Source organism: Pseudophryne corroboree (genome assembly GCF_028390025.1).
Source record: "Pseudophryne corroboree isolate aPseCor3 chromosome 3 unlocalized genomic scaffold, aPseCor3.hap2 SUPER_3_unloc_1, whole genome shotgun sequence".
NCBI lineage: Eukaryota > Metazoa > Chordata > Amphibia > Anura > Myobatrachidae > Pseudophryne > Pseudophryne corroboree.
The window spans coordinates 7,553,148-7,673,548 of NW_026967493.1; the positions used below are offsets into that span (position 1 = coordinate 7,553,148).

At 48.4% G+C, this 120,401-nt stretch overlaps 1 protein-coding gene and 1 pseudogene across 4 annotated transcripts; both read left to right on the forward strand.

The window, feature by feature from the left end:
* Positions 1–534: 534 nt before the first annotated feature.
* LOC134983166 (oocyte zinc finger protein XlCOF22-like) lies at positions 535–85,067 on the forward strand. 4 transcript variants are annotated; one of them, XM_063948927.1, is made up of 9 exons: positions 535–596; positions 2,064–2,173; positions 19,218–19,409; positions 20,171–20,294; positions 20,411–20,508; positions 45,844–45,955; positions 46,455–46,552; positions 46,844–46,946; positions 83,560–85,067. In XM_063948927.1, the coding sequence occupies exons 2-9, from the start codon at positions 2,102–2,104 to the stop codon at positions 84,615–84,617; spliced, it is 1,857 nt and encodes a 618-aa protein (XP_063804997.1). In that variant the 5' UTR covers positions 535–596; positions 2,064–2,101; the 3' UTR covers positions 84,618–85,067. The 4 variants fall into 4 exon arrangements, with proteins under 4 accessions (XP_063804997.1, XP_063804995.1, XP_063804998.1 ...); XM_063948925.1 differs by having other exon boundaries at positions 548–643; XM_063948928.1 differs by having other exon boundaries at positions 548–643; positions 83,563–85,067.
* Positions 47,415–47,532, forward strand: LOC134983171 (5S ribosomal RNA; annotated as a pseudogene).
* Positions 85,068–120,401: the final 35,334 nt, after the last annotated feature.

Sequence of the window (120,401 nt, forward strand, 5' to 3'; positions counted from 1 at the left end):
CAGCCGCTCCACAATGTCTGCAGATAGCTGATTCACATAATGCGTCTCATCAATGGAGCCTCATCTCTGAGGTGTAATTACCCATGGCATCCAATCTAGAATCATAAATTTGTGGTTTTCTGTGTAGTAGTAGTAGTAGTAGTAGTAGTACTTATAATAATAATAATAATAATAATTAATGTGAAAGTATGTGCAGTATAGAAACAGTGAGAAGAGCTGCAGTTCTGTAGTTGGACACCAGGTGGACTCCACCACCTGGTGTCCAAATAGAGGACTGCAGCTCTTCTCATGATGTTTGGGGGAAGGCTGTAGTACCGATACAGAGGGTGTTGAGTGACAGGCCTGTATTATTTCTCTTATCGCAATGCATTCTGGGGGTTGAAGTCCCTCTGTAACTGGAAAAAAAAATGGAAGTCAAAGGGATCTGGACTTCATCTCCCATAACACACTACTTTCTCCGTACCCAGGAGCCAGGTGGAACGCGCAGACAGGAAGTTATGTGGAACTCATGGGCAGGAAGTGCAAGGGGACAGCTCTGATCACGTGGTACGCATAAACCGGAAATTAGATGTAACATTTCCGTCGCCGTGTTAGAGGTGAGTGAGAAGAAGCAAACAGGAGACATTAATGTGACTGGCAGAAGGTAATTACAGGTATAATTAGCCCTTATTACCTGTCTATGACTTGTTATTTCCCCACGTACATACTGCAGGGCATAACTAATGACCCATGTAAGTGGTATGAGTGCAGCAGGGGTGTCACACATGTGCTGGTGCTGTGTAACCTGTATATTGCCAGTACATCCCCCTCTTACTGCAGGGAGCCAGCTGTTATTATTGCAGGGAGGTCAGGGGTGTATGGTGGAACAGTCTGTCCTCTGTCACCGCTATCCTGGGAATAGCTCTATGGGATGTGACATATAGGAAGATGGTCACTGCAGTATATGGGGCTTGTTTTGGTGCTGTGACCTCTTCATGTCGCAGGGGGTGGGGCCTGTACCCATAGAGGACAGAGGTCACCTAGGTCTGTACATTGTATAGATTGGTCTGAAGAAGGCATCAGGAAGGATAGCGGAGTGAGTGTATATGAGCCCCAACGTGATGGGGTCAGCAAGTCGGCACTCACTGCGAATATGTCGTCATGATAGTGCCACCGGCAGCATCCCGACATGGATAAAATTATACTCGGTGTGCTTCAACCATGCGAGTCTTCTAACTTTAAGCCTGTATGCGCACTGTGGTGATAGTGAGTGTCAGCATATCTTACTCCACCAGCCACAAAGACATGGGGGCTGAGTTTGCAACGGAGTGAGTTTGTAGAGTGAACAGTGTGTGCGGAGTGGGCAGGAAGTCTGTCTGTCTGTGTTCGGAGTGGTGGGAGGTTCAGCTGGCTGAGTGGGTGAGAGGTCCGTCTGGCCGTGTGTGGAGTGTACAGGAAGTCTCTCTGTGGATAGTTTGGGAGTACTGGGGTTAGGGTTAAAATTGGCGGTGTTAGTGCAGTCGCCCATTGCTGCCCCATGACCCTTTTACCTGACTGCAGCCAGTACCACTGATGCTGCAGCACCGCTGATCCGGGCATGCACCATGTAGCTTAAATAGCGGATTTGGGCAATGCCGTACTTCATAGTGCTGGAGGGCCCCACGTCATGACATCGTGTGTTTAGTGGGCGGGGCCGACACTGCGCAGTGATGCACTTTCACGGCCATTATCTCATCGTGGTCTCTGTTTGACACCTGGCTCCAGCAGGCCAGACCACTTGCGGCCCAGCAGGATTTAAACAGACACATTTGCTGCAGAACTTAGGAATATTCACCACAGCAGAGAGGGCAATCCACCTGGCAGCAGCACATACATATAATAATAATAATATAATAGAAAGCGTTGTGATGTACTTTATTCACAATGCCTGTCTTTATCAAGTCTGTCTGTGTCCGGATTGGGTGGAAACTCAATCCATCTGTGGCCAGTGTAGCTGGATGTGCAGGTAAATGAAACTGATGTAGAAAAATTAGAAATCTACCTTTATCTCTGTTATTGATGATCAATGTCTGTCTTATGTACAGGGTATACTGTCCTGTGTAGCTCATCTGTGTCTTTGAGGATGGACGGACATCGCATGTCTGAGAAGATATTACACCTGACCCTGGAGATCATCTACCTGCTGACCGGGGAGGTGAGGGGAGTCTGGGAGTGTCTCAGTGACATCACTGTTATCTGTATTACTAACACAGGGACCTGACTGGGGAGGTGAGGGAGTCAGGGAGCGTCACAGTGACGTCACTCTTATCTCTATTACTAACACAGGGACCTGACTGGGGATGTGAGGGAGTCAGGGAGCATCACAGTGACTTGACTCTTATTTCTCTTATGTCCTAGTGGATACTGGGGTTCTATTTAGTGCCACGGGGTATAGACGGGTCCACTAGGAGCCATGAGCACTTTAAGAATTTGATAGTGTGGACTGGCTCCTCCCTCTGTGCCCCTCCTACCAGACTCCGTTTTGAAAATGTGCCTGGAGGAGCCGGTCACGCTTATGGAAGCTCCCAATGAGTTTTCTGCATTTGTTTTATATATTTGTTTATTTTCAGGCAGGGCTGGTTGGCAACAGCCTGCCTGCTTCGTGGGACTTAGGGAGAAAGGGGGAGAGGAGGAGGAGGAGGGGGGGGGAGAGAGAGAGAGAGAGGGTGGGAGGGGACGGCCTTACCTATTGAAGGGTTAATGGTCCCGTTCCCCGCTGACAGGACACCGAGCTCCTGAAGGAACTATTCGCAAGCCCACGGCCAGTGTGCATTCCTGCAGCACGCCTCCACCCCTAACAGAGCCAGAAGAAAGAAGAGTGGTGCATACTAAGCCAGCGTTCCGAGTAGCGGGTCGCCAGCCATTATGGCGGCATGAGGGTACGGAGACGCACGGCTTCTAAATGGGGCGGAATGCGTCTCCAGGCACAGTACACAGCTACGTCTCAGACTCAGTACACTGTACACAGCACGCACACTGGCAAAGACAGCCTTAAAACGGTTTTCTCTCCATTTTAAGCACCAGATTATCTCAGCCAGTATAAAAAAAAGCTGGATGACCACGCACCATTGAAGGGGCGGGGCTTCACTATGAGCGGATCCAGCAGCTCACCAGCGCCATTTTCTCTCTGCAGTGGACACAGGCGCTGACTGACAGGGATGTGCAGCTCCTCTGGAGAGACTCCAGATTACCTCAGCGGTACCAGGGGTCATAGCAGAGGGGGAGCAATTATTAGTGTACTAAGTCCCCTATTAGGGTACTTAGTCTGCGACCTGGCTTAGCTTGGCATTAGCGATAAGGGCGCGGTGAGGGCTGGCTCCAAATAACTCTGTGTCTCCCTGAAGGGCTCTTTTTCGGTTAATTGTGCTTAACCTTTTTCTCGTGTGTGTGTGTGTGTGTGTGTGTGTGTGTGTGCAGTCACATTTACATTATGTCATGCAAAGAGTGTGTTTCTTGTACAGCGAAATGTTCTTCTTCACCAGGGGGCTCACTACTGGGTACTCAGGGCAGTGCACCTTCCCAGAATAGCGGGGCTGAACTGGAGTGGGTTAATTCCATTATGGGAATTATCTAAAATATTTCTAGAAAACTATCTTGCAATGATAAAGACGCAATACTTAAGACAGACTGTGGATGAGTATATGAATGGAGACTCAGTCCCCAAACCAGCGTCTCTATCCCCTCCCATTTGTCCACAAAAACGATCTTTGGCCCATATCCTGCAGTCTGACCCTGACTGGTCAGACATGGAGGAGGATTATGTGGATTTGGAGGGGGGGATGCTACTCTGTCCCAGGGAATATAGGCTCTTATAGAAGCTATCAGAGATGTTCTGCATATTCCTGATAAGGTGTCAGAGGAGTGTGAGGAATCTTATTTTAATGTAAAAAGAAGTCCTCAGTCACTTTTCCTGTGTCAAATGAATTGAATACCCTGTTTGAAGAACCGTGGGTTAATCCGGATAAGAAATTTCAAATCCCTAAAAGTTTGCTCTCATATTTTCCTTTTCCTCAAGAGGATAGGAATAAATGTGAAAATCCACCGATCGTGGACGCATCAGTCTCTAGGCTGTCACGGAAAATTGTACTGCCTGTCCCTGGTGCAGCTTCCCTACAAGTTACGGCTGATTGTAAAATTGAGACTACACTCAAATCATTGTACACAGCTGCTGGGGTGGCCCAGAGACCCACTATTGCATGTGTGTGGATCACAAAAGCCATTGCTAAATGGTCAGGTAACCTAACTGAGGGGTTAGATTCCTTGTCTAGGGGGGATGTCGTTTTACTCCTGCAGCATATACAGGACTCTGCAAACTTTATGGTGGAAGCCATAACAGAGATTGGTTTGCTTAAGGCACGCACCACCGCTATGGCAGTGTCAGCATGCAGGGGCTTGTGGCTACGCCAGTGGACTGCTGATGCGGACTCCAGGAAAGGCGTGGAAGGTCTACCATTCACAGGAGACGCCTTGTTTGGAAACGGACTAGACAAATGGATCTCCAAAGCTACTGTGGGTAAGTCCACATATCTTCCTTCTGCAGCTCCCCCAGCTAGGAAGGCTTACTCAGGTTCCAATTTACAGTCCTTTCGGATGGCCAAGTTTATGGGCAAACCCAGAGGGTTCTTCTACAGCCACCAGAGGCGCTAGAGGTAAACCATGCAAACCAGCAACTGCCAGTTCTCAGGAACAGGGCTCAAGCTCTGCTTCCTCAAAACCTTCAGCATGACGGTGGACCTCGATCCCTGGAAGCCTGGCAGGTGGGAGCCCGATTAAAATTCTTCAGTCACATCTGGACAAGATCGTGCCAGGATCCCTGGGTCATAGATCTTGTTTCCCAGGGTTACAGACTGGAGTTCCAGGAGCTCCCACCTCTTCTGCAAAACAAGGGGTATTATTCCAACTTGTTTGTAGTACCGAAACTGGACGGTTCGGTTTGACCGATTCTGAGCCTCAAGTCGTTGAACCCGGACTAACGAGTGTTCAAATTCAAGATGGAGTCTCTGAGAGCAGTGATCTTAAGGTCTGGAGGAGGGGGAATTTCTAGTGTCTCTGGATATCAAGGATGCGTACCTTCACATTCTGATCTGGCCACCTCATCAGGCCTATCTACGGTTTGCATTGTAGGACTGTCCCTACCCGTTCCAGTGCCTACCATTTGGTCTCTCCACGTTACAGAGAGTGTTCACCAAAGTGATAGCAGAGATGATGTTTCTACTCCGCAAACTGGGAGTGAACATAATTCCGTACCTGTACGATCTTCTGATAAAGGCACTATCCAGGGAGCGGTTGTTGGACAGCATTGGCCTCTCAACCAGACTACTGCTGGATCACAGGTGGATTCTGAACTTAACAAAATCTCACCTGGAACAGACACATAGGCTTCCTTTCCTGGGAATTGTACTGGAGTCTCAGAGAGTGTTCCTTCCCTTGGAAAAGGCTATGGTAATCCAGTCGATGGTTCGGGCTGTCCTGAAGCCAACTCGGATCTCAGTGCATCTGTGCTTTCGCCTTCTGGGGAAAATGGAGGCTTCTTACGAGGCACTTCAGTACGGAAGGTTTTATGCGTGGCCCTTCCAGCTAGAGCTATTGGACAAATGGTCCGGATCGCATTTTCACATGCACCAGAGGATCCGTCTGTCGCCATGAGCCAGAATCTCCCTTCTGTGGTGGCTATAGACTTCTCACCTCGTCGAGGGTCGGAGGTTCATGATTCAGAATTGGATTTTGCTAACCACAGACACAAGCCTCAGAGGTTGGGGAACAGTCACCAAGGGTTACCTACAACGCCCTTCTGCAGGCCTCATCTCTACTTCGGAATCAGGCCATTCAAGTCCTGTCGGAAAATGTGACTGCGGTAACGTACATAAACCGACAGGGCGGAACGAGCAGCATTGTCAGAGGTGTCAAGAATTCTCCTCTGGGCGGAAAAACACGCTGTGGCATTGTCGGCGGTCTTCATTCCGGGAGTAGACAACTGGGAAGCAGACTTCCTCAGCAGACACGACCTGCACCCAGGTGAGTGAGGCCTTCACCCAGAGGTGTTCCAGTGGTTGACCCGTCGGTGGGGATATACACAGATCGACATGATGGCCTCACGACTCAACAAGAAACTCAAGCGGTTGTTCCAGGTCGGGAGACCCACAAGCAGTGGTGCAAGATGCTCTGACAACTCCGTGGGTCTACCAGCTGGTGTATGTTTTCCTCCACTTCCTCTGATCTCAAGAATTCTAAAAATAATAAAAAGGTTCAAGCAACCCTCATTGCTCCGGACTGGCCTCGAAGGATCTTCTCGAGATGCTGATCCAAGATCTACCTCTTCGCGAGGATCTTCTGCAACAAGGCCCATTCGTCTATCAAGACTTACCGCAGCTACATTTAATGGCATGGAAGTTGAACAGCTGATTCTAGCCAAGAGAGGGATTCCTAACAAGGTCATCCCGACTATGATCCAAGCCAGGAAGGGGGTAACGTCTAAACATTAGCACCGTATATGGAAGAAGTATTTCTCTTGGTGTGAAAGCAGATAATATTCTGCGGTGGAATTTCATCTAGTATGTTTCCTGCATTTTCTGCAGTCGGGAGTGGATGTGGGCCTACGTCTAGGCTCCATTAAAGTCCAGATTTCGGTCTTGTCTATTTACTTTCAGAAACAATTGGCTTCTCTCTCTGAGGTCCAGATGTTCTTGAAGGGTGTTTTGCACATCCAACCTCCCTTTGCGCCTCCCATGGCTCCTTGGGATCTCAATTTGGTTCTGCACTTCCTCCAATTGGACTGGTTTGAACCGTTACAGGAGGTTTACGTGGAAGACCGTCACACTGCTGTCCTTGGCTTCACCAAGACGTGTGTCGGAGCTGGGGGCATTATCTTACAAGAGCCCCTACTTAATTTTCCGTGAGGACAGAGCTGAACTCTGTATTCGTCAGCAATTTCTACCTAAGGTGGTGTCCGTGTTTCACATCAACCAACCTTTTGTGGTTTCGGTTGTTTTACGGAAACCTCTGGTGCTTCAAAGTCTTTGGATGTTGTGAGGGCTTTGAAGGTGTATGTAAAGCGAACAACTCGTCACAGGAAATTGGACTCGCTGTTTGTTATCTATGATCCCAATAAAATTGGGTGTCCTGCTTCCAAGCAGTCAATTGTGCGCTGGATCAGGCTCACTATTCAGCATGCTTATTCCATGGCAGGCTTGCCGGTTCCAAAATCTGTACAGGCCCACTCTACTAGGTTGGTGGGATTTTCTTGGGCGGCTGCTCGGGGTGTCTTGGCTTTACAGCTTTGCTGAGCAGCTACTTGGTCGGGTTCGAACATGTTTGCTAAGTTTTACAAGTTCAATACTTTGGCCTCAGAGGACCTTCAGTTTGGTCAATCAGTTCTGCACTCTCCCACCTGGTTTGGGAGCTTTGGTACTTCCCCCATGGTAATAATGGATTCCCAGTATTCCCTAGGATGTGAGAGAAAATAGGATTTTAATTACCGACCAGTAAATCCTTTTTCTCGTAATCCGTAGGGGATACTGGGCGCCCGCCCGGTACTTCGTTCTTCCTGCACTGTTACTTGGTTAAGTAATGTTGTTTGGTTCAGCTGTTGCTGTTCCTGGTTTCAAGTTTGGTTAGCCTGGCTTTCCTCTTGTTTTGGGAGTGCTGGTTCGGAATCTCCCCACTTTCCTTTTTATATCCTTCTCTCAAAGTATGTCCGTCTCCTCGGGCACAGTTTCCTAGACTGAGTCTGGTAGGAGGGGCATAGAGGGAGGAGCCAGCGCACCCTATCAAATTCTTAAAGTGCTCATGGCTCCGAGTGGACCCGTCTATGCCCATGGTACTAAATGGATTCCCAGTATCCCCTAAGGACAATGAGAAAAGGATTTACCGGTAGGTAATTTAAAATCATATTTCTCTAACGTCCTAGTGGATGCTGGGGACTCCGTCAGGACCATGGGGATTAGCGGCTCCGCAGGAGACAGGGCACAAAAAGTAAGCTTTTAGGATCACATGGTGTGTACTAGCTCCTCCCCCTATGACCCTCCTCCAAGCCTCAGTTAGGTTTTTGTGCCCGTCCGAGCAGGGTGCAATCTAGGTGGCTCTCTTAAAGAGTTGCTTAGAAAAAGTTTTTAGGTTCTTTATTTTCAGTGAGTCCTGCTGGCAACAGGCTCACTGCATCGAGGGACTTAGGGGAGAGAAGTGAACTCACCTGCGTGCAGGATGGATTGGCTTCTTAGGCTACTGGACACCATTAGCTCCAGAGGGAGTCGGAACACAGGTCTCGCCCTGGGGTTCGTCCCGGAGCCGCGCCGCCGACCCCCCTTGCAGATGCTGAAGATTGAAGAGGTCCGGAACCAGGCGGCAGAAGACTTTCAGTCTTCATCAGGTAGCGCACAGCACTGCAGCTGTGCGCCATTGTTGTCAGCACACTTCACACAGCGGTCACGGAGGGTGCAGGGCGCGGGGGGGGGCGCCCTGGGCAGCAATGTATAATACCTGTATGGCGAAAAATACATCACATATAGCCCTTGAGGCTATATGGATGTATTTAACCCCTGCCAGATATCACAAACTCCGGAGAAGAAGCCCGCCGAAAAGGGGGCGGGGCCTATTCTCCTCAGCACACAGCGCCATTTTCCCTCACAGAAATGCTGGTGGGAAGGCTCCCATGCTCTCCCCTGCACTGCACTACAGAAACAGGGTTAAAACAGAGAGGGGGGGCACTGATTTGGCGATATGAATATATATTAAAATGCTATAAGGGAGGAACACTTTTCTCTATCGTCCTAAGTGGATGCTGGGGTTCCTGAAAGGACCATGGGGAATAGCGGCTCCGCAGGAGACAGGGCACAAAAAGTAAAGCTTTTACAGGTCAGGTGGTGTGCACTGGCTCCTCCCCCTATGACCCTCCTCCAGACTCCAGTTAGATTTTTGTGCCCGGCCGAGAAGGGTGCAATTCTAGGTGGCTCTCATAAAGAGCTGCTTAGAGAAGTTTAGCTTAGGTTTTTTATTTTACAGTGATTCCTGCTGGCAACAGGATCACTGCAACGAGGGACAGAGGGGAGAAGAAGTGAACTCACCTGCGTGCAGGATGGATTGGCTTCTTGGCTACTGGACATGAAGCTCCAGAGGGACGATCACAGGTACAGCCTGGATGGTCACCGGAGCCTCGCCGCCGGCCCCCTCGCAGATGCTGAAGCAAGAAGAGGTCCAGAATCGGCGGCTGAAGACTCCTGCAGTCTTCTAAAGGTAGCGCACAGCACTGCAGCTGTGCGCCATTTTCCTCTCAGCACACTTCACACGGCAGTCACTGAGGGTGCAGGGCGCTGGGGGGGGGCGCCCTGGGAGGCAAATGTAAACCTATATAAGGCTAAAAATACCTCACATATAGCCCCCAGAGGCTATATGGAGATATTTAACCCCTGCCTAAATACAATAAATAGCGGGAGACGAGCCCGCCGAAAAAGGGGCGGGGCCTATCTCCTCAGCACACAGCGCCATTTTCTCTCACAGAAAGGCTGGAGAGAAGGCTCCCAGGCTCTCCCCTGCACTGCACTACAGAAACAGGGTTTAAACAGAGAGGGGGGGCACTAAATTGGCGACATAAATATATTAAAGATGCTATAAGGGAGAAACACTTATATAAGGTTGTCCCTATGTAATTATAGCGTTTTTTTGGTGTGTGCTGGCAAACTCTCCCTCTGTCTCTCCAAAGGGCTAGTGGGGTCCTGTCCTCTGTCAGAGCATTCCCGGTGTGTGTGCTGTGTGTCGGTACGTGTGTGTCGACATGTATGAGGACGATGTTGGAGGAGGCGGAGCAATTGCCTATGATGGTGATGTCACTCTCTAGGGAGTCGACACCGGTATGGATGGCTTATTTAGGGAATTACGTGAGAATGTCAACACGCTGCAAGGTCGGTTGACGACATGAGACGGCCGACAAACAATTAGTACCGGTCCAGGCGTCTCAGAAACACCGTCAGGGGTTTTTAATAACGCCCATTTACCTCAGTCGGTCGACACAGACACCGACACTGAATCCAGTGTCGACGGTGAATAAACAAACGTATTCCTTATTAGGGCCACACGTTAAGGGCAATGAAGGAGGTGTTACATATTTCTGATACTACAAGTACCACAAAAAAGGGTATTATGTGGGAGTGAAAAAACTACCTGTAGTTTTTCCTGAATCAGATAAAATAAAATAAAGTGTGTGATGATGCGTGGGTTTACCCCGATAGCAAATATTGGCGTTATACCCTTTCCCGCCAGAAGTTAGGGCGCGTTGGGAATGAATAAGGCGCTCACACGCTTATCAAGTGGCGTTACCGTCGCCAGATACGGCCGCCCTCAAGGAGCCAGCTGATAGGCAGCTGGAAAAATATCCTAAAAAGTATATACACACATAAGGTGGTTATACTGCGACCAGCGATCGCCATCAGCCTGGAGATGCAGTGCTGGGTTGGCTTGGTCGGGTTCCCTGACTGAAAATATTTGATTGATATAGAGCATTTAATAGGATGCATTATATATTTATGTATGCGAGATGCACAGAGGGATATGTGCACTCTGGCATCAAAATAAGTGCGTGATCCATATCTCCCAGAAGATGTCATGGACACGACAGTGGTCAGGTGATACATATCCCATACGACACATGGAAGTATGGCCGTATAAAGGGAAAGAGTTATTTGGGGTCGGTTCAACGGACCTGGGGGTCTCGGCAACAGCTGGAAATCCAACCTTTTTACCCCAAGTTACATCTCAGCAGAAACAGACACCGTCTTTTCAGCCTCAATCCTTCCGTTCCCATGAGGGCAAGCGGGCAAAAGGCCAGTCATATCTGCCCAGACATAGAGGAAAGGGAAGTAGACTGCAGCAGACAGCTCCTTCCCAGGAAAGGAAGCCTTCCACCGCGTCTGCCAAGTCCCCAGCATGACGCTGGGGCCGTGTAAGCGGACTCAGGTTAGGTGGGGGTGTAGTCTCAAGAGTCTCAACGCGCAGTGGGATCACTCGCAAGTTGACCCCTGGATCGTACTAGTATTATCCCAGGGGTACAGATTGGAGAGTCGAGACATCTTTTCCTCGCAGGTTCCTGAAGTCTGCGTTACCAACGGCTCCCTCCAACAGGGAGGCAGTATTGGGAAAAATTCACAAGCTGTATTTCCAGCAGGTGATAATCAAAGTACCCCTCCTACAACAAGGAAAAGGGTATTAGTCTTCCACACTATATGGTGGTACTGAAGCCAGACGGCTTGGTGAGACATAGTCTAAATCTGAAATCTTTGAACACTTACATAAAGGTTCAAATCAAGATGGAGTCACTCAGAGCAGTGATAGCGAACCGGAAAGAAGGGGACTCTATGGTGTCCCTGGACATCAAGGATTACCTCCATGTCCAAATTTGCCCTTCTCAACAAGGGTACATCGGGTTCGTGATACAGAACTGTCAATATCAGTTTCAAAAGTTGCCGTTGAATTATCCACGGCACCCCGGGCCTTTACCAAGGTAATGGCCGAAAAGATGACTCTCTTCAAAGAAAAGGGCATCTTAATTATCCCTTACTTGGACGATATCCTGAAAGGGGCAAGTTCCAGAGAACAGTTGGAGGTCGGAAAAGAACTATCTAAAGTAGTTCTACGATAGCACGAGTGGATTCTAAATATTCCAAAAATCGCAGCTGTGTTTTCCGATGATACGTCTGCTGTTCCCAGGAATGATTCTGGGCATAGTCCAGAAAAAGGTATTTCTCCTGGAGGGGAAAGCCAGGGAGTTATCCGACCTAGTCAGAAACCTCCTAAAACCAGGCCAAGTATCAGTGCATTAATGCACAGGAGGCCTGGGAAAAATGGTGGCTTCTTACGAAGCGATTCCATTCGGCAGATCTCACGCAAAACATTTTCAGGGAGATTTGCTGGACGAATGGTCCGGATCGCATCTTCAGATGCATCAGCGGATAACCCTGTCTCCAAGGACAAGGGTATCTCTTCTGTGGTGGTTGCAGGAGGCTCATCTACTGGAGGGCCGCAGATTCGGCATACAGGATTGGATCCTGGTGACCACGGACGCCAGCCTGAGAGGCTGGGGAGCAGTCACACAGGGAAGAAACTTCCAGGGAGTGTGGACGAGCCTGGAAAAGTCTCTTCACATAAACATTCTGGAACTAAGAGCAATCTACAATGCTCTAAACCAGGCGGAACCTCTGCTTCAAGGAAGACCGGTGTTGATCCAGTCGGACAACATCACGGCAGTCGCCCATGTAAACAGACAGGGCGGCACAAGAAGCAGGAGTGCAATGGCAGAAGCTGCCAGGATCCTTCGCTGGGCGGAGAATCACGTGATAGCATTGTCAGCAGTATTCATCCCGGACGTGGACAACTGGGAAGCAGACTTCCTCAGCAGACACGATCTTCACCCGGGAGAGTGGGGACTTCATTCAGAAGTTTTCCTCATGATAATAAACCGTTGGGAAAAACCAATGGTGGACATGATGGCGTCTCGCCTCAACAAAAAACTGGACAGGTATTGCGCCAGGTCAAGAGATCCGCAGGCAATAGCTGTGGATGCGCTGGTAACACCTTGGGTGTACCAGTCGGTATATGTGTTTCCTCCTCTGCCTCTCATACCAAAGGTATTGAGGATTATACGGCAAAGAGGAGTAAGAACGATACTAGTGGCTCCGGATTGGCCAAGAAGGACTTGGTACCCGGAACTTCAAGAGATGGTCACGGACGATCCGTGGCCTCTACCTCCTGAGAAGGGACCTGCCTCAGCAGGGTCCTTGTCTTTTTCAAGACTTACCGTGGCTGCGTTTGACGGCATGGCGGTTGAACGCCAGATTCTAAAAGAAAAAGGCATTCCTGAAGAAGTCATTCCTACCTTGATTGAGGCAAGGAAAGAAGTCACCGCAAAGCATTATCACCGCATTTGGCGGAAATATGTGGCATGGTGCGAGGGTCGGAATGCTCCGACGAAGGAATTTCAACTGGGTCGTTTCCTACATTTCCTGCAATCAGGATTGTCTATGGGTCTCAAATTGGGATCTATTAAGGTTCAAATTTCGGCCCTGTCTATATTCTTCCAAAAAGAATTGGCCTCAGTTCCTGAGGTCCAGACTTTTGTCAAAGGAGTACTGCATATACAGCCTCCTGTGGTGCCTCCGGTGGCACCGTGGGATCTAAATGTAGTTTTAGATTTCCTCAAATCCCATTGGTTTGAACCACTTAAGAAGGTGGATTTGAAATATCTCACATGGAAAGTGACTATGTTACTGGCCCTGGCTTCGGCCAGGAGAGTATCAGAACTGGCGGCTTTATCTTATAAAAGTCCTTATTTAAGTTTCCATTCAGATAGGGCAGAGCTGCGGACGCGTCCGCATTTTCTCCCGAAGGTGGTGTCAGCGTTTCACCTGAACCAGCCTATTGTAGTGCCTGCGGCTACAAACGACTTGGAAGACTCCAAGTTGTTGGACGTTGTCAGAGCTTTAAAGATATACATTTCAAGGACGGCTGGAGTCAGAAAATCTTACTCGCTGTTTATACTGTATGCACCCAACAAGTTGGGTGCACCTGCTTCTAAGCAGTCGATTGCTCGTTGGATTTGTAACACGATTCAACTTGCACATTCTGTGGCAGGCCTACCACAGCCTAATTCTGTTAAGGCCCATTCCACAAGGAAGGTGGGCTCATCCTGGGCGGCTGCCCGAGGGGTCTCGGCATTACAACTCTGCCGAGCAGCTACGTGGTCAGGGGAGAACACGTTTGTAAAATTTTACAAATTTGATACCCTGGCAAAAGAGGACCTGGAGTTCTCTCATTCGGTGCTGCAGAGTCATCCGCACTCTCCCGCCCGTTTGGGAGCTTTGGTATAATCCCCATGGTCCTTTCAGGAACCCCAGCATCCACTTAGGACGATAGAGAAAATAAGAATTTACTTACCGATAATTCTATTTCTCGGAGTCCGTAGTGGATGCTGGGCGCCCATCCCAAGTGCGGATTATCTGCAAGACTTGTACATAGTTATTGTTAACTATTTCGGGTTATTTTGTTTAGGGAGCCATCTTTCAGAGGCTCCTCTGTTATCATACTGTTAACTGGGTTTAGATCACAAGTTGTACGGTGTGATTGGTGTGGCTGGTATGAGTCTTACCCGGGATTCAAAATCCTCCCTTATTGTGTACGCTCGTCCGGGCACAGTACCTAACTGGAGTCTGGAGGAGGGTCATAGGGGGAGGAGCCAGTGCACACCACCTGACCTGTAAAAGCTTTACTTTTTGTGCCCTGTCTCCTGCGGAGCCGCTATTCCCCATGGTCCTTTCAGGAACCCCAGCATCCACTACGGACTCCGAGAAATAGAATTATCGGTAAGTAAATTCTTATTATATAAAGGTTGTCCCTGTATAATTATAGCGTTTTGGTGTGTGCTGGCAAACTCTCCCTCTGTCTCCCCAAAGGGCTAGTGGGTCCTGTCCTCTATCAGAGCATTCCCTATGTGTGTGCTGTATGTCGGTACGTGTGTGTCGACATGTATGAGGAAAATGTTGGTGAGGAGGCGGAGCAAATTGCCTGTAATGGTGATGTCACTCTCTAGGGAGTCGACACCGGAATGGATGGCTTATTTATGGAATTACGTGATAATGTCAACACGCTGCAAGCCGGTTGACGACATGAGACGGCCGGCGAACAAATTAGTACCTGTCCAGGCGTCTCAAACACCGTCAGGGGCTGTAAAACGCCCATTTACCTCAGTCGGTCGACACAGACCCAGACACGGACACTGATTTCAGTGTCGACGGTGAAGAAACAAACGTATTTTCCTTTAGGGCCACACGTTAAGGGCAATGAAGGAGGTGTTACATATTTTTGATACTACAAGTACCACAAAAAAGGGTATTATGTGGGATGTGAAAAAACTACCTGTAGTTTTTCCTGAATCAGATAAATTAAATGAAGTGTGTGATGATGCGTGGGTTTCCCCCGATAGAAAATTATTGGCGGTATACCCTTTCCCGCCAGAAGTTAGGGCGCGTTGGGAAACACCCCTTAGGGTGGATATGGCGCTCACATGCTTATCAGAACAAGTGGCGGTACCATCTACAGATAGGGCCGTACTTAAGGAGCCAGCTGATAGGAGGCTGGAAAATATCCTAAAAAGTATACACACACATACTGGTGTTATACTGCGACCAGCGATCGCCTCAGCCTGGATGTGCAGAGCTGAGGTGGCTTGGTCAGATTCCCTGACTAAAAATATTGATACCCTTGACAGGGACAGTATTTTATTGACTATAGAGCATTTAAAGGATGCATTTCTATATATGCGAGATGCGCAGAGGGATATTTGCACTCTGGCATCAAGAGTAAATGCGATGTCCATATCTGCAAGAAGATGTTTATGGACACGACAGTGGTCAGGTGATGCAGATTCCAAACGGCACAAAGATGTATTGCCGTATAAAGGGGAGGAGTTATTTGGGGTCGGTCCATGGGACCTGGTGGCCACGGCAACTGCTGGAAAATCCGCCGTTTTTTACCCTAAGTCACATCTCTGCAGTAAAAGACACCGTCTTTTCAGCCTCAGTCCTTTCGTCCCTATAAGAGTCATATCTGCCCAGGGATAGAGGAAAGGGAAGAAGACTGCACCAGGCAGCCCATTCCCAGGAACAGAAGCCCTCCACCGCTTCTACCAAGTTCTCAGCATGACGCTGGGACCGTACAGGACCCCTGGATCCTACAAGTAGTATCCAAGGGGTACAGATTGGAATGTCGAGACGTTTCCCCCTCGCAGGTTCCTGTAGTCTGCTGTACCAATGTCTCCCTCCGACAGGGAGGCAGTATTGAAAACAATTCACAAGCTGTATTCCCAGCAGGTGATAATAAAATTACCCCTCCTACAACAAGGAAAGGGGTATTATTCCACACTATATGGTGGTACTGAAGCCAGAAGGCTAGGTGAGACCTATTCTAAATCTGAAATATTTGAACACTTACAAAGGTTCAAATCCAGATGGAGTCACTCAGAGCAGTGATAGCGAACCGGGAAGAAGGGGACTATATGGTGTCCCGGGATATCAGGGATGCTTACCTCCATGTCCCAAAATTTGCCTTTCTCACCAAGGGTACCTCAGGTTCGTGGTACAGAACGGTCACTATCAGTTTCAGACGATGCCGTTGGATTGTCCAAGGCACCCCGGGTCCTTACCAAGGTAATGACCGAAATGAGGATTCGTCTTCAAAGAAAATGGACGACCTCCTGATAAGAACAAGGTCCAGAGAACAGTTGGAGGTCGGAGTAGCACTATCTCAAGTAGTTCTACGACAGCACGGGTGGATTCTAAATATTCCAAAACCGCAGTTGTTCCGACGACACGTCTGCTGGTCCTAGGGATGATTCTGGACACAGTCCAGAAAAAGGTGTTTCTCCCAGAGGAGAAAGCCAGGGAGTTATCCGAGCTAATCGGGATCCTCCTAAAACCAGGAAAAGTGTCAGTGCATCATTGCACAAGAGTCCTGGGAAAAATGGTGGCTTATTATGAAGCGATTCCATTCGGCAGATTTCACGCAAGAACTCTTCAGTGGGATCGGCTGGACAAATGGTCCGGATCGCATCTTCAGATGCATCAGCGGATAACCCTATATCCAAGGACAAGGGTGTCTCTCCTGTGGTGATTACAGAGTGCTCATCTTCTAGAGGGCCGCAGATTCGGCATTCAGGATTGGATGCTGGTGACCACGGAGGCCAGCCTGAGAGGCTGGGGAGCAGTCACACAGGGAAAAAATTTCCAGGGAGTGTGATCAAGTCTGGAGAATTCTCTCCACATAAATATACTGGAGCTAAGAGCAAATTTATAATGCTCTAAGCTTAGCAAGACCTCTGCTTCAAGGTCAGCCGGTATTGATCCAGTGGGATAACATCACGGCAGTCGCCCACGTAAACAGAAAGGGCGGCACAAGAAGCAGGAGGGCAGTGGCAAAACTGCAAGGATTTTTCGCTAGGCGGAAAATCATGTGATAGCACTGTCAGCAGTGTTCATTCCGGGAGTGGACGACTGGGAAGCAGACTTCCTCAGCAGGCACGACCTCCACCCGGGAGAGTGGGAACTTCATCGGGAAGTTTTCCGCATGATTGTGAACCGTTGGGAAAGACCAAAGGTGGACATGATGGCGTCCCGCCCGAACAAAAAACGGGACAGGTATTGCGCCAGGTCACGAGACCTTCAGGCGATAGCTGTGGACGTCCTGGTAACACCGTGGGTGTAACAGTCGGTGTATGTGTTCCCTCCTCTGCTTCTCATAACCAAGGTATTGAGAATTATAAGACGTAGAGGAGTAAGAACTATACTCGTGGCTCCGGATTGGCCAAGAGGGACTTGGTACCCGGAACTTCAAGAGATGCTCACAGAGGACTAATGGCCTCGGGAGCTAAGAAGGGACTTGCTTCAGCAAGTACCATGTCTGTTCCAAGACTTACCGCGGCTGCGTTTGACGGCATGGCGGTTGAACGCCGGATCCTAAGGGAAAAGGCATTCCGGAAGAGGTCATATCTACCCTGGTCAAAGCCAGGAAGGAGGTGACCGCACAACGTTATCACCACATGTGGTGAAAATATGTTGCGTGGGTGAGGCCAGGAAGGCCCCACGAAGAAATTTCAACTAGGTCGATTTCTGCACTTCCTGCAAACAGGAGTGTCTATGAGCCTCAAATTGGGGTCCATTAAGGTTCAAGATTCGGCCCTGTAGATTTTCTTCCAGAAAAAATTGGCTTCAGTTCCTGAAGTCCAGACGTTTGTCAAGGGAGTATTGCATATACAGCCCCTTTTGTGCCTCCAGTGGCACCGTGGGATCTCAACGTAGTGTTGGGATTCCTCAAATCATATTGGTTTGAACCGCTCAAATCTGTGGATTTGAAATATCTCACATGGAAAGTGACCATGCTGTTGGCCCTGGCCTCGGCCAGGCGATTGTCAGAATTGGCGGCTTTGTCGTACAAAAGCCCATATTTGATTTTCCATTCGGACAGGGCAGAACTGCGGACTCGTCCCCAGTTTCTTCCTAAGGTGGTGTCAGCGTTTCACCTGAAACAACCTATTGTGGTGCCTGCGGCTACTAGGGACTTGGAGGACTCCAAGTTGCTAGACGTTGTCAGGGCCCTGAAAAAAAAAAAAAAAAAAAAAAAAAAAAAAAAATATATATATATATATATATATATATATATATATATATATATATATAATATAATATAATATATTTCCAGGACGGCTGGAGTCATAAAGTCTGACTTGCTGTTTATATTGTATGCACCCAAAAAAGCTGGGTGCTCCTGCTTCTAAGCAGACTATTGCTCGTTGGATTTGTAGTACAATTCAGCTTGCACATTCTGTGGCAGGCCTGCCACAGCCAAAATCTGTAAATGCCCATTCCACAAGGAAGGTGGGCTCATCTTGGGCGGCTGCCCGAGGGGTCTCGGCTTTACAACTTTGCCGAGCAGCTACGTGGTCAGGGGGGAACACGTTTGTAAAATTCTACAAATTTGATACCCTGGCTGAGGAGGACCTGGAGTTCTCTCATTCGGTGCTGCAGAGTCATCCGCACTCTCCCGCCCGTTTGGGAGCTTTGGTATAATCCCCATGGTCCTGACGGAGTCCCCAGCATCCACTAGGACGTTAGAGAAAATAAGATTTTACTTACCGATAAATCTATTTCTCATAGTCCGTAGTGGATGCTGGGCGCCCATCCCAAGTGCGGATTGTCTGCATTACTTGTACATAATTATTGTTACAAAAATCGGGTTATTATTGTTGTGGGCCATCTTTTCAGAGGCTACTTCGTTGTTATCATACTGTTAACTGGGTTCAAATCACAAGTTGTACGGTGTGATTGGTGTGGCTGGTATGAGTCTTACCCGGGATTCAAGATCCTTCCTTATTGTGTACGCTCGTCCGGGCACAGTACCTAACTGAGGCTTGGAGGAGGGTCATAGGGGGAGGAGCCAGTACACACCATGTGATCCTAAAAGCTTACTTTTTGTGCCCTGTCTCCTGCGGAGCCGCTAATCCCCATGGTCCTGACGGAGTCCCCAGCATCCACTACGGACTATGAGAAATAGATTTATCGGTAAGTAAAATCTTATTTTTCTGTTACTAACACCGAGACCTAACTGGAGATGTGAAGGTTTTTTTGGAATATATAGTGATATATATTGGTGTTTCTCTCAATACACAGGATTATACAGTAGTGAAGAAGACATCTGGTGAGCTTGTGACACACAGCAGCCTTCCACATGTGTCAGGAGGACTGAGCATGACCCAGAGCCCCATCACGGTGCCTCCACCTCACTTGCTGTCACATGAGAGACACCATGAGCAGAAGATCCTGGAACTCACCCACAAGATAATTCAGCTGCTGACTGGAGAGGTGACTGCTGGGAATGGGGCATTATACAGTAACACCAGGGGATGTGTCTGGGTGATGACTGGAGAGGTGACTGCTGGGAATGGGACATTATACAGTAACACCAGGGGATGTGACTGGAGAGGTGACTGCTGGGAATGGGACATTATGCAGTAACACCAGGGGATGTGTCTGGGTGATGACTGGAGAGGTGACTGTTGGGAATGGGGCATTATACAGTAACACCAGGGGATGTGTCTGGAGAGGTGACTGCTGAGAATGGGGCATTATACAGTAACACCAGGGGATGTGTCTGAGTGATGACTGGAGAGGTGACTGCTGGGAATGGGACATTATACAGTAACACCAGGGGATGTGACTGGAGAGGTGACTGCTGGGAATGGGACATTATACAGTAACACCAGGGGATGTGTCTGGGTGATGACTGGAGAGGTGACTGCTGGGAATGGGACATTATACAGTAACACCAGGGGATGTGTCTGGGTGATGACTGGAGAGGTGACTGTTGGGAATGGGGCATTATACAGTAACACCAGGGGATGTGTCTGGGTGATGACTGGAGAGGTGACTGCTGGGAATGGGACATTATACAGTAACACCAGGGGATGTGTCTGGAGAGGTGACTGCTGAGAATGGGGCATTATACAGTAACACCAGGGGATGTGTCTGGGTGATGACTGGAGAGGTGACTGCTGGGAATGGGACATTATACAGTAACACCAGGGGATGTATCTGGGTGATGACTGTATCATTGTGTGTGTCAGGTTCCTATAAGGTGTGAGGATGTCACTGTCTATTTCTCCATGGAGGAGTGGGAGTATATAGAGGAACACAGGGGTCTGTACAAGGACGCGATGATGGAGAATCACCGGCCCCTCACATCACTGGGTAAGAGGAGACTGTCATGTAGTGTAATGGAGAGAGCAGCTATGGGGCCACCTAGATACACATCATCTGATAATCACATATATACAATGTACTCAGTCACTGTGTGTCTCCTACAGATGGGGCCAGTAACAGGAATACCCCAGAGAGATGTCCCCATTCTCTTTATTCCCAGGATCATACAGAGGAGAATCACAGTGTCCCACAGGAGGGTCAGGTAGGTAGAATTGAAGGTATCAGCTGATGCCAAATAAGTGTTATTTCTCATCCTTTCCAAATTTCCACACACATTGGAATGATGTATTGTCGATAGTGCTCAGTGTCTGTGTTCAGTCGCACATACACATATGTTGTCAGTGACATCGACCCATGTGATGTGCTGCATGTTAGATGGGACGACCCCGCTGACTACGCTGTGCCGGTGAATGCAGGATGTACACCGGATGGTGCAGTGTATACGATTGACCCGATATATCAGTACATCAGCTGAAAAACACTGTTCTGATTAATGTGTACCTGACCTAAGAATAGTTATCGCTATAAAACTAGATAGTAAGTATTTAAAAAATATGAAGATTGAAGGAGTACGGGGAAGGAAAAAGATGCCGCCAACAGGGGAAGAAAAATAATGCAGCTCTGGAAAAGGACTCTACCACTGCCAGGAGATTTAGGTAGGAGAAGGGAAGGTAAATTAGGAACATGGAGGAAGTCCCCTTGACATTGAGCAGGAATGCCACTCTATACGTCGGCACACTTCCAGCTGCAAATACCTCATTACCCGGCTCTACACTTACACTATAAAGAGCTGTAGTCATTATATACATACTTTTATGTGCATATTTTAACTTTTTATTTTCAGACGTAGTTGCAAGTATCTGATGCAGGCTATATTATGTATCTCAAATTCTCTCCGCAGCTATACAAATGGCTTAAAAAAACCTTTCCCAAACAACTGATCCAGAGAAGTGACCCTTTATATTTTCTGAAGAGACTTTGGGGGTCATTCCGAGTTGATCGCTAGCTGCTGTTGTTCGCAGCGTAGTGATCTAGCTAAAAATCGGCATTTCTGGGGTGCGTGGCCACGGCGGTGAAGGAGTAGGCAGCGGATCCCGGGAGCTCCCCGTTCTAATAACTCCTGCACCCATCCTGAGTCCCTCCGGAGTGTCTACCCCCCAGTGCTGGTCCCCCCTCACCTCCGGACAGCGGCGGGCACCTTTGTCCGGGATCTCTGCGTGCTGGCTGACCGCGGCAGACGACTCCCGGCATTGCGGCCTGTGTCTCCTCTGGATCCCCGACCTCGAGTTTGGCGCTCCCGGCCGCGCGACTCCCGGGGCCTCATGGGCGGGCGGCGCTGTCTGGCCGCAGGAAACACCACAGAGGACATTGATAACCCTCCTGCACCTGGCTGGAAGGGGCCTGGGACTGCTGGCTGGACAACAAGGAAAGGTACTCCAGGGAAGGGGAGAAGTGCCTAAAAACCTGGGGGCCATTTTGGGTGCAGTTCCATATACAGCCTCATTACACAGCTCTCCCTGTCTACCCTGCAAGGGCTGCATGTTACTTGGAACTCACTGTACTATTGTGCTACACTAATGGCTCACAGTGTATTACACACCAATACCCTACCTTTGCCTCCTGGAATTTGCTGCAGGACATTCTCTCCTCAATATTACCTATATTATTTTTTACTTTTACACAAAGCCTGTGCTTCTTATCCATTGATATTTTGATCCAAAGATCCGGCACGGTTGCTTCCCGGCTCTAAAAACATATAGCCTGCTGTCTTCTAATTGCACTTCTATACTGCAACCCTACCCGGAGGTGTGTGTGACCGCTCTTTGTCAGTATGGTTAGGAACGGCCAGAGTGCGGCCGCGGCCAAACTAGAGAGATTTGCTAGGCAACCCAACCCCAGGGGGTCATCGGCTCCACCTCAGGGTGCCTCTCCAACACACTCAAGCTCCCCTTCTGCATCTACTGCCAACTCCCCAACGGCAGCGGTGGCGCCGTCTATTCAGCAGGTGTTGGAGGCTATAGCCGGCAGTGAGCAGCGTCTCTTCGATAAGATGGAAAAGGTGCAGTGCGACCTCTCCTTACTCCGACAAGATGTTCAGCGTATCCGTGAGAGAGTGGGTGAGGCGGAGACGCGTGTCTCCAACTTGGAGGATGTGTGTGGCCCCCTTAAGCAATCCGTGTCCGCGGTGACCCAACAGGTCTCATCTCTCCAAACCAAGCTTCTAGACAGTGAGGGTCGGCTGCGCAGAAACAATGTACGATTTGTGGGTCTGCCTGAGAGGGAGGAGGGCTCGCAGCCGGAGGACTTCCTCGAATCCTGGCTCAAAGAGATATATGGCGCTGAGTACTTTACGGCCCAATTCACGGTGGAGCGTGCACATAGGATACCATCTCGGCCGCTACCTCCTGGTGCCCCTCCTAGCACCTTCATCACCAAATTCCTGCACTATAAGGATCGTGACTCGGTCCTCCGCCTGGGCCGTACGAAGGGCCCGTTGGTCCGTAATGGAATCAGGGTGTCGGCCTTCCCGGACTTTGCCGCAGACGTCCTGAAGTACAGAGCCCAGTTTATGCCTATTAAACGACGTCTGCGGGACCTCAACCTCTCATACTCCATCTGTTTCCCTCTCTGCTCCGGGTAGTGGCGGATGGGGAGACCAAGTTCTTTAATTCTCCTAGAGAGGCGGCCCAGTAGCTGGACAGATATGCGCCGGGTGCTCGTCAGCTAGCTCCGGACTGATTCCCTGCGTTGAAGATGCTGGGATCTTGACTACCGGAGAAGACGACCACAGTTCGGGGAGCCCCCCCCCCCCCTTTGCATTGGTGGCTCAAGACTTTTCACGTTCAAGTGCTACTGGTTAAAGAGGTTTAGGTTAAGTTGAGAATCTAGGCCTTCTTAGCATTTGGTAGTTGGGGTTGGCTGTTTGGGATATTGGTTTTCTTTCGTTAGTTTGTTATTTTTCATATCTATGTTTTTTCTGAAACTAGGATGTTTGATATACCGGATGTTATGGCTTACAACGCAGGGCTTGTATGAGATATATGTTGCTGTGGCTAATGGTGCTAATTCTCAGATATATATTGTGAGATGTCTATCCGTGTGGCACATAGCGTATACCTTGGGTCATGATTAACCTGAAATTTCTGGCATGGAATGTCCGGGGTTTGAATAACAAAATCAAACGCTCTGGTTCTAAATATGATTAGGAAATATGACACGGATATTGCATGCCTCAGCGAGACCCACTTAGAGGGAAATCGGTTATCTCTACAACGGGCCTGGGTGGGATGGGCTTACCATGCCTCTCATTCCTCCTTCTCCAGGGGTGTGTCTGTTCTGATTAAAAAATCGGTGCAATTTGAGTTAATATCGGTCAAAACTGACACGTATGGAAGATTTGTATTTCTGGAATGCAAACTGAGCTCCCAGCCCTATTACATTTTAGCAGTGTATGTCCCCCCCTCCTTTCTCTTTCATCCACTAGGGGACACTGGAGTCCTATACAGTAGGGGTGTGAAGCCTTGAACCGGAGGTGTGGCACAATCTTAAATTAGCATTGTCTGCACAGCCGGCTCCTCCCCCTTCACATCCCTCATCCCTCAGTTTGAAAAATTGTGCTGGAGGCACAACAAGTGGAGTACTTGAGCTCCTGACAGAATCTAAAAGGGGCTGCGTAACCCTAATAAAGGGGGAACAAGGCTGCCTGATAGAGAGACAAAGATCCCTACTGAAGGGACCTGCATCTCTCCACAGGAGATCCTCAAAGCAACTAATAGTGAGTACTGATTCAAGCTTAGGCTAGGGTCTTCCAGTACTAAAAGTTTTTTTTTTTTTTTTTCTCTCTCTCTATAAGAAACTCTCTCTCTCTAAAAAGAATAGCTTGTTATAATACAATCCCCTTTATAAGAAATACATAGGGAAAGGCAGGCGACGGGGGCCGGCGCGTGGGACCCTTAGTGCGGCGTGAGACTCAGCCTGTCTTCCCTGTAAACGGGGGGGACGGCAAGGGGGAGGAAGCGCCACTACACAGCACAAAGACCCACGGCCAGAGCGGAGCACAGGCGCCGCTACGGGAGACGGACCCGTCGCGCGCGCCAGCCGGCGGCTACAGGACGCGCTGCATACTACAGAGGACACGGCCGGAGCGGAGCACAGGCGCCGCTACGGGAGACAGACCCGTCGCGTGCGCGCCAGCCGGCGGGTCCGGAGCGCACTGTAGAGAGCCAAAAAAGCACTTAAATATTTCATTACAGGGCAGAAGAAAAAAAGCATTTTTTTTATATGAAATACATAGTGGGGGCCATGTTTCTTCACTTTGGCGCCAGGCTGAGATGAGGGATGGGTCCTTCCCCTCCCCCCTCCAGTAGTGTACATAGGGGAAAGTTTAAGGATAAACAACTCCCCCTGCTGCACAGCTTGAATAGTGCATGCATTAAGTTAGTACAGAGAGAGTTAGGCAACAGCTCCCTCTGCTGGTGAAATGTATATATACAATATGAGGATCTCCTGAAAAGTAATCCAACTTTACAAATTATATTTTCAAGGGACGTCTATTCAAAGATCCCGGAGAAAATACACGGAAGCAAGCCAACTCTAACATCGTAGCTGATTTACAGTTGGGGTGTGAGGGTTGCGAGTCGGCTGGTGTGCATTTTTTTTTTTTTTTTTGCTTGTTCCTTTTATAGAGAAAAAGGGGACAGGTAATTCCAGCCGGATCCAATACCTTCGCTTCCGTCATCTCCCAGTCTTTCTCTTCCTAGTTTAAAGGGTGAAAGCGCTGCGTAATACCCTCATAAGGGGTTTGAAAATAACAAAAACAACATGTCTAAGGCTACCAAGACCTCAAAGACCTGCTATGTTTGTACGAAATGTAACAAGAAGAGCACGCAGGTTGGCAGCTCCGGGGTGTGCGACTCCTGCTTAGACAAGGACGCCCCACCTGGGAGCAGTGCTCTGGCTAAGGCATGGGAAGACAACCTTGCTAATAGAATTTCCAAGGAAATGGCAGAATCCCGCAAACAGCAATCGGAATGGGCTGCGGGATTCTCTAAGACAATGGAGGAATTTCTCATCAAGTTAACGCCGCCCGGACACGCTGAGACGACTGTGCGCAAGGCTGTTAAAAGAACTCTTCCTATTATACCAGAATCTGAGGAGGAAGAGGGTTTTCCTCCGGATACGGAAGAAGGTGAGTTAATTGAACCCATCCTAGACGCCGATTTTCCTGAAGAAGACTCGGCGATCTCGGGTCTGGATTCCTTAATTGACGCAGTAAAGGACATCCTAAGCTTTAAGGAAGCGGAAATCCGGGAGCTGGAAGAATTCGATTTGTTCGAATCCCAGAAGCCGCGTTCAGCAGAGTTTCCCATTCCTAAATCCCTCCAATCTCAGATGGAAGATGCTTGGAAACAACCTGACAAACGTTTTCAATTTCCGAAACGGTTTCAGATAACTTACCCTTTACCTAGGGGTGTAATGGACAACTGGGAATCTCCGCCGGTAGTGGATGCTTCAGTAGGAAGGTTGTCAAAAAAGACAATCTTGCCAATTCCTAACGTAACTACTTTAAAGGATGCGTCCGACCGTAAAGTTGAGGCTGCGTTAAAATCAATGTTTGTAGCAGCAGGTGCAGCGCAGAGACCTGCGATCGTCTGTGCTTGGGTCAACAAGGCCATGGGTGCATGGTCCGGCCGTATTGTACAAGCTATTGAGGAGGAAAATAGCTTAGAAGAGATTACACAGTTGGCGGAGCACATTCGAGAATCTGCTACATACTTGTGTCAGGCTTCTAAGGATATTAGCAGAATAGCATCGCGCATATCTGCATCGGCCATATCAGCGAGAAGAATTTTATGGCTCAGAGAATGGCAAGGAGACTCCGAGACCAAAAAGGCAGTAGAAGCCATCCCCTTTGGGGGTGAAATGCTGTTCGGACCAGAGTTGGACAAGTGGATTTCGCAGGCTACAGCGGGGAAGTCCACTTTTCTGCCTACTCCTTATACAAGAACCGCTCCACAAACTAGGAGAGGTTATTCGGGACCATCGTTTACTTCATTTAGATCACAGTCCTTTCGAGCCCGAGGTAGAGGTTTCGGTACACAAGCACGCGGGGGCAGAGGTAGAGGGCGCTCGCAAGCAGCAACCAGAAAGCAGGATAAACCTGCTGACAAGACCGTGGCATGACGGCCTCCCAGCTCACCTGGGGTCCCCCTTGGTGGGCGGCCGACTGGAAGGTTTTCAGGACATATGGGCCAAAACCTCACCAGAGCTTTGGGTGAACAATTTAATCTCTCAGGGATACAAGCTGGAATTTCAACAGAGACCTCACAGTCAGTTTTTTACAACAGGATTTCCTCAGTGCCCTCAAAAAGCAAGGGCACTACGGGCAGCAATTAAAAAATTACTACAAGCAGAGGTCATTATTCCGATTCTCGCTTCTCAGAGAGCAACAGGGTTCTATTCCAATCTTTTTGTCGTGCCAAAACCAGACGGGACGGTCAGACCAATTCTCAATTTAAAAGTTTTCAACCAGTTTTTAAGAGTCTACAGATTCAAGATGGAATCAATCCAATCAGTTATTGCAAGCTTAGAACCAAGCAAGTTCATGGTATCCATGGACATAAAGGATGCATATCTGCATATCCTAATCTGGACTCCTCACCAGGCTTACTTGCGGTTCGCACTGGTGGCAGAGCACTACCAATTCCAGGCCTTGCCGTTCGGTCTAGCGTCAGCCCCAAGAATTTTCACAAAGATCATGGTGGCAGGACTAAGACTGTTGGGGGTCACGATTATACCTTATCTGGACGATTTACTGATCAAAGCTCCATCTCAGAATCGACTGATCAAGGATGTTCAGACATCCCATCAATTTCTTATTCAACATGGATGGATTGTCAATTTCAAAAAGTCCAACCTCATACCGACTCAACGGATTCAATTCCTCGGTCTCATCTTGGACACGGTCCTATTACGTGTGTTCCTACCAGAGAACAAGGTACAGGACCTACAGAGATTAGTGGCTCAGGTGCTGAGGACGCAGACCGTTTCTCTGCACCTCTCTGGGAAACTTCTCGGGAAGATGGTGGCGTCGTTCGAAGCTCTCCAGTACGGCGCAGACTTCATTCACGACCATTCCAAATGAACCTCATTGCTCAGGGAGCAGGCTCACACTGGCTTCTCCATTGGAGAATTCGACTTCAACCACAAGTAAGGGTCTCCTTGATATGGTGGTCTTTACACAAGAACCTTACAGCCGGCAAGAAATGCGGCATTTGGGATTGGAAGATCTTGACGACGGACGCCAGTCTCAGAGGTTGGGGAGCTGTCCTAGACAACCATCAGTTTCAGGGACGATGGACGCTACAGGAAAGCAAATTACCCATAAATATCCTCGAACTAAGAGCAGCCTACAATGCCCTTCTCTTAGCAGAAGACCTAGTCATGAATCAAAACATCAGGATTCAGTCAGACAATGTCACGATGACGGCTTACATAAACCGTCAAGGAGGAACAAAGAGCAGGATGGCGTTAAAGGAGGCCACAAAGATCTTGTTGTGGGCAGAAAGACGAGACATCATTCTCTCCGCAGTGTTCATTCCAGGTGTGGAGAACTGGGAAGCAGATTACCTCAGTCGCCAGGACATGCATCCGGGGGAGTGGTGCCTTCATCCACGGATTTTCAACATGATTGTGAGAAGATGGGGTCTACCTCAGGTGGACCTAATGGCGTCTCGACAAAACCATCAACTGCCCAGATATGTGTCAAGAACTCGAGATCCAGCAGCAGAAGGAGTGGACGCATTGACACTTCCGTGGGGTTACAGAAGGGTTTACATATTTCCACCATTCCCACTCATACCCAGGGTTCTGAAAAGAGTAAAGCGGGAACGAGTGTGGGTTATTCTAATCGCACCAGATTGGCCCCGCAGGAGTTGGTACACCGACCTGCGAGGGTTACTGGCGGAGGATCCTCGGAGGTTACCCTGCTATCTCAGGGACCGTTCCTGCACCCCGACCTAAACAGGCTGCGTTTGACGGCGTGGCTATTGAAACCCGGATCTTAAGAGACAGAGGGATCCCACGAACGGCCATTCCTACAATGATTGCCGCTAGGAAGCCGGTCACAGCCAGGCACTACTACAGGATTTGGAGACGGTACATGGCTTGGTGTCAGGAACGGGGATGGAACTCATCAAATTTGCATTTATCGCGACTTCTATTGTTCCTTCAGGCCGGTCTAGAGGGAGGACTCAGACTGGGCTCTTTGAAGGTTCAGATTTCGGCTCTCTCCATCCTTTTCCAACAGCGGCTAGCATCCTTGCCAGAGATTCAAACCTTTTTACAAGGGGTTCTGAGGATTCAACCCCCTTTTCGTCCTCCCACGGCACCATGGAACTTAGGTTTGGTGTTAGAATATTTGAAGTCACCGACCTTTGAGCCGTTGACAAGTACAGACCTGAAATATATTTCTTGGAAGGTCACGTTATTACTTGCCTTGGCTTCGGCTAGGCGGGTTTCCGAGTTGGGAGCCTTATCCTGTAAGAGTCCTTTCTTAGTTTTTCATGAGGATAGGGCGGAACTCCGTACAAGAGCAGACTTCCTTCCGAAGGTGGTGTCGGGGTTTCATGTAAACCAGCCAATAGTGGTCCCATCTTTCCAGGGTCTCACAGATGAGGGCGTGTCATTGGATGTTGTCCGAGCTTTACGGGTATACGTACAGGTTACGTCATCTTTCAGAAAGTCGGACCATTTGTTTGTTCTTTATGATGGGCCAAAGAAGGGTTGGCCGGCCTCTAAGCAGACTTTGTCCAGATGGATTAGACTTGCCATTCGGCAGGCTTATATTTCCTGTGGCAAACAGGTGCCGGTTCAGACGGGTGCTCATACTACCTGATCAGTGGGTGCCTCGTGGGCGGCTGCCAGGGGTGCTTCCACTACTCAACTTTGCAGAGCGGCAATGTGGTATTCAGCCCACACGTTCGCGAAATTTTACAAGTTTGATACTTTTGCGTCCGGAGAATCTAAGTTCGGACGTTTAGTTTTGCAGGCCACCGACAGCACTCCCTCCCTGGGGGATAACTTTGGGACGTCCCCTACTGTATAGGACTCCAGTGTCCCCTAGTGGATGAAAGAGAAAAGAGGATTTTGGTACTTACCGATAAATCCATTTCTCTGAATCCTCTAGGGGACACTGGACGCCCGCCTCGGTGCTGTCGACCTGCTGTGTTCAAAGTTCTTGTTTTAAACAGTTCGTGCAAACAGCGTTAGTTATTCGGTTAAGAGTTCTTGGCCGCTGTTTGATATGTTGTACGGTTCGGTTCCTCGCCATGGGCTATAGTGTCATGTCCTATTCTCTCAGTCAAATTTTTCAAACTGAGGGATGAGGGATGTGAAGGGGGAGGAGCCGGCTGTGCAGACAATGCTAATTTAAGATTGTTCCACACCTCCGGTTCAAGGCTTCACACCCCTACTGTATAGGACTCCAGTGTCCCCTAGAGGATTCAGAGAAATGGATTTATCGGTAAGTACCAAAATCCTCTTTTTTTCATATGCTGTATTGCAGCAAGCTGCATCTTTTATAGCTTCCTCCCCTACCACCCCAGTGATATGTCTGGGCGACTTTAATATACTAGATGTGTCTTTGGACCGATGGCATTCTCCGATTGATGCGGTGGTGGGTAGTGGTTCTACCAAGTTTGCTGATTTCTTGAATAGTTTGCAGTGGGTAGATGTGTGGAGGCTTCGCCACCCTGCGGTCCATCAGTTCTCCTGTTTCTCCAGCACATATGGCTCCTTTTCTAGAATAGACCTGACACTGGTGTCCCCCGCCCTTGTCCCTGTGATCACTGACGTCCGCTATGAGGCCCGAGGGGTCTCTGACCACTCCCCTTTGTTGATGACTCTTGCTGTGGAAAGTCAGAGGGGGCACTCTTATTGGAAGTTGCACCCTTCTTGGCTGACTCAGCTGGGTGACTGCAGTGACCTGGAGATTCAGTGGGAGGGTTACTTTAACGACAACACGGGGTCTGCCCCGGGAACGATGGTATGGGATTCATTCAAGGCGTTTTTGAGGGGTTCTTATATAGGACGCATAGCAGCTCATAAAGTATCCTCTAGAGAAAGGGAAAAGGCCCTGGAGAGTGACGCCAGAGATTTGGAGTCCCAATACTTGCTGGATGGTACCCCCACGACGAAAGCACGTTGGCTGGTGGCTCAGTCGGCTTGGCTTGCCCACCTGTCTGATAAAAACTCACTGTCCCTCCTCTTTAGGGCCACTAATATTTATATGCAGGCTGATAGGACTGGTGGCCTCCTGGCCCGGCTGATACATCAGGATCGTCCTGGGACTGTGATCACTCAAATGTCCGATGGTGATGGCTCCTTTGTTGACACCACACCGGACATTGCGCAGTTATTCCGATCCTATTACACCAAGGTTTATAGCTCACAGTTGACATGCTCTACTCTAGATCTCTACTATTATCTGGGGGGTATTCTGCTACCCGCACTCTCCTCTGAGGCCCGTGAGGTACTGGAGGCGCCTTTGACGCTCGCGGAGGTGACTGCGGCTATTGGTGTGTCCCCTAATGGCAAGGCCCCGGGGTGTGATGGAATTCCCTCAGAAGTATACAAAACTCATGTTGATTTTTTCGGGCCCAGGCTCCATGCCTTATACTTAGATATATTTGCCAATGATGAACTTCCCCCTTCTATGTCAGAGGCAATTATAATAGTGATTCCAAAGCCCGGTAAGGACCCTAGGTCTCCAGACTCCTATAGGCCGATATCCCTAATTCCCACCGACGCTAAGATCCTGGCAAAGATATTGGCAGTACGACTTAACACAGTGATCACCTCCCTCGTTCACCTGGACCAGACTGGCTTCATGCCAGGGAAGTCCACGTCTATTAACCTACGTAGACTGTATACCATTTTACAACTCCTACATGACTTCCCTTCTGACTCGGCTGTGGTCTCGCTGGACGCGGCCAAGGCCTTTGACAGTATTGAATGGGCTTATTTATGGGAGGTGATGGCTTGTATGGGCTTTGGGCCCAACTTTATCAGATGGACTAAACTACTCTATCAACATCCGAGTGCCAGGATCTTGGTGAATGGCTATGTATCCCCCTTCTTTCAATTGTCCCGTGGTATTAGGCAGGGCTGCCCCCTATCCCCCGCACTGTTTGCTTTGGCCGTCGAGCCCTTGGCCTGTTTGGTAAGATCACACCCAGATATTGTGGGGATTTGTACGGGCTCACGCGCGGATAGGATAGCACTCTATGCCGATGACATGTTGTTGTTTTTGCAAGACTACGCCAGGTCAATGCCCGTTCTGCTGCGTGTGGTTGAGGGCTTTTGTGCTCACTCAGGTCTTCAGATCAACTGGTCTAAATCTTACATTATGCCAGTCATAGGCCCCCCTCCTACTGTTCCCAAAATCTCCCTACCATTATGTTGGACAATACAATTTAAATACCTCGGAATCCAAATAACTAACGACCCTTCTGATTTCATCCCTCTGAACCTGGACCCGACCATGCAGCAGATCATGTGCAAATCCAAAACCTGGTGTAGGCTTCCACTGACTGTGTCTGGCAGGGTTAATCTCATTAAAATGATCATACTGCCCAAACTTTTATACATTATTCTCCAGTCCCCTGTATATATCTATCCATTATTCTATAGGAAATTGAATAGTGTTCTGTCCTCACTTATTTGGTCTAACAAACGACCTAGGATACAGTTAAATACCCTCACAAGGCAGCGCTCTGATGGCGGCCTAGCTATGCCTAACTTCCAGATGTATTACTACGCTGCTCAGCTGACTCATATTAGTGTATGGGCGCAGGATTCTGGCGATGATTCTTTACATTGTGAGTTCATTCGCTGCTATTTTCCTCACCTCTCTCCTATGCAGGTGCTGCTGAGTGGGAGCATAGCCCGGTTTCTTCCCCCTATTATTTTTCAGGCCTTAAAGATATGGCGGGCCCTGAGAGACCTCTTAGGGTACGACGACCTGGACCCAGACACCCCCCTTTGGTACTCTGACTAGCTTCCTGAATTGCACGTGATTGAGGGACGGGAGGTATGGGCCCCTAGATCTGTGGTTTCTATTTCCCAACTTTACCTAGATAGTTTATTCAAATCCTTTCAGCAACTGAAAGATGAGTTTGATTTACCCAACTCCTATTTTTTCAGATACCTTCAACTTCGACATGCCCTCCAGTCCCAGTTTGCTGAGTCCCCCCCACGAATCCTCCCATTTCCCATCAAGACCTTTGTGACTACATTGGGTCTAGCTAAGATGGTCTCCCTTGCGTATGGATATCTTCTTACCAAACTCCATGCGGACCCTCTGACACGTCTCCGTGGAAAATGGGAGGAGGATATAGGTCTAATAACTGAGGAGGACTGGGCCCTTGCTCTGGAATATCCTGCTACAGTCACCAAGTCCCTCAGATATCAACAAATTCAATTCTTCATTCTACATAGAACATATATGACTCCAGCTAGACTGGCCTCTTTTGGGACTGGCAGATCTGGCCTTTGCCCTAAGTGCGGGGCGGATATGGGAACATTTTGGCATCTAGTGTGGGACTACCCGAGACTGCGGGTGTTCTGGTCGGGGGTTAGGTCAATTCTGGAGAGTACGGTAGTAACAGGCGGATTGCTTACCCCACAATTCTGTATTTTGGGGATGGGATGCTCTACTTCTGAGACCGGTCCGGTGGATCTATATGCTCGCAATGTATGTGCCTTGGTAAGGTTTGCATTGCGAGGCTCTGGATGGCCCCTAGTGGCCCTTTAGTTTCTGCGCTCAAGACCCTAGTTAATGATACAATATTTAAGGAAAGATATATTTACATGAAACAAAACGCATCAGCCAAATTTGAAAGAGTCTGGTCTCCATGGCTGGAAACTCCCCACTCCCACCTGGTCCCTCAATCATAGTGGATACTGAAGAACTATTGTGCCACTGACTTACTGTTTAATGATGTATGGTTAGATGATTGGCTGCTGAGCTCTGCGGGTTCGCCTAAGTACATACACGACTCATAAGGTCCTGGTTTAGATGATTACTCCTTAATATGTTTCTTTCTATGTTTCTTACTTCTTTTCTTTTTCTTTTTATGTACCCTCTGTTTTTTTGGGTTAGTTTAAGGGCGAAAAACCCAAAAATGTCATGGGGATTTATATATTGGTTGCGGATGTTGTAGGCTCAAACGTGCCGATTAACTGTATGTTTTTTGCTCATTTCCTCTTGGACACAGCCTGATACTCCACTGCTGTAAACTTAACTGATTGACAGGAAGTGGGTGTTTCTGTGTGGTAACTTGTTCCCAAGATGCACAGTGCCGCCTCCTCTATAACCCCGCCTCCATGCCATTGAGCTCAGTTTGTAGTTGGTGCCTGCAGTAGCAGGTCGCTTAACAGGGGGCTGCTTCAGGCAGCCTATTTCTTAGCTTAAACTTTACAGACAGAAGAGGACTATGCTAAGGGCTGCAGCAGGCTGTATCTGATCGACGTTTCTGCTGCAGCTCCATCACCCCCAGCGGCGCTGTATACTCCCGCACCGCGGTTGCCGAGTCACTACAGCGGAGGCGCCGGCTTCTTCCTTTGTCCTCCAGTGATTCACACACACACACGCCTCCACCTCACGGATCGCGGGGCCGCTGACAAGGGGGAGGTAAAGGGCTTCTGTGCCGCACTTTGCACAGCTATCCCGCGTGGCCACTGGCGTGAATGCAGATTACTGGGCTGATGTTCCACTAGCCGCCAGGGTGTTTATATGTGGGCACAGGTCAGGGGGGACATTGTACCATTACCCCCACTCCGCTTTTGATTTACTGCCCGCACGCCCGGTGGGGATGACAGCAGGTGGAGCAGGCCGGACCTGAGGCCCCAGCCCCAGGGCGCCATTTCTACAATGTTGCCGCCCTGGAGCTGCATATCGATCCCTCTCTCCTGACCAGCGGCCATCACCGATTGAGCTGAGCTGTTTCTAGGACTGCTGGGGCAAATCCTCCTCTGTGAAACCACCTGACTACCAGTGCTGTGCTTCCTACCGGACACTTGAGTATTCTACCTGTCACTGTGCTAGTTAAGAAAGAGTGCATACATTCAAGGTTGTGTGGTACAAACACCCTGTGATATACATCTAGTGCTTACTGTGTTTGTTATTATCAGATATAGCCATACTGAGTATTACTTTGTATAGCTAGTCCAGTGCAGTTTATGGTACATAATTTCTGCATGGTAAGTTTGTGACTATATACGTGTATGTGCATGTAGCTTCTGCGTGGTTGCCTTATTGCAGGGTATTTCACTCAGCGTGCTATTGATATATTACTATACCTGTGGGGGCCAAGTGTTTCAGGTTTTTCTCTAACGTCCTAGTGGATGCTGGGGACTCCGTCAGGACCATGGGGAATAGCGGGCTCCGCAGGAGACAGGGCACATCTAAAAAGCCTTTTAGGTCACATGGTGTGTACTGGCTCCTCCCCCTATGACCCTCCTCCAAGCCTCAGTTAGGTTTTTGTGCCCGTCCGAGAGGGTGCAATCTAGGTGGCTCTCTTAAAGAGCTGGTTAGAAAAGTTTTTTTTAGGTTTCTAATCAGTGTCTCCTGCTGGCGACAGGAGCACTGCAACGAGGGACTTAGGGGAGAGACTTGCAACTCACCTGCGTGCAGGAGGATTGAAGTCTTAGGCTACTGGACACTGAGCTCCAGAGGGAGTCGGAACACAGGTCAGCCTGGGGTTCGTCCCGGAGCCGCGCCGCCGATCCCCCTTACAGACGCTGAAGAACGGCAGAACGGAGGTCCGGAAACAGGCGGCAGAAGACTTCACAGTCTTCATAGAGGTAGCGCACAGCACTGCAGCTGTGCGCCATTGTTGCTACACGGCTCACGGATCTCGGTCACGGAGGGTGCAGGGCGCTGCTGGGGGCGCCCTGGGCAGCAATATAGAGTACCTTAGAGGCAAATAAATACATCACATATAGCCATTAAGGCTATATGTATGTATTTAACCCAGGCCAGTTTATTAGAAAAACCGGGAGAAAAGCCCGCCGAAAAAGGGGCGGAGCTTATTCTCCTCAGCACTCGGCGCCATTTTCCTGCACGGCTCCGCTGGTGAGGAAGGCTCCCACGACTCTCCCCTGCACTGCACTACAGAAACAGGGTAACAAAGAGAGGGGGGGCATAAATTGGCGATATAATTATATATTGAGAGCGCATATATAGAAACAACACCTTCTAGGGTTGTTATATACATTATAGCGCTTTTGGTGTGTGCTGGCAAACTCTCCCTCTGTCTCCCCAAAGGGCTAGGAGGGTCCTGTCTTCAATAGAGCATTCACTGTGTGGCTGCTGTGTGTGTCGGTACGTGTGTGTCGACATGTATGAGGACGAAGTTGGTGTGGAGGCAGAGCAATTGCCGATGATGGTAATGTCACCCCCTAGGGAGTCGACACCGGAATGGATGGCTTTGGTTATGGAATTACGTGATAATGTCAGCACATTACAAAAGTCAGTTGACGAAATGAGACGCCCGGCAAACCAGTTAGTACCGGTTCAGGCATCTCAGACACCGTCAGGGGCTGTAAAACGTCCCTTACCTCAGTCAGTCGACATGGGTACTGACACAGATGAATCTAGTGTCGACGGTGAGGAAGTAAACGTATTTTCCAATAGGGCCACACGTTATATGATCACGGCAATGAAGGAGGCTTTGCAGCTCTCTGATACTACTGGTACCTCAAAAAGGGGTATTATGTGGGGGGTTAAAAAACTGCCTGTATTTTTCCCAGAATCAGAGGAATTGAATGATGTGTGTGATGAAGCGTGGGTTACCCCCGATAGAAAATTGCCAATTTCAAAGAAGTTATTGGCATTATACCCTTTCCCACCAGAGGTTAGGGCGCGCTGGGAAACACCCCCTAGGGTGGATAAGGCGCTCACACGTTTATCAAAGCAAGTGGCGTTGCCGTCTCCTGATACGGCCGCCCTCAAGGATCCAGCAGACAGGAGGCTGGAAACTACACTGAAGAGTATATACACGCATACTGGTGTTATACTGCGACCGGCAATAGCCTCAGCCTGGATGTGCAGTGCTGGGGTAGTGTGGTTGGATTCTCTGACTGAAAATATTGATACCCTGGATAGGGACAGTATTTTATTGACTCTAGAGCAATTAAAGGATGCTTTTCTTTATATGCGAGATGCTCAGAGAGATGTTTGTACTCTAGCATCAAGAGTAAGCGCAATGTCCATATCTGCCAGAAGAAGTTTATGGACGCGACAGTGGTCAGGTGATGCGGATTCCAAGAGGCATATGGAAGTATTGCCATACAAGGGAGAGGAATTGTTTGGGGTCGGTCTTTCGGACTTGGTGGCCACGGCAACTGCCGGCAAATCCACCTTTTTACCTCAGACTCCTTCCCAACAGAAAAAGACACCGTCTTTTCAGCCGCAGTCCTTTCGCTCCTATAAAAAGCGACCAAAAGGACAGTCTTATCTGCCGCGAGGCAGAGGAAAGGGTAAGAAAGGGCAGCAAGCAGCCCCTACCCAGGAACAGAAGCCCGCCCCGGCTTCTACAAAGCCATCAGCATGACGCTGGGGCTGTACAAGTGGACTTAGGAACGGTGGGGGGTCGGCTCAAAAATTTCAGCAATCAATGGGATCACTCACAAGTAGACCCGTGGGTCCTGCAGATAATATCTCAGGGGTACATGCTGGAGTTCGAAAGGTCTCCTCCTCGCCGGTTCCTAAAGTCTGCTTTACCAACGTCTCCCTCAGAAAGGACGTTGGTTTTGGAAGCCATTCACAAGCTGTATTCTCAGCAGGTGATAGTCAAGGTACCCCTCCTACAACAGGGAAAGGGGTATTATTCCACACTATTTGTGGTACCGAAACCGGACGGTTCGGTAAGACCTATTCTAAATCTGAAATCCTTGAACCTGTACATACAGAAATTCAAGTTCAAGATGGAGTCACTCAGAGCAGTGATAGCGAATCTGGAAGAAGGGGACTTCATGGTGTCCTTGGACATAAAAGATGCTTATCTACATGTCCCAATTTACCCTTCACACCAAGGGTATCTCAGGTTCGTGATACAAGACTGTCATTATCAGTTTCAAACGCTGCCGTTTGGTTTGTCCACGGCTCCTCGGGTCTTTACCAAGGTAATGACCGAAATGATGGTTCTTCTACGAAGAAAAGGCGTATTAATTATCCCGTACTTGGACGATCTCCTAATAAGGGCAAAGTCCAGAGAACAGCTGGAAGCCAGTGTGGCACTATCACAAGTAGTGCTTCGGCAACATGGGTGGATTCTAAATCTTCCAAAATCTCAATTGACTCCGACAACACATCTGTTGTTTTTGGGCATGATTCTGGACACGGTTCAGAAAAAGGTATTTCTCCCAGAGGAGAAGGCAAAGGAGCTATCCGAACTTGTCAGGAACCTCCTAAAACCAGGAACTGTGTCAGTACATCAATGCACGAGAGTCCTGGGAAAGATGGTGGCTTCGTACGAAGCGATTCCTTTCGGCAGATTTCATGCACGGACATTCCAGTGGGATCTACTGGACAAATGGTCCGGATCGCATCTGCACATGCATCAGAGGATAACATTGTCACCAAGAACAAGATTGTCTCTCCTGTGGTGGTTACAGACGGCCCATCTGTTAGTGGGCCGCAGATTCGGCATACAGGACTGGGTCCTGGTGACTACGGATGCCAGCCTACGAGGTTGGGGAGCAGTCACAAAGGGAAGAAACTTCCAGGGCGTGTGGTCAAACCTGGAAAAGTCTCTTCACATAAATATACTGGAGCTAAGAGCGATATACAATGCCCTAAGCCAAGCAAGACCTCTGCTTCAGGATCAGCCGGTGCTGATCCAGTCCGACAACATCACGGCAGTCGCCCACGTCAACCGACAAGGCGGCACGAGAAGCAGAAGTGCAATGACGGAAACTGCACGGATTCTGCGCTGGGCGGAGAATCATGTCGTAGCACTGTCAGCAGTGTTCATCCCGGGAGTGGACAACTGGGAAGCAGACTTCCTCAGCAGACACGACCTTCACCCGGGAGAGTGGGGACTTCATCCAGAAGTCTTCAACATGATGGTGAACCGTTGGGAAAAACCAAAGGTGGACATGATGGCGTCTCGCCTCAACAAAAAGTTGGACAGGTATTGCGCCAGGTCAAGAGACCCACAGGCAATAGCTGTGGACGCTCTGGTAACACCATGGGTGTACCAGTCAGTATATGTGTTCCCTCCTCTGCCTCTCATACCAAAGGTACTGAGAATTATACGGAAAAGAGGAGTAAGAACAATACTGGTAGCTCCGGACTGGCCAAGAAGAACTTGGTATCCAGAACTTCAAGAGATGCTCACGGAGGATCCGTGGCCTCTACCTCTAAGAAGGGACCTGCTTCAGCAGGGACCTTGTATGTTCCAAGACTTACCGCGACTGCGTTTGACGGCATGGCGGTTGAACGCCGGATTCTAAAAGAAAAGGGCATTCCTGAGGAAGTTATTCCTACTTTAATTAAAGCCAGGAAAGATGTGACAGCACAACATTATCACCGTATTTGGAGAAAATATGTTGCGTGGTGTGAGGCCAAGAAGGCTCCAACGGAAGAATTTCAATTGGGTCGATTCTTACATTTCCTGCAAGCAGGATTGTCTATGGGCCTAAAATTGGGGTCCATTAAAGTTCAAATTTCGGCCTTATCAATTTTCTTCCAGAAAGAATTGGCGTCAGTGCCTGAAGTACAGACTTTTGTAAAAGGTGTACTACATATACAACCCCCAATAGTGCCTCCAGTGGCACCGTGGGATTTGAACGTGGTTCTAAATTTTCTCAAATCTCATTGGTTTGAGCCTTTAAAATCGGTAGATTTAAAATACCTTACATGGAAGGTAACCATGCTATTGGCACTGGCTTCAGCCAGGAGAGTTTCAGAATTGGCGGCTTTGTCGTACAAAAGCCCATATCTGATTTTCCATTCGGACAGGGCAGAATTGCGGACACGTCCTCAATTTCTCCCTAAGGTGGTTTCGGCTTTTCACTTGAACCAGCCTATTGTGGTGCCTGCGGCGACTAGCGATTTGGAGGACTCCAAGTTACTGGACGTTGTCAGAGCATTGAAAATATATATTTCAAGGACAGCTGGAGTCAGAAAATCTGACTCGTTGTTTATATTGTATGCACCCAACAAGATGGGTGCTCCTGCGTCTAAACAGACGATTGCACGTTGGATATGTAGCACAATCCAACTTGCACATTCTGTGGCAGGCCTGCCACAGCCTAAATCTGTAAAGGCCCACTCCACAAGGAAAGTGGGCTCATCCTGGGCGGCTGCCCGAGGGGTCTCGGCATTACAACTTTGCCGAGCAGCTACGTGGTCAGGGGAGAACACGTTTGTAAAATTTTACAAATTTGATACTCTGGCTAAGGAGGACCTGGAGTTCTCTCATTCGGTGCTGCAGAGTCATCCGCACTCTCCCGCCCGTTTGGGAGCTTTGGTATAATCCCCATGGTCCTGACGGAGTCCCCAGCATCCACTAGGACGTTAGAGAAAATAAGATTTTACTTACCGATAAATCTATTTCTCGTAGTCCGTAGTGGATGCTGGGCGCCCATCCCAAGTGCGGATTGTCTGCAATGTTTGTACATAGTTATTGTTACAAAAATCGGGTTATTACTATTGTTGTGAGCCATCTTTTTAGAGGCTACTTCGTTTTGTTATCATACTGTTAACTGGGTTCAGATCACAAGTTGTGCGGTGTGATTGGTGTGGCTGGTATGAGTCTTACCCGGGATTCAAGATCCTTCCTTATTGTGTACGCTCGTCCGGGCACAGTACCTAACTGAGGCTTGGAGGAGGGTCATAGGGGGAGGAGCCAGTACACACCATGTGACCTAAAAGGCTTTTTAGATGTGCCCTGTCTCCTGCGGAGCCCGCTATTCCCCATGGTCCTGACGGAGTCCCCAGCATCCACTACGGACTACGAGAAATAGATTTATCGGTAAGTAAAATCTTATTTTTTCAGATAATATTTCACAAGATATGCTACTGGAGTATTCTTTCTTGTGAAATATAGTCACCATATATTCTATTCCTATTGAACCCTCGGTCTGTGCCAGCTTCGGCTGTTCCTCTGAGAGTTCCTACTAGGTATAGCGCTGCTATAAATAAAAAACTAAAATAAGTTTTTGTACCCGGTTGCCCATTACTGTGCGCATTGTTATGTCTGCTACACGTGGCAGCGACGTTGGGGCCTCTCCCACACTGCGTGGTAGTGAGGCCACTGACGGAATGGAGGATAATTTAGCAGCTGAGAGTTCAGGTTCAGGGGCTTCCTTGCCCCCCAGTGGGTCGGTAGCACTCTGGGCATCACAAGAACTGCCTTGGGCTACATTTTCCACGTTATTAAACACGCTTGTAACTAAATTTACGCCCCCCTGTGGGACCACCTGTGCCCCTACCACAGATTATGGTCCCCGCTGTGAACCGGCCATGGGCGGATCAGCTTTCCACTCAGTTACGGCATTTGAACCGATCCATGTCCAAATTTAAGGGTCACTCTCGCCCGCAGAAGACTAAGTTGTCTTCTAAAAGGGCCATTACCTCCTCCCGATCCACGGCCTTAACTGACATGTCTTCCGAAGAGGACGGTGCTTATACTGACCCCTCTGACACTGATGTTTCAGATGGGGAGGGGAAATCGTCCGTGGATGTCTCGGATTTGATTGAGGCGATACGGCTCATTCTTCAGGTAGCTGATGATTCTGAGCCTGAGAATGTCTCCAAGAAACCTGATAGGTTTAAGCGTACGAAGGTGGTTAAGCAGGTTCTACCCTACTCTAAACATACATCAGGAATCCTGGGAAAATCCGGGGACAAAGTTTACACCGAATAAGAGACTGTTGGCTCGCTATCCTCTCTCTGCGGAGGTGTGTAAAAATTGGGAAACCCCTCCGCCTGTAGATTCTCATGTTGTGCGTTTGGTTGTTTTCTCTGCCCTGCCAGTAACTACCGTCACCTTTCTGAAGGAACCGATGGATTGTCGGGTGGAGGGCTGTTTAAAAGCGATTTATACCCTGTCTGGGGCTGTTCAAAGGCCAACTATTGCAGCGACTTGGGCTGTTGAGGCGTGGGCTCAGGCACTCAAGGCGGAACTGCCTTCTGATGCTTCTGAGCATGCTCGACAATGTCTCTCATATATTGCCACAGCTTCTCTGTACCTTAAGGAGGTGGCTTCCGATGCCGGGGTGCTCGCGGCCAAGGCTGCTACTGCGTCCGTTTTGGACAGACGTATCCTTTGGTTGAGATCCTGGTCGGTGGATTTGGATTCCAGAAAAACCCTGGAGGTTCTTCCTTTCAAGGGAGACATTCTGTTTGGAGAATACCTCAATAAGATTGTGGCTGACCTGGCTACTGCTAAAACAGCCTGCCTACCTAGTACGGCTCCTTCTGCACAGAAGGCTAAAAGTACTTTCCCTTGGCCCTTTCGTACTCCTGGTAAAACAAAAGGTCAGGCGTACCCAAAGCAAGCCCGTAGTTCCAGGCCTGCCAAGCCCAGACCAAAGCGTACTTGGGCCGCCCGTCAGCCAGCTTCAAAAACTGGTAAGCCGGCAGCATGACGGGGCGGGCCTCCCCCTGGGGGATCCCAGGGTGGGGGGCCGACTTCTAGGTTTTACCCATGAATGGTTGAAGGCCACTTTGGATACCTGGGTGAGGGAAGTCGTTGCTCGAGGTTACGCCATACCCTTCAAGAATCGCCCCCCTCATCGATTTTGCCTAACAGATGTGCCTCTGGATCCGGCAAAAGCAAACACGTTGCACTCTGTGGTACGTTCCCTTCTGTCCACAAGAGTGGTGGTACAGGTGCCTCTGACTCAGAGGGGCGGGGGTTCTATTCACCGCTGTTTCTTGTCCCGAAACCGAATGGGTCCTCACGGCCCATTCTCAATCTGAAGTCCTTGAACAAGCATGTGCGAATTTCCAAGTTCCGTATGGAAACGCTGCGCTCTATTGTTCTGGCTATGGAGCCTGGGGACTATATGGTCTCCCTGGACATACAGGATGCCTACCTACATATTGCTATTGCAGTATCTCATCAGCAGTACCTGCGGTTTGCAGTGGGCAACCTTCATTACCAATTTCGGGCGTTCCCTTTTGGTTTGACAATGGCTCCGCGAGTCTTCACCAAGGTTATGGCAGTCATGGGGTCAGAATACTACCATACCTAGACGATTTGTTGATCCTGGCGAGTTCCCCAGAACTTCTCCTGTGTCATCTCAATTTGACTATCCAGTGCATGAAAGCCCACGGATGGCTGATCAACTGGAAGAAGTCCTCCCTGGTTCCGGCTCGGAGCATGGTACACCTGGTGGCGGTATTGGACACCCACAACCAGCGGTTGTTCCTGTCTCAGGAGAAAGTCCTGAAGCTGCAGGACAAGATCCTATGCTTCTTATCCCGTCCGCAAGTGTCGATTCATTCAGCGATTCAAGTGCTAGGTCTCATGGTGTCGGCTTTCGACATGGTGAAGTATGCTCAATTCCATTCTCGCCCTCTGCAGAAGTTGATTCTGTCCAAGTGGGAACGGCCTGCCTCACCGAATCAGATCTCACATGATCTCCTTATCTCCGGAGGTCTGTCTGTCACTGAGCTGGTGGCTTCAGGACCAACGATTGAGCAGGGGTCGTCCCTTCTGGATATCCAACTGGGTCCTGCTGATGACGGATGCCAGTCTGAGAGGTTGGTGCGCGGTGTTGGAACAACACTTTCTCCAGGGTCGGTGGACCGAGGATGCATCTCTACTCCCGATAAACATTCTGGAACTGCGGGCAATGTTCAATGCGTTGACAATAGCCCAGCATCTGAGAAAGAACAGACCTGTTCAAGTACAATCGGACAACGCCACCATGGTGGCGTACGTCAATCATCAGGGCGTCACTGGAAGCCACATGGCAATGAAGGAAGCATCAGGGATTCTTCAGTGGGCAGAACGCCATCTGCCAGCCATATCAGCAGTGTTCATTCTGGGCATTTTGAACTGGGAGGCAGACTATATCTCAGTCGTCAGGACGTGCACACCGGAGAATGGAGCCTACATCCGGAGATGTTTCGACCTCTCGTGGACAAGTGGGGTCTCCCAGATGTGGATCTGATGATGTCTCGACACAATCGCAAGGTTCCGGTCTTCGGAGCAAGGACAAGGGATCCTTAAGCAGTGTTCGTGGATGCTCTGTCAATCCCGTGGGACTTTCGGCTGCCGTATGTGATCCCTCCGGTGTCACTCCTGCCCACAGTAATACGGAAGTTCAAGCAAGAAGGAGGAAACCTACTTCTAGTCGCTCCAGCATGGCCCAGGCCTCACTGGTTCTCCGATCTACAGGGCCTCTCGTTGGATAGTTCCCTTCTACTTCCACAACGACCAGACCTCCTCGTTCAGGGCCCTTGTGTTTACCAGGATTTGGCCCGTCTGGCTTTGACGGCATGGCTCTTGAAGCTTCCGTCCTGAGGGCCAAGGGTTTTTCTGAGGCGGTCGTTCAAACTATGTTGAAGGCCCGTAAGCCGGCTTCTGCTCGGATATACCATAGGGTCTGGAATGCTTACTTTACTTGGTGTGCGTCTCACAATCATGACGTTTTCAAGTTTAGTACGGCCAAACTATTGGCCTTTCCACAACAAGGCCTGGATTTAGGCCTGCGTCTGGCCTCCCTCAAGGTTCACATCTCGGCCTTGTCGGTTTGGTTTCAGAGATAGATTGCTACCCTGCCTGATGTCCATACCTTCACTCAGGGTGTGTTGCGGATTCAGCCTCCTTATGTGCCACCTGTGGCCCCTTGGGATCTGTTGGTGGTTTTGGAGGCCCTATAAGAGTCTCAGTTTGAGCCTCTTACCTCTGCTGACCGTAAGTGGCTTTCCCTTAAGGTGTTGGTTTTGCTGGCTATTGCTTCAGCTAGAAGGGTCTCGGACTTGGGTGCCTTATCCTATAAGTCCCCCTACTTGATTTTTCACCATGACCGGGCGGTTCTTCGGACACGCCCAGGTTCATTACTTAAGGTGGTGTCTTCTTTCCACCTTAACCAGGAGATTGTGGTTCCGGCCTTTAATTCTCCTGAGTTGTCTTCCAAAGAGCGGTCTTTGGATGTTGTACGGGCTCTCCGTATCTATGTGAAGAGAACTTCCTCCATTAGGAAATCCGATTTTGTCTTTTTGTGTTGTTTGGTTTTCACAAATGTGGCTGGCCTGCTTCTAAGCAGACATTGGCCAGATGGATTAGAATGGTGATTGCACATGCTTATGTACAGGCTGGTAGTTCGGTTCCTGCTACCATCAAAGCCCATTCTACTCGGTCGGTTGGATCTTCTTGGGCGGCCCACCGTGGTGCAACCCTTAAACAATTGTGTAAGGCGGCTACGTGGTCCTCGAGGAACAAGTTTATTAGGTTCTATGCCTTTTGATACTGCCGCTTCCCAGGATGCTTCCTTTGGACGCCGGGTTCTTGTACCCGGTACAGTGCGTCCCCTCCCATAAGGAACTGCTTTAGGACATCCCCGATGTTGTTATTTCCTTGTGGAGCCCAGTGTACCCCGCAGCAGAAAATGAGATTTATGGTAAGAACTTACCGTTGTTAAATCTTTTTCTGCGAGGTACACTGGGCTCCACAAGGCGCCCACCCTGACGCACTTAGCTTTTTTGGGTTGGTATTGGCATAGCCGCTGACACCCTCTCCTGCGGTGAGTGTGTGGTGTAATTGGCTACGAGCGGTTGTCGTCTCTGGTACCTGTTACTGCATTGGGCTGGTTAACTAAACTGAGCTCACTGGCATGGAGGCGGGGTTATAGAGGAGGCGGCGCTGTGCATCTTGGGAACAGTCTAAAGCTTTGAGCCTGTTGGTGCCTCGGATCAAGATCCTACTCTACACCCCAATGTTACTTCCTTGTGGAGCCCAGAGTACCCCGCAGAAAGAGATTTAACAATGGTAAGTTCTTACCATAAATCTCGTTTTTACCCATATTTGATTTTAAATGGGATTTGGTTTTATGTTTGCAATTTGGAGATTCACTAAAGGCCAAAATTAAAGTAAAATACACATACACAAAAAAAAAAAAATAGATTCGTGAATATATACGCCTAGATCTCCAAGACCACTTCCCACAGTTCTGCCTTGTATGTGCGTCCCACGTGTGCTATTTTACATGTTGATGTGTTCACTTTAAGCACTTTATTCCATTCCTCTGTTTTCTCTAATTCGCTATAACAATGAATTGCGCATTTATACCAATTTCAGTCCGGATCTATACTGTGAGTTTGCCAGTGCAGTCTGGTCACTATAATGTAAAATACTGGGTACTTACCTCATATCCCCTAGGTACCAGTGGGACTCCGCAATATATCATCTGTACAGAAGCTGGGTTGACTGATAGTATTATACACTGATATTCCCGTGTATGATCTCTGTTCTATAACTCAGGAGTTGTTACATTGTGATATTTACAATTTTAGGTGAAAGATCTAATTATTATTAAAGCAGAAGATATAAAAGAGGAAGAAGAGACGTATGTGATGGGTGATCAGCCGTGTAAGGAGGAGGAAATCCCTACAGGTATAGGCACAGGTGAGTAATAATCACTAAGTACAGAGTCACATATTCTCCTTGTTCTGTCACTACAACAATCTCTTATCCTACACCCTCCTCTGTCACTACAGACTAATGAGGACAAAGTATCTGCCCAGTGGGGAAGTCAGCAGCCATCAGTCCGTATTATACTCCTGCTCACCCCCTCACATCATGTCACTGTATGTTACCAGCCCAGAGATCTGACCAGTATCCTCCCCACACACTCTCTGGTGTATCTCATACATCAGGAGCCATCAGCCCCTATTATACTCCTCTCCCCCTCACATCATGTCACTGTGTGTTACCAGCCCAGAGATCTGACCAGTCTCCTCCCCACAATCTCTGATGTATCTCATACATCAGGAGCCATCAGCCCCTATTATACTCCTCTCCCCCTCACATCATGTCACTGTGTGTTTCCAGCCCAGAGATCTGACCAGTCTCCTCCTCACACTCTCTATGTACAGTGTGATCAGTGACTGTGTGTCTCCTACAGATTGGTCCAGTAACAGAAATACCCCAGAGAGATGTCCCCAGCCTCTTCATTCACCGGATCATACAGAGGAATTTCACAGTATCCCACAGGAGGATCAGGTAAATGCCAATATATCAGTGACTTCATTGTATGATCTCTAGTGACGATGTGTGCGCCTTCATGCAATAAGCAAAGACATCTATCCCCTTGCGTTAAAAACATACAGAGTATAGAATGTGAAAGTTCATAGTCACGTTCCTTAATTGCAACCAATCCGTTCCCTCATGAGCAACATTCTCCAATTGTCAGTCTTAAGCCTGTGTGTGCCTTATAGACTGATATTCTTCTATTTAATCCTAATTAAAGAAATAGGACATTATTTGTAGTCTTATTGATTATGGTTCATTTAGGGGGAATACTTGTCTGGTCTTAAAGTAGAAGATATAAAAGAGGAAGAAGAGAAGAGTGATCAGCAGTTTGAGGAGGAGGAAATCCTTACAGATATCAGCACAGGTGAGTAATAATCTCTAATTAGAGTTACGTATTCTCCTTGTTCTGTCGCTGCAGTAATCTTGTATCCTACAACCTCCTCTGTCAGTACAGACTAATTGGGACAAAATATCTGGGAGGGAGGAGCCAGCCCACACTGCTAAACTCTTAAAGTGCCAATGGCTCCTGATGGACCTGTCTATACCCCATGGTACTAATATGGACCTCAGCATCCTCTACGGGCTACGAGAAAAGGATTTACCGGTAGGTAATTAAAATGCTATTTTAAAAGTAGAGGCAGCATGGTGGATCTTCAACTGCCTCTCCTATTCTCTTTTGTTCTTCACATCCGTGTGCTCTCTCATACAACTAAGAATCTCTGCAATGCCCAGGTAATAGAGATATACATGCACAAGATTTTTGAAAGCAGAAGCACCCCGTCCCCCCTCCGCTTTCTCTCATCTGGTGGAGTAAGTACCCTCTCATCCAGCAGATTACTGCCACACTTCACTGGACACGCCCAATCTCATCCGATCTTGGAAGCAAATCCGTGTTAGGCCTGGTCAGTACAGGGTGGGAGGCCCCCTGAGAATACCAGGTGCAGTAAATATAAGTTGGAAAGCAGAAGTAAGAAATTCCACGTTTTATTTGAGAGATTTTCAGACTTTCTCTCTTTATACCCTTTCTTTTGATCAAACTCGTAATAAAGACAGAGCTTATACCAAACTGCTATTTATACTGCATAAATTATCATGATTTGTTGCTATAATTTTGGCGGAAAGTCCTCTCATTGTATTATTTGAACACTTGTACGAAATTCAGGTATTATTGCAGGGCAATTTATCATTGAACAGATGAATCCTTAATGCACTATATAATTTTGAGCATTCTATTAAATGCCATTTTGAATAAAAAGCCTAAACAATTACACTTCTGCTATTTGCGGGTAGAGTGTGATTATTGAAGACTAAAGGCAGCAAAGGTTCTTTTTACCTTGTGTATCTGCCCAGGAATTGTGTACAAGATACTTTCACAAGGTTTCTGCATATACATGCTACTTTCCCTTCACTGTGGTATAGGAGGTTGATGGCATATCCTCACCAGTTCCCGTCTGGTGACCAATAGTCTGCGGATTAAGAATCTAGTAACACTAGATGAACACAGACTACACCATTTATCTTTTCTCTTACGTCCTAGAGGATGCTGGGGTCCACATTAGTACCATGGGGTAATGACGGGTCCACCAGGAGCCATTGACACTTTAAGAGTTTGAGATTGTGGGCTGGCTCCTTCCTCTATGCCCCTCCTACCAGACTCAGTTTAGAAAATGTACCCGGAGGAGCCGATCACAGCTAGGGGAGCTCTCCTGAGCTTTATTGGTAAAGTTTTATTTTAGAGGTTTTTTTATTTTACAGGAGGCTGTTGGCAACAGCCTGCCTGCAGCGTGGGACTAAGGGGGGAACAGAGGGGTCTGATCGGTCTTCGCCAGAGGGGAACCGCTCACCCCAGCAGCATGCCGCCGACCCCTTACAGAGCTGAAGGAAGTGGTGAGTTAGTCACTGTGTCATATGCTGCTGAGAATTTATCCTCCCAGGATGATCCCATTCCATGTAATCAGGATAGCACTGGTTTAGCACAGATACCAGCAAGGGAACCAGAGTGGTTTTCCTCTATCAAACTTGGATTTCTCAGATTTCTGACAGGGTTGCTAGTAATGAATCTGCAACCCAGGTATTACAGAGCTCTATGGCAGTATGACCTGTGTCTGGTACCTCAGGACTTCCCGCTATATACCCCCATAAATGTGCGCTTGTGTCACACAAGACGACACGGATACCGATTCTGACACCACAGACGGTGACTGGGATGTGTTGCGGGGGTCCGCATCTCTTGCAAGAAGGGTGCAATTATTGATAGAGGCTGTCAGGGATGTGTTGAATGTTAATGATACCACGCCTGAGCAGGTTGAGGAGGCTTTTTTCACTAAAAATAAGAAAGCCTCGCTAACCTTCCCTGCATCTAAAGAGATGAATGCTATATTTGAAAAAGCATGGGAAAACCCTGAAAAGAAGTTTCAGGTCCCTAAGAGGATTCTGGTGGCTTTTCCTTTCCATGAGGAGGATAGGAAAAGGTGGGAAAACCCGCCGATTGTTGATGCATCTGTATCCAGACTCTCAAAAAAGGTGGTTTTACCTGTTAAGGGATCTACCGCCTTAAAGGAGCCGGCAGATAGAAAAATTGATAACACACTAAAATCAATGTACTCTGCTTCAGGGGCCATATTACGTCCTACTATTGCTAGTGCATGGATTGCAAAGGCAATAGTGAAGTGGTCGGCTACCTTAATTGAGGATTTGGGTACTATGGATAGGGATGACGTTGCATTGTATTATGCAACATTCATGATTCTGCAGGTTTTATGGTAGAATCCATGAAAGGTCTGGGTTCCATGGCTGTGGGAATTTCTTCCATGTCTGTTTCAGCTCGTTGGGGACTGTGGCTCCGCCAGTGGTCAGCCGACGCGGCTCCAAAGAAATCCTTCTCTTCAGCTGCGCAGCAGTCCTTTCGGCCTAACAAGCCTAGAAATGCCAGGTCTTCCAATACCTTCTTTAGGGGAGGTAAGGTTAAGTCCAAGAAACCTGCCACCGCAGGTTCCCAGGAACAAAAGCCTACTTCAAGTACCCCAAAGTCCTCCGCATGACGGTGGACTGCATGCCCCGGAAGTGGGGCCTGTGGGAACGAGACTCAGACAGTTCAGTCATGTCTGGGTATCGTCCGGCCTGGATCTCTGGGTAGTAGATATTGTGTCTCAGGGATACAGGCTGGATTTTCAAAGTCTCCCTCCTGATCGTTTTTTCAAGTCGGCGTACCAGCTCTGTTGGAGGACAGCACAGTGCTTCAGGAAGCTGTCCAAAAGCTGGTGTAAGCACAGGTCATTGTGCTGGTGCCACCTCACGTGCAGAACAAAGGTTACTATTCGAACCTTTTCGTGGTACCGAAACCGGATGGTTCGGTCAGGCCCATTCTGAACCTAAAATCATTGAACCCCTTTCTAAAGGAGTTCAAGTTCAAGATGGAGTCTCTCAGGGTGGTGATATCCGTTCTGAAAAAGGGGGAATTCCTGGTATCACTGGATATCAAGGGTGCATACCTTCACATTCCGATCTGGCTGCCGCATCAGGCTTATCTTCGCTTCGCATTGCTGGACTGTCATTTCCAGTTCCAGGCCCTGCCATTCGGCCTCTCCACAGCACCAAGGGTGTTTACCAAGGTGATGGCGGAAATGATGGTACTACTCCGCAAGTAGGGTGTGAACATCATTCCTTACCTGGACGATCTCCTGATAAAGGCATCGCCCAAGGAGAAGCTGCTGCAGTCCATTGTTATAACAACGCGACTGCTCCAGAGTCGCCGTTGGATTCTGAATTTTCCAAAGTCACATTTGGAACCAACCCAGATATTGTAATTTCTGGGAATGATCCTGGATACGGAAGTGTAGAGGGTGTTTCTCTTACGTCCTAGAGGATGCTGGGGACTCCGTAAGGACCATGGGGATAGACGGGCTCTGCAGGACTGGCTCCTCCCTCTATGCCCCTCCTCCAGACCTCAGTTTTACTACTGTGCCCAGAGGAGACTGGGTGCCTTACAGGGAGCTCTCCTGAGTTTCCTGAAAGAAAGTATTTTGTTAGGTTTTTTTATTTTCAGGAAGCCTGCTGGCAACAGACTCCCTGCATCGTGCATCTGAGGAGAGAGAAGCAGACCTACTTCTGTGAGTTTCAAGGCTCTGCTTCTTAGGCTACTGGACACCATTAGCTCCAGAGGTATCGGTACGCAGGTCTCGCCTTCACAGTCCGTCCCAAATCCGCGCCGCCGTCCTCCTCGCAGAGCCGGAAGATAGAAGCCGGGTGAGTATGAGAAGTAAGAAGACTTCAGAGGCGGCAGAAGACTTCAGATCTTCACTGAGGTAACACACAGCAGTAAAGCTGTGCGCCATTGCTCCCACACAGCACACATAGGCAGACACTGTAAGGGTGCAGGGGGGGCGCCCTGGGCAGCAATAAATCTCATTTTCTGGCAAAAATAGATATATACAGCTGGGCACTGTATATGTAAAGAGCCCCAGCCAGGTTTTTTACATATTTGAGCGGGACAGAAGCCCGCCGCCGAGGGGGCGGGGCTTCTTCCTCAGCACTCACCAGCGCCATTTTCTCCACAGCACAGCGCTGAGAGGAAGCTCCCCGGACTCTCCCATGCTTATCCACGGTGAAAGAGGGTTTTAAAGAAGGGGGGGGGGCACATATTGGCGCAATATACAGATTACAGCGCTATCTAGGTAAACATATTGTGTTTTTTCCTGGGTCATATAGCGCTGGGTGTGTGCTGGCATACTCTCTCTCTGTCTCTCCAAAGGGCCTTGTGGGGGAACTGTCTCCAGATAAGAGGATTCCCTGAGTGTGTGGTGTGTCGGCACGCGTGTGTCGACATGTCTGAGGTAGAAGGCTTTCCGGGGGAGGAGGAGGAGAAAATGAATGTGGTGTCTCCGTCGACAACACCGACACCTGACTGGATGGATATGTGGAATGTTTTAAGTGCTGATGTAAATTTATTGCACAAAAGATTAGACAAAGCGGAAGCTAGGGAGCAGCCAGGGAGTCAACCCATGTCTGTCTCTATGTCGCAGGGACCTTCGGGGTATCAAAAGCGCCCACTATCCCAAATAGTAGACAAAGATACTGACACGGATTCTGACTTCAGTGTCGACTATGATGATGCAAAGTTACAGCCAAAACTGGCTAAATGTTTTCGATATATGATTATTGCAATAAAAGATGTTTTGCATATCACAGAGGAACCCCCTGTCCCTGACACGAGGGTACACATGTATAAGGAAAAGAAACCCGAAGTAACCTTTCCTCCCTCACATGAGCTGAACGAGTTATGTGAAAAGGCTTGGGAATCTCCAGACAGGAAACTGCAGATTCCCAAAAGGATTCTTATGGCCTATCCTTTCCCGCAAAAGGACAGGGTACAGTGGGAATCCTCCCCTAGGGTGGACAAAGCGTTGACACGCTTATCCAAGAAGGTAGCGCTGCCATCCCAGGATACGGCTACCCTCAGGGATCCTGCTGATCGCAAGCAGGAGGTTACCTTGAAGTCCATTTACACACATTTGGGTACCTTACTCAGATCGGCTATTGCGTCGGCCTGGGTGTGTAGCGCTGTAGCAGCATGGACGGATACTTTATCAGCGGAAATTGAAACCCTGGATAAGGATACCATCTTATTGACCCTAGGACATATAAAAGATGCTGTCTTATATATGAGGGATGCTCAAAGAGACATTGGTCTATTGGGTTCTAGAATCAATGCTATGTCGATTTCTGCTAGACGAGTCCTATGGACCTGGCAATGGACAGGTGATGCCGACTCAGAGGCATATCGAGGTTTTACCTTACACGGGTGAGGAATTGTTTGGAGAAGGTCTCTCGGACCTGGTTTCCACAGCTACAGCTGGTAAATCCAATTTTTTGCCTTATATTCCCTCACAGCCTAAGAAAGCGCCACATTATCAAATGCAGTCCTTTCGGTCACAGAAAAACAAGAAAGTACGAGGTGCGTTCTTTCTTGCCAGAGGTAAGGGCAGAGGAAAGAAGCTGCGCAACACAGCTAGTTCCCAGGAACAGAAGTCCTCCCCGGCCTCTACAAAATCCACTGCATGACGCTGGGGCTTCGTTACGGGAGTCCGCCCCAGTGGGGGCACGTCTTCGACTTTTCAGCCACATCTAGGGTCACTCACAGGTGGATCCCTGGGCAGTAGAAATTGTTTCTCAGGGTTACAAGCTGGAATTTGAAGAGGTGCCTCCTCGCCGGTTTTTCAAATCGGCCCTGCCAGCTTCTCCCTCAGAGAGGGAGTTAGTGTTAAATGCGATTCACAAATTGTTTCTTCAACAGGTGGTGGTCAAGGTTTCTCTACTGCAACAGGGGAGGGGATATTACTCAACCCTGTTTGTAGTTCCGAAACCGTACGGTTCGGTCAGACCCATTTTAAATTTAAAATTCCTGAACCTATACTTGAAAAGATTCAAGTTCAAGATGGAATCCCTCAGAGCGGTCATCGCTAGCCTGGAAGGGGGGATTTTATGGTATCCCTAGACATAAAGGATGCATACCTTCATGTTCCAATATATCCACCTCATCAGGCGTACCTGAGATTTGCAGTACAGGATTGTCATTACCAATTTCAGACGTTGCCGTTTGGGCTTTCCACGGCCCCGAGGATTTTCACCAAGGTAATGGCGGAAATGATGGTGCTCCTGCGCAAGCAGGGGGTCACAATTATCCCGTACTTGGACGATCTCCTCATAAAAGCGAGATCAAGAGAGCAGTTGCTGAGCAGCGTGTCACTTTCACTGAGAGTGTTACAGCAACACCGCTGGATTCTCAATATCCCAAAGTCGCAGCTGGTTCCTACGACTCGTCTGACCTTTTTGGGCATGATTCTGGATACGGACCAGAAAAGGGTTTATCTTCCAACGGAAAAGGCTCAAGAACTCATGACTCTGGTCAGGAACCTATTGAAACCAAAACAGGTGTCAGTGCATCACTGCACTCGAGTCCTGGGAAAGATGGTGGCATCTTATGAGGCCATTCTGTTCGGCAGGTTCCATGCAAGGACCTTCCAATGGGACCTACTGGACAAGTGGTCCGGGTCACATCTACAGATTCATCAGTTGATCACACTGTCCCCCAGGGCCAGGATATCTCTCCTGTGGTGGCTGCAGAGTGCTCACCTTCTAGGACTGGGTTCTGGTGACCATGGACGCGAGCCTCCGAGGTTGGGGAGCAGTCACACAAGGAAGAAACTTCCAGGGTCTTTGGTCAAGTCAAGAAACTTGTCTTCACATCAACGTCCTGGAGCTGAGGGCCATATACAATGCCCTTCGTCAAGCAGAAACCTTGCTTCGCGACTTACCAGTTCTGATCCAGTCAGACAACATCACCGCAGTGGCTCATGTAAACCGCCAGGGCAGCACAAAGAGCAGAGTGACACTGGCGGAAGCCACCAGGATAATTCGCTGGGCTGAAAATCATGTAAGTGCACTGTCAGCAGTGTTCATTCCGGGAGTGAACAACTGGGAAGCAGACTTCCTCAGCAGGCACGACCTGCATCCAGGAGAGTAGGTACTTCATCAGGAAGTCTTCGCACAGATTGCAAGTCAGTGGGGACTGCCCCAGATAGACATGATGGCGTCCCGCCTCAACAAAAAGCTGCAGAGGTATTGCGCCAGGTCAAGAGACCCTCAGGCGGTAGCGGTGGATGCCCTAGTGACACCGTGGGTGTTCCAGTCGGTTTATGTGTTTCCTCCTCTTCCTCTCATTCCAAAGGTGTTGAGAATAATAAGGAAAAGAGGAGTACAGACAATTCTCATGGTTCCAGATTGGCCACGAAGGGCCTGGTATCCAGATCTGCAGGAGATGCTCACAGAAGATCCGTGGCCTCTTCCTCTAAGACAGGACCTGTTGCAACAGGGGCCCTGTCTGTTCCAAGACTTACCGCAGCTGCGTTTGACGGCATGGCAGTTGAACGCCGGATCCTAGCGGAAAAGTGCCGGATGAGGTCTTTCCTACTCTGATAAGGGCTAGGAAGGAAGTGGCAGCTAAACATTATCACCGTATATGGTGAAAATATGTTTCTTGGTGTGAGGCCAGGAATGCTCCCACGGAAGAATTCCATCTGGGCCGTTTCCTTCACTTCCTACAGATTAGAATGAATTTGGGCCTAAAATTAGGCTCCATTAAGGTTCAGATTTCGGCCTTATCCATTTTCTTTCAAAAAAATTGGCTTCTCTCCCAGAAGTACAGACTTTTGTGAAGGGAGTGCTGCATATTCAGCATCCTTTTGTACCTCCGGTGGCCCCTTGGGACCTTAACGTGGTGTTGAGTTTCCTTAAACCGCACTGGTTTGAACCACTTAAAATGGTGGAGTTAAAATATCAAAATATCTCACTTGGAAAGTAGTCATGTTGTTAGCCTTAGCTTGGCTAGGCGAGTGTCGGAATTGGCAGCTTTGTCTCATAAAAGCCCCTATCTTGTTTTCTATATGGATAGAGCGGAATTGCGGACCCGTCCTCAATTTTTGCCTAAGGTGGTGTCATATTTTCATATGAACCAACCTATTGTTGTGCCTGTGGCTACACGAGACTTGGAGGATTCCAAGTCCCTTGATGTGGTCAGGGCTTTGAAGATTTACGTGGCCAGAACGGCTAGAGTCAGAAAAACAGAAGCACTGTTTGTCCTGTATGCAGCCAACAAGGTTGGCGCTCCTGCTTCGAAGCAGACTATTGCTCGCTGGATCTGTAACACGATTCAGCAGGCACATGCGTCGGCTGGATTGCCGTTACCAAAATCGGTCAAGGCTCATTCCACTAGGAAGGTGGGCTCGTCGTGGGCGGCTGCCAGAGGGGTCTCGGCACTACAGCTGTGCCGAGCTGCTACTTGGTCGGGTTCAAACACCTTTGCAAAGTTCGGTTTGATACCCTGGTTTGCTCAATTGGTGCTGCAGAGTCATCCGCACTCTCTCGCCCGTTTGGGAGCTTTGGTATAATCCCCATGGTCCTTACGGAGTCCCTAGCATCCTCTAGGACGTAAGAGGAAATAAGATTTTAAACCTACCGGTAAATCTTTTTCTCGTAGTCCGTAGAGGATGCTGGGCGCCCGTCCCAAGTGCGGACTACTTCTGCAAGACTTGTATATAGTTTTGCTTACATAAGGGTTATGTTATAGTTTTCATCGGTCTACGACTGATGCTATGTTGTTTTTTCATAATGTTAACAAGTTATACGGTGTGAATGGTGTGGGATGGTATGAATCTTGCCCTTAGTTTAACAAAAATCCTTTCCTCGTACTGTCCGTCTCCTCTGGGCACAGTTTCTCTAACTGAGGTCTGGAGGAGGGGCATAGAGGGAGGAGCCAGTGCACACCCATAACTAAATTATTTCTTAAAGTGCCCATGTCTCCTGCGGAGCCCGTCTATCCCCATGGTCCTTACGGAGTCCCCAGCATCCTCTACGGACTACAAGAAAAAGATTTACCGGTAGGTTTAAAACCTTATTTTCTTCCGCGGGACAAGGCGTTGGTGATCCAATCCATGATCCGGGATGTCTTGAAGCCAACCCGGGTGTCAGTTTATCAATGCATTCGCCTATTGGGAAAGATGGTTGCCTCCTACGAGGCTCTCCAGTACGGGAGATTCCATGCTCGGCCCACCTGCCTGGATCTCCTGGACAAGTGGTCGGGTTCTCACCACCACATGCATCAGAGAATTCGTCTGTCGCCAAGGGCAAGGATTTCTCTCCTCTGGTGGCTCCAATTGCTTCACCTTCTGAAGGGCCGCAGGTTCGGGATTCAGGACTGGGTCTGCTAACAATGGATGAGAGCCTCCGGGGCTGGGGTGCAGTCAATCAAGGAGTAACCTTCCAAGGACGGTGGTCAAGCCTGGAAGCCGTCCTACCCATCAACATCCTGGAACTAAGAGCCGTCTACAACAGTCTTCTTCAGGCGGCCCCTCTTCTGAGAAATCGGGCCATCCAAGTGCAGTTGGACAACGTAACAACAATGGATTACATAAACCGACAGGGCGGAACGAAGAGCAGAGCGGCAATGTCCAAGGTCACAAGAATACTCCTCTGGACAGAAAAACATGCGTTAGCGCTGTCAGCCATCTTCATTCCGGGAGTAGACAACTGGGAAGCAGACTTCCTCAGCAGACACGATCTCCTTCCAGGAGAGTGGGGACTCCATCCGGAGGGAAATAACAGATCTTTGGGGATTGCCCCAAATAGACATGATAGCCTCTCGTCTCAACAAGAAGTTTCAGTGTTATTGTTTCAGGTCGAGGGACCCACAGGCAGTGGCAGTGGACGCCCTTGTGTCTCCGTGGGTGCTCCAGTCAGTGTACGTGTTTCCACCACTCCCACTCATTCCAAGAATCCTAAAGCTCATAAGGAGAACAAGGGTTCAAGCGATCCTCATTGCCCTGGACTGGCGGATCTTCTGAATCTACTGCTAGAAGAGCCGAGGCCCCTTCCTCTTCGGGAGGACCTGCTGCAGCAGGGGCCGTTCGCCTATCAAGATTTACCGCAGCTACGTTTGACGGATGGAAGTTGAGTGCCTGATTCTTGCTCGGAAGGGCATTCCAAAGAAGGTTATTCCTAACCTCATACAGGCTAGGAAAGGGGTAACGTTTAATAATTACCATCGTATTGGGAAGAAATATGTTTCTTGGTGTAAGTCCAAGAAGTTTCTTGCGGTGGACTTTCAATTGGGATGTTTCCTACTCTTCCTGCAAGCAGGAGTGGCTATGGCTCTGAGGTTTGGATCTGTGAAGGTTCAGATTTCAGCCTTATCCATTTTCTTTCAGAAGCAATTGGCTGCCCTCCCTGAGGTTCAGACCGTTTTGAAGGGAGTTCTGCATATCCAACCTCCCTTTGTTCTGCCTACGGTGTTATGGGACCATAACGTGGTGCTGCAGTTCCTTCAGTCGGATTGGTTTGAGCTTCTACAGGAGGTGGAGCTCAAATTTCTTACATGGAAGGCGGTCACTTTGTTGGCCTTGGCTTCTGCTAGACGTGTCTCCAAGCTAGGAGCTTTATCCTGTAAAAGCCCTTACTTGATCTTCCATGAAGATAGAGCTGAGCTCCAGACTAGTCAGCAGTTTCTTCCGAAGGTTGTGTCGGCATTTCATATCAACCAACCTATTGTGCCAGTGGCTACTGACTCCTCAATTACTTCAAAGTCCCTGGATGTTGTGAGGGCTCTGAGAATTTATGTGAAGAGAACTTATCATCACAGGAAGTCGGACTCTCTGTTTGTCCTATATTATCCCAAGAAAATTGGGTGTCCTGCTTCTAAGCAGACTATCTCTCGCTGGATTAGGTTCACTATCCAGCACGCTTATTCTACGGCAGGACTGCCGTGTCCAAAATCTGTTAAGTCCACTCTACTCGTAAGGTGCGGTCTTCGTGGGCGGCTGCCCGGGGTGTCTCAGCAGTGCAACTTTGCCGAGCTGCAACTTGGTCTGGGTCGAACACGTTTGCAAAGTTTTACAAGTTCGATACTTTGGCCTCTGATGATCTGAAGTTCAGTCAATCCGTTCTGCAGGAGCCTCCGCACTCTCCCTCCCATTCTGGGAGCTTTGGTACATACGCATGGTACTAATGTGGACCCCAGCATCCTCTAGGACGTAAGAGAAAATAGGATTTTGGTTACCTACCGGTAAATCCATTTCTCGTAGTCCATAGAGGATGCTGGGCGCCCGCCCAGCGCTTCGTTTTCCTGCAAAAGTTATTTGGTTGAGTACTGCATTGGTACTTGGTACAGTATGTAATGTTTCAGCTGTTGCTGAGTTGATCAAGCTAGTTGTCTTGACGTGCCTTGTATGTGTGAGCTGGTATGAATCTCTCACCACTATCTGTGTTAAGTCCTTCTCTCGAAGTATGTAGTCTCCTCGGGCACAGTTTCTAGACTGAGTCTGGTAGGAGGGGCATAGAGGGAGGAGCCAGCCTACACTCTCAAACTCTTAAAGTGCCATTGGCTCCGGTGGACCTGTCTATCCCCCATGGTACTAATGTGGACCCCAGCATCCTTTACAGTCTACGAGAAAAGGATTTACCGGTAGGTAACCAAAATCCTATTATTTGATATTTGACCCTGGCTTATTCAAGCTATTTTTCTTGAAATTCACTGACACCCTATCCGAGCGGAGGGGGAGGGGGGGGGGGGGGGACAGACAAATTACATACCTTCTCACACATGACTCATTACATTTTGCCTTTGTATTGATATATTTTTAAATAAATTATTAAAAGTTAAGTTTTACTTGTTTTATAAGAGTGCCCCCTCAAAGAGTCTTTCTTTTTCTCTCTTGAATATATTTATTGTACAGTGTAAGTCTTTATTTTGTTTTACTGCCGTGTCTAACAAAAAGGGATGCAAGAATGCTGATTCTCCTGTGCTACTCTCATGCAGGGTTTGCTCAACAGGTTTATCTGAGGAGCATATGGATACTGACTCCTCCTTGGTACCCATGGTTAATCCGCCTTGGGCAGAAAATGTGTCTAATCAACTGCAATAGCTGAATCAGTCCCTGAATAGACATAAGGCTCCAACAGGATACACTCGTGTCTCTGGTCGCTCTAACCAGGCTACCTCATCTTCCCAATCCACTGTTCTCTCTGTTGTTTCATCTGAAGAGGGGGAGCATATAATTCTATCTGACACAGACTCCTATGTTGCAGATGAGGAAGCCCCTACTTTAGTAGATTTCTCTGCTCTGGTAGACGCTATAAAGCAGATTCTGCAGCTCTCTGATGAGGAGGACCCCACGACAGCTAAGAAAACTGATATGCTTAAAAAGCAGAAGGTGATTGTCTGAATTACCCCATTCTGACCATTTACTGGAGGCTAGACACGAGCTCTGGGCCACTCCGGGTAAAAAGTTCCCTTTGTCGAAATCTGCCAGCAGATATCTGCAGCAAATGGGAAAATTCACCTGCCTCGTTGTCTTATCCACTCTGTCTGTTACCACTGTCACCTACCTGAGGAAGCTGACTGATAAATAGATTTCAGGCAACTTTCAATACGTTTATTTCCTTACAGGGGCTATACATAGACCCACTATGGCGGCTTCCTGGGCCACAAACAATATAAAAACTTGGGTACAGACTCTTGAGGAAGAGCTGCCTATGGATATTTAGACTCCTATTAAGACTGCTTCTTTCTCTTTCATCCACTAGGGGACACTGGAGTCCTATACAGTAGGGGTGTGAAGCTTGCAACCGGAGGTGTGGCACAATCTAAAATTAGCATTTTCTGCACAGCCTGCTCCTCCCCCTTCACATCCCACCTCCCTCAGTTTGGAAAATTGTGCTAAGAGGTACAAGCACAGAAAGGGAGCTCGTGACCCAATCCCTCCTAACTAAAGGGAGGGTGCAGGTTTCAAAAGAAAAGATGGTAAATACCCGATACCACCTAAATGAAAGGGGGTGCAGGCTTTACCAGATGAAAAGGCTGCGTCCCCCTAATAAAAGGGGGACAAAGTTCAGGAGTGGAGACAAGGATTCCGACTGAATAGAGACAGAGATACCGAACCCTTTCACTGGGATCTTAATCTGAAGATTCTCTTCTAACAGTGAGTAGACGGCTGAGCCGAGAAAAAGAATATCCTTATTAGATAAGAGTAGCTGGAGCCGAGCCAACCTGTTAAAAAGGGGGGTAAAGGTTTCCATGAAGTGGAGAGATAAGGACCCTGATTGAAAGGGTTGGCATCTCTCCTAAGCAGCACAGTGAGTTGATTTTACAGGCAGCATTTTTAAATAGACACTGTTAGACAGAGACAGTCAGTACAGACACTGCCTGTAAGGAGAGTGAGCACTATTAGGGGGCAGCTACATGGAAGGCTGTATTGCAGGCTGAGCACAGACCGTATTTTTTAGAGATGTGTCTTCATTTTTTCAGTTGTGGCCATTTTGGCTTTTAGAAATAGGCGCCAACCTGTAGTTAGAAAATCTCTGAGGAGATTCTTCAGCTACCAATCACTGTCAAGCAGATTGAAACATTATATTAAATTCAGTACAGCCTGAGATTAATTTACATATGGTTGGTGCTGCCTACAGAAAGGCTTTGCTGCTGCTAAATCTTTGTATAAAGAATTGTGGTTTTCTTTTCCCTCCAAAGGATTCTACTGAAAAATATCCTGAGGAAGAGGAGCAACAGAAGTATAATCCAGTCAAGCCAAGCTGTTCAAACAGTTGGTGCTGTGAGGATTGCGGACACCAGGCTGGTTTAAAAAAAGAAAAAAAGAAAATGTATAAAAATTTTTTTTCTTTCTCCTATAATGTAGGCTTAGTTCCAACTGTGTGTCTAAACCAGTTTCACTTGCTCGCTATATCCCTGCGGTCTTTCTCTTCCTACTTATACAGGTTGAGTATCCCATATCCAAATATTCCGAAATACGGAATATTCCAAAATACAGACTTTTTTGAGTGAGATTGAGATAGTGAAACCTTTGTTTTCTGATGGCTCAATGTACACAAACTTTGTTTAATTCACAAAGTTATTAAAAATATTGTATTAAATGTCCTTCAGGCTGTGTGTGTAAGGTGTATATGAAACATAAATGAATTGTGTGAATGTACACACACTTTGTTTAATGCACAAAGTTATACAAAATATTGGCTAAAATGACCTTCAGGCTGTGTGTATAAGGTGTATATGAAACATAAATGCATTCTGTGCTTATATTTAGGTCCCATCACCATGATATCTCATTATGGTAGGCAATTATTCCAAAATACAGAAAAATCCCATATCCAAAATACCTTTGGTCCCAAGCATTTTGGATAAGGGAGACTCAACCTGTATAGGGTGAAAGCACTGCTGACTGTTGATGAAGTATATGTTAAACAGGTCAAAAGCACCAACCAAGACCACAAAGAAGCAATAATGGCAAGGAGGTGAGCGATTTATGTTTAGGAATGGACGCTCAACCTGGGAGTAGTGGTCAGTCGGCATCAAGTTGGCGGAATACCGCAAGCACATTTTAGAATGGGCAGCAGGGTTTACCAAAAATATGGACTAATATTTCAGTAGAATGACTCTGCCCGCACATGCAGAAAAGACTGTGTTGGGCAGCAAAGAGACCACTCCCAACCCTACATGAAGAGGAAGGGGGTCTTGTAATTGATGATGAAGAAGGTGAGGCAGTAGAGGCGATACTGAACACCAGTCCGTAAGAGGAGGACTCTGAGGTTAAGGGATTAGATTCTCTTATTAAGCTGTAAAAGGTCCTTAATTCAATGAGGAAGAAGTTAAGAAACTGGAAGGTTTTGATTTATTTCAGTCCAGAACCACGAGGAGCGGATTTTCCAATTCCTCAGTCCCTCCATGTTCAAAGGGAGAAGCTTGAAAGCAGCCTGATAAGTGCTTCCAAAAATTCCAATGAAGTTCGAGGCCGATTACCCACTACATGTATAGATGGGAGGTTCCGCAGATGGTGGTTGCCTCCCTGGCTAGACTGTCAAGTAGAAAGACAATCTTGCCGATACCAAACGTAACTATTTTAAAGGAGGCGTCCGATTGCAAGGTAGACAAGAATCTATTTTTTGTAGCTGCTACGACACACAGACCTACTATTGTTAATGCCTGGGTCACCAAGGCTATTATAGCATGGTCTGGTCGTATTGTTCAGGCTGTAGAGAAAGATACAGCAGGAGTAAATAGTTAGACTAGCGGAGCACATCGGTGAGTCGACTACTTACAATTGCCAGGCCGCAAAGGGATGCTACCAGAATTGCATCATACTTCTCTACGTCAGCCATATCAGAAATTAGGATTCTGTGGCTCAGAGACCGGAAAATCTTTATAGCTGCAAGGGCATCGCACAGATCTATGAGGTCCGTGCTTTGGAAAAATGGTTCGGGAATAACAGGCACGAGGAGGTCTCCCAAGGAGGGGACGTTTTAAGGGGTCTATAATTAGACAAGTGGATTTCACAAACAGGAAAAAATCCTCTTTTTTGCGTACCACGTTTCATAAAGCTACGCAAATAGGCAGAAATTACTCTGGTCCAGTATTTTAGGTCCTTTCGTGCTAGTGAAGAGGTTTTCGCATTCAGGCGCGTGAAAACAAAGACCATTCTCAGTACACAGTCCAGAAACAGGTCTCTAAGACAAGCTCACTTTGGGCGTCCTATGATAGGCGCAGGTTTTGAAAGGTTTCAGGACACCTGGGCCGAGACTTTGCCAAATAACGGGATTCAACAGAATCCAACGGGGTTGCCTCAGTGCCCACAGAAAGCAAAAGCCCTACTGATAGCGATCCAAAGATTGCTACAGTCAGAAGTCATTACTCCAGTTCCCGCCTCTCAAAGAGGAACTGGGTTCTATTCCAATCTTTTTGTCGTACCAAACCAGGACGGGACGGTCAGACCGATACTCCATTTAACAGCTTTAAACCGATTTTCTATGGGTCTACAAATTCAAGATGAAATCAATTCAGTCGGTCATTGCAGGTTTGGAACAAGACGAGTTCATGGTATCCATGGACATAAAGGATGCATACCTTCATGTCCCGATTTGGTCTCCTCACCAAGCTTACTTAAGGTTTGCACTGGTGAAGGATCACTACCAGTTCAGAGCCCTACCATTCTGTCTATCGTCAGCCCCGAGAATCTTTACGAAGATCATGGCGATAATGGTTGCAGGATTGAGACTGTTGGGGGTCACGATAATACCTTATCTAGACGATCTGTTGATCAAGGCCTCCTCTCAGGAACAGCTGATAAAGGAGGCTCGGACATCTCGCCAATTTCTCATTCGACATGGGTGGATTGTGAACTTTCAGAAATCCAATCTCATACTGACTCAACGGATTCAGTTCCTCGGTCTCATCTTGGACATGGTAAAATTGAGAGTCTTCCTACCAGAGCACAAGAACCATAACCTACAGAGGTTAGTGGCTCAGGTACTACGGACACAGACGGTTTCTCTATACCTCTGTGGGCAACTTCTCGGGAAGATGGTGGCGTCGTTCGAAGCTCTCCAGTACGGCAGACTTCATTCCTGACCATTCCAGATGACCCTCATTGGTCAGGGAGCAGGTTCACACTGGCTTCTACATCGAAGAATCCGACTTCTACCGCGCATACGAACCTCCTTGATTTGGTGGTCGTTGCACAAGAATCTCGCAGCAGGCAAGAGATTCGGCATTTGGGATTGGAGGATCCGGACAACGGACGCCAGTCTCAGAGGTTGGGGTGCCGTCCTAGAGGAACATCAGTTTAAGGCAGATGGACGTTACAGGAGAGCAGTCTACCCATAAACATTCTAGAACTGAGAGCGGTTTACAATGCGCTTCTCTTAGCCGTAGACCTAGTCATGGGTCAACACTTAGAGATACAGACGGACAATGTCACGACGGCGGCTTACATAAACCGTCAGGGAGGACCAAAGAGCAGAATGGCGTTAAAGGAAGCCACAAAGATCTTGTTGTGGTCAGAAAGGTGAAACGTCATCCTCTCGGCTGTGTTCATTCCAGGTGTGGAGAACTGGGAAGCGGATTATCTCAGTCGCCAGGACATGCATCTGGGGGAGTGGTGCCTACATCCACAGATTTTCGACATCATGGTGAGGAGATGGGGCCTACATCAAGTGGACCTCATGGTGTCTCGGCGAAACCATCAGCTGCCCAGATATATGTCCAGGACAAGAGATCCAGCAGCAGAAGGAGTGGACGCATTAACATTTCCTTGGTGTTACAGGAGGGTTTACATTTTTCCACTTTTTCCCCTCATACCCAGGGTTCTGATAAGGATGAAACAAGAGGGAGTGTGGGCGATTCTAGTTGGTATTCAGACCTACGAAGGTTACTCGCGGAAGATACTTGGCGGTTATCTCAGAGAGAGGACCTACTGTCTCAGGGTCCGTTCCACCACCCAGACCTGAACAGGCTGCGTTTAACGGCGTGGCTATTGAAACCCGGATCTTAAGGAACAGAGGAATACCAAGAACGGCCATTCCTATGATGATTGCCGCTAGGAAGCCGGTCACAGCCATGCACTACTACAGGATTTGGAAGAGGTACATGGACTGGTGTCAAGAACTTGAGTGGAATTCGGCGAACTTCCATTTATCCAGACTTCTACTCTTCCTTCAGACCGGTCTAGTTTTAGAACTGTGGCTGGGCTCTCTGAAGGTTCAAATTTTGGCTCTCTCTATCCTATTCAACAGCGGTAAGCGTCCTTGCCAGAGGTTCAAACCTTTTTACAGGGGGTTCTGAGAATGCAGCCCTCTTTTCGTCCTCCTATTGCACCATGGTACTTAAATTTGGTGTTGGAATTTTTGAAATCTCCTACTTTTGAGCCGTTAGCAAGAACAGACCTGTGATATCTCTCTTGGAAGGTCACGTTATTGCTTGCCTTGGCTTCGGCCAGGTGGGTTTCTGAGTTGGGAGCCTTATCGTGTATGAGCCCCTTTTTAACTTTTCATGAGGATAGGGCTGAACTCCGTACAAGAGCGGATTTCCTGCCTAAAGTTGTTTCGGGTTTCACGTAAACCAGCCATTTGTGGTCCCATCTTTCCGGGGGTCTCGCAGATGGGGACGTGTTCTTGGATGTTATCCGAGCTTTACGGGTATACGTACGAGTTATGTCGTCCTTCAGAAAGTCTGACCATTTGTTTTTTCTTTATGATGGGCCTAAGAAGGGTTGGCCAGCATCTAAGCAGTCTTTGTCCAGATGGATTCGACTTGCCATTTGGCAAGCTTCTATTTCCTGTGGCAAACAGGTTCCGGTTCAGACGGGTGCTCATACCACCCGATCAGTGGGTTCCTCATGGGCGGCGGCCAGAGGTGCTTCCACTGCTCAATTTTGCAGGGCGGCGACGTGGTCTTCAGCCCACACGTTCGCAAAATTTTACAAGTTTGATACCTTTGCGTCCGGTGACTCTTAGTTTAGTTTTGCAGACCACTGACAGCACTCCCTCCCTGGGGGATAACTTTGGGACGTCCCCTACTGTATAGGACTCCAGTGTCCCCTAGTGGATAAAAGAGAAAAGAGGATTTTGGTACTTACCTATAAATCCATTTCTCTGAATCCTCTAGGGGACACTGGACGCCCGCCTCGGTGCTGTCGGCCTGCTGTGTTAAAAGTTCTTGTTTAAACAGTTCGTACAAACAGCGTTGGTTTTTCGGTTAAGAGTTTCTTGGATGCTGTTTGCTATGTTGTATGGTTCGGTTCCTCGCCAGGTGCTCCAGTATCATGTCCTATTCTCTCAGTCAAATTTTCCAAACTTAGGGAGGTGGGATGTGAAGGGGGAGGAGCCGGCTGTGCAGACAATGCTAATTTTAGATTGTGCCACACCTCCGGTTGCAAGCTTCACACCCCTACTGTATAGGACTCCAGTGTCCCCTAGAGGATTCAGAGAAATGGATTTATCGGTAAGTACCAAAATCCTCTTTTCTCCGGCAGGGTCTACAGGTTATCCACAGGATAACATTGGGATATGGTGAAACAGCGGATCTGCACCAATCGTTCAAAGCTTTTCGGCCTCCCAGCATGCAATGGGCCCCTCATATATCCCTCCTAGCTCAGGCAAATCATTTTTTTTGTTTGGTGCGGCAGGAGCCGGACCATGGCCAGAGGGCTGCTGGTTTTTTGCAGCCCTAAGCTTTCTTATTTTATTTTTATAGTCTTACTATTTTTTCTTGAGTGATCTTTTTAAAAAGCGTCTTATACGTACCTTAGAAACAGTCGTTCCAACAACTCTCCGCCGGGTCGCGACAACGTGCTGTTTCGGCGGGCATCTGTGTCGGATATACTAGCAGGTCCAGCAGACTTTACCAGGCTGTGGCCAGAGCACGGGGAGAAGGTAAGGCATCGGTTCCGCTTAGAAGGGGAATACGGACACAACCGCACTGTTTTGGGAGGAGACTACGAAACAGTCAATGATGCGGCTGCCACCTCGGGTGCACCACTGCTAGGTCTTAGGGATCAGAGGCTCCAGGAATAGTATGAGGCCGCAATTCCTAGGTTTGATGTCAGCAGTGGGGAGTCAGATACTCTCCTGGTCGCCCCTCCCCCCGTTTCATAACCAGTTTCCTCCGAGTCTCCCGCCATGAACTGTTTTCCTGCATCCGTCTCAGACGCTGTACACGAAGGGGACCCAGTCGCAGCATAGATGGCTGTGTGACTGGTGCGTCTGTGTTCACTATAGGTTCATGGAGCAGCAGTGTACACTAGTAGCATTTGGATCCACTCAGCATTCGCAAATGTATTGATCGGTCCTGGAAGCGGGGTGAGTCTCCCTTTATCCCACTCTACTGTGTACAGGTTATACAGCACTAAGTCTCTATCTACCTTTTGAGTACGAATAGTTACATAAGTGCCTATTGCATATGAGTCTGTATACTATTACTGTTTCTTTTGCTATGCGTCTGAATACGGTAGATCTGTTTAAACATAATTCAGTAATATGTTCTCCTACATATTTGAAATGTATTTGATGTTGTGCTCATATTGCTTATTCTAATAATGTATAAGGTGACTGACTGCTAGTGTGATTGCTGACTTTACTATAATTCTGTCAGTTTTTTCTTTTCCGATCCTCAATGCTGGTGCATGGGTAGGGACAGATTGTATGTCAATTTAAAAAGCTTACAGTGATTACAGTCACAAATTGTGTAGTACACTGTGGAAGTATTGATTATTTATCATGTCTAAGAGTGGCAAAGATGAGGAAGATACACTCACAGCAACACCAACACTAATATCATGTTTGTCTTGCAAAGCTGTGTTAACCTCTCAGGATCTGGTTCAGGATGGTTTGTGTGCAAATTGTTTTAGCTTTCACCAGGGTCTATTGAAAAATACAATGCAGATTCAGGTGCAGGCTGATCCACCTGGGGCTATGTTTGCCCAGACATTATCCAGTATAGCTGAACGGATAATTCCTCCAACTCCTGTACCAGGGATAGGTTACACAATTAAGCCTTACATGCAGCTTCCCACCTGAGGTTTGTCACTTCCAGCAGCAGTCTCTCAAAAGAAACAGGCTGATAAGCCAGTGGTAAGTAAATCTTTATTCTCACGGGTTACACTTGTTTCAGATGAGGATTCATCGGAAGATGAAAGCTCAATAAATTCTACTGCATACGAAGAGGAGGAGGAATGTCTCAGCTCAGTGGATATAGTTGAGTTAATTAAAGCATTGAAAGCCATTATGCCCTTAGAGGATTCAGCAGAGCCTGTGTTAAAAACCAAGGCACCTGTGTTTAAACGTCCCAAAACAGTTAAGACTGATTTTCCTGGGACAGATCAGCTGATGGAAATCATGGAAGAGGCTTGGGCTACACCCAATAAGTTCAGAATTCCTAAGAAATGGAATTCCAATTATCCTCTTCGAGCTGGGGATTGTCTAAAAGGGAGGTGACATTACCTTTGCCTTCAGCATCATTAAATTATGTCACAGATAGGAGAGTGGATGGTTTTTTAAAAACCATTTTTTCCCTGTCTGGGGCAGTCATAAGGCCAGCAATGGCTTCAGCTTGGATGGCAAAGGCAGTGGGCCTGGGCTGATGCATTGAAGGGGGATTTTTCAATAGCATCTGGAGAGCAAAAATCCCATATAGCACATATAAAATAGGCTGCAATGTTTTTGGAAGAAGCAGCATTGGATATGGGTATTATTGCCTCCACGGCATCCGCTTCAACAATATCTGCTCGCAGAGCTGTTTGGCTATGTACGTGGAAAGCTGATTCAGAATCTAAGAAGGTTTTTGAATCTCTGCCTTTTTCTGGAAATATTCTTTTTGGTAAAGAATTGACGGATATTTTGGAGTCAGAAGCAGACTTCAAGTAAAGTTTTCTTGGCAGGAAATGGCAGGCAGTCCCAATACAACAAGTCTGGTAAGATTGTAAGCTTGCGAGCAGGGCCTTCCTACCTCTATGACTGTTATCACCCAGTTTGTTATTGTTATTTCAAATTGTAAAGCGCAACGGAATTTGCTGCGCTATATAAGAAACTGTTAATAAATAAATAAGACTAAAAAGCATTGGGCTACCATAGGCCCGGTTGGTAAAACAGATAATAAGCCATCAGCCTGATGGTGCGGGCCTCCACCTGGGGTATCCCGGGATGGGGTGCCGATTTCTTCAGTTTGCACAGATCTGGCAGCAGTCTACAACAGATGCCTGGGTGCAGGAAGCGGTATCTCTAGGTTATGCTTTTGCCTTCAAGAAGCACCCTTCCCAAATTTTTCTTTTGTACCAGCCCATCTTGGGTATAGATGCAGGCCAGGGCTTTGCAAGAGGCAGTTCAGAAATTGCTTCAGTCAAGAGTAGTCATTCCAGTTCCTGCTGCACAACAAGGGCAGGGTTTTTACTCCAACCAGTTTCTAGTTCAGAAACCAAATGGGTCATTCCGGCCCATTCTCAATCTCAAAGTGCTCAACAAATACATTTGGGTACCTCGGTTTCATATGGAGACTTTACATTCCATAATTTTGGCCATGGAGCCAGGAGATTATATGGTATCCCTGGACTTACTGGATGCTTACCTACATGTTCCTATAGCACTGTCCCATCAGTGCTATATCAGGTTCACTATCCTCCAACAGCATTTTCAGTTCCAGGCCCTACCTTTTTGGTTAGCCACAGCCCCCAGAGTATTTACCAAGATTATGGTGGTAATGGCAGCTTATCTCCGCCAGCAAGGGATAAAAAAAATTCCAAACCTCGACGATCTTTTAATCCTGGCTCAGTCGCAGGAATTGCTTCTATGTCATCTGCAACAGACAATAACGTGTCTGCAAAGACATGGGTGGCTCATAAATTGGGCAAAATTGTCTCTGGTTCCGTCACAGCAGATGACTCCCTTGGGGGCTGTACTGGATTCAAGTCTTCAGAGAGTAATTTTACCTCTGAACAAAATATCCAAGATTCATGGCTTGCAACACAGTCAGCAATGCATGTGATGGGATTGATTGATTGATTGTGTCAACATTCGACATGGTGGAGTATGCATAGTTCCACTCCAGGCCTCTGCAGCATCTGATTCTTGCCAAATGGAATGGATTGCATAAGACGATGAAAATGCAGACTATGGTTCTTACAATAGAAGTAAGAAGGTCATTAGCCTGGTGGCTACAGACATCCCATCTGGACAAGGGGAGACCCTTTTGGATATCATATTGGCATTTGTTGGCAGAATTTCCCAGTCTCCAGGCTGGGGGGCAGTGTCAGGAAGGTTGTGTTTTCAGGGGCAATGGACCCAGGAAGAAGGTTGGCAATAAATATATTGGAACTTCGGGCCATATACATGGCACTGATTCAGGCAAAGTACGTTCTTCAGGGAAAAGCAGTTCAGAACCGCTCGGACAATGCAACGGCAGTAGAGTACCTCAACTATCAGGTAGGAGCTCGCAGATGAAAAGCGATGAAGGAGGAAAGTCACATACTAAAGTGGGCAGAACTTAATCATCCAGCCTTGTCCCCAGTGCTCGTTCTGGGAGTCCTAAACTGGGAAGTGGATTTTCTCAGTCGACACGCCATTCAGGCAAGCGAATGAGCTCTACACCCGGAGGTCTTCCAGACTCTAGTAGACAAGTGGGGGTTATCAGAGAGAGATCTCATAGCGTCCCATCAGAACAACAAAGTTCTCGCATACGGGTCAAGAACAAAGGATCCCAGAGCGATCTTTGTGGATGCCCTGTCGGTGAGATGGGACTTTCATCTGGCTTATGTGTTTCCTCCAATCACCCTATTACCCAAGGTGGTGAGAAAGATAAAGCAAGGAAGGGGTGCCGTGATACTAATAGCTCTGACTTGGCCCAGAAGGCATTGGTACACAGATCTGCAGAGAATGTCGATGGATGCTCCACTCCTGCTCCCTCAACGTCCAGATCTACTGATGCAGGGTCCTTGTTATCACAGACATCTGGACTGTCTTTGACGGCGTGGCTCTTGAAACCTCGATCCTGAAGTCAAGAGAATTCTCACAACAGGTAATTCAAACAATGCTCGGAGCAAGGAAACCTTCCTCCGCTCGCATTTATGACTGAATATGGCAAACCTATATTCATTGGTGCAGTGAATGGAAAATGGACCTTTCAGAGTTTCCAGGGTTTTAGCATTCCTTCAGGCAGGAATGGATAAAGGTTTGAAGGTGGCTTCCTTGAGAGTGCAAGTGTCAGCATTGACTGTACGGTTCCAAAAGAAAATTGCCAACTTACAGGATGTGCGTACTTTTTTTCCAGGGACTGCTGCACATTCAACCTCCTTTTGTTCCTCCTACAGTTCCTTCGGACTTAAATATAGTCCTAAAGGGCCTTCAAGTTGCTCCATTTGAACCACTTAATAAAGTGTATCTTAAATGGTTGACAGCTAAAGTTCTCTTTCTACTGGCCATGGCGTCAGCTTGAACAGTTTCAGATTTAGGGGCTTTGTCATGTATTTCCCCATTTCTGATTTTTTTGTTTATTTTTTATCCAGATACAGCAGTTCTCAGAATTAGATCTTCCTAAGGTGGTGTCTAAATTCCACCTTTACAAAGAAATTGTAGTCCCGGCTTTCCAGGTACCGGGCCTTTCTGCGGGAGATGCATCGCTGGACGTGGTCCATGCCTTAAGGATCTACGTGGATCGTACCAGTGCCATCAGAAAGACTGATTTCACAAGAGATGATGGCTTGCTGATAAGCAGACACATGCATGGTGGCTTTGGATGACGATTTCAGAAGCATATTCTCAAGCTGATCTCCCTGTTCCGGCTAATGTCTCTGCTCACTCTACTCATAAGGTAGGTCCATCATGGGCAGCACAACATGGTGCTTCAGCAGCATAGATATGTAAGGCAGCCACATGGTCTTCCATTAACACATTCATTAGATATTATGCCATGGATACCCTTGCCTCTCATGACGCTGAATTCGGGCGAAGGAGTCTCCTGTCCAATCAGGAGCGCCCCCACCACTAAATTGCTTTGGGAAATCCCAATGTTATCCTGTGGATAACCTGTGGACCCTGCCGGAGAAATCTACGTTATGGTAAGAACTTAACGTTGAAAGCGGTATTTTTCCTAAGTCCACAAGTTCCACAGGGATCCCACCCTGACGCACCTGATTTGAGGATCCTTTTACTCACTAACCTCTTCCCTCTTGTACGGAAGAGTGTGTATGTGTGTTCTTCTCGCCTGATTAGGGCCATCTATGATGCTCCTGCCTTGAGCTTTGGGAATACAACTGATTTGCCTGCACCAGGAGGCGGGTATATATGGACGGGCCCGTTGCATGCTGGGAGGCCGAAAAGCTTTGACCTATTGGTGCATATCCGCTGTTGCTTCATCTTATCCCAATGTTATCCTGTGGACTTAGGAGAAATACAGTTATCAACGGTAACTTCTTACCATAACGTATTTTTTTTATATTCAGGAAGCATCGTCTGAAGCTGGAGTGTTGGCTGCCAAGGCTTCAGCTACGTCCATTCTGTCACGCCGTATTTTGTGGTTGAAACCTTGGAAGGTGGACATAGATTCCAAGAAAACCTTGGAAATTCTTCAGTTCACTGGGGATACTCTTTTTGCGGAAGAACTGAATAAAATTGTGACTTCCTTGGCGGCTACCAATGCCTTTCTACCTAAAACTAACCCTGCGCAAGGCGAAAAGCACTACTTTTAATTAATTTTTTTCATCCACAAGGGAAGGCTGAGAGACAATCATTCCCTAGACAATCTCACCCTTCCAAAATTTTCAAAGCCCAATGCTGTGGGTGACCCACCAGCCTTCTGCAAAAACTGACAAGCCTGCAGCCTGATGGGATGGGTCTGTCCCTGGGGGACCCCAGGGTGGGAGGCCCACTTTTGTACTTCGCTTAGGATTAACACGTGACCCCTTCAGATGCCCGGGTGCTAGAAGTTGTCTCTCACGGGTACACTGTCTCGTTCAAGGGACATCCCCCTCACAAGTATTTCACCATGGGCCTACCATTGGACCCGATAAAGGCGCAAAGATTGCAAACTGTGGTCAGTTCTCTCCTTTACTCGGGAGTGATTGTGCCGGTTCCTCAATCCCAGATGGGCAGAGGTTATTACTCGACCCTGTTTCTGGTTTCAAAATCTGACGGGTCACACTGGCCTATTTTCAACCTCAAATCCTTTTGTGAGAGCCTCCACATTTCAAATGGGAACTTTGCGTTCCATAGTTCTGGCCATCGAACCTTGGGACTACATTGTTTCCCTGGATATACAGGATGCTTATCTGCATACTCCTCTTGCCACTTCGCATCAGCTTTGCTAAAGGCAACCTATATTAGCAATTCCAGGCTCTGCGTTTGGACTAGTTACAGCTCCTCGCATCTTTACCAAGGTCATGGCCGTTATGGCGGCTTATATCCTTGCTAGGGTATACGGTTTCTCCCATAACTAGACGACTTGCTGTTTCTGGCGAACTCGCAGGAAATTCTCCTGACTCATCTCCAACTGACGGTGACCTTCTTGCAGGCTCACGGTTGGCTGATAAATTGGAAAAAGTCCTCCCTGTTTTCATCCAAAAACACTGTACACCTGGGAGCACTCCTAGACACTCAGTCAAAGACTGTTTCTGTCGCCAGACAAAATTCTGAAACTACAGAACAGTGTGTGTCTTTCTTCATCGTCTTCGGGTGTCAGTACACTCTGCTTTGCCAATTCTCGGTCTGATGGTGTCATCTTCCGACATAATCCAGTACGCTCAATTTAATTTCCACCCTCTACAACATTTGATCCTCTCCAAGTGGAATGGCCTGCGTCATCGGATCAGATCTCAAATTATCTCCTTGACTACGGAGTTTTGCTTGTCACTGACTTGGTGGCTCCAGGGCCAGCGACTGAGCATGGGCCATCCCTTCTGGATCCCAAACTGGATCCTTCTGACAATGGACGCCAGTCTCTGCGGCTGGGGAGCGGTGACAGAGCAGCACTCATTTCAGGGACGTTGGACCAGGGAAGAAGCTCACCTTCCAATCAATGTTCTGGAATTGAGGGCAGTGTTCAATGCATTGACCATGGCCCGACTTCTTCTGTGGAACAGACCGGTTCAAGGGGGTAATTCAGAGTTGATTGCAGCTGCAAATTTGTTAGCAGTTGGGCAAAACCATGTGCACTGCAGGTGTGGCAGATATAACATTTGCAGAGAGTTAGATTTGGGTGGGTTATTTTGTTTCTGTGCAGGGTAAATACTGGCTGCTTTATTTCTCTGACGTCCTAGTGGATGCTGGGAACTCCGTAAGGACCATGGGGAATAGATCGGCACCGCAGGAGACTGGGCACTCTAAAAGAAAGATTAGGTACTATCTGGTGTGCACTGGCTCCTCCCTCTATGCCCCTCCTCCAGACCTCAGTTAGAATCTGTGCCCGGCCAGAGCTGGGTGCTCCTAGTGGGCTCTCCTGAGCTTGCTAGAAAGAAAGTATTTGTTAGTTTTTTTTTTATTTTCAGTGAGATCTGCTGGCAACAGACTCAATGATATGTGGGACTGAGGGGAGAGAAGCAAACCTACCTGCGTGCAGCTAGCTTGTGCTTCTTAGGCTACTGGACACCATTAGCTCCAGAGGGTTCGAACACAGGGCCTGACCTCGATCGTCCGCAGCCGCGCCGCCGTCCCCCTTGCAGAGCCAGAAGACAGAAGAGAAGCGATGAAATCGGCGGCAGAAGACTCCTGTCTTCATTAAGGTAGCGCACAGCACCGCAGCTGTGCGCCATTGCTCCCACAGCACACCACACACTCCGGTCACTGTATGGTGCAGGGCGCTGGGGGGACGCCCTGGGCAGCAATAAAAATACCTTTGGCATAAAAATACACAAAATACAGTCTGTGACTGTATATATGTGTAAAACCCCCGCCATTTTTTAGTCAGAAACTGCAGGAAGAAGCCCGCCGCTAAGGAAGAAGGCCCCCTTCTTCCTCAGCACACCAGCGCCATTTCCCCTTCACAGCTCCGCTGGATGCAGCTCCACAGGCTCTCCCCTGCAGTATTCCTGATACAAGAAGGGTAAAAAAGAGTGGGGGGGCACTTACATTTAGGCGCAAATAAGATAATTAAGCAGCTATTGGGAAAAATCACTTATTAGAGTGTAAATCCCTGTGCTATATAGCGCTGTGGTGTGTGCTGGCATACTCTCTCTCTGTCTCCCCAAAGGACTTTGTGGGGTCCTGTCCTCAGTGAGAGCATTCCCTGTGTGTGTGCGGTGTGTCGGTACGGCTGTGTCGACATGTTTGATGAGGAGGGTTACGTGGAGGCGGAGCAAGTGCAGATAAGTGTGGTGTCACCCCCGACGGGGCCGACACCTGAGTGGATGAGTATGTGGAAGGTATTAACCGACAGTGTCAACTCCTTACATAAAAGGTTCGATGACGCAGCAGCCTGGGGACAGCCGGGGTCTCAGCCCGTGCCTGCCCAGGCGACTCTGAAACCGTCAGGGGCTTATAAACGCCTGCTAGCTCAGCTGGTGGACACAGATGTCGACACGGAGTCTGACTCCAGTGTAGATGAGAATGAAACAAATGTACAGTCTACAAAGGCCATCCGATGCATGATTACTGCAATGAAAGATGTGTTGCACATTTCTGACGTTAACCCGGTTACCAAAAAGGGTATTATATTTGGGGAGAAAAAGCAGCCAGTGACTTTTCCCCCATCTGATGAATTAAATGAATTGTGTGAAGAAGCGTGGAGTTCCCCTGATTAGAAACTAGTGATTTCTAAGAGGTTACTGATGGCGTACCCTTTCCCGCCAACGGACAGGTTACGTTGGGAAACATCCCCTAGGGTGGACAAGGCACTCACGCTTATCTAAAAGGGTGGCACTGCCGTCTCAGGATACGGCCGCCCTAAAGGAGCCTGCAGATAGAAAGCAGGAAGCTATCCTGAAGTCTGTGTATACACACTCTGGTACTCTACTGAGACCTGCTATTGCTTCAGCATGGATGTGTAGTGCTGCAGCAGCATGGACTGATACCCTGTCAGACAACATTGATTCCCTCGACAGGAATAATATTTTGCTAACCCTAGAGCATATAAAAGATGTCGTTTTGTATATGCGGGATGCACAGAGGGACATTTGCCTGCTGGCATCTAGAATTAATGCAATGTCCATTTCTGCCAGGAGAGTATTATGGACTCGGCAGTGGACAGGTGATGCTGATTCTAAAAAACACATGGAGGTTTTGCCTTATAAGGGTGAGGAGTTGTTTGGGGACGGTCTCTCGGACCTAGTATCCACAGCAACAGCTGGGAAGTCGACTTTTTTACCTCAGGTTCCCTCACAGCCTAAGAAAGCACCGTATTATCAAATGCAGTCCTTTCGGCCTCAGGAAGGCAAGCGGGTAGAGGCGCACCCTTTCTGGCCAGAGGCAAGGGTAGAGGAAAGAAGCTGCACCAGGCAGCCAGTTCCCAGGAACAAAAATCCTCCCTTGCTTCAACTAAGTCCACCGCATGACGTTGGGGCTCCACAGGCGGAGCCAGGTGCGGTGGGGGCGCGTCTCCGAAACTTCAGCAACCAGTGGGTTCGCTCACAGGTGGATCTCTGGGCTGTACAAATAGTATCTCAGGGATCCAAGCTGGAGTTCGAGGCGACTCCCCCTCGCCGTTACCTCAAATCAGCCTGGCCAGCTGCTCCCAGGGAAAGGGAGTTAGTACTGGCGGCAATTCACAAGCTGTACCTCCAGCAGGTGATAATCAAGGTCCCCCTCCTTCAACAGGGAAGGGGTTACTATTCCACAATGTTTGTGGTACCGAAACCAGACGGTTCGGTGAGACCCATCCTGAATTTAAAATCCTTGAACACTTATATAAAGAAGTTCAAGTTCAAAATGGAATCGCTCAGGGCGGTTATTGGAAGCCTGGAAGAGGGGGATTTTATGGTGTCGTTGGACATCAAGGATGCTTACTTGCATGTCCCCATTTACCCACCTCACCAGGAGTACCTCAGATTCGTGGTACAGGACTGTCATTACCAATTCCAGACGTTGCCGTTTGTTCTCTCCACGGCATCGAAAATATTTACCAAGGTAATGGCCGAAATGATGATACTCCTTTGGAAGAAGGGAGTTATAATTATCCCGTACTTGGACGATCTCCTTATAAAGGCGAGGTCCAGAGAGCAGTTGTTGATCAGCGTAGCACTCTCTCAGGAAGTGTTGCAACAGCACGGCTGGATTCTGAATATCCCAAAGTCGCAGCTGATTCCTGCGACACATCTGCTTTTCCTGGGCATGATTTTGGACACAGAACAGAAGAAGGTGTTTCTCCCGGTGGAGAAGGCCCAGGATTTGTCATCTCTGCTCAGGGACCTCCTGTTATGCACACCAGTGCCTGCAGGAATGTACTGGTGTCTGAACTGTTATGCACACCAGTGCCTGCAGGAATGTACTGGTGTCTGAACGGATAGGGATGCAAAACAAATGAACTCACAGACAGACTGGGAATATGACATTACGTACACAGAAGGTGATAGGGTAACAAAATAAACACAAAGTGAACAGAGAAGCCCAGAGGCTAAGAAACTGGGTGTCTCCCTAGTATTAGGAATGCTCAGATGGAAAAAGCAAGATGTTGTGTTTTAATACATAGAGAACCCGAAATGCTGTTGCTAAGGGCAACAGCAAAACCCTAAAGGGTTACCAACAGGTGTGGCAGTAAACTCCTTGGTCAGAGATGGAATGATGGACACAAGGAAAGTCTCCACAATCCTAATCCTCACTTGCAGTGCACAGGTTCAGTTTACTGCCACTAAACTGACACCTGAACACCTTGCACAGTGAGAAAGGATTTAGGCAGGCAAGTCTGAGAATACAGCCGCAAACTTGCAAAAGTTCACAGAGTAGCAAAAGAATCCCAGCATGTTAAACGACTGACTCCAGTCTTACTGCTAGGTCTGGATTGGCAGAGTGTAGTACCAAATCCCCAGGCCTATTTGCAGTAAGCAACAACAAATACAAAGCTACACAGTACTGGCTAACTTTCAGGAACTAACTAACCAACAAAGATTCAGCAGCATCTGCTTAACCTGAGAAGAGGGTTTATAAAGCAGGTGCTGTCCACGCCCCACTCAGACCTCACAGACTGTGAGCACAAAAACCAGCACCGGATCCCCTGCCGTGCACAGAGCCTGTAACCACTGCACAGCAAAAGACCCGAACCGGAGTATCAGCTGCGCTCAGGTTACTCCGCTAGCACTTGTCTCCCGGTTGCCATGACGACGTGGCAGCACAGGGCAGGAGACCCTAACACCTCCTGAAACCAAAACAGGTGTCGGTGCATCACTGCACGCGAGTCCTGGGAAAGATGGTGGCTTCTTACGAAGCAATTCCCTTCGGCAGGTTCCATGCAAGGACCTTTCAGTGGGATCTGTTGGACAAATGGTCCGGATCGCATCTTCAGATGCATCGGTTGATCACCCTGTCCCCGAGGGCCAGGGTGTCTCTGCTGTGGTGGCTGCAGAGTGCTCATCTTCTCGAAGGCCACAGATTCGGCATACAGGACTGGGTCCTGGTGATCACGGATGCAAGCCTCCGAGAATGGGGGCAGTCACTCAGGGAAGAAACTTCCAGGGACAGTGGTAGAGTCTGGAGACTTCACTACACATAAATATACTGGAACTAAGGGCCATTTACAACGCCCTGAGTCAAGCAGAGCCCCTGCTTCAAAACCAACCAGTACTGATTCAGTCAGACAACATCACGGCGGTCGCCCATGTAAACCGCCAGGGCGGCACACGAAGCAGGATGGCAATGGCAGAAGCCACAAGGATTCTTCGATGGGCGGAGAATCACGTGCTAGCACTGTCAGCAGTGTTCATTCCGGGAGTGGACAACTGGGAAGCAGACTTCCTCAGCAGGCACGACCTCCACCCGGGAGAGTGGGGACTTCATCCAGAAGTCTTCCAAATGATTGTAAACCGTTGGGAATGGCCAAAGGTGGACATGATGGCGTCCCGCCTCAACAAAAAGCTAAAAAAATATTGCGCCAGGTCAAGTGACCCTCAGGCGATAGCTGTGGACGCACTAGTGACACCGTGGGTGTACCAGTCGGTTTATGTGTTCCCTCCTCTTCCTCTCATACCCAAGGTACTGAGGATAATAAGAAAGAAAGGAGTAAGAACTATACTCATCGTTCCGGATTGGCCAAGAAGAGCTTAGTACCCAGAACTACAAGAAATGATATCAGAGCATCAATATATCGCCTCATGCTTACACATAACCTACCCACATTGGCCCCTCACGAAATAGCTTGGGAAGCTGACTTACAGGAACACATAGAGACGGACACCTGGGAACAGATTAAGCAGAATCTGGTTTCCTCTGCGTCCTCTATTAGACACAGAGAAAACTCGTTTAAATTATATGTCCGTTGGTACCTGGTCCCGACGCGACTGAGTAGAATATTCCCTTCCGCATCAGATAGATGTTGGAGGGGCTGCGGATCGGAGGGTACCCTGCTCCATATATTTTGGGATTGTCCCGGGATAGCATCACTCTGGAAGGTCACCCGGAGATTGATCTTGCGAATCACTGGCGTGAATATGCCCTTTTCCCCGTCCTCCTTCGTTTTCCCGAGACCTATTCCCGGAACACCTAAACCCTCACAAAAGCTCATCTGGCACATCGCGACCGCACTGAGATGTAAAATCGCTTTCCACTGGAAATCGCACACACTCCCATACATAGCGGCTGTGATTGCTGCTGTCTGGGATACATACCATATGGAGTTCCTCTCTAGTGTGATCGAGAGCGATGCAGTTACATTTTCTGAGATTTGGTCCCCATGGCTGGCGTACTACAAATGCCCCCCCCCCCTCCCTTGACATAGGGTTTTTGATATATTTGCCTATTTGATATCATATGTTTGCATTGCTGTACCCCATTCCCTTTCCCTCCCCTCCCCTCCCATTTTTCCTTCTGTCTTCCCCTCCCCCCACCCTTATGTACATTGCATATTGTACTTTAGTAAAAACTTTCAATAAACAGTACTTAAAAAAAAAAAAAAAAAAAGAAATGATATCAGACGACCCATGGCCTCTGCCTCTCAGACATGACCTGTTACAGCAGGGTCCCTGTTTGTTCCAAGACTTAACGCGGCTGCATTTGACGGCATGGCGGTTGAACGCCGGATCCTAACGGAAAAGGGCATTCCAGATGAAGTGATTCCTACACTGATAAAAGCTAGGAAGGATGTGACAGCAAAGCATTATCACCGCATATGGCAGAAATATGTTGCTTGGTGTGAGGCCAGGAAGGCCCCAACAAAGGAATTCCAGCTGGGTCGATTTCTGCACTTCCTACAGTCAGGAGTGACTAAGGGCCTAAAATTGGGGTCCATAAAGGTCCAGATTTCGGCCCTATCTATTTTTCTTTCAAAAAGAACTGGCTTCACTTCCTGAAGTTCAGACGTTTGTTAAGGGAGTGCTGCGTATTCATCCCCCTTTTGTGCCTCCAGTGGCACCTTGGGATCTTAACATTGTGTTGGATTTCCTGAAATCACACTGGTTCGAGCCACTTAAGACCGTGGAGCTAAAGTATCTCACTTGGAAGGTGGTGATGCTATTGGCCTTAGCTTCAGCTAGGTGTGTGTCAGAATTGGCGGCTTTGTCATGTAAAAGCCCATATCTGATCTTCCACATGGACAGGGCGGAATTGAGGACTCGTCCCCAATTTCTCCCTAAGGTGGTATCAGTGTTTCATTTGAACCAACCTATTGTGGTGCCTGCGGCTACTCGGGACTTGGAGGACTCCAAGTTACTGGATGTAGTCAGGGCTTTGAAAATCTATGTAGCCAGGACGGCTGGAGTCAGGAAAACTGACTCGCTGTTTATCCTGCATGCACCCAACAAGCTGGGTGCTCCTGCTTCAAAGCAAACTATTGCGCGCTGGATCTGTAACACGATTCAGCAAGCTCATTCTACATCAGGATTGCCGCATCCTAAATCAGTAAAAGCCCATTCCACAAGGAAGGTGGGCTCTTCTTGGGCGGCTGCACGAAGGGTCTCGGCTTTACAGCTTTGCCGAGCTGCTACTTGGTCGGGTTCAAACACATTTGCTAAGTTCTACAAATTTGATACCCTGGCTGAGGAGGACCTTGCCTTTGCTCATTCGGTGCTGCAGAGTCATCCGCACTCTCCCGCCCAGTTGTGAGCTTTGGTATAATCCCCATGGTCCTTACGGAGTTCCCAGCATCCACTAGGACGTCAGAGAAAATAAGAATTTACTCACCGGTAATTCTATTTCTCGTAGTCCGTAGTGGATGCTGGGCGCCCATCCCAAGTGCGGAATCTCTGCAATACATGTATATAGTTATTGCTTAACTAAAGGGTTATTGTTATGAGCCATCCGTTGAATGAGGCTCAGTTATTGTTCATACTGTTAACTGGGTATGGTTATCACAAGTTGTGCAGTGTGGCTGGTACGAGTCTTACCCTGGATTCCAAATCCTTTCCTTGTTGTGTCAGCTCTTTTGGGCACAGTTTCCCTAACTGAGGTCTGGAGGAGGGGCATAGAGGGAGGAGCCAGTGCACACCAGATAGTACCTAATCTTTCTTTTAGAGTGCCCAGTCTCCTGCGGAGCCCGTCTATTCCCCATGGTCCTTACGGAATTCCCAGCATCCACTACGGACTACGAGAAATAGAATTACCGGTGAGTAAATTCTTATTTTTTACACACCCCACCCAAATCTAACTCTCTCTGCACATGTTATATCTGCCACCCCTGCAGTTTTTGCCCAAATGCTAACAAATTTGCTGCTGCGATCAACTCTGAATTACCCCCCAAGTCCTTTCGGACAGTGCCACCACAGTGACTTATATCAACCATCAAGGCAGCACCCTGAGCCGCATGGCAATGGTGTACGTGTCCAAGGTCCTACGTTGAGCAGAATGTTATTGGCCATATCGGTGGTGTTCATTCCAGGTGTACTCAACTGGTAAGCAGATTTCCTCAGTCCTCAGGATGTTCATGCCGGAGAGTGGGCTCTTCATCCCGAGGTCTTTCAGCTTCTGGTAGACAGATAGGGTTTTCCGGACGTGTATCTCATTGCCTCTCGATACAATCACAAAGTTGAGGTTTTCTGATCAAGAACCAGTGATCCTCAGTCAGTGTTCGTAAACGCATTGGCGGTCTCGTGAACCTTTCATTTGCCTTGCATCTTCCCTCCAGTGTCTCTCTTGCCTCGGGTCCTTCGGAAGTTCAAACAAGGAGGAAAACCCATTCTAGTAGCTCCAGCGTGGCACAGACGTCACTGGTTCTCAGACCTCCAGGGCCTCTCCGCAGAGCAACCCCTTCTACTTCTGCAACAACGGGATCTTCTACATCAGGGCCCGTGTCTTCATCCGGACTTGGCATGACTGTCTTTGATTGCGTGGCTCTTGGAGCTTCACTCCTGAGGACAAAAGGATTTTCCGAGGCTGTCATTCAGACTATGATGAAGGCCCGCAAACCGGCCTCTGCTCGTATCTATTATAGTGTGTGGTATGCTTAACTGTACTTGGCGCACTGCTAAGCGTTATGATGCCACTAACTTCAGGACTTCCAGAATTCTGGCATTTCTTCCAAGAGATTTGGACTTGGGCCTTCGTCTTGCCTCTCTCAAGGTACACATTTCTGCATTGTCTGTCTGGTTCCAACGCAAGATTGCCTCCATTCCTGATGTATATACATTTCTTCAGGGTATGATTTGCGTTCAACCTCCCTACGTCCCTCCGCTGACTCCATGATATTTCTCTATTGTGTTGGAGGCTCTTCGAGAAGCCTCATTCGAACCTCTTCAATCTGTGGACCTCAAATGGCTGACAGCAAAGGCTCTTTTCTTACTGGCTTTTGCCATTGCAAGGAGGTTTTCGGACTTGGGTGCATTTTCCTGTCTTTCTCCCTTTTTGGTTTTCCACTGTGACAGGGCTGTTTTTCTAACTATATCTTGTTACCTCCCTAAGGTGGTTTCCTCTTATTTCACCTTAACCAAGAGATTGTGTTCCTGGTCTTTATATTTTTAGACTTGTCAGCTAAAAATCGTTCTTTGGATTTGGTTAGAGCTCTACGTATCTACGTGGACTGTACTGCCTGTTAGATGCTCTGCTGCCCTTTTTGTTCTTTTTGGATTTCACAAGCATGGCTGGCCTGCTAATAAACAGATGCTGGCCAGATGGATTAGAATGGTGATTGCACATGCTTACACTCGAGTTTCAAGTTCTGGCTTCAATTTCTGCCCATTCTACTTGGTCTGTAGGACCTTCTTGGGCGTTACGCTGCGGGGTGTCCTCCGAACAATTGTGCAAGGCAGCTACGTGGTCTTCGGTCCACACGTTTTCTTAGGTTTTATGCCTTTGATGCATTTGCCTCCCAGGATGCTTCTTTTGGACGCCAGATTCTCTTATCCACTCACTTGGGTCCCCACCCTTGAAGTACTGCTTTAGGACATCCTCGATATTTCCTTATGGAACCCTATGTACCCTGCTGCAGAAAAGAAGAGTTATGGTAGACTTACCTTTAATAACTTTCTTTCTGCAAAGTACATAGGGTCCACAGGGCACCCACCCTGACGCACCTGTCCTCTCTGGGTTTATAGGGCATTGGCTGCTGGTTCTCCTGTTGTGAGAATGTGTTTTTATGTGCCTAACATCTTTCTTATCTCCTTTCTGCTTCCTGCATTGAGCTAGTTAACAAAACTGATGGCCTGTGCCTGGAGGCGGGTTTACAGAGGAGGAAAGCCGTGCATCTTGGGATATGCTGAAAGCTTTAACTGTTTGATGCCTGGATTCCAGATCATCACCTACAACCCCAATGTTCCCTGTGGACCTATGTACTTCGCACACAGAGGGTTATCAAAGGTCAGTCTACCATAACTCTTATTTTTGTTAACTGTTAAAGCAATGTTTATCTGTTCAACCAATAAGTCATATTTACTATATTTCTACATTTATAGTCTTAGTTAAGTGTTTTGTACTTTGCATGTGTGACAGCTGGACATCACACACTCCCTTACCGTATGGACAATTTAGTGCATTGTAGTCTGCCCCCAATATAAAGAGTATAATGTTTATTTCCATAAATTGTTTTCTTTTTCCAGCAGACAGTCGCAATGGTCAGAATACCTCAGAGGAACATCTCATTTTATATCCAGACGTTAAAAAAGATGATGACATCACAGGACGATCTCCGAGAGAAAATCCAATCACTCTAAATGCATATCCAGCACATGACAGTGTACATGTATCTCCTGATCCCGCTAATCACGGAGAATGTTCTCCAGATAACTGTAACAATGTTCCACATGGTGCAGCTCCTGATAACAAGTTTCCCTGTCCTGAATGTGGTAAATGCTTTAGATATAAGTCGTACCTTGTCAGACATCAAATAAGTCACACAGGGGAGAAGCCATTTTCCTGTACTGACTGTGGCAGGTCATTTTTATTTCAATCAGGCCTTGTCACACATCGGAGTACTCACACAGGGGAGAAGCTATTTTCCTGTACTGACTGTGGCAGGTGCTTTGTATATAAATCAACCCTTCGCAGACATCAGAGAACTCACTCAGGTCAGAGGTCATTTTCATGTTCTGAGTGTGGGAAATGTTTTGTACAGAAATCAGAACTGGCTGAACACCACCGAACTCACACAGGTGAGAGGCTGGTGTCATGCTCCGAGTGTGGGAAATGTTTTACATTGTTATCACTTCTTATTAGACACCAAAAAACTCACACAGGAGAAAAACCGTTCCCGTGCTCTGAATGTGGGAAATGTTTCAGAGTGAAACAAAATCTTATTGGCCACCAGAGAATCCACACAGGAGAGAAGCCATTTGTGTGCTCCGAGTGCGGGAAAAGTTTTGTTGTGAAACAAAGTCTTATTGGCCACCAGAGAATCCACACAGGTGAGAGGCCATTTACATGCTCTGAGTGTGGGAAATGTTTCAGAGTGAAACAAAATCTTATTTACCACCAGAGAATCCACACGGGAGACAAGCCATTTATATGCTCAGAGTGTGGGAAATGCTTTGCACAGAAATTCTGTCTTACTGCCCACCAGAGAACCCACACAGATGAGAGGCCATTTACATGCTCTGAGTGTGGGAAATGTTTTAAACAAAATTCTAACTTTATTAGACATCAGAGAACTCACACGTGACACACCCTCCCAGTGATCTGAAACAGGATTGCAGCAATATTTATGCTTGTATACGCATAGTATAATGGGCGCTGATGTGTCTGCAGAAGGCAACAATTTCTGATGGGATCTGGACACATCCGGGTGTTCCTTGCTGTGTGTGGTCCAAATGCCATGAGATTTATGTTATGCAGGATGTGGGCTTAATGGGTGGAGATTACATAATTAGAGGGGCTTTCTCAGCACTTGGCCCTGCAAAAGAGCCTGGTGTTCGTTAGAGATGGCCAAGGTCAGGCCTCTGACCTATACTGTTATATGGCCCCCTGGGCCCTCCAGGTATATACGGTATGGATTTAGAAAGGAAGAGGAGAGTTTAGGTGATTACAGTATGTAAATATATATAACACCTTACAGAGGTGTCAGTATGGAATCTTATTTCTCTGACGTCCTAGTGGATGCTGGGAACTCCGTAAGGACCATGGGGAATAGCGGCTCCGCAGGAGACTGGGCACAAAAGTAAAGCTTTAGGACTACCTGGTGTGCACTGGCTCCTCCCCCTATGACCCTCCTCCAAGCCTCAGTTAGATTTTTGTGCCCGAACGAGAACGGTGCACACTAGGGGCTCTCCTGAGCTGCTTAGTGAAAAGTTTAGTTTTAAGTTTTTTATTTTCAGTGAGACCTGCTGGCAACAGGCTCACTGCATCGAGGGACTAAGGGGAGAAGAAGCGAACTCACCTGCTTGCAGAGTGGATTGGGCTTCTTAGGCTACTGGACACCATTAGCTCCAGAGGGATCGAACACAGGCCCAGCCATGGAGTCCGGTCCCAGAGCCGCGCCGCCGGCCCCCTTACAGAGCCAGCAGCAAGAAGAGGTCCGGAAAATCGGCGGCAGAAGACATCCTGTCTTCACCAAGGTAGCGCACAGCACTGCAGCTGTGCGCCATTGCTCCTCAGCACACTTCACACTTCGGTCACTGAGGGTGCAGGGCGATAGGGGGGGGCGCCCTGAGCAGCAATAAAAACACCTTGGCTGGCGAAAATACATCACATATAGCCCCCAGGGCTATATGGATGAATTTTAACTCCTGCCAGATTACACTGAAAAACGGGAGAAAAGGCCGCCGAGAAGGGGGCGGAGCCTATCTCCTCAGCACACTGGCGCCATTTTCCCTCACAGCTCCGTTGGAGGGAAGCTCCCTGGCTCCCCCCTGCAGTCACTATACTACAGAAAGGGTTAAAAAAGAGAGGGGGGGCACTAATTAGGCGCAGTATTAACAATACAGCAGCTATAAGGGGAAAAACACTTATATAAGGTTATCCCTGTATATATATAGCGCTCTGGTGTGTGCTGGCAAACTCTCCCTCTGTCTCCCCAAAGGGCTAGTGGGGTCCTGTCCTCTATCAGAGCATTCCCTGTGTGTGTGCTGTGTGTCGGTACGTTTGTGTCGACATGTATGAGGAGAAAAATGATGTGGAGACGGAGCAATTGCCTGTAATAGTGATGTCACCCCCTAGGGGGTCGACACCTGAGTGGATGAACTGTTGGAAGGAATTACGTGACAGTGTCAGCTCTTTACAAAAGACAGTGGTTGACATGAGACAGCTGGCTACTCAGCTTGTCCCTGTCCAGACGTCTCATAGGCCGTCAGGGGCTCTAAAGCGCCCGTTACCTCAGATGGCAGATACAGACGCCGACACGGATACTGACTCCAGTGTCGACGGTGAAGAGACAAATGTGACTTCCAGTAGGGCCACACGTTACATGATTGAGGCAATGAAAAATGTTTTACACATTTCTGATAATACGAGTACCACCAAAAAAGGGGTATTATGTTCGGTGAGGAAAAACTACCTGTAGTTTCTCTATCGTCCTAGTGGATGCTGGGGTTCCTGAAAGGACCATGGGGAATAGCGGCTCCGCAGGAGACGGGGCACAAAAAGTAAAGCTTTAGGATCAGGTGGTGTGCACTGGCTCCTCCCCCTATGACTCTCCTCCAAGCCTCAGTTAGGTTTTTGTGCCCGGCCGAGAAGGGTGCAATCTAGGTGGCTCTCCTAAAGAGCTGCTTAGAAAAGTTTAGCTTAGGTTTTTTATTTTACAGTGAGTCCTGCTGGCAACAGGATCACTGCATCGAGGGACTTAGGGGAGAAGAAGTGAACTCACCTGCGTGCAGGATGGATTGGCTTCTTTGGCTACTGGACATTAGCTCCAGAGGGACGATCACAGGTACAGCCTGGATGGTCACCGGAGCCTCGCCGCCGGCCCCCTTGCAGATGCTGAAAAGAGAAGAAGGTCCAGAATCGGCGGCAGAAGACTCCTCAGTCTTCTTAAGGTAGCGCACAGCACTGCAGCTGTGCGCCATTGCTCTCAGCACACTTCACACGGCAGTCACTGAGGGTGCAGGGCGCTGGGAGGGGGGCGCCCTGGGAGGCAATGTAGACCTATTTTTTGGCAAAAAATACCTCGCATATAGCCTCCGGGGCTATATGGAGATATTTAACCCCTGCCAGAATCCATTTTTAAGCGGGAGACGAGCCCGCCGAAAAGGGGGCGGGGCCTATCTCCTCAGCACACAGCGCCATTTCCTCACACAGTTACGCTGGTCAGGAAGGCTCCCAGGCTCTCCCCTGCACTGCACTACAGAAACAGGGTTAAATCAAGAGAGGGGGGGCAAAATTTGGCGAAATTGTGATTATATAAAAGCAGCTATAAGGGAGCACTTATTATAAGGCTATCCCTGTAAAATATAGCGCTTTGGTGTGTGCTGGCAAACTCTCCCTCTGTCTCCCCAAGGGGCTAGTGGGGTCCTGTCCTCTATCAGAGCATTCCCTGTGTGTGTGTGCTATATGTCGGTACGTGTGTGTCGACAGGTATGAGGACGATGTTGGTGAGGAGGCGGAGCAAATTGCCTGTAATGGTGATGTCACTCTCTAGGGAGTCGACACCGGAATGGATGGCTTATTTATGGAATTACGTGATAATGTCAACACGCTGCAAGGTCGGTTGGCGACATGAGACGGCTGGCAAACAAATTAGTACCTGCCCAGGCGTCTCAAACACCGTCAGGGGCGTTAAAACGTCCTTTTACCTCAGTCGGTCGACAGACACAGACACGGACACTGATTTCAGTGTCGACGGTGAAGAAACAAACGTATTTCCCTTTAGGGCCACACGTTACTTGTTAAGGGCAATGAAGGAGGTGTTACATATTTCTGATACTACAAGTACCACAAAAGAGGGTATTATGTGGGATGTGAAAAAACTACCTGTAGTTTTTCCTGAATCAGATAAATTACATGAAGTGTGTGATGATGCGTGGGTTCCCCCCGATAGAAAATTATTGGCGGTATACCCTTTCCCGCCAGAAGTTAGGGCGCGTTGGGAAACACCCCTTAGGGTGGATAAGGCGCTCACACGCTTATCAACACAAGTGGCGGTACCGTCTATAGATAGGGCCGTCCTCAAGGAGCCAGCTGACAGGAGGCTGGAAAATATCATAAAAAGTATATACACACATACTGGTGTTATACTGCGACCAGCGATCGCCTCAGCCTGGATGTGCAGAGCTGGGGTGGCTTGGTCGGATTCCCTGACTAAAAATATTGATACCCTTGACAGGGACAGTATTTTATTCACTATAGAGCATTTAAAGGATGCATTTCTATATATGTGAGATGCACAGAGGGATATTTGCACTCTGGCATCAAGAGTAAGTGCGATGTCCATATCTGCCAGAAGATGTTTATGGACACGACAGGGGTCAGGTGATGCAGATTCCAAACGGCACAAAGGTGTATTGCCGTATAAAGGAAGAGGAGTTTATTTGGGGTTGGTCCATCGGACCTGGTGGCCACGGCAACTGCTGGAAAATCCACCGTTTTTACCCTAAGTCACATCTCTGCAGAAAAAGACACCGTCTTTTCAGCCTCAGTCCTTTCGTCCCTATAAGAGTCATATCTGCCCAGGGATAGAGGAAAGGGAAGAAGACTGCAGCAGGCAGCCCATTCCCAGGAACAGAAGCATTCCATCGCTTCTGCCAAGCTCTCAGCATGACGCTGGGACCGTAAAGGACCCCTGGATCCTACAAGTAGTATCCCAGGGGTACAGATTGGAATGTCGAGACGTTTCCCCTTCGCAGGCTCCTGAAGTCTGCTTTACCAAGGTCTCCCTCCGACAAGGAGGCAGTATGGGAAACAATTCACAAGCTGTATTCCCAGCAGGTGATAATCAAATTACCCCTCCTACAACAAGGAAAGGGGTATTATTCCACACTATATTGTGGTACTGAAGCCAGAAGACTAGGTGAGACCTATTCTAAATCTAAAAAAATTTGAACACTTACAAAGGTTCAAATCAAGATGGAGTCACTCAGAGCAGTGATAACGAACCAGGAAGAAGGGGACTATATAGTGTCCCGGAACATCAGGGATGCTTACCTCCATGTCCCAAATTTGCCCTTCTCAAAGGGTACCTCAGGTTCGTGGTACAGAACTGTCACTATCAGTTTCAGACGCTGCCGTTTGGATTGTCCACGGCACCCCGGGTCTTTACCAAGGTAATGGCCGATATGATGATTCTTCTTCTTCGAAGAAAAGGCGTCTTAATTATCCCTTACTTGGACGATCTCCTGATAAGGGCAAAGTCCAGGGAACAGTTGGAGGTCGGAGTAGCACTATCTCGGATACTGCTACAACAGCACGGGCGGATTCTAAATATTCCAAAATCGCAGCTGATCCCGACGACACGTCTGCTGTGCCTAGGGATGAATCTGGACACAGTCCAGAAAAAGGTGTTTCTCCCGGAAGAGAAAGCCAGGGAGTTATCCGAGCTAGTCAGGAACTGCCTAAAACCAGGAAAAGTGTCAGTGCATCATTGCACAAGGGTCCTGGTAAAAATGATGGCTTCCTACGAAGCAATTCCATTCGGCAGATTTCACGCAAGAACTTTTCAGTGGGATCTGCTGGACAAATGGTCCGGATCGCATCTTCAGATGCATCAGCGGATAACCCTATATCCAAGGACAAGGGTGTCTCTCCTGTGGTGGTTACAGAGTGCTCATCTTCTAGAGGGCCGCAGATTCGGCATTCAGGATTGGATGTTGGTGACCACGGAGGCCAGCCCGAGAGGCTGGGGAGCAGTCACACAAGGAAAAAATTTCTAGGGAGTGTGATCAAGTCTGGAGACTTTTCTCCACATAAATATACTGGAGCTAAGGGTAAATTTATAATGCTCTAAGCTTAGCAAGACCTCTGCTTCAAGGTCAGCCGGTATTGATCCAGTGGGAAAAACATCACGGCAGTCGCCCACGTAAACAGACGGGGCGGCACAAGAAGCAGGAGGGCAATGGCAGAAACTGCAAGGATTTTTTCGCTGGGCGGAAAATCATGTGATAGCACTGTCAGCAGTGTTTCATTCCGGGAATGGAAACTGGGAAGCAGACTTCCTCAGCAGGCACGACCTCCACCCGGGTGAGTGGAAACTTCATCGGGAAGTTTTTCCACATGATTGTAAACCGTTGGGAAATACCAAAGGTGGACATGATGGCGTCCCGTCTGAACAAAAAACGGGACAGGTATTGCGCCAGGTCAAGAGACCCTCAGGCAATAGCTGTGGACGTTCTGGTAACACCGTGGGTGTACCAGTCGATGTATGTGTTCCCTCCTCTGCTTCTCATACCTAAGGTACTGAGAATTATAAGACGTAGAGGAGTATGAACTATACTCATGGCTCCGGATTGGCCAAGAAGGACTTGGTACCCGGAACTTCAAGAGATGCTCACAGAGGACTTATGGCCTCTGCCGCTAAGGAGGGACTTGCTTCAGCAAGTACCATGTCTGTTCCAAGACTTACCGCAGCTGCGTTTGACGGCATGGCGGTGGAACGCCGGATCCTAAGGGAAAAAGGCATTCCGGAAGAGGTCATTCCTACCCTGGTCAAAGCCAGAAAGGAGGTGACCGCACAACATTATCGCCACATCTGGCGAAAATATGTTGCGTGGGGTGTGAGGCCAGGAAGGCCCCACGAAGAAATTTCAACTCGGTCGATTCCTGCATTTCCTGCAAACAGGAGTGTCTATGGGCCTCAAATTGGGGTCCATTAAGGTTCAAATTTCGGCCCTGTCGATTTTCTTCCAGAAAGAATTGGCTTCAGTTCCTGAAGTCCAGAAGTTTGTCAAGGGAGTATTGCATATACAACCCCCTTTTGTGCCTTCAGTGGCACTGTGGGATCTCAACGTAGTTCTGGGATTCCTCAAATCACATTGGTTTAAAACCAGTCAAATCTGTGGATTTGAAGCATCTCACATGAAAAGTGACCATGCTCTTGGACCTGGCCTGGACCAGGCGAGTGTCAAATTGGTGGTTTTTTTCTCAAAAAAGCCATATCTGTTTGTCCATTCGGACAGGGCAGAGCTGCGGACTCGTCCCCAGTTCTCTCCCTAAGGTGGTGTCAGTGTTTCACCTGAACCAGCTTATTGTGGTGCCTTGCGCCTACTAGGGACTTGGAGGACTCCAAGTTGCTAGATGTTGTCAGGGCCCTGAAAATATAGTTCCAGGACGGCTGGAGTCAGGAAAACTGACTTGCTGTTATCCTGTATGCACCAAACAAACTGGGTGCTCTTGCTTCTAAGCAGACTATTGCTAGTTGGATGTGTAATACAATTCAGCTTGCACATTCTGTGGCAGGCCTGCCACAGCCAAAATATGTAAATGCCTATTCCACAAGGAAGGTGGGCTCATCTTGGGCGGCTGCCCGAGGGGTCTCGGCTTTACAACTTTGCCGAGCGGCTATTTAGTCAGGGGCAAACACGTTTGTAAATCCTACAAATTTGATACCCTGGCTGAGGAGGACCTGGAGTTCACTCATTCGGTGCTGCAGAGTCATCCGCACTCTCCCGCCCGTTTGGGAGCTTTGGTATAATCCCCATGGTCCTTTCAGGAACCCCAGCATCCACTAGGACGATAGAGAAAATAAGAATTTACTTACCGATAATTCTATTTCTCGGAGTCCGTAGTGGATGCTGGGCGCCCATCCCAAGTGCGGATTATCTGCAATACTTGTACATAGTTACAAAAATCGGGTTATTATTGTTGTGAGCCATCTTTTCAGAGGCTCCGCTGTTATCATACTGTTAACTGGGTTCAGATCACAGGTTGTACAGTGTGATTGGTGTGGCTGGTATGAGTCTTACCCGGGATTCAAAATCCTTCCTTATTGTGTACGCTCGTCCGGGCACAGTATCCTAACTGAGGCTTGGAGGAGGGTCATAGGGGGAGGAGCCAGTGCACACCACCTGATCCTAAAGCTTTACTTTTTGTGCCCTGTCTCCTGCGGAGCCGCTATTCCCCATGGTCCTTTCAGGAACCCCAGCATCCACTACGGACTCCGAGAAATAGAATTATCGGTAAGTAAATTCTTATTTTTCCTGAATCTGAGGAATTAAATGAGGTGTGTGATGAAGCGTGGGTTTCCCCCGATAAAAACTGATAATTTCTAAAAAGTTATTGGCATTATATCCTTTCCCGCCAGAGGTTAGGGTGCATTGGGAAACACCCCCTAGGGTGGATAAAGCGCTCACACGCTTGTCAAAACAAGGGGCTCTACCCTCTCCTGAGACGGCCGCCCTTAAGGATCCTGCTGATAGAAAGCAGGAGGGTATCCTAAAATGTATTTACACACATACTGGTGTTATACTGCGACCAGCAATCGCCTCAGCCTGGATGTGCAGTGCTGGGTTGGCGTGGTCGGATTCCCTGACTGAAAATATTGATACCCTAGATAGGGACAGTATATTATTGCCTATAGAGCATTTAAAAGATGCATTTCTATATATGCGTGATGCACAGCGGGATATTTGCCGACTGGCATCAAGAGTAAGTGCGCTGTCCATTTCTGCCAGAAGAGAGTTATGGACACGACAGTGGTCAGGTGATGCGGATTCCAAACGGCATATGGAAGTATTGCCTTATAAAGGGGAGGAGTTATTTGGGGTCGGTCTTTCAGACCTGGTGGCCACGGCAACAGCTGGGAAATCCACGTTTTTACCCCAGGTCGCCTCTCAACATAAGAAGACGCTGTATTATCAGGCGCAGTCCTTTCGTTCCCATAAGGGCAAGCGGGCAAAAGGTTCCTCATTTCTGCCCCGTGACAGAGGGAGAGGAAAAAGGCTGCAGCAATCAGCCAGTTCCCAGGAACAGAAGCCCTCTCCCGCCTCTGCCAAGCCCTTAGCATGACACTGGGGCTTTACAAGCGGACTCAGGCACGGTGGGGGCCCGTCTCAAGAATTTCAGCGCGCAGTGGGCTCACTCGCAAGTAGACCCTTGGATCCTTCAGGTGGTATCTCAGGGGTACAAATTGGAATTCCGTTTCCTAAAGTCTGCTTTACCGACGTCTCCCTCCGACAGGGAGGCAGTTTTGGAAGCCATTCACAAGCTGTATTCCCAGCAGGTGATAATCAAGGTACCCCTCCTGCAACAGGAAAAGGGGTATTATTCCACACTGTTGTGGTACCGAAGCCGGACGGCTCGGTGAGACCGATTTTAAATCTAAAATCTTTGAACACTTACATACAGAGGTTCAAATTCAAGATGGAGTCACTCAGAGCAGTGATTGCGAACCTGGAAGAAGGGGACTACATGGTGTCTCTGGACATCAAGGATGCTTACCCGTGTCCCAATTTACCCTTCTCACCAAGGGTACCTCAGGTTTGTGGTACAGAACTGTCACTATCAGTTTCAGGCGCTGCCGTTTGGATGGTCCACGGCACCCCGGGTCTTTACCAAGGTAATGGCCGAAATGATGATACTCCTTTGAAGGAAGGGAGTTTTAGTTATCCCTTACTTGGACGATCTCCTGATAAGGGCAAGATCCAGGGAACAGTTGGAGGTCGGTGTAGCACTATCTCAGGTAGTGCTGCGGCAGCACGGTTGGATTCTCAATATTCCAAAATCGCAGCTGATTCCGACGACTCGTCTTCTGTTCCTAGGGATGATCCTGGACATAGTCCCTAAAAAGGTGTTTCTCCCGGAGGAGAAGCCAGGGAGTTATCCGAGCTAGTCAGGAACCTCCTAAAACCGAGCCAAGTCTCAGTGCATCAATGCACAAGAGTCCTGGGAAAAATGGTGGCTTCCTACGAAGCAATCCCATTCGGCAGATTCCACGCAAGAACTTTTCAGTGGGACCGGCTGGACAAATGGTCCGGGTCGCATCTTCAGATGCATCAGCGGATAACCCTGTCACCAAGGACAAGGGTGTCTCTTCTGTGGTGGTTGCAGAGTGCTCATCTTCTAGAGGGCCGCAGATTCGGCATTCAGGACTGGGTCCTGGTGACCACGGATGCCAGCCTGCGAGGCTGGGGAGCAGTCACACAGGAAAGAAATTTCCAGGGCTTGTGGTCAAGCCTGGAGACATCACTTCACATAAATATCTTGGAGCTAAGGGCCATTTACAATGCTCTAAGCTTAGCAAGACCTCTGCTTCAAGGTCAGCCGGTGTTGATCAAGTCGGACAACATCACGGCAGTCGCCCACGTAAACAGACAGGGCGGCACAAGAAGCAGGAGGGCAATGGCAGAAGCTGCAAGGATTCTTCGCTGGGCGGAAAATCATGTGATAGTACTGTCAGCAGTGTTCATTCCGGGAGTGGACAACTGGGAAGCAGACTTCCTCAACAGGCATGACCTCCACCCGGGAGAGTGGGGACTTCATCCAGAAGTCTTCCACATGATTATAAACCGTTGGGAAAAACCAAAGGTGGACATGTTGGCGTCACGCCTCAACAAAAAAACTGGACAGGTATTGCGTCAGGTCAAGGGACCCTCAGGCAATAGCTGGGGACGCTCTGGTAACACCGTGGGTGTACCAGTCAGTGTATGTGTTCCCTCCTCTGCCTCTCATACCCAAGGTACTGAGAATTATAAGACTGAGAGGAGTAAGAACTATATTCGTGGTTCCGGATTGGCCAAGAAGGACTTGGTACCCGGAACTTCAAGAGATGCTCACGGAGGATCCGTGGCCTCTACCTCTAAGAAGGGACCTGCTCCAGCAAGGACCCTGTCTGTTCCAAGACTTACCGCGGCTGCGTTTGACGGCATGGCAGTTGAACGCCGGATCCTGAAGGAAAAGGGCATTCCGGATGAAGTCATCCCTACCCTGATCAAAGCCAGGAAGGATGTAACCGCAAAACATTATCACCGCATTTGGCGAAAATATGTTGTGTGGTGCGAGGCCAGGAAGGCCCCGACGGAGGAATTTCAACTAGGTTGATTCCTACATTTCCTGCAAACAGGAGTGTCTATGGGCCTGAAATTTGGGTCCATTAAGGTTCAAATTTCGGCCCTGTCTATTTTCTTCCAGAAAGAACTAGCTTCAGTTCCTGAAGTTCAGACGTTTGTAAAAGGGGTACTGCATATACAGCCTCCTTTTGTGCCTCCAGTGGCACCTTGGGAACTCAATGTAGTTTTGGGGTTCCTAAAGTCACATTGGTTTGAACCACTTAAATCTGTGAAGTTAAAATATCTCACATGGAATGTGGTCATGCTATTGGCCCTGGCCTCGGCCAGGCGCGGGTCAGAGTTGGCGGCTTTATCCTGTAAATGCCCTTATCTGATTTTCCATTCGGACAGGGCGGAATTGAGGACTCGTCTTTAATTTCTCCCTAAGGTGGTTTCAGCGTTTCACCTGAACCAACCTATTGTGGTGCCTGCGGCTACTAGGGACTTGGAGGACTCCAAGTTGCTAGACGTTGTCAGGGCCCTGAACATTTAGATGTCCAGGACGGCTGGAGTCAGAAAATCTGACTCGCTGTTTATCCTGTATGCACCCAACAAGCTGGGTGCTCCTGCTTCTAAGCAGACTATTGCTCGTTGGATTTGTAGTACAATTCAGCTTGCACACTCTGTGGCAGGCCTGCCACAGACAAAATCTGTAAATGCCCACTCCACAAGGAAGGTGGGCTCATCTTGGGCGGCTGCCCGAGGGGTCTCGGCTTTATAAATTTGATACCCTGGCTGAGGAGGACCTGGAGTTCTCTCATTCGGTGCTGCAGAGTCATCCGCACTCTCCCGCCCGTTCGGGAGCTTTGGTATATTCCCCATGGTCCTTACGGAGTTCCCAGCATCCACTAGGACGTCAGAGAAAATAAGATTTTACTCACTGGTAAATCTATTTCTCGTAGTCCGTAGTGGATGCTGGGCGCCCATCCCAAGTGCGGATTATCTGCAATACTTGTACATAGTTATTGTAAAATAATCGGGTTATTTTTGTAGTGAGCCATCTTTCCAGAGGCTCCTCTGTTATCATACTGTTAACTGGGTTCAGATCACAAGTTGTACGGTGTGATAGGTGTGGCTGGTATGAGTCTTACCCGGGATTCAAAATCCTTCCTTATTGTGTACGCTCGTCCGGGCACAGTACCTAACTGAGGCTTGGAGGAGGGTCATAGGGGGAGGAGCCAGTGCACACCAGGTAGTCCTAAAGCTTTTACTTTTGTGCCCAGTCTCCTGCGGAGCCGCTATTCCCCATGGTCCTTACGGAGTTCCCAGCATCCACTACGGACTACGAGAAATAGATTTACCGGTGAGTAAAATCTTATTATTTGCCTCTTTTCCTATGGAAGTTGAAGTATGATCCTGGCCCATGTCTTATAATACGTGATATTGTGGTTTGTACAGTGACAGATTATGTAGATTGATGACATTACAGTACAGTGTATATATGAACAGGACATGCAAATATTGCTATATTGTCCGTACATAAATAATGCAATAAAATATGATTACCGACAAGTTTGTCTTATGTTTTTCTTAACAGTGCACAGTATTGGCCCTTATTTTCCGAGTTGATCGCTCGCTGCGGATTTTTGCAGCGATTATGGCAGAACGAGGCTAAACTGCGCATGCGTATGCACCGCAATGCACACGCGTGTCATACGGGTACAAAGAGCATCGTGGTTGTGCACAGGTTCTAGCGACGCTTTCAGTCGCACTGATGGTCGCAAGGAGATTGACATGAAGGGGGAGTTTCTGGGTGGCAACTGATCGTTTTCTGGGAGTGTTTGGAAAAACACAGGCGTGGCCGGGCGTTCTCTGGGCGGGTATCTGACGTCAATGCCGTGTCACTCGGCGCAGAAATCATCGCATAGAATAAGTAACTGCAGGGCTGGTCTAGTTCTGCACAAAATGTGTTTGCAGGGGCGCTGCTGCAGAGGTGTTCGCATTATCATGTGGCTCCTTGCTGGTTAATATTAGACCCAGATTGGGGTAATGGAGGTGTGAGGTGTGGTGCCTCTGGACTGGCTGAGCTGGATGGCTTTAGTGTGGCATACCTTTACATTCTATTAACACTTTTCACTTATTAATTTTCTAACACTATTTCTCTGTTTTAATTACATTACATGTTTGTATCACCCTCTCTATAGCTTCGGCTTCCTAAATACTAATTTATTAACACTATAGCTTTTTACACTGGTATGCCACGCTGGGCTTCCTGGCTCATTCTGGTGTTTTGGGGTGCCACACCCTGCACCTAGATATAGTGCTAGGGACCCCAAATATACAGAGAGGCCTTGATGCGGCTTTGGGGCTTAACCACACATTTGCGCAAATATGTGTAACGAAGATCTCTGAATTCTATTATCATGTGGAATTTATATCCGGTTACTGTTCTCATTCAGGGTGCTGGGGAAACCAATGGCTTTTTTTCTTGCTCAGAAATACCCCTCCCTTTCGAGCACCTGAATGATATCACTAAGCTAATTGAGCATTTACCAATCTATATGTGTGTTCGCATTCCTGCAAAGCGAAAATACACTTCCCCGTGGGCGGCGACTATGAGTTTGTATGGCTGATAAAAGTAGCTAGCGAGCGATCAACTTGGAATTAGGTGCACTTTTCTAGTAGTGGGTAGGGAACCCTTCGTTCCCAGAACGGATTGAAACCTATGTGGCATGGATTCAACAAGGTCTTGGAAACATTCCATAGAGATTCTATTCCATGGTGACATGATAGCAGCTCGTATTTACTGCAGATCTGTCATTTGCACATTCATGCGTCCAGGCACAAAGGCTTCATTTCTGCATCACAGTAGAAACCAGGGTTGGAAAATAATAAATTCTTCTTCGGGTTCTATAGGGCCCCACAGGGAGACAATGGGGGTGTAGGTGGTGGTATAGGACTGGGCACCAAACAGTTAAGCTAGGTATCCCAAGATGCTCCAGTCATCACCTCGCCTCCATGCTCAGGCTTTTGTTTGGTACTGGTTCACCGTTTAAACTGTGGGGATGCTTCTAAGTTGGCCCAAGCTTTTATTTTATATTTCTCTAAGGTCCTAGTGGATGCTGGGGACTCCGTAAGGACCATGGGGAATAGACGGGCTCCGCAGGAGACTGGGCACTCTATTAGAAAGATTAGGTACTACCTGGTGTGCACTGGCTCCTCCCTCTATGCCCCTCCTCCAGACCTCAGTTAGAATCTGTGCCCGGCCTGAGCTGGGTGCTCCTAGGAGGCTCTCCTGAGCCTGCTAGAAAAGAAAGTATTTGTTAGGTTTTTTATTGAGCTTCTGCTGGCAACTGCTTGCAGCTAGGTTGCGCTTCTTAGGCTACTGGACACCATTAGCTCCAGAGGGTTCGAACACAGGTACCGACCTCGATCGTCCGTTCCCGGAGCCGCGCCGCCGTCCCCCTCGCAGAGCCAGAAGTACTGAAGACATGGAGAAGAAAGAAAACGTTGAAATCGGCGGTATGAAGACTCCTGTCTTCACATAAGGTAGCACACAGCATCGCAGCTGTGCGCCATTGCTCCCTCTGCACACTACACACTCCGGTCACTGTAGGGTGTGGGGCGCTGGGGGGGCAGCAATATTAATACCTTTGGGCAAAAAAATACACAAATACAGTCCCAGACTGTATATGTGTAAAACCCCGCCATTTTTTCACACAGAATTGCGGGACAAGCCCGCCGCTGAGGGAGCGGAGCTTCTTCCTCAGCACTAACCAGCGCCATTTTATCTTAACAGCTCCGCTGGAAGCAGCTCCCCAGGCTCTCCCCTGCAGTATCCAGGTACACCAAGGGCAAAAGAGAGGGGGGGCACATAAATTTAGGTGCAAAAAGAAACATTATTATGTTATTATCAGCAGCTACTAGGTGAACACATCTGATAGTGTTATCCCTGGGATATATAGCGCTGTGGTGTGTGCTGGCATACTCTCTCTGTCTCCCCAAAAGCCTTTGTGGGATCCTGTCCTCAGTCAGAGCATTCCCTGTGTGTCAGCGGTGTGTCGGTACGTCTGTGTCGACATGTTTGATGAGGAAGGGTATGTGGAGGCGGAGCAAGTGCATATGGATGGGGTGTCGCCGCCGACGGTGCCGACACCTGACTGGATGGATATGTGGAAGGTGTTAAATGAGAATGTAAACTCCTTGCATAAAAGGTTGGACAAAGCTGAAGCCTTGGGACAGTCAGGGTCTCAACCAGTGTCTGATCCCACAGCTCAGGGACCGTCAGGGTCCATCAAGCGTCCACTATCCCAGTTGGTCGACACAGACGTCGACACGGAGTCTGACTCCAGTGTTGACGAGGATGAGGCAAAATGACAGCCTAAAATGATTAAGGCCATCCGTTATATGATTTTAGCAATGAAGAATGTATTACACATTTCTGAGGAAACCCCTGTCCCTGACGAGAGGGTTCATATGTACGGGGAGAAAAAGCAAGAGGTCACTTTTCCCCCCGCCTCATGAATTAAATGGATAGTGTGAAAAAGCCTGGGAATATCCTGAAAAGAAAGTAATCATTCCCAAGAGATAGCTAATGGCATATCCCTTCCCGCCAAAAGACAGGTTACGCTGGGAGTCGTCTCCCAGGGTAGACAAGGCGTTAACGCGCTTATCAAAAAAGGTGGCCCTCCCTTCTCAGGATACGGCCGCCCTTAAATATCTTGCGGATAGGAAGCAGGAAGGTATCTTAAAGTCTGTTTATACCCATTCGGGTACCCTCCTGAGGCCAGCTATTGCGTCAGCCTGGATGTGTAGCGCAGTGGCGGCATGGACAGATACACTGTCTGATGAATTAGATACCTTGGATAGGGAATCTGTGTTATTAACCCTGGGACATATCAAGGACACCGTCCTTTATATGCGGGACGCTCAGAGGGATATTTGCTTACTGAGTTCTCTGGTAAACACATTGTCCATTGCGGCTAGGAGAGTCTTATGGACTCTGCAATGGACAGGAGACGCTGATTCTAAAAAACATATGGAGGTTTTGCCATATAAGGGTGAGGAATTATTTGGGGACGGTCTCTCGGACCTAGTCGCCACGGCAACTGATGGGAAGTCAAAAGTTTTTGCCGTTTGTTTCCTCACAGCCTAGGAAAGCACCGTATTATCAGATGCAATCCTTTCGTCCACCAAAAAGCAAGAGGGTCAGAGGTGCTTCCTTTCTTGCCAGAGGTAGGGGTAGAGGAAAGAAGCTGCAATACGCAGCCAGTTCCCAGGAATAAAAGCCCTCCCCTGCTTCCACTAAATCCACCGCATGACGCTGGGGCTCCACAGGCGGAGCCAGGAGCGGTGGGGGCGCGTCTCAGACATTTCAGCCACCAGTGGGTTCGCTCGCAGGTGGATCCTTGGGCTATACAAATTGTGTCTCAAGGATAGAAGCTGGAATTCGAAGTGACGCCCCCTCACCGTTTCCTAAAATCGGCCTTGCCAGCTTCCCCCACGGAAAGGGGGATAGTGCTGGCAGCAATTCACAAGCTATACCTCCAGCAGGTGATTGTAAAGGTTCCCATCCTTCAACAAGGACAGGGTTACTATTCCACGATGTTTGTGGTTCCGAAACCAGACGGTTCGGTTAGGCCCATTCTGAATTTGAAGTCTCTGAACACTTACCTGAAAAAATTCAAATTCAAAATGGAATCGCTCAGAGCGGTCATTGCAAGCCTGGAAGAAGGGGATTTTATGGTGTCTCCGGACATCAAGGACGCGTACTTACATGTCCCCATTTACCCGCCTCCTCAGGAGTACCTCAGGTTTGTGGTACAGGACTGTCATTATCAGTTCCAGACGCTGCCATTTGGTCTATCTACGGCACCGAGAATATTTACCAAGGTGATGGCAGAGATGATGGTGCTCCTTCGGCAGAAAGGAGTTACAATTATCCCGTACTTGGACGATCTCCTGATAAAAGCGAGATCCAAGGAGCAGTTGCTGATCAACGTAGCACACTCTCAAGAAGTGTTGCGTCAGCACGGCTGGATTCTGAATATCCCAAAGTCACAGCTGAGTCCTACGATGCGTCTGCCCTTCCTGGGCATGATTCTGGACACGGATCAGAAAAGGGTGTTTCTCCCGGAGGAGAAGGTGCAGGAGATCATGACTCTGGTCAAAGGACTCCTGAAACCAACGCAGGTATCGGTGCATCATTGCACGCGAGTCCTAGGGAAGATGGCGGCCTCATACGAAGCCATACCCTTCGGAAGGTTCCATGCAAGGATTTTTCAATGGGATCTGCTATACAAGTGGTCCGGATCACATCTTCTGATGCATCGGATGATCACCCTGTCCCCTAGGGCCAGGGTGTCTCTTCTGGGGTGGCTGCAAAGTGCTCACCTACTCGAGGGCAGAAGGTTCGGCATACAGGACTGGATCCTAGTGACCACGGATGCAAGCCTCCGAGGATGAGGGGCAGTCACGCAAGGAAAAAACTTTCAGGGGCTGTGGTCAAGTCAGGAGGCCTGTCTGCACATCAATATCCTGGAGCTAAGGGCCATATACGATGCCCTGAGTCAAGCGGGACCTCTGCTTCAAGACCGGCCGGTACTGATCCAATCAGACAACATCACGGCAGTCGCCCATGTAAACCGCCAGGGCGGCACAAGAAGCAGGGTAGCAATGGCGAAGGCCGCCAGGATTCTTCGGTGGGCGGAGAATCACGTACAAGCACTAAAGGCAGTATTCATTCCGGGGGTGGACAACTGGGAAGCGGACTTCCTCAGCAGACACGACTTACACCCGGGAGAGTGGGGACTTCATCAAGAAGTTTTCTCGCAGATTGTGAATCGATGGGAACTGCCACAGGTGGACATGATGGCGTCCCGGCTCAACAAGAAGTTAAAACGATTTTGCGCCAGGTCAAGGGACCCTCAGGCGATAGCTGTGGACGCACTAGTGACACCATGGGTGTTCCAGTCAGTCTATGTGTTTCCTCCTCTTCCTCTCATACCAAAGGTATTGTGAATCATAAGAAGAAGAGGAGTGAGAACAATATTCATAACTCCGGATTGGCCAAGAAGGTCTTGGTACCCGAAACTGCAAGATATGATAACAGAGGAACCATGGCCTCTGCCTCTAAGACAAGACCTGTTGCAGCAGGGGCTTTGTCTGTTCCAAGATTTACCGCGGCTGCGTTTGACGGCATGGCGGTTGAACGTCGGATCCTAGCAGAAAAAGGCATTCCGGATTAAGTTATTCCTATGCTGATAAAGGCTAGGAAAGACGTGATGGCAAAACATTATCACCAGATATGGCGAAAATATGTGGCCTAGTGTGAGGCCAGAAAGGCCCCTACAGAGGAATTCCAGCTGGGAAGATTCCTACACTTTTTACAGTCAGGTGTGACTATGGGCCTAAAATTGGGGTCCATAAAGGTCCAAATTTCGGCCCTATCCATTTTCTTTAAAAAAGAACTGGCGTCCTTACCAGAGGTTCAGACGTTTGTCAAGGGAGTGCTGCATATTCAGCCCCCTTTTGTGCGACCAGTGGCACCTTGGGATCTCAACGTGGTGTTGAATTTCCTAAAATCTCACTGGTTCGAACCACTTAAAACAGTGGATTTGAAATATCTCACTTGGAAAGTGGTCCTGCTGTTGGCCTTAGCTTCAGCTAGGCGGGTGTCAGAATTGGCGGCTTTGTCATGTAAAAGCCCCTTTCTGATTTTCCATATGGACAGGGCAGAATTGCGGACTCGTCCTCAATTTCTGCCTAAGGTGGTGTCATCTTTCCACCTAAACCAACCTATTGTGGTGCCTGCGGCTACTCGTGACTTGGAGGACTCCAAGTTGCTGGACGTAGTCCGGGTTTTGAAGATCTATGTGAGTAGAACGGCTGGAGTCAGGAAAACTGACTCGCTGTTTATACTGTATGCACCCAACAAGCTGGGTGCTCCTGCTTCAAAACAAACTATTGCTCGCTGGATCAGTAACACGATTCAGCAGGCTCATTCTGCGGCAGGAGTGCCGCAGCCAAAATCAGTAAAGGCCCATTCCACAAGGAAGGTGGGCTCTTCTCGGGCGGCTGCCCGAGGGGTCTCTGCATTACAGCTTTGCCGAGCAGCTACTTGGTCGGGTTCAAACACTTTTGCAAAGTTCTACAAGTTTGATACCCTGGCTGAGGAGGACCTTGAGTTTGCTCACTCATCCGCGCACTCCCGCCCGTTTGGGAGCTTTGGTATAATCCCCATGGTCCTTACGGAGTCCCCAGCATCCACTAGGACGTTAGAGAAAATAAGAATTTACTCACCGGTAATTCTATTTCTCGTAGTCCGTAGTGGATGCTGGGCGCCAGTCCCTAGTGCAGACTTTCTGAAATACATGTATATAGTTATTGCTTATAAAGGGTTATTGTTATGTGGCATACTTTTGAGTGATGCCTAGTTGCTGTTCACGCTGTTAACTGGATAAGTTGATCACAAGTTGTACGGTGTGGCTGGTATGAGTCTTACCCTGGATTCCCAAATCCTTTCCTTTTAATGTCAGCTCTTCCGGGCACAGTTTCCCTAACTGAGGTCTGGAGGAGGAGCATAGAGGGAGGAGCCAGTGCACACCAGGTAGTACCTAGTCTTTCTAATAGAGTGCCCAGTCTCCTGCGGAGCCCGTCTATTCCCCATGGTCCTTACGGAGTCCCCAGCATCCACTACGGACTACGAGAAATAGAATTACCGGTGAGTAAATTCTTATTTTTCTCTTACGTCCTAGAGGATGCTGGGGTCCACATTAGTACCATTGGTTATAGACTTGTCCCTTGGGAGCCATGGGCACTTTAAGAGTTTGAGAATGTGGGCTGGCTCCTCCCTCTATGCCCCTCCTACCAGACTCAGTTTAAAAAATGTGCCCAGTGGAGTCTGTCACAGCTAGGGGAGCTCCTAGGAGTTCTTTTAGTTTTATTGTTTTTTTTTTAAAGTTAGGTACAGGCTGCTGGCAACAGCCTCCCTGCTTCGTGGGAGTTAGGGGGGGGGAGTAGTGTCCAACCCTCTGAGGTTAATGGCCACTATCTCCGCTGACAGGACACTGAGCTCCTGAGGGTGATGATAGCAAGCCCCCGAGGCGACCGCTCACTCCTGCAGCATGCCACCACTCCCTAACAGAGCCAGAAGACGTTGGTGGTGAGTAGGTTGCCGGCGACCCGACAAGTGGGGAACCGGTGAGAATGGCGGCATGCGGGTAGGAGCGCAGCGCTGTAACTGTGCTCTGGAGGGCTCAGAGGCACTGCTGTGCGGTGAGGGGAACCCTGGGCCAGCGCGATACCCTTAACCACTTGCCTGGCATGGTCACATCAGATGCGACCATGCGTGCAAGTGCTCTATCTGACCTGGTCGCACAGGATGCGACCAGTCAGATAGAAAGTGTTAGCAGCGGCAGGGAAGATAAACTTCCCTCCGCTTCTGCTGTCAGAGGGACCGGAAGGTCCCTCTGCCTCAAGACACTCTCCCCCTCTGTCTGCCATGCTGCTGATCACTGCTGATTGGTCAGCACTGCAGGATCCCCCCCCCCCCCCTATAGCGGCTGCAGACAATGGCAGCCGCTGGGGAGTGTAAATTAACCCTCCCAGGCCACCCCCAGACCCCCTCTGTTTACCTGAAGGCTGTCCCGGCTTTCAAAATGAAAGCCGTGATGTTCTGATGGTCTCGATGTTTCGATGTTTTAAAAAAATTATTATATTATTTTTTTCTTACGTCCTAGAGGATGCTGGGGTCCATATTAGTACCACGGGAGTATAGACGGGTCCACCAGGAGCCATTGGCACTTTAAGAGTTTAAGAGTGTGGGCTGGCTCCTCCCTCTATGCCCCTCCTACCAGACTCAGTTTAGAAAATGTGCCCGGAGGAGCCGGTCACAACTAGGGGAGCTCTACAGAGCTTCTTTAGTAAAAGTTTATTTTAGAGTTTATTATTTTTACAGGAAGGCTGCTGGCAACAGCCTGCCTGCATCGAGGGACTGAGGGGAGGAGCAGTGTCCGCCCTGCGGGGTCTGAGCCACTGTCTCCGCTGACTGGACACTGATCTCCAGAGGGGATAGATTGCTCCCCGCCGCAAGGGAACGCTCTCCCCAGAAGCATGCCGCCACCCCCTTGTAGAGCTGAAGTTGTGGCGAGCGAGTCACGGACCCCCCTAGCAAGCGGGGGGGTCGGTGTGAAGATGGCGGCATCAGGGTAGGAGCGCAGTATTAACTGTGCTCCAGGATGGATCAGCGGTACTTGGGTACTCGCCCTGAGCCGACGCCCTAACCCTACACTGACCAGAAAGCCTGTCTGGGTCTGCGGATCTCAGCCAGCACTAAATCCTCATGTCTGTATAATTTTGGAAGAGCGGGAAGACAGCGCCATTAAGGGGGCGGAGCTTCTCAGAGCAGACCCAGCAGCTTTCAGCGCCATTTTCCTGCCTGCAGACACGCTGCCAGTGGAAGAACAGTCCCTCCAGAGCAACGCCAGCTATCTGTACAGTACCCGGGGGTTGTAGAAGGGAGGGAAGGCTGTGTAGAGACTGTGTCTCTTATTAAGGGACACAATCAGCGCTGGTTTAGGGTCTCCCTATACCTGTATAGCGTTGTGTGTGGGTTGGCTCCAATCTCTGTGTCTCTCTGCCATTCTTGGTGGGGGAGGGGGGTGGGGACTCTGTCTGCCCTGTACCCTGTGTGTATGTGGGGTGTACAAGCAAACATGTCTAGAGACTCTGTCTCATATGCTGCAGAGGATTTATCTTCACAGGAAGATCCCATCCCATGTAATCAGGATTGCACTGTTGTAGCGCAGATCCCAGCTAGACGGGGACTATTTCTCAGATTTCTGAAAGGGTTGCAAGGACTGAGCATGCAACTCGGGTATTGTAATCCTCTATGGCAGTATGGTCCGATACTGCTCCCTCTGGGCCTCCTGCGGTACATTCTCACAAACGTACTCTTACCCAGATTATGCAGGATGACACGGATACCGATTCTGACACAGCAGACGGTGGTGGGGATGTGTCAAGGGGGACGGCATCACTTGTTAAGGGGGTGCAGTTGATGATTGAGGCCATGCGAGATGTTACATATTTCTGACACAACTCCTGAGCAGGTTGAGGAGGCCTTTTTCACGGATACTAAGAAGGCCCCCCTCACCTTCCCAGCATCTAAGTAATTAAATGCTATATTTGAAAAAGCCTGGGAAAACCCGGAGAAAAAAATCCAGATCCCTAAAAGGGTTCTGGTTGCTTTTCCCTTCCCGGAAGATGATAGAAAAAATTGGGAGTCTCCGCCTATAGTTGACTCCTCTGTCTCCAGGCTGTCAAAACAGGTGGTTTTACCAGTCCCGGGATCTACCACATTGAAGGACCCGAGGTTATTCCTACCCTGATACAGGCTAGGAAGGGGGTAACGTCTAAACATTACCATCGAATTTGGAAAAAATGTGTCTTGGTGTGAATCTAAGAAATTTCCTGCGGTGGAGTTTCAACTTGGACGTTTTCTCCTTTTCCTGCAAGCAGGTGTGGCTATAAGCCTGAGATTGGGCTCCATCAAGGTCCAGATCTCAGCTTTATCCATTTTCTTCCAAAAACAATTGGCTGTCCTCCTTGACGTTCAGACTTTTTGAAAGGGGTTCTACACATACAGCCTCCCTTTGTGGCGCCAACGGCTCCCTTGGATCTTGATGTGGCTGAAATCAAATTTCTCATATGGAAGGCGGTCACCTTGTTGGCCTTGGCTTCTGCTCGACGCGTGTCGGAATTGGGGGCTTTGTTCTGTAAAAGTCCCTATCTGGTCTTCCATGAAGATAGGGCGGAACTCAGAACTCGTCTGCAGTTCCTTCCTAAGGTTGTGTCAGCTTTTCATATCAACCAGCCTATTTTGGTGCCAGTGACTCCTCAATTGCTTTAAAGGCCTTGGATGTTATGAGGGCTTTGAAGATGTATGTGAAGAGGACGGCTCGTCATAGAAAGTCTGACTCTCTGTTTGTCCTCCATGATCCCAAGAAAATTGAGTATCCTGCTTCGAAGCAGTCAATTTCATGCTGGATCAGGTTCACCATCCAGCATGCATATTCTACGGCAGGATTGCAGTGTCCAAAATCTGTTAAGGCCCACTCTACTCGTAAGGTGGGTTCTTCCTGGGCGGCTTCCCGGGGTGTCTCGGCTGTTCAGCTTTGCAGAGTGGCTACTTGGTCTAGATCGAACACGTTTGCTAAGTTTTACCGGTAGGTAACCAAAATCCTATTTCTCTTACGTCCTAGAGGATGCTGGGGTCCATATTAGTACCATGGGGATGTACCAAAGCTCCCAGAATGGGAGAGAGAGCGCGAACTCCACAGACTGGGAGTGAACATAATTCCATATCTGGACGATCTGCTGATAAAGGAATCGTCCAGGGAGAGGTTGTTTCAGTCCATTGCTCTCACGACTAGACTGCTCAGGGATCAGGGATGGATCCTGAATCTTCCAAAGTCACATTTGGAGCAGACAAGGAGATTGTCTTTCCTAGGGATGATCCTCGACACAGAAGTGCAGAGGGCATTTCTACCGGTGGAGAAGGCGTTGGTGATAGATCAGACTATTCAGGTGTAGTTGGACAATGTAACAACAGTGGCCTACATAAACCGACATAGTGGAACGAAGAGCAGGGCTGCAATGTTGGAGGTAACAAGAATCCTCCTTTGGGCAGAAAGACATGCAGTGGTGCTGTCGGCAATCTTCATTCCGGAAGTGGACAACTGGGAAGTGGACTTCCTCAGCAGACACGATCTCCATTCTGGAAAGGGGTGTGGTATGGAAGGTCGACAGTAACTAGGTCGACGGTGTCTAGGTTGACATGAGTTTTTTATGTTATTTTGGTGTCGTTTTCTTCGTAGAGTGACCGGGAACCCCAGTTAGTGCACCGCGTCCCCTCGCATGGCTCGCCGCTCAGCACAGATTACCGTTCCAATCGTAGTCCACATGGATCGTTAAGTATGAAAAGGTTAAAAAAAAATTTTTTGAGAGAAACTCATGTCGACTTTTTGACCTGTCGACCTAGAACATGTTGACCTAAAGACCCTGTCGACCTAGTTACTGTTGACCAATAGTGGTCGACCTAATTACTGTTGACTTAGAGACCGGATCCCCCGAGAGAGTGGGCCCTCCATCCAGAGGTGTTCAAAGAGGTGACAAATCTTTGGGGTGTACCTCAAATAGAGATGATGGCCTCCTGCCTCAACAAGAAGCTTTGGAGGTACTGTTCCAGGTCGCGAGTCCCACAGGTAGTGGCGGTGGGGGTTTTCAAGTCAGTGTACGTGTTCCCTCTACTTCCACTCACCCCAAGAATTCTAAAACTCGTAAAGAAAACAAGAGTGCAGACGATCCTCATTGCTCCGGACTGGCCAAGAAAAGCTTGGTATGCGGATCTTCTGGCGTTACTGCTGGAAGATCCAAAGCCTCTTACTCTTCGAGAGGACCTTCTGCAACAAGGGCCATTTGCTTATCAAGACTTACAACGGCTATGTTTGACGGCATGGAGGTTGAACGCCGGATCTTGGCTCGGAAAGGCATTCCGGACCAAGTTATTCCTACCCTGATACAGGTTAGGAAAGGAGTAACGTCAACACATTACCATCGCGTTTGGAAAAAGTATGTGTCTTGGTGTGAATCCAGGAAGTTTCTTACGGTGGCAGGTGTGGATGTGGGCCTGCGTTTGGGATCCATAAAGGTCCATATTTCAGCCTTATCCATTTTCTTCCAGAAACAATTGGCTGCCCTCCCTGAGGTTCAGACTTTCTTGAAAGGGGTTCTGCACATCCAACCACCTTTTGTGCCTCCTACGGCACCCTGGGATCTTAACGTGGTGTTGCAGTTCCTGCAATCGGATTGGTTCGAGCCTTTACAGGAGGTTGAGGTCAAGTTTCTCACTTGGAAGGCCGTCACACTGTTGGCGTCAGCATCTGCTAGACGTGTGTTGGAATTGGGTGCTTTGTCCTGTAGAAGTCCCTACTTAATTTTCCATGAGGATAAAGCAGAGCTCAGGATGCGTCAGCAGTTTCCTCCAAAGGTTGTGTCGGCTTTTCATATCAACCAACCTATTGTGGTGCCAGTCGCTACTGACTCCGCAATTCCGTCTAAGTCCTTGGATGTTGTGAGGGCTTTGTAGATCTATGTGAAGAGGACTGCTCGTCACAGAAAGTCGGACGCTCTGTTTGTCCTGTATGATCCCAACAAGGTTGGGTGTCCTGCTTCTAAGCAGACGATTTCTCGTTGGATCAGGTTCACCATCCAGCATGCGTATTCTACGGCAGAATTGCCGTTTCCAAAATCTGTTAAGGCCCACTCTACTCGTAAGGTGGGTTCTTCTTGGGCGGTTGCCCGGGATGTCTTGGCTTTACAACTTTGCCGAGCGGCTACTTGGTCAGGGTCGAACACGTTTGCTAAGTTCTACAAGTTCGATACTTTGGCCACTGAGGACCTAAAGTTTGGTCAATCAGTTCTGCAGGAGACTCCGTGCTCTCCCTCCCGTACTGGGAGCTTTGGTACATCCCCATGGTACTATGGAAAGGTCATATATACTTACAGGGAAAGCATCTAAAAGGGATAACAATCGGGATATTCCCTATATTACTCGTTATACGAATCAATATAGAGAATTTTAATCTATTATTAGGAAACATTGGGGGATACTTTATGCGGACCCCTGTCTTATAAAGTTTATTTTAGAATCTCCGAGTTTTGTGTTTTCGTAGGGCAAGTAATTTGAAAAATCTCCTAGTAAGCAGTGTAGCATATAAACCTAAAAGAGACATTTGCACTGTATCACAAGGATTTCAAAGATGTGGAGAATGTCTTATGTGCAAAACATGTAAAACAGACAGAAAAATAGCAGGAGTTCCTGCAGTAGTTCCTTGGTTAAGTACTGTTGTTCAGCTGTTACTGACTTGTTCAAGCTTGGTTTGCCTTGTTATGTGTGAGCTGGTATGAATCTCGCCACTATCTGTGTGGGATCAGTATGTAATCCCACTGGACGGGATCCCGGCGGTCAAAATACCGACGCCGGAATCCCAACCACACAATCCCGACAGGGGTGGCGAGCGGAACGCAGCCCCTTGCGGGCTCGCTTCGCTCGCCACGCTGCGGGCACGGTGCCTCGCTACGCTCGGTACACTATTATATTCATCCTCTATGGGTGTCGTGGACACCCACGGAGGGAGAATATGTCGGGATTGTGGCGGTCGGGATTCCGGCGTCGGTATTTCGACCGACGTGATCCCGTCCAGCGGGATGTTGACCGCATCCCATCTGTGTATTTCCTTCTCTCAAAGTATGTCCGTCTCCTCAGGCACAGTTTCTAAACTGAGTCTGGTAGGAGGGGCATAGAGGGAGGAGCCAGCCCACACTATTAACTCTTAAAGTGCCCATGGCTCCCAAGGGACCAGTCTATACCCCATGGTACTAATGTGAACCCCAGCATCCTCTACGGACTACGAGAAAGGATTTACCGGTAGGTATATAAAATTCTGTCACTTCTAAGCTGCTACTCCATCACCTCCCGCCGGCGCAGAAACTCCAACTGCAGGCCAGGTACTTCCGGCGGGGCTCGGGGAGCAACGGCTAGCACAACTCACTCCAGGGGCCCCAGGACTACGAGCTGGTATTGGGGAGGGGGGTGGTATGCAGTCCTTCCTCCAGTCCCGTGAAATGGACCAGAGTAGCTAGTGTTGACCCCAGTTCGCCCAGGACTCCTCTAAACCACCAGGGCTTTTTACCGGCATAGGACAACCAATTTAGATGCAAGTGTACCGGTGGGTAACACCAGCATAGGGGAGACCAGCCCTCTGCCTGTGGCCCCTCCCCCAGCTCAGAGTGCCTTTCCACTGTGGTTTCCCACCGCTGAGGTGCTCCTCCACCCTCAGAGACTCACGGTAGCCATTTTCAGCTTGCACCTACCGGTCTCCAGGAACGCTTGGTCCAGTCTCCCTGTATACCTCTCCAAGGAGCCAGGTTATACAGCGCTAATATCCTAACTGCCACTGTTGCCGTGTAGTTGATTTAGTGCCCATTACTGTGTATTTAAATTGTATTCTGCATTGTCTGTGACTTATGCTAGTTCTGTCTATTCTACTTTCATAATCCTGTCAGCATATAACTGTCCTTTGTTTCCTTCCCTTTCACCCTAAGACCAGGTGTTCAAGGGGTTCTGTATTTTCACAGCTCCCGGAGCTGGTGAAGTTAGTCACATTACTATCATTGTTGCACACTACCTGTTGCCATATTGTGTGCGATAATCCTTTACAGCTATGTCTGGCAAAGGTAAGGGTCACAAAGAGGTTGGGGCACCTATGTTAGTCTTAGCTAAGTCCTGTTCCGCTGGTTTATCCCCTCTGGGCCGTATACAGGATGACTTACGTACAGCTTGTTATGCATCTCTTCATCCAGCACCCCCAGCCCCTGTGCAGGATCCCCCCTGGGCTTCCTTTTTACAGTTAGTGGGTCAGATAGCTGACCTGGCAACCCTTGCTTTTACGCTCCCTATGGGTTTTCCTCAGCAGGTGCATCCTAACCATTCCAATGCCTCCAGATATGCCAGTCCCAGTTATGTCCCACTTCTGGGTGGATGTGCCGTCTAACTCCATTCAAAGCCTGGCACAAACCACCATCACTTTCCAACAGCTGTTACAGGGTAACAGGCCCTTGCCCTCTAAGAACACTAGGTGTCCTGTCCCCTCCTCTTAATCTACACTTACTGATTCTTCTGGTGAGGAACTGGATGCTGAAGTCTTTCTCTGGGTCTCCCTCCAGGGGAGATAAGCGTCCATCCCCATTGGATGTACAGTATCTGCCCTTGTAAGAGCTGTCAAATATGTCCTCCAAATAGAGGAAGAAGAGTCTGATCTTGAATCTAAAATTTCTCGGCTAAAACATAGTCAAAGACAAATTTCCTCAATCTGTACATCATCTGGAACTCAGACCTGAAGCCTGTAATAATCCTGGTAAAAAGTTCCCGCTCCCCAAGTGGCTAACTTCTTTCTACCCAGTTCCTGTAGCTGACGGTACCAAGTGGGAGACTCCCCCACCGGTGGATTCCCGCGCAGCCTGTTTAGTCAAATCCTGCACCCGGATAAGAGGATTGAACCTGGTCTGAAGTCTGTATATTCCCAGGTGCTGTTACTAGACCTACCGTGGCCGCTGCATGGGTGGCCAAGGCCATTAAACACTGGGCAGACACTTTGGAGGAAGGACTCCCTTCAGATGCTTCACAGGAGACTGACTGCCCCTTACCTGGGGGAAGTGGTTTTGGTTGCCGGTCTCCTGTCTTCCAAGGCATCTGATACCTCCATGGTCACCCGCCGTATCCTCGGGCTCCACTCATGGAAAGCAGACATGGATTCCAAGAAGGTGTTGGAATTCTTACCTTTCATCCGGGATATCCTGTTTGGAGCGGAGTTGGACAAAATTGTGGCTACACTGGCAGCAGCCAAGATAACTTTCCTGCCCTCTGCCTCTAAACAACAGGCTCTGACCTCCACCTTTTGCTCTTTTTATCCACAAGGTAAGGCTAATGGTCAGTCCTTTCCCAGACAAGCGACTTCCTCAAAGACTTCCAAACTCAAGGCCAAACACACCTGGGATGCAAGATGTCCATCTGCCAAGCCTGATGATGAGCCCTCAGCCTGATGGGATGGGTTTCCTCTTGGGGAACTCCAGGGTGGGAGGGCAACTTCTTCAGTTTGCCCGTCCACTTCAGACACCTGGGTGCAAGAATTGGTCTACCACGGGTACGCGGTCTGATTCCAGAGACAGCCCCCTCAACAATTTTTTTGCACACACCCCCCTTCAGATCCCAGCAAGGCTGCGGCCCTCCAAATTGTTTTTCAATCACTTCTGCTATTGGGAGTAACAGTACCTGTCCCTTGGTCACAACCGTTTCTATTCCACCCTGTTTTTGGTTCAGAAACCCAATGGGTCTCATCAACCTATTCTCAATCTCAAATCTCTCAACAAGTTTGTCAGAGTATCCACGTTTCGTATGTAAACCCTCCACTCTATTGTCCTAGCTATGGAGCCTGGTGACTTTATGGTGTCCCTGGACATTCAGGATGCTTATCTGCATGTCCCTATCGCACCCTCTCATTTTCTCCGGTTTGCTATATTTCAACATTACTAATTTTGTGCCCTGCCCTTTGGGCTGTCTACTGTGCCCAGGGTCTTTACCAAAATAATGGCAGTTATGGCAGCACAGCTACATCGTCAGAGAGTCTGACTACTACCTTATCTGGATGACGTGCTTATTCTGGCGCACTCCCTGCAGGTCCTACAATGTCATTTTCAACTGACTATTGCCTTCCTACAGCAATATGGTTGGCTCATCAACTGGAAAAGGTAATCCCTCACGCCTTCACAACGGATGCTACATCTTGGAGCTCTCCTAGAATTCCAGGTCCAGAGGCTTTTTTTGGCGTGCAAAAAAAATATCATCACTGAAACCATGAGTACGTACCTTGTTGCACAGTCATCAAGTGTCCTTGCAAGTCCTGTTATCAATAGTATCCACCTTCGACATGGTGGAGTACTCCCAGTTCCACTCCACGCCCCTGTAACACTTGATCTTGTCCCGGTTGAACAGACAACCTCATCTGATCAGGTCCCAGATGATTGTCTCCTCCTCAGATGTCTGACTGTCCCTAACCACCTGGTGGTTCCAGACAGCGCACTTTGACAAGGGGCGACCCTTCTGGATTTCGAATTGGGTACTTCTAACCACAGATGCCAGTCTCCACAGATGGTGTGCAGTTACCGGACAACACTCCTTTCAGGGCTGTTAGACTCCTGCAAAGGAAGCAGCTTACCAATAAACACTCTGGAGCTTCATGTGGTCTACAGAGCCCTCACTCTAGCGCAGAACACGTACATCTTCCCTCCAGTCTCCCTTCTTCCACGGGTACTTTCGGAAATTCAAGCTGGAAGAAGGCACCGTCCTCTCAGTAGCTCTGGCCTGGCCCAGGTGTAATTGGTTCTCCAATCTACATTTTCTCTACATAGATGCTTCCTTTCCACTTCCTCTATGACCAGACCTGCTGTCTCATGGTCCCTGTCTCTAACTAGACCTAGCCCACCTGTTATTGAAGGTGTGGCTCTTGAATCGTCCCTCTTAAGGTCCAAAGGTTTCTCTCGTTCTGTTGTTCAGACCATGTCAGTGCGCGGAAGCCGGCCTCTGCCCGTATCTATTACAGGGTGTGGCATACGTACTTCCAGTATCTTGCGGAAAGTCTGTAGTGGACAGACAGCAACATGGCCCCCTTCTCTCTGGGCAGCTGGGGATGGTTACCACCTCCTTCCCTCACAGGTTGCAGAGTGACAGCATGCACCGTGGTCCCTCTCTTACAATCTGGCCAGGTGAGAATGCAGCAGGGACAGGTTCTGGGATTGGCAGCAATGAGAAGGACTGAGCTTCTAATTTCAGGGACTATGTGGAAGGAGAGGGACAGCTGCAGCGGTGCCGCCACCAATTACACGGTGCTGCTGTGGCTCCAGTCCCGAGCCCCCCCCCTCCCTCCTTCTCCTTCCCTGCCTGCCAGGGATCATCATCTGCCTGACTGCCTGCACCTATCTGCCTGACTGTCTGAGCCATCGGAGACAGTAAGTATAATCTATTCTTTCTGTGTGTCTATTTCTCTCTCTGCCGTAATGTGTAAAAAGGGGGACGCTGTCTGCCGTAATGTGTAACAAGGGCACGCTGTCTGCCGTAATGTGTAAATAGGGGACGCTGTCTGCCGTAATGTGTAAAAAGGGGACGCTGTCTGCCGTAATGTGTAAAAAAGGGGACGCTGTCTGCCGTAATGTGTAAAAGGGGCTCTACCTGGTGTAGCGGAGTTACTGTGCAGCGTAATTTGAATAATGGAGACTACTGTGCACTGTAATATGAATTGGTATTATTTTGTGGCCACACCCCTTCCCCATGAAGCAACTGCCCCTATCTTACATAAAGGGGGAGCGCTGATGCCGTTTCTTGCACACAGCGCTAAAATGTCTAGTTACGGCACTGATGCTAGGTATCCATTTCCCTGGCCCTGAGCAGATCCCCCTCACCAGATCCTCTCCAGGGGTGAGGGGGTGGACTTGGACGGGATGAGATGGGGGGGGGGGGGGGGGCAAAGCATTTTGTCGCACCTGGGCCCACCGCTTGCTAGTTCCGCCACTGCTGGGGAGGGTTAGGCTGTCGGGTGTGGAGGGTCATGTTTAGGCTGCGAGAAGGGGTGGTTAGGGGGCCATTGGAGTAGGGTAAGTATGCAACACATCATACGTTATATACATGTTAACGTGTGGGTGTGACAAAAAATATATAGGGCGCACAACACGCGCACTTAAGATACGCTTTTTGGAGCATAGGCGTAATATCATCAAACGCCTACAGACACATAGTGTGTCAAAACACTATGATGTTGCTCATAAAGGAGATCCGAAATGCTTAAAACTTATTGGATTGGAGTTTATACCCCAAACTAAAAGAGGTGGTGACAGATATAAAAATTTATGTAGACAGGAGGTCTTCTGGATGTACCAGATGAATAGCATCTTTCCTGACGGTCTAAATGAATCAGTGGAACTGAATTCAATCATTTAGTCCCAGGTATTAGTAGTACATCATGCAAAAAGTAGTTACCTTAATCCCACTCTTACTACCTTTCTATTCTTCCCTCTCCATTTCCTGCCTTCTCAATGACAGATTTATAATATTATGGGTACGGTTATAATTAATTTGCAATAAAATTGGCTATTTTCGATATTATTGATTTAGTGGTTAAACGCTGGTAATTCCATAATAAGGGATTGTCTCTGTAAGTCCTCCGACCCCCCCCCCCCTTTTTTGCTTTGTTTTACAGTTTAAAATCTATCTTTCCTTGATTTTTCTGAATGGTAAGGTAATGTTGTACCATGTCAATTAATTTTTTATATCAATATAGGGCCTCTAATAAATGGGGCATTATTATGTGAATATGGCTTGTCCAAAGATTATGAAAAGATACATTAGAGCCAAATCTTTTCTCTCTCTCTCTCCATTCACATATCTCTATCTATAAATACCAATGTGTTATTTAAACACCATAAATAAACCATAGGGTAATGTGAAGCGGTTTTGTTCATGAAGAAGCCCTATGGAAATATCGGTTCAGTGTACGGGCTAATTATTAAATTATTACATTTCTCTTTCCAGCTTTGCCATATGTTTTATGGAAACCTTTATAAATAAATAAAAATATAAATAATAAATAAAAAATAAATATGGAGAATTGAATAAACAATTCATTATACTTCTTAAAAGAATAATCAAATTAATAAAGTATAGAAGGAAAACGTAATATAATAGTTATAGAACTTAAGCTGTAGATTATGTAAATATTATTCCACATCTCTCAATATCACGTGACCAACACTGAATTAGCCCCTACTTCGTACTAGTTAAGTTAAGCTCTGAGTTTTTTTCCCCATGGGACTCCGTAATCGGGTCACATGATCGGACTTATTGAGTCAGGTGACCGTGAGCGGAGAGCCGCGGTGAGTTATACGACATCTCGGTGGGCGGATAAGGAATTGACTCCGTAACGAGGTCACATGATCGGACCCCTTGAGTCATGTGACCACGAGCAGAGAGCCATGGTGAGCCGCATGACGCCGTGGAGGGCGGACAGGAAATAGTAATGTCTGTTTGCGTTCCACAAGGCGGAAGTTAAAAAGGCCGATGTATGGAAGTTCACTAATAGAATGGACATAACTAGACTAACGGAATATTATGCTTCTTCATGTTCTGAATTTGAGCATCTCTATCTGTGTAGATATGTATTGATATGAGATTTTTCATATATTAAATAAATGAATTAAGAAACAACTGTTGTATTGTTACATGTCACATGATCATCCTAACCCGGAAGTAATTCACACTGAATATTACGAATTTTAAATAATATACTGTATAGAATAGAAATGTTCTGTTTAATGCGGTGAGTCTGTCCATGAATTTTAAGCATAGTATAACCATTATGGTATATATACGTTTTGAACATTATATCTGTTTATTAGATGGATTGAGTGAACAGGTGCAGATAGTTAAGCTAATCAATACTGGTATAAATATCAGACCAGTTTAGCCATAAACTTATCCTTTGAAAAAGCTGTAGGTTGTACAGTGAAACGCGTCAGGAACTACTATATTGGGTCATCATTTGCCATTTTATTGCCTATACCCGGACCAGAACTGGACAATTACTGTTGCAGATACACGGAAGAAAAAACTCTCCAACATCCCGATACTCATTGCCTTTAACAAGAGGACACCGCACTTTACTGAGGAAACCCGTTTGGATGTACAAATACCGTAATTATTCCCAAGGGACTTCACCTCTAGCGGCACGGGTAAAGTTGGAAGGTTAGACTGCGCAGTCAGTCTTTGATCATAATTGTTCATCTGCTTATCCAGTTCATAGAATAGGAACGGACTGCTTATCAAAGGCATTTCTTTAAATGAGACCCAAGCTTTTTAAACATTTTAGTACATTAACTGTGCACCTTTGTTTTATTAGGCAGAAATTGCCATTATATTAAATTGTTATATATATTTTCTACTCAATCCTATGTGTTGATTAATTACTAGCGCTGCTACAGTTTGTTTGTGTTTTGCCTGCACCTATCTGCCTGACTGTCTGAGCCATCGGAGACAGTAAGTATAATCTATTCTTTCTGTGTGTCTATTTCTCTCTCTGCCGTAATGTGTAAAAAGGGGGACGCTGTCTGCCGTAATGTGTAACAAGGGCACGCTGTCTGCCGTAATGTGTAACAAGGGCACGCTGTCTGCCGTAATGTGTAAATAGGGGACGCTGTCTGCCGTAATGTGTAAAAAGGGGACGCTGTCTGCCGTAATGTGTAAAAAAGGGGACGCTGTCTGCCGTAATGTGTAAAAGGGGCTCTACCTGGTGTAGCGGAGTTACTGTGCAGCGTAATTTGAATAATGGAGACTACTGTGCACTGTAATATGAATTGGTATTATTTTGTGGCCACACCCCTTCCCCATGAAGCAACTGCCCCTATCTTACATAAAGGGGGAGCGCTGATGCCGTTTCTTGCACACAGCGCTAAAATGTCTAGTTACGGCACTAATGCTAGGTATCCATTTCCCTGGCCCTGAGCAGATCCCCCTCACCAGATCCTCTCCAGGGGTGAGGGGGTGGACTTGGACGGGATGAGATGGGGGGGGGGGCAAAGCATTTTGTCGCACCTGGGCCCACCGCTTGCTAGTTCCGCCACTGCTGGGGAGGGTTAGGCTGTCGGGTGTGGAGGGTCATGTTTAGGCTGCGAGAAGGGGTGGTTAGGGGGCCATTGGAGTAGGGTAAGTATACTTACCTTTCCCCTGGATTCTCACTCTCGGGATATTCTGACCACTGGCATTTTGAACCCAATTCGTTCAATCTTACACACGCCATCACTATATCAAATAGTCCTGTCTCTGGGAAGGTGAAGCTCCATTTGACCAACCTTGCAAGCCATGGAATCAGGGTTGTATTCATTGAGGATTAGGCTTGTGTGCAGTTTCCATCCGGGCCATCTCCTCTAGCCGGCAGCATGAGCTATTAGTTGGCGCTGTGCCAATATCTACATATGCAGGTCACCGGGACAATGGACACCTAATGGGGGCTGGATCAGGATCCTCTTTCTTGGACCCTGCAAGGGTCCCATAATGTCTGGTATAGCCGGTTCCCATATTGTCAGCAAAGGAGCCTCATCACTGAGATATAATTACCCATAGAATCCTCGTTTGTTGCTTTTTGGACAGTAATACATACTAATAATAATATAAAGTATTCTTATTCTTATTATTGCGATGGACAGTTAGAAGAGTAATGCTGTTTGGGGAGAAGGCTGCAGTACCGATACAGAGGGCGCTGTGTGACAGGTCTGTATTATTTCTCTTATCGCAATGCATTCTCGGGGTTGAAGTTCCTCTGTAACCGAAGTAAACTATAACTCAGAGACCTGGACTGCATCTCCCATAACACACTGCTCTACCCCCTACTGTAGCCCTGGAGCCAGGTGGAACGCACAGATCGAAAGTTACGTGGAACGCATGGGCAGGAAGTCTGGTGGACAGCTCAGATCACGTGTCACGCATAAGCCGGAAGTTAGTTATACCATTTGCCGTGTCAAAGGTGAGTGGGAGGAAGCGGACGGGGGGGGGGGGGACATTATTGTGACTGGCAGAAGGTAATTACAGGTATAATTAGCCCTTATTATCTGTCTATCACTTGTTATTTCCCCACAACCATACTGCAGGGCATAACTAATGACCCATGTAAGTGGTATGAGAGCAGCAGGGAGGTCACACATGTGCTGGTGCTGTGTAACCTGTATATTGCCAGTACATCCATCTCTTACTGCAGGGAGCCGGCTGTTATTATTGCAGGGAGGTCAGGGGTGTATGGTGGAACAGTCTGTCCTCTGTCACCGCTATCCTGGGAATATATCTATGGGATGTGATATATAGGAAGATGGTCACCGGAGTGAGGATATATGAGCCCCATAGGGAGATGTGTCGGCACTCACTATGTCCACTGTATGTTGACATGACAGTGCCGCTGCTGGGATTACGACATGGTTGTAATGATACTTCAAGCATTTTAACTGTGCAGGTCTTCTAACTTTAGGCCTGCATACTTAATGTGGAGTATGATGTACCCAACCAGCCACAAACACTTGTGGGCGGTATTGGCATTACAGAAGAAAGTGAGTTTGTAGAGTGGGCAGAAAGTCCGTCTGGCTGTGTGCGGAGTGAGAGGTGTGTCTGGCTGTGGGTAAGTGGTCCATCTAAGTGTGTGCCGCGTGGGTGGGAGGTCCGCCTGGCTGTGTGCCGCGTGAGTGGGAGGTCTGCCTGGCTGTGTGCGGAGTGGGTGGGAGGTCCGCCTGGTTATGTGTGGTGTGCGTGGGAGGTCTTCCTGGCTGTGTGCGGAGTGGGTGGGAGGTCCGCCTGGTTATGTGTGGTGTGCGTGGGAGGTCTTCCTGGCTGTGTGCGGAGTGGGTGGGAGGTCCGCCTGGTTATGTGTGGTGTGCGTGGGAGGTCTTCCTGGCTGTGTGCGGAGTGGGTGGGAGGCCCGCCTGGCTGTCTGTGGACAGTGTGACCCCTACATCCGTCTTCAGCAGTGTCGCTGCTGCTGCAGTACTGCTGATCCGGGCTTAGCTGCTTCGGACAGTACTGTACTTCACGGTGCTGGAGGCGCCACCCCCTCATCATGTCATCCTGCGTTCCACCCCCTTTATTGCTCTATCCTTGTGATGAGGCTAAACTCAATGTCTCCCCACTCTTGGTGGATGCAAGGAGTACAAAAGTCCTTTGAGTCTCATAGATCTACTTGTGACCAAACCTTCCTGCTCTGCAAGTTCCTTGCGGTCAAACTTCACCACCCTGGGCCCAATCCAACAACTTCAAGCTGGCACTGACCTGGTTACATCCTACAACTCAATACCATAATATGCCGATACTGGGCTCTTTTAAAACCCTCCTGTTGGAGTAATAATTCCTTGCGTCCCCCCAGCCGTTACCTGATCGTGGCCTCCACTTGCCATCT

Excerpts from the sequence above, each read along its gene's own strand:
- LOC134983166 (XM_063948927.1), top strand. The coding sequence starts at position 2,102 with ATGGACGGACATCGCATGTCTGAGAAGATATTACACCTGACCCTGGAG. Across the intron at positions 20,509-45,843 it reads GTGTCCCACAGGAGGGTCAG|GTGAAAGATCTAATTATTAT; the intron begins GTAGGTAGAATT and ends TTACAATTTTAG. Across the intron at positions 46,947-83,559 it reads CCTTACAGATATCAGCACAG|CAGACAGTCGCAATGGTCAG; the intron begins GTGAGTAATAAT and ends TTCTTTTTCCAG.